General features: G+C 36.3%; 9 protein-coding genes and 4 pseudogenes across 14 annotated transcripts; 6 read left to right on the top strand and 7 right to left on the bottom strand.

The window, feature by feature from the left end:
• Window positions 1-10,260: 10,260 nt before the first annotated feature.
• On the bottom strand, window positions 10,261-11,900 carry LOC126612279 (signal recognition particle 54 kDa protein 2-like; annotated as a pseudogene).
• A 1,899-nt stretch (window positions 11,901-13,799) lies between these two features.
• On the bottom strand, window positions 13,800-19,639 carry LOC126612277 (NEDD8-activating enzyme E1 regulatory subunit AXR1-like). Of its 3 annotated transcripts, none has more exons than XR_007618996.1 (15): window positions 19,475-19,639; window positions 19,132-19,304; window positions 18,857-19,020; window positions 18,314-18,424; window positions 17,859-17,938; window positions 17,465-17,615; window positions 17,270-17,363; window positions 16,631-16,719; window positions 15,995-16,068; window positions 15,731-15,893; window positions 15,158-15,243; window positions 14,624-14,707; window positions 14,360-14,540; window positions 14,125-14,269; window positions 13,800-14,042 (listed from the first exon to the last, which is right to left on the bottom strand). XR_007618996.1 is itself a non-coding variant. In XM_050280661.1 (15 exons), the coding sequence occupies exons 1-14, from the start codon at window positions 19,510-19,512 to the stop codon at window positions 14,186-14,188; spliced, it is 1,572 nt and encodes a 523-aa protein (XP_050136618.1). In that variant the 5' UTR covers window positions 19,513-19,639; the 3' UTR covers window positions 13,800-14,062; window positions 14,153-14,185. The 3 variants fall into 3 exon arrangements, 2 of the variants coding, with proteins under 2 accessions (XP_050136618.1, XP_050136617.1); XM_050280661.1 differs by having other exon boundaries at window positions 13,800-14,062; window positions 14,153-14,269; XM_050280660.1 differs by having other exon boundaries at window positions 14,153-14,269.
• Window positions 19,640-21,282: 1,643 nt separating this feature from the next.
• On the bottom strand, window positions 21,283-22,197 carry LOC126612285 (uncharacterized). The gene has a single exon (XM_050280669.1). It carries the CDS (start codon window positions 21,808-21,810, stop codon window positions 21,427-21,429), a length of 384 nt encoding a protein of 127 aa, XP_050136626.1. The 5' UTR covers window positions 21,811-22,197; the 3' UTR covers window positions 21,283-21,426.
• A 3,820-nt stretch (window positions 22,198-26,017) lies between these two features.
• Window positions 26,018-27,548, bottom strand: LOC126611747 (uncharacterized; annotated as a pseudogene).
• Window positions 27,549-41,963: 14,415 nt separating this feature from the next.
• Window positions 41,964-48,740, top strand: LOC126612274 (aconitate hydratase, cytoplasmic-like). The gene is made up of 20 exons (XM_050280656.1): window positions 41,964-42,476; window positions 42,894-42,998; window positions 43,092-43,252; window positions 43,345-43,437; window positions 43,652-43,837; window positions 43,967-44,128; window positions 44,292-44,436; window positions 44,531-44,673; window positions 44,757-44,813; window positions 44,920-44,999; window positions 45,085-45,160; window positions 45,261-45,446; window positions 45,581-45,648; window positions 45,729-45,847; window positions 46,024-46,145; window positions 46,911-47,009; window positions 47,084-47,563; window positions 47,662-47,760; window positions 47,853-48,095; window positions 48,272-48,740. Exons 1-20 carry the CDS (start codon window positions 42,191-42,193, stop codon window positions 48,338-48,340), a joined length of 2,979 nt encoding a protein of 992 aa, XP_050136613.1. The 5' UTR covers window positions 41,964-42,190; the 3' UTR covers window positions 48,341-48,740.
• A 1,935-nt stretch (window positions 48,741-50,675) lies between these two features.
• On the bottom strand, window positions 50,676-51,411 carry LOC126612284 (uncharacterized). The gene has a single exon (XM_050280668.1). It carries the CDS (start codon window positions 51,271-51,273, stop codon window positions 50,860-50,862), a length of 414 nt encoding a protein of 137 aa, XP_050136625.1. The 5' UTR covers window positions 51,274-51,411; the 3' UTR covers window positions 50,676-50,859.
• An 8,281-nt stretch (window positions 51,412-59,692) lies between these two features.
• On the bottom strand, window positions 59,693-63,484 carry LOC126611746 (uncharacterized; annotated as a pseudogene).
• A 13,251-nt stretch (window positions 63,485-76,735) lies between these two features.
• On the top strand, window positions 76,736-77,455 carry LOC126611745 (uncharacterized). Its single transcript, XM_050280120.1, has 2 exons — window positions 76,736-76,990; window positions 77,162-77,455. Exons 1-2 carry the CDS (start codon window positions 76,736-76,738, stop codon window positions 77,453-77,455), a joined length of 549 nt encoding a protein of 182 aa, XP_050136077.1.
• A 2,308-nt stretch (window positions 77,456-79,763) lies between these two features.
• LOC126611744 (uncharacterized GPI-anchored protein At1g61900-like) lies at window positions 79,764-82,507 on the top strand (annotated as a pseudogene).
• A 3,339-nt stretch (window positions 82,508-85,846) lies between these two features.
• Window positions 85,847-91,669, top strand: LOC126612278 (protein DETOXIFICATION 40-like). Its single transcript, XM_050280662.1, has 7 exons — window positions 85,847-86,253; window positions 86,738-87,369; window positions 90,143-90,199; window positions 90,532-90,770; window positions 90,856-90,974; window positions 91,169-91,255; window positions 91,487-91,669. Exons 1-7 carry the CDS (start codon window positions 85,912-85,914, stop codon window positions 91,529-91,531), a joined length of 1,521 nt encoding a protein of 506 aa, XP_050136619.1. The 5' UTR covers window positions 85,847-85,911; the 3' UTR covers window positions 91,532-91,669.
• Window positions 91,670-97,948: 6,279 nt separating this feature from the next.
• On the bottom strand, window positions 97,949-100,800 carry LOC126612283 (50S ribosomal protein L6, chloroplastic-like). Its single transcript, XM_050280667.1, has 3 exons — window positions 100,677-100,800; window positions 99,434-99,736; window positions 97,949-98,405 (listed from the first exon to the last, which is right to left on the bottom strand). Exons 1-3 carry the CDS (start codon window positions 100,712-100,714, stop codon window positions 98,069-98,071), a joined length of 678 nt encoding a protein of 225 aa, XP_050136624.1. The 5' UTR covers window positions 100,715-100,800; the 3' UTR covers window positions 97,949-98,068.
• Window positions 100,801-101,523: 723 nt separating this feature from the next.
• On the top strand, window positions 101,524-106,448 carry LOC126612275 (glutamate receptor 3.7-like). Its single transcript, XM_050280657.1, has 6 exons — window positions 101,524-102,156; window positions 102,961-104,306; window positions 104,530-104,807; window positions 104,999-105,030; window positions 105,295-105,701; window positions 105,859-106,448. Exons 1-6 carry the CDS (start codon window positions 101,901-101,903, stop codon window positions 106,276-106,278), a joined length of 2,739 nt encoding a protein of 912 aa, XP_050136614.1. The 5' UTR covers window positions 101,524-101,900; the 3' UTR covers window positions 106,279-106,448.
• A 6,658-nt stretch (window positions 106,449-113,106) lies between these two features.
• Window positions 113,107-118,291, top strand: LOC126612273 (glutamate receptor 3.4-like). Of its 4 annotated transcripts, none has more exons than XM_050280653.1 (7): window positions 113,107-113,375; window positions 114,020-114,349; window positions 115,014-116,350; window positions 116,464-116,741; window positions 116,817-116,848; window positions 116,941-117,350; window positions 117,554-118,291. In XM_050280653.1, exons 2-7 carry the CDS (start codon window positions 114,034-114,036, stop codon window positions 118,019-118,021), a joined length of 2,841 nt encoding a protein of 946 aa, XP_050136610.1. In that variant the 5' UTR covers window positions 113,107-113,375; window positions 114,020-114,033; the 3' UTR covers window positions 118,022-118,291. The 4 variants fall into 4 exon arrangements, with proteins under 4 accessions (XP_050136610.1, XP_050136608.1, XP_050136611.1 ...); XM_050280651.1 differs by having other exon boundaries at window positions 113,108-113,375; window positions 113,948-114,349; XM_050280654.1 differs by lacking the exon at window positions 113,107-113,375 and adding an exon at window positions 113,382-113,868.
• Window positions 118,292-118,531: the final 240 nt, after the last annotated feature.

The following is a 118,531-nucleotide window of genomic DNA, read 5'->3' as shown; positions in this document are numbered from 1 at the left end:
TTTTAAGGAAAGGGCATGATTAAATGTATTATACTAAATATGTTTTGAAATTGGCTTTAAGGAAAGACCATAATTTAGGTTTAGTAAATAATTACTCTTAATTAATCCACCCAATTGTAAATAATGGTGGCCTATAACATATATATATATATATATATATATATATATATTATATAATTCTAAACTCATAATTTTTTGAAATTGGATATTGTTGGATCGAGTTTCGCACGAAATTATTTCATCGGGGAAAGATTAGCCGACGTAACAACAGTTTGGCCGAGAGAAAAAAAAAAACTAATGAAAAGGGCTTGAAAACTTTGAGTTTTAATGATAAGGACAAAATAAAGGGTAAAGTGAATAGTAACATGATTGACTTTTTAATGTAAAAATGTGGTTTTTCGTTAAAGTGAACAGTATCGAGTGCTTTTCGTTAAAGTTCCCAAAAAAAAATTAGTCTCCATAGTCATTTTTTCTTGTAGTTTCAACTTATTACACGCCTAATTAAGCTAACGACTAATTCATGCTAGACTAACAAAAATAAACAAAATTTAGTATAATAAGAATAAGCTGATATTTCTAGTATTATTGAACTATATGATTAGGATTGAACCTAATAAAACTAAAAAGTTATCATACCATTCCGATTAAGCACATTGTAAATCACAAGCATTTCTTAATTCTCATATTTAATTAACAGAAAAATATTTAAAATTTATTGGTAAAGAGAGGACAAAGAAAAGAGGAAAGACTTTCAAATCGAAGAATTTGAATTTGGAGGGACATTTGAAAAAGAACAACAAAAATTTAGCTATAATTGTGGTTCATGAATCATGAATTGAGATTTGTGAGGGCTTTTATTTTAGAGAACTTTAACGAAAAGCTGTCGGTACTGTTCACTTTAACAAAAAACCATATTTTTACACTAAAAAGTCAATCATGTTACTATTCATTTTACCTTTTATTTTGTCTTTATCGTTAAAATTCAAAATTTTCAAACCATTTTCATTACTTTTCCTTTTATTTTATAATCATCATATGAAAACAATAAAATAATAGGGGGAAAGAAGCACTTAAAAATTATGAGAATCTCTTAAGCTGATGATAAGAACCTAGTTTGTACACAAAAAGAGAAGCCAAAGGCAACAAGTTAGGACTCGTTTAACAGTGTTTTTAAAATAGCTCAAAGTGTTTTTGGGTATCAAAATTACTTGAAGTGTTTCTTGCCTGAAAAACTAGTTATGTTTTTGTATGTTTCATTTACATTTTTATTGAAAATTTGATCCAAAAACACTCTTATCAAAAACAATTTTAGTAAATTTGAAAGCGCTTTCAAATGAAGATTAGGCTGAAAAAGTAGCAAGTATACGCTATCAGATCTAAACATCTGTTACGTGGCGCGATATGATTAATAGGATCTTAACGTTGTCCATTAATTATGTGACATGTGGTGCTCCAACTCACGGGGAAACTGCAAAAGTCTGCATGGGACTAGGGCCACGTGTTATTATTGAGTATTTCCACGTTACAGAGGGCTGGACATCCTATCTGCTTCTTTCAGGAGAGCAAATTAATTAGCTGGGTTTCAATTTGGTTAATGTGTTGGTATAATGGTTCTTGGATTTACCCTCAAATTATATCTGAACAAAACCCAATTGATTTTTTTTATTACTGGAAACTCAGAGTTAAGATTCAGTTTAGTTGGCAGTTTCGCTATTGATCGGTTTGGACCAAATAATAAGCTCATTAGAACTCAAAACTTAATAAGTTTAGTTTTTTTCTTTTTTATAATGAAAGAGAAGAGTTTGAAAGTGTTACGATAATTCGAAATAGAGAAATTTCGAACCCAAAACTTATGATTAAAACTTAATAAATTTAGCTTAGTTAAACTTGAAGTTTGAAAAATACTCAAGTACTACTTCCATAAACAGTGAATCAATCATGCTAATAAGCCATCCCTACTCTTACAGTGAAGTTTTATTTTTCTCTTTAAGAAAGGACAAAAGAACCAATTTTTTATTTTTGTTTATAACAATTATGACATCTTGAATTGAAGTTAAAGTTAAACATTCTTTTCATTGGGTGAACAATTAATTAGGAGCAAAATCCAAACATAACAAGAATGCACTAATTTGAACTTGCAGAACTTTTTTATTTTCTAAAGTAGTCCGCCATCAACAGATTCGCAATTGTGATCGTCTAATTCATGATTATAACCAAACTTAATCAAATAATCAGCTGTAAAATTAGTTTCTTAATAAGTATGTTTTATGAGTGTAACATTTCCTTCAACGAAACGTAATTTTATTGCTTGAATTATTTTTCAACTATTTTAAAAGTGTGATGAATGCGTTCCAATAGAAAATGGTGAGTTGTTGATCACTTTTTGGGGGATCCAGTTTTTTTTTCTTTATCATTTTCTGTTTGGAAGTATTTAAGAGAGAAAAAATGGTGATGCTAGTGTAACAGTAAGTGCATATGTGTAAGATTCATCTTGAGTTGTCAATTATTATGATAATCGAATTAATTGAAAGTCGGGTAACTTGATCTTTAATTCATTTGACTTTGATAGTGATTTATATTGATTGACAAGAATCATATAACGGAGATACATTAGTTGACTATTTGGTTTCCTAATTAAGTAAGACATATTGTCATGGTGGAACAATATTTATGTTAAATGGTGATTTTGTGTATCTCTCGGTTAACTATAATATGCGGTTTTAGAGGAACCCTACTTACCGTATTAAGGATGTCCCTGCTCTAAAAAAAAGTTTCATTCTAAGCAAACCCTACTCCTTGCTAGAACACTTTTGTTTGAAGAGAGTAGAAGACAACCTTGTGAACTCAAGCCGTCATGCCTCCCATCGGCGCAGCCATGTTGTTAAGATATTAAGTTATTTACAATATGGACCAATTATTCATGCACAAACATTATCAAGGGACAATAAAAAGTGTTTCGAAACACGAAACATGCAAAGCCAATCACTCTTTTAAGATCTTTCCATTGGCAATTGCAACCAAAGTTATATATCATATTAGAGAAAAGGTGCAAGCAACATGCATATTGTATTGTCTAGAAAACATGTACTATTGTTTGAATTTTTTACTTAAACAATGATATTATCTATATTAAAGAGGTGGGGGAGTGGGCTAAGCTTCACAATAGACTAACAATAATGTGGTTCAAATTCGCCTTTGACGAGAATCGAACCTAAGATTGTTATGGAATTTTTTTTTACACTAATTTGATTTGTTTCTACTCTTTAGGTAAAGTTTTAATAATTTTCATATTATTCATACAATTGTAAGTGTGGTATAAAATCATACATTAGAGTGATCATTTTTAATGAATAATTTTATATTCAATTCATCCCCACAGTTATAGCTTTTGTCTAACAAATAAATGAACTAATCATGTATAAAAAATTGCAAAATTAAGAAAGAAAAGAGAAAGAAAATAAGGTGCGATGTTGAGATCGGTTGGGGGATATGTTTGCTTGGAAAAGGATGCCCTGTCGCTTTACTGCACCACCACTTCATGCAGTTCATATTCTCTCCTACTCTAAGCAACCGCCATTGCACGAGACTGGTTGGTGCAGTTGCAGGTGCATCCCATTTATCCAAGCCAACAGAACTACACAAGTCTTTCTCATGAAGCCAAGGGGTATTTCTGTACCATGAAAATTATACTTTCTGCCATTTTTGCCAATTTACAAAGGAAGCTATAGCATTATTTTTAAGGAAAACTAATGAAAATGGCTTGAAAACTTTGAGTTTTAATGATAAGGACAAAATAAAGGGTAAAGTGAATAGTACCAGGATTGACTTTTTAGTGTAAAAATGTGGTTTTTCGTTAAAGTGAACAGTACCGGGTGCTTTTCGTTAAAGTTCCCTTTTTTTTAGGGGCATTTATATCCAGGTCCAAAAAAATCAGCTACTTTTGATTGAGTCCAGTTAAATGTTCTTACCAGTTTAGGTCTAATTGATCTCATCTTATTCCCGTTTTTCCCTTTATAGTAAAAATAAATATATATTTAAATTTCCTAATTTATGCATTATTTACTCAAATTTGAATCTTCGAATTCCTCAATCTAGCCACTATTTAAGGAAAAAATTTAAAAGTAAGTTCATGTGTATGACTATAAACCCACGACTTAAGTTGAAATGAATAAAAAAGGTCGTACCCAGTGCACAAGGCTCCCGCTTTACGCAGGGTCTGGGAGAGGTGAATGTCGGCTAGCCTTACCCTCATTTTATGGAGAGGCTGCTCCCAAGTCTCGAACCCGAGACCTACCGCTCATGTGATATAGGTAGACTATGAACAAAAACCTGTGATATAAGCAATGAACAAAAACCTATGGTATAGGTAGATAAATACTTTTAATTTGAATTAGAATATCAAGAAATAATGTGTGTGTGCGCACTATTAATCCATGGTATAAGGTAGACAGAACAAGATAACCTATGATACATGTAGACAAACACAATTAACTTGAGATAGATTATCAATAATGTGTGATAGGTAGATAATACAATTTATCCATGATACAGGTAGTTTAAAACACACAGAGGTAGATTAGAAATTTTTTTTGATATATATACCAAGAAGATCCATAGAAAATGATGAATAAAAAGATGACGTTGAGGGAGTAAAACACAAAGAGGAAAGAAAGAGTTTTAGAATAGACAAAAAAAATAAAAATAAAAACATAGAAATATGAAAAAATAAAAAATCAAAGCATACAAGATTGGCTAAATTCTACAAATCAAACCAACTATAGAAATTTGAGGTTGGACATCTTTGATCATCTATGCTTGGGAGCAGGGAGGAGGGAAAAAAAAGAAGATATCGTGAGGGATGAGAAGGAGACATCGTGAGGGAGAAAGAGAAGGAAGAATAGGAAACGTTTTGGAGGATGAAAGAATATTAAAGAGATTTAAATTCCTATACTTAATCCGATCATTAAGCATAAGATAATCCTATGAATAAGGATTAAAAATCATCATAAATAAAAAAAAATTAATAGTATATTAATTACTTAATTAGTCAATTTAAGGATAAATTTGGCAGGAGAATAAAAATAAGCTGATGTGTACAATGAGCCATTGGACCTAAGTCAATAATCAAGCAAAATTGGACTATACCTCATAAAGGCTCACAAAATTGAACTCATATCAAATTTCCCTTACGTTCTCTAGCTATATCATTATGGGATGACCTTTTTTTAGAACAAGTGAACGTACTTTGCTGCTTATGATAAGAGTATGATTGCCACTGTCTACGGCTTTAAGCAAAATCTTAACTTTTACAAGAAATTAGAGAAATCAGATTTTGTTTACCACCTTAAAAGATATGAAAATACTAAATATATAAGGGGAAAAGGTTCGTCATTCCAAGATGCTAATTGTTAGTTTGATTTAATTTGTCGGCTTCATACACATCATATACAGGTCACCTATTTGTATGTAATATGTGGTATGCGTGCGATGGAGGGTGCAAGTTTGATATACATTGTTGACATTTTTTTAGCAACTTCAGCTAGCTTTCAGAGTCATTATTATTTGTCTAACATGATATTTCGATGTGGTTGAGTTTGTGTGAGGAATGATACAAATTAATATATTTTCTATTATCATAAGTTTTTAGAGTCATTGTTTAACGTGGTATTTCTCCCTGATCTGATTGGAAATGCGCACAAAGATTCAAACCAGAATTCTTTTATTCCGTCATCTCTTACCCTAATTGTTGATTTTTTTTTTCACATTTTCTAGCATACCATAAAATTTAAAAATAAATCATTTGCTAGTGTCATACAAATTTTAGAATTGTAAAGGAACTTCCGTTTTCATAATAGAAATGCTTATATTAGTCACTCACTCACGTATGAGTGATTTCTAACTAAATGCATGTGAGTTCAACCATAGAGTTCATATACATTAACGATTAGAAATTATTCATACCCCTACACTCACTAAGGTCTTTAGTTCGAGAAGTTTCCACACTCCTGCAAAATAATTAAATAATAATAGAATATTACCCAAAAAGAAAACCGAAGATTGTGCAATCTTAGTAGTTGTGCTTTCATTATTAAACACATCAATGTTAGCTGAAATGGAGTTGTTGAACCATACTCTACCATACTACAAATCATACTCCGAGTTGCCACACACACACACACACACTCTCTCTCTCTCTCTCTCTCTCTCTCTCTCTCTCTCTCATGAAGGCGGCAGGCCCATGAGGGCAGGTATGTCCCACAGATATAAAACTGGGCCTCCTTAATGGCAGCATTAATGCCCCATCTAGAGTGGGCCACCATCTTCCATCCTCTGCTTTATGTCTGCAGGCCCATACACATGTGCCATCTGCAATTCCCTTTATTCCCTCCCATCCATTGTTTACTTTAAGCTTCTTTTTTTTTTTTTGTTGTTGTTGAACTCTAGCTTCTGGTTTTGTATCTTTAAGAATTTGAATTTCAAAATAATGTAAAAAAAGTGAAAAAAAGAAACATAATGTCAAGCAATATTTGGAAGGCAAGAGTGCACAAGGCGAATAAATTTTGTCTATTTTTCGTTTTTTTATTTTGAATAAATAATATTATCTACACTAAATAATGGAGCAGTGTACTAAACTTTACAATGAGCTAGTAATAATGTGGTTCAAATTTGCTTTTGATGAAAATCAAACATAAGACCTCTCACTTATAAGTTAAAAAAATGTCACATGATCGTAGTACTATATGGCATACTTCTCTGTGTTATAAATTATAACATGGGTCGACGACTCAGTTGATATCTCACTCAGAAATTTTTATTTTGTAAGGAGCAGAGAAGGACAAAGAATAGGGCCAAGCTTGCCATTCATTTCGATGTCATTGTCAAGAGATGGATCCATATCCTCTTCGGATCAAAGGATTCTGAGCCTAGGAATCAATTGATTCGGCCTGTTGAAATTTGATCCAACGACTATAAACAGGGGGTCCCATTAAAAGTTATAATAATTGTAATTGTTGGATCAAATGTCAACGGACCGGATCAATTGATCCCTAGGCTCAAGATCCTTAAATCCGGAGAGGATCTGGATCCGTCTAGAGATGGCATCAACTCATGGAGTCTTAAGTCTTCACCCACTTATTCCCACACGAAACCAAAACAATATCATCATGTTGTTTAATTCCCAATCCATTTTTTCTTTTATTGTTATTTCATGGAATGGAAGCAAATTATTTATAAGCTGTTGGGCCCGGCCAATGAAAGCGCCGCTGAGTTTAAAAAAAAATAAATGAAAGCGCTGCTGCAGCAGATTGTTGCTTCTTTTCGACTATTAAAATATGATGATGTTATTCGTACACTTATTTTTATCTCTCACATATTTCTTTCAATTTTCGACCGTCGAATTAATTGAAAAAGACAAAAAAAAAAACAAAATAATAAGAGTGTAAGAGGTAAAACAAGTGTGTGAATAACACTACCCTTAAAATAGAGAAATTTGAGTTCATGAATGGTATTTTGCTTTGTTTTCCTTAATTGTGTATTTTATACAATTGACATCTATATGTGTATATAAACAATTTAAGATATAAATTAAAAGGAAAAAAGCAAATTGCCGCGGTCGTGAGGTGTGCATGCTCTAAGTTAACCTTACAAGGTTGCTTGAGAAAGTTGTTTATATATGAGTCTTAACACTGTAAGATCTGCAACATATGAGAGTCTCTTCTGGAGAAAATTTTTAGTGTGTTGAGAATACAGTTCATATATACGAGTATCATAATACAAGTGGTTGAAAATCATTTTTTCATGTAAGCAAACACTTGTATTATGACACGGTATAGTGACCGTATTTTCTACAAACTGAAAAATCTTTCCTAGTCCTATACCCACACTATAAATAGCACAACTCTAAACGATCCTCTTCAAACTCATTTAACACTTGTAAGAAACCATACATCATTGCCTTGAAAATCAGTGACATTGTAGACTTGTAATGTCCTATCTGCACTGAAAAAATAATTGTAGACGTGTAGGTCTCACTTTGACGACTCGAAGGGATTTTCAAAATTTTATTTTAGAAAGTGATTCTCTTTAGATTGTGACAGCGCTAAACGAATCTTCTATCAATCTGTCTACCATACCATTGGGCATATAATGGAGGATTCAAAGGCTCTAATTGCCTCTATCACTGGAGCTATTTTTACCCATGTTCGTCGTCAAGCAAATAGGACTGCCCATCAACTAGCGCGTTATGCTCTTCTTTCGAATTTGTTTATTTGTCCTTGGGATCGAGTACCCCGGGCCTGATCTTTGATATTTTATTGGAAGAAGCTTTGATGTAATGTGTACTGTAATTCCCTTTTGAAAAGAAATGAAATGCTGTCGCTATTTTATCAAAATTTTCTAAGCCTAATAAACCGTACGGCCCAATGTACCATTGTCGGATGCAATGAAGCCCGAGGCACACAAGCGACTCGTCGTATTACTCAAAAGTGCCGCCAAATTATTGTATTGATTTTAAGTTGGTTTTTACATCAAACGTTTTACTACTGTTGGTGTGTGATTTTAAATTTTTAACATCAGTGGTTTGTAGTATTGTTGGTTTGTTAGTTTAGGAGCTTGTGTGTGTGTGCATTTAATCTATTCGCTATGCAGATAGCAATGAAAAATTATGGAGGGAGGCAAATATCGGAGGAAGATTTAGAAAGGGCTTTGCTGGTTGGCATGAGTCCCAACGAGAGAAGACGCTTTGAGAAGAAAAAAGGACTTTCTTTAATGCATTCTAAGGGGAGTATTCAACCAGATGCGGAGCAGGAGAAAAATACAGTTACCAGGTCCACATCTGCCATTGTGAACGCATCGGAAGCTGATACTCTACGTCAGTGGCGGAGCTAGGCTCAGGAGGGGCCAAAAGTCTCACCTAAAACGCTCTTCTAATTTAAGAAAAATAAGGATATGCCATGTTCTAACTACAAACCACCATCATTTGGGTTTAGTACGATGTCGTTCTTGTCATCATCTTCCTCAACTCAACCCTGTATTATCATGACTCAAATTCAAAATAAAAGTCCCTTAGTGGAAGAAGAAAGGAATGAGGAGGGGAACAGATAAAAAAAGGAAGAAAAAAAAAAGCAAAAGTAACAGTATTAAAAGACTTCAAGGAATTAAAAAAAAAATAAAAATAAAAACCAGCTCTCTTGCCTACTTCCTCTCTCTCCCTCTTTTGATCACCTGAGTCCCTCAAAATTGACTGTGACGTTGGTTAATTGCATTAAGAGCCACCAACCTCAAATCGAACCCATTAAAGGAATAAGGCAAAGATTTTTGTTAGGGCTCTAATACCTTGAAAAATCTTTGAAAATTAAGGGGATAACTCTCATTGTTTATGTGTGAAAAAGATGTCAAGGTAGGCCTGGGACCATTCTAGTCCCTTTATGGCTCCACCCCTGCTCTACGTGATTCATGCACCACTGAAGCAGAAGCATTTACCGGAACAGAAAATGGAGATACTTTCATGGTGAAGCATGGTGATTTGGGGACTGAAGAAGAAGCTTTTGCTGTTGTTGAGAAGAACATGAACTCAGACATGAGTGGAGTTGCTGATTGTCATTTTGTATCTGTTGTAAATGCTGATGGTGATGGTGAGAGTAGAGATACACCGAATGGATCAGTTACATTTGGTCATGCCGCAGATGGGGCAACTTCTGAACGTAAACATAGATCAGAAATGTCACTTCTGGCAAGCAAGTTGTGGATCATCTGCTAAAGGAATATGGCGAAGATGGTATTTCTCAATTTTGCCAAAGGTGGAGACAAGTGTTCATTGAATCTGTTCATCCTCGTTTTTTTTTTACCTGCCGGCTGGGATATAACGCCCAGCGGCCCAGGCACATTTCTTGTAGTGCTAATTATATCACATATGGAAGTTAATGCTGCTTTGGATACATGTCGTGGCACCATCACATCGTCATCGTCATCGTCATATCTCCCTCCGCTTTTTGTCTATGCTTGACGCAATTTATTTTATAATTACGTTTAGCTGCTGAAATTTTGTTCCTTTGTGCAAGGGGTTGATAACGGGCACTGTTTTTTCCAGTGCTAGGAGGGACTTCGGCAAATTTAGCGTCTACAATCCAGTCAAGAAGGCTTCATCTACTGAATGTTTATGATCGATACCAACAGACCGTAGGACTAATAAGTGGCTTGTAACTTATTAATCAGCGGGAATATCCAAACTTAAATGAAACAACACCCAAATAAACATGGAGAAAGGCACAAAAGATATCAGTTATTAGTCTAATTAATCAAAAGCCACAACACCACAAAAATCCACTTCATTTTTTTACCAAAACACTACTAGTTACAGCCTCCCCAGATTCATCAAGCTCCTCAAACCACCCATGCCCCCAATCTGGTTGAGCAGCTGCGGATTACTACTCATATTCCGGGTTAACTCACGCATGTCGCCGCTGTTCAAACTCCGAAGCAGCGCTTTCCTCTTGCTAAAATTCTTGCTAGCAGCTTTGCACGCTTTAATCAGCTCTTCTACTTGTCTAACTTGATGACCAGAACCTTGTGCTATCCGTTTTATCCGCAACTCGCTTATCTTGAGGTTCGGGCTATCCAACTCTTGAGCTGTCATCGAATCCATCATGACCAAGAACTGCTTCATCTGTTTCTGACTTTCCCGATCATCACTAATTCCTGCAGGAAATAACCGGCTCGTACATTCTGCAGGCAGCATCGAAGCGAGCTGGCTAGGTGTGCCGACGTTTAGCATGGTCTGAAACCACACTTGCATAGTCCTTATTGTAAATCCGCCCTGTAAGATCTTTTCTGTAATCTCTGCGCATTGATCCATTGGAACAGCTTCGCTAATCTTGTTCACAAGTCCAGACAAGTCCCCCATGCCTAACAGACGCCGGACAAAAGGGTTTCACATCGAAGGCTTCCAACTGATCCATGTGTTCTCCCGTTCCAATAAATATGACAGGACTCTTTGTTGCTGCAACAGCGCTAAGAGCGCCGCCACCCTTTGCGTGACCATCCAATTTTTGAACAATGACAGCTCCAACAGTAACGCTTTGCTTAAACGCTTGCGCTTGATGAAAAGCAGACTGACCAATACTCGCATCCATAACAAACACAACAAGGTCCGGACTAATTGCTTCGGAAAGTTGACGCATCTCTTCAAAAAGAGCAGCTTCTTGCTTGTGCCTCCCACTAGTATCCACAACTACGAGATCAAAATTATTGTTCTGATCGTTTTTTAACCTCTCCACACCTTCAACAGCAATCTTTACAGGGTCCATCTCTGTGTAACTTCCATAAAACGGAACCTTAGCCTTGGCAGCGTTTTGCTTCAGCTGATCGAAAGCGCCAGCTCTGAATGTGTCCGCACACACTAAGGCGGGTTTCCAACCTTTGTTCTTATGACAATACGCGTATTTTGTACACGTTGTGGTTTTTCCAGACCCTTGTAAACCAACAAACATGACAACTTGACTCGGTTTCTTCCCTTTTTTGGGTACAAGCTGATCGAGTTTCCCTGCTGGATCTTGCAGCATTTGGCAGAGTTGATCGAACACGGCTTGCTGAATGATCTTGCGCTTGTTGTGACCGGCAGCGAGATCGGACAGATTGACAATCTTTTTAATGTTGATCTGCATGTCGCGAACAAGGTTGAATTGGACGTCGGATTGGAGCAGAGCGCGGCTGATTTCGTTGAGGCAGTCGTTCAGAACCTTCTCGTCGACCACCGTCGCCTTGATCATCTGCTGGAGGGCACGGGTTATGCTCCCACCTAATTCCGCCAACACCATTGTTGGTTGTGTGATTGATCGGTTTGGCTTGGTTGTGAGTTTTGGTTGGGTTTGGCAGAAAGTTGAAGGTCAAGATAGCTTAGAGTTCAAGTTTTCGATGAGTTTGTGTCGTCTTTTGAGAGTTCTATTTTTAGTTGTGAATTTCTTGGTCTTCAAGTAATCTCCCTTCCTATCCTCGTTGGGAGAGATATTGTCATGTCACTAATTCACCAAGCTGGATAGGATGCCAGGAGTTTAAACTTTAATTTGTTTCCTTCTCCTAACTGTAAATTATTTCGATAAATTTTAAACCTAATCCATGTGCAAGCACACAGAATATTTTTCAAATTGTATTTGTTCTTAGGTCGGGTGCAAGCGCATATATAATGCCTGATTATACATAATTCGTAATTATAAATTGAAAACGCGGGTAGATGTTAGAATCCAAACCCAAAAGATAAACAACCTCAATTAAAATATCAGATGAGGTACTACGAAGAATAAAAAAGAAATATGCTGATAAAAAGAACAAATGACACACTATTTCTTTTACGTGGTAAAATCCTACACATAATAGATAAAATTCATTGGCACACAGTTGGTTAAAGAATCCACTAAGGAATAAGGTGTAGACATCAAAATTTTGGTGAAGTAAATGTTCACCAACACGTTAAAGTTTCGACATATTAGGACTTATGTGGTAGCACCATGTATCTCACAATCGTACGCTGGACACATGACTCAACAAAATCAGACAAGCCATCAAGAAGGACATATGGCGACATTTCACAAAAAAAAAAAAAAAGGAATATTTCTTCAATTAGTTTTAATTTAAATCAGACAAATTAATTTATTTGAATTAATTAGAAGAGTCAAATTACGAACCAAGACACACATCAAGTCTTGGTTCTTTTGTAGGCAAAGCCTAAAGACTCTATAAATATGAGGCTCCAAGACCAAGATAAGGAAAATAGTCCATAAAATCATTCATACCCAGACCCCGAAGCTCTAAAGCTCTCAAACCCCAAATTCCCAAACAATTAGAAGATTTAGAAAACTCTACATTCTTCATCATTCTTGAGAAGAATCAACAAACATTGCTACACGTGCCGATTTTTCCATTGCCAAGAGCCAAAACCTCGCGCCATCCGTTGATCAAGTCATCACGACCTTTGGATCAACAACACATACACACTTTACATTTACGGAGATCAAATCAGAGGATCAACTTTGTAAAGAGAGTATAACCCTAAACACATTAATGCAAATATTATTTGGTATCCGTGTTCTTGTTTCATTTGCTATAGGAAATTCTTGCTTACATAAAGACTTTTACAAGACTCAGAAGGACAAATACTTATTACACTCGAAGTTCTCTCTTGTACTTTTGTTCTTGTAGCACACTTATCTTTCCTTTGCTTTGATTCGATGAACACAACGCACTTCGCTGGTCCTCCTCACGAGCAAAGAGATCGCACACAACTTCGTCACACAGATGAATGATACGATATGATGAAATGATATGCACCTAGAAACTAGGACACACCTAAAATCTATATCATGTACAATCTAAAAAATTAGCCAACTAAGTGCTTGTTTGAATGTGCTTTTAAAATGACTGAAAACGTTTTTGATGAAAATATTTTTGAAACCAATTCTTAGTAACAATGCAAGTAAATTATGAAAAAAAAGCACTTAAAGTGCTTTTGAAACCAAAAAACATTTTTTCTAAAAACACTTTCAATCGTTTTAAAAGCATATCCAAACAAACCTTAAAAAACTTGTGCTTTCACAAATACAATGTGTTAATAAACAGATTTAAAAAATAATAATTATATTTTATTTCCTTGATAAGTATATGGAAATAATTATCCATGCATATTGATAAGCCACATAAAACTTAAACGACTTTCGATTTCAATGAATTTTTGCAACATTAATCTTTCAATAACAACCTAAAAAATGAAAATGAGCCCAAACAAGTGGTTAACGCTGTATGAGGGCATGTATGCTTAATAAGAAATCCATTTCATAACAAATTGGAAGTCAAATGTTATATATATTGTATCACTCTCCATCTCTCTCTCTCATATATCGTTTCTCTTCGCCTGACTTACATATCCAGGATGATGGAATGAGAAACAAAACTACAAAAATCATGTTTCACTGCAAACTGCCCAATCTCAACTGCAGAAACAAAGCCTCCGATCAATAGCACGTAACATCGCTGTGACATCAAACTTTCTCCCACTGCAATCGTAAAAGGTTATATGCAAATGAAAACCAAAACTTAGTATAGCTCGATGTAACAGAAGTTGCAAGTGCTACATACCGGATGTTTACTAGACGTGAAAACATACCGTCATTTGATATCATTTCAGGCTTTAGAGCCGCTACAGAGACAACAATTGAGACTTCTGATCAATGCCGTTGAAGACAAAAGTTCCGGAAAGGGGCACAAACTGTCTTGTTATAAGCTGTAACAGTGTCGGAACAGTCAATGTCACTTTAAGTAGCTATATGATATCACTAATCTCTACATACAAAGCAGAGCTAGAAACACAAACCTTAATCACTTCCTGAGATGCAATTCCTCCAATGAAAGCAGCAACTGCGTGGAGCTCGGCAGCACCAAATCGACACATCTCATTGATTAGGTCCTCGTTTAATGTAACGCCATTGCAGCCCACATCACTAAGCAGGCCAACAGCTGTAGTCTTCAATCGAGATATGTCCTCATCCATTAAACTATGGGAAAAATGAACACGCATAATCAGTACAATATTATAAATTTGTACCATAATATAGTCATAAACAGTATTAGGTGTTACCCATCAAATTGCCCAGGAAAACTGTTGTAATTGGCAGCAAATCGGTCAACAGCTCTAAGCAAAACATAAAATCCAGCAGCTACACTGTCATGAAAATCAAAAGAAATAGTGAACTTTAAGCAAGACAGATCCATAGTTATATGTAACGTATATTCCTTTCTTATATTGGGTTGGGGGATAAATACTTTAGTTCATTTGCTCTATTTTTCCAGGAAGGGGTTGAATTCCGCCAAAACTTCCATTAGTTTGCCTCAAGTAAAATTTAAGAAAATATATTTGGTGGGAGAAAAACAACGTTATCTAATCCTTTATATAAATAAAATAAAACAAATCTATCAAGAAAACACATGACAATTCCTCTTCTACTCTGACAAGTAGAAATGTGTTAAATAGATAAGAGTGGTACTATACAATATGTAAAAGGATTCTGGAATCTCTATTGTTCAGATCTTCAAGAATATATCATCCCACAAAAGAAATAATAATTCTACAAACAAGATCGCAAAAATCCACGGTAACAAAATCATAATGTACCTGTGATCCTCATCTGTTAGAAGCTTCTGCAACTCTGGTGCGGTTGGAGAATTGAACTCATCTTCGACTAGGCGATACCTGCAAACCTACAAAGCAAAGATTAGTGTTCAACTGAAGTCCGCTAGGCAAACATCAAGAAGCTTAAGTAAAATGTTTCTGAAAGACTACGACACTAATCCCTAATATGCACACTGAATTCCTTGCTAAAATTCAGCAGGAAAGATGCCTCAGATCTAAGCTACAACTGTTTTGCAAGCCTTACGGTCCAAACTGTATACACAAATGAGGAAAGGTCATCACAAGACTATTTCATCACTGGATAACTACTAAATATCCTAAAAATAGTAGCAATCAAATAAATTATAAAGAGTAAGTCTATGGAGTACAGAATCAATTGGATTCCTTACCACAAAAAGAAGTTATAAAATGGTGAAAACTTATTAAAAAAAAGGTAGGTGAAATTAGAATCTTATGAACATGTTTGGATCCACATTTGCAATTAAAAGAATACTTGCAGGACTGGTGAAGCAATATATGTCAGTCACACAATAAAGTGGAACTCGACACACTTACTTTGAGTTTTCTTGCATTCTTGCAGAAACTTTTTATTGTTGTCTTTGAGATGCTGTTTGGATCCCTACCAATTTTTTTCAGAATAGTCCTAACCCTTTGCTCAATAACAAGATAATCAGCTTCAGCCTTGGCTTGGTAGAGTTTCTGCAAAGATATATAGTGCCTACAAGAGAGTAGAAAGAACTCTTACATCAACAATTATTTTTTTTAAACACAAAAAAAGAAAGAAAGAAGAAAGGCTAGATTATAAGATCGGTCACTAACTCTGTCGAAGATGTCATATCTGGTATTGATCCTTCAAGAGGTGCCTCGCCACCACCTTCATTTTCTATGAACTCCTGCAAAGTGAAGATTTCTGATTACACTAGTCAAGAAATTGACAATGGTATGGATCTATTGGACAAGCTAATTATAGGCATGTGATTTTCTCAATTAAAAATATTGGTAAGCTACTTACTTATCCATTGTAAGTGGCTGAAATCTCTAAATTCAAGGAAGACAAACTCGGCATGAGAACTCTGAACACATATTCTCCTTGATCATGTTAGGTATTTCACATAAAATCCCCAAAATCTAGCATAAGCACGTAGGCATGGGGCTCAAAGCTATGTGTTCAAAATATGCATGAATGGTGGTCAACTGCCTAAAGATTACGCTAATTACCTCTAAACAATTTTGAAAATCAGAGTTTCAGCCTTGAAACTTATAGGCCGATCTGTTGTTTTCCAGAGAAAAAACAGAGGGCCTGGAATCTAAATCAGGAAAAGAGGAATCTATTTGAAACCATAGATGATATGCAATATGGTGATAATCACTTTATTCTGAGCACCTCAGTTTAACACAAAAAAAATTAAGCATGCTATATCCAGTTCTCATTGGAAAAAAAAAAAAAAAACAAACCTTCAACGCTGCCACCATCACCCAAAAATCAGATGAACTGGAATCAACTTCCACACAGCTATCTCCAATTACCTGTTGCAAGTCTGAACCTAAGAGATAAAATGAGAAGAAAAAACAGAATTAACCACTTGTAAAGTCAGACTGATATTCAACCACCAATAATCAAGGCTGAAATGCAGTATGATCATAACCTCCAAAGAAGTATATGGCAACACCCAAAGTTTACAAAGATGTACGAGTCTTCCATCAGCTATGGATGATGCCATTTATCTTTTCTTTCCAGATTAATTATATTATGTGAATGACAGGGGAAAGATGGATAAACTCTGTTCGTCCGAAACAATGCAAGCAACAATGCCAATTCAACCCCAACTCCATTGGAGTGAGAGTAGGATATAATAGTCAACAAGCGTGCCTGCCACACTGGCATTATGCAAGTACTCTAAGTCTCTAACCAAGCTCAATTTGCAGCTCAGAATTACCAAAAATATTAAAATATTCATTAACTTGAAGAATCAGTCAGACTGCAAAACATAAGTGATGATTATTTTGCCGTTCTTGGAAATTTAACAAGACAACATCATCTTTTGAAATAATATACTGGGCAACCACAACCAAACTTAAAAATGATACACTTACTAATTCCTCGTGGAGCAAAGACTTTGAAGGAGGCCTCAATGGCTTCTTTATAGTTATCTTCATCTAGTGCAGTCATCCTAGCTTTAATAAGCTCCTAAGTAATCCAAGATAAATGGGAAACAAATAAACATATTTAGAAGAAAGCAATTGAAAGAAGAAAAACAAACATAAAATGTATAAATCAAGCAGGTAAACCTTGAACTCTTTTCTCTCTTCCCTAGTTGATGGAAGTTTACCATCATGATTTTTGGTCCACTCCTCTGCCATCTTGACAAGAATGAGGACATATGGCGTGTGTTTGTGAGCAACAGGATCCGACACATCTAAATCAATGGTTTCTGCATACCTACAATAGATAATATAATCCATTCAGAATCTTGAAAATCAAACACACGGTGTATATTATTGAACCATTGATTCATAAGGCAACACACACACATATAGGTTAAGAAATCAGAATACCAGTCATTAGTGGCGAAGGTCAATTAGCATAAAATAAAATCCACATGCAAATACTTAGTTATCAGAAATCCAAATAAGTAACTCTGAAAATGTCTCAGATGAAAACACAAAAAACAGAATTTCATACCTTTTAAGCTCAGGCCATGGATTATTTAAACGAAGGTCATCCAGAAAATGTTCAGGCTTTGACTCGATCACAGTATGTTCCTGCCCAAAAAAAAACATAGAGAAAATGGAGAAACTATTCAGATTCAAAGAAAAATATTATAACGAAAGCTCTGTGAGATCCATTTTTGAACCTTTCCATCTAGATAATTGTAAGTTTGGATAACAAACCATATCCATATAAGCAATTTGAAAGCATGTTCTGTTTTCTTATGATGTAGCCAATCAGAGAAAGATGAAGACCTATCATCGGTACACTATCAATCTTCAAACTAGGCCACGGCTGTAGAGTAACATCATATCCCATCCCTCAAAATTTCCATTACTCTCACCGATAAAAATTCAAATGCTTAAATTCTGGAATATTAATACCAAAACAGAGACAACAATTTCATCAAAAACTCAAAACTGCATTACCTTCAAACTGATACGGACAAGCCCAGTGAGGCCATAAGAGCGAGCAAAGATCAGTATCACATTTGCCTCCCTGCAGATTCTATCAAGCTTTACCATTGAACGTTCCCCTAGCTGATAGTTGAAATTAGAAAATCAGGGATATTACAATTAACAAGAGTGACAATAGAAATTGAAAAATACAAGTAATCGCAACAGAATCTAATGACCTAGATTCTCAACACAGTCCGCCAAAGCTATTGCATACCGAGGACAAATACTTGTAACTTCACAAAGTCAGGTAAACTTAACATCCACCATCCAAATAGCCACTAAAATTAAGCATAAAACTAAACTAGGCAAGTTTTATAACAAACAAGGAAACAAACAAATGCTGAGTATAAGGCATGTATATAATCAAATTCTATTTACGAATGTACCGATATCACATGCTCATTATCAAAAAAACATTGTAACGAGAATGCAGGAATGTAAGGAGAAAACTTGGTAACGAAGTTGTCATGTAAAAATATGAAAGCATACTTTGGTTATCAGTAGAGTCGATACCTGAGTAGCTACAACCAAGGTAAACTGAGAAAAGAATGATGGGTTGGTCTCAATCAAAACCTCCGGATACTCTTCGATAAACTTCGCCTTAACGGAATCATTCAGCTCCTGAAGAAACTGGCAAACGCATTTCGCTTTCGATTTCCCAACGCTCGATTCATCAACTACCAAAAACCCAACCACCAAAATGCATAAAACACTCAAAAAATAGTAAGCACACGTGAAAACAACAATTCAAAACATACCCATTTGACCGACACAAAAGTTAAACATACCCATGAAGTTATTTCCGAGGTCACCCAATTCGACTTTAGATCCATCGATGACGGTGATGCTTCCAACCCCGCCAAGAACAAGGTTCTTCAAGGTTTCGGAGCCAGTGGGGCCGCAGTTCAGTAGGCATATGCTGGCCTTCTCTAGGGCTGCCTGCCCTTGCTCGCCCCAGATTCTGCAATTTCAAATGGGTGTAAACAAACAGAGGATTAGATTTTAAGCGGAAAGGATTGAACGAGCTAAACCATTTCGAAAAGGATTGAACGAGTTGAGAGTGGCGTCTGGAGAATTTGGGGGATGGTGGAGGACAAACGGGGAACAGGGGAGACGAGAGAGAGAGAGTACCTGAGCTGGCGATCGTATTTGGCCTTGGGTTCGGCCATTGATGCTTTTTTTCTTTGTTTTTTTTTTTTTTTTTTTGCTTTGCGAGTCTGCGATTACAGAAAAAACCCCAATAAATCGCGTAGTAGTTACGCAGAGCATCACACAGTGGTGCCGGAAGGGATATTAACATAGTACGATGTCTTTTCGCTTTTCAATTATCTTCTTATTTTTTCCTTTTTTACAAAAATGAAATTTGTAATAGAAGTCTCACGAACTCCATTAAAATCTATGTGAAGTCCCACAAATTCTCTCATAATTCATAAAAATGTTCTTTGAAATCTTATTTGAATACATCCTTTAGTGTTGAGAGTGGAACGAAACTATCGAGTTGTAAAATTTACGCAAGGAGGAAGCGTTTCGTTAATGGAAGTGGTTTCTACACACTTCTTTCATTTGCATTCTAGCCTTTGAATTGATAAATAAAAACAAAATTAAACATGAGTGCGTAGACTGTGAAATGAGTGTGGAAACCGTTTTACTTTATGCCTTGGTTCAAGTTACTTCCACCAATGCGTTTAATGGTGCTAAACCTAGTATCGTCTGTACAATGGTTGTTTACCTGTTTGGCCCAGCTCATGAAGCATGCTCCTTCAATGATTCAATATTGGGGAATAGTTCACTCATGCGGGGCGCATTGGGAAATAATTCACTCGTGCAGGGGCACAATTGCCCCCGCACAAGTGAGCGTTATGCATCCATTGATGGGGGAGCCCTTGCTCCGGCAGTTTAACCGGCCTATTTTCTCAGCCTATGTATGATCTGGTCTGCAAGAGTAAAAATAGCTCAGTTATCCCGGACAACTCCTTGAAAGGATGCAAACTTACGTGCGCATGTTCCAAACCAGTGATGCTGAGAAAGAACATGAAATCAAAACTGATCACTGTCACAAGGACAAGCAAGAATAGCAGCAGTTACTTGCAGTTGCATGAACAAGAACATTCTAGTAAAACGGAGCTACTACCGAAGACTCATACATCCGATACCAAGCAAGAAATTCTATCATGTCAGAAGTTTAAAAACGGAACTAAATTAAATGAGCAGTTAAAAAGTCACCGATGTATAAGAGCTAAAGACAAAGCCCTCTTTCTTTCTCAGCAGATTCAGCACTACCTATTCACTACAAGACTTGTATCAATTGCACAGACAAAAAAACACGAGCCACTGCCAAAGACGCAAACCACAACGCCAAGTAGAAACATGGATTCTTGTAAGTAACCGGCAATCATAGCAAAGAAGCCGTCTTTCTTTATCAGCATTACCGGGTCAGATTTGTCTTGAGACCAAACCGCATCCAAGGAAAACAAGCCCATAATTCACACGCAATAACTCCATTTACGGCGCAAATAAGATGTCCAATTACACGGCCAAATACCACAACTGAGGTAATTTCAGCACAACATTACATTATGAACCCATCACAATTTAATGGAAACCCTGAATGAGTGCAAAACATCAAACAGTTCAAGCGCATCCCATGGACTACAACCATACCAAAGAAGCCGTCTTTCCTTATCACTACTACCGATTTAGATTTGTCCCAAAACGAAAACCCATCTACGGAAAACAGGACACATAATTCACACACAATAACGCAATTTGCGGCGCAAACAAGATGAGCAATTAAGCACCCAAACACCGCAATTCGGGTAACTTCAGCAACATTATGAACCCATCACAATTGAATGACAACCCCCAATGAATGCAAAACATCAAACAGTTAACGCGCATCCCAATTCAATACCCAAATCATAAATCAACCCAAAAATTGCTTCTGTTATGAAACTTTTCAGTAAATTTTATTAATAATCTCAGCTGTATCTAAAGCAATTCCCCACCAAGGTACAACCAAAAACTACAAATTATAAAACCTAATCTACAACAAGGGTTCAACAGAACATTCTACAATTTCCAATTCAGTGTGCAGCAAGAATGTCCGTACTAAACAGATCGATTATCGGATCGGGCGAGTCGTGAACCGGGCTCGAGGGGCTGAGGAACATAACGGACTTTGTGGCCGCGAGCTTCTTCCTCTGGGGGCATCTGGGGCCGAAGATCCGACCCGAGAAGCAAGGAAATCCCTCCATCGCGTTGACCATGGGAGGACCCGGGTCGGACACTGGAGACAACGGCGGCGATACACGGACCTGAGAGAGCCAATTGAGCTGGTGCGATCTGGCCCTGCTGATTCGGGAGTCTCGGATTTGAGCGAGCGCGCCGGGTTTTAGGTATTTGAGAAATGGCTCGGGCGACCGGTTGGGGGAGGACCGGCGGTGAAGGGATCTAGATCGGCGGTTCATGGCTGGGGGAGAGAGAGAGAGAGAGAGAGAGAGAGAGAGAGAGGAAGGGAGGGAGAAATGGGGGGGGGGGGAATTGGTGGTGGTTTGTAGAGAGAGAGAGAGAGAGAGAGAGATGGAGAGAGTTAGGTTTTGTGGGGGTTTTAAGGTTTGGGGGAGGGAGGAGAGAGAGGCGGGAAGAAGTGGAGGGAGAGGTGGCTACCAGGGTTTCAAAACCCAAGAGTTGAGGCGCGGAAACTTCAATACTCAATAGTAGGGTTTTTTGTTTTTTGTTTTTTGTTTTTTTTGGAGCGTCGTGGTGGTGGTGTGGTCCGGTTTTGGGCAATATGGCTGAGCCTGCGTTGGCTGGTGGGTGCTCGTTGTCTACATGTTGTGAAAGACTCTGCGGAAGAAATCAAATGGTTGGGATTGGTTTCCTTTTAAATTTTGATAAATGAAAACACACCACGCAATACAAGTAATAAAATTGACTATTACGTTGTTGAATATGTCAAGAAAAGAGTCTGGAACGAATAATCTATCTAAAGAAATGGTAAATTAGTGCAAAGACGTTCATGTTTTAAGCTTGATATGTTGCTTTGGTCAATTTGGAAATGATCTTACCCTTCGTCTCATTTAGTTTGCAAAAGAACGGGTTCATTGATTTCACACAAATGATTTAGAAGAAAAGGATGAGAAAGTTGGAAAGAATGAGAGAGAAGGTTAGGGTATGTAGAAAATGGATGAGAACAATGACACAAAATAACCTAATGCAAACGAAGATAAAAATCCAAATCACAAGATGGCAAACACGCAACCTAAAAGGTCAAAAATGTCTTTTTCTATAGCACAAATGGAAAAAAGGGGCAACAACAAGGGAATGGGACAGCATTTTAGGGAGTTCATTGTTGGTGAACAATAAACTTTTGCTTGGGTTTTAGTACAGGTAATATGTGTGTTGTTCGCAAATAAGAAGTCTAATTTAAACTTTTATTATGTTGTAAACTTGCAATACGCGATAGTATTGATTTTATTTATGAAACGAGTAGAATGTACCTTTTATATCATTAACAAATGTGACAAACATCAATATTTGTTAAAGATGTGCTATAGTTTAAATCGTTACCGTTATGCCATTGGTCAATTGTTTATGTACCTCAATTTTATGCACGACTGTTCCTTTGTGGATTCGACAACATACTAAAATGGAAAAGGTCATGGTATTCCCTTTTTTTTTTCTTTTGGACAATTTGAGGGGGCAATACGTGAAGAGTCATGTTGATGCACAAAACCGGATGATCTTGGAACAACGTAAATCCGACCGTGAATCTGCATGAAATGTAAATGACACAAGATGTATCGTGGTTCACCCCAAGCTTTGGGCTACGTCCACACTGAATATGTATTTATCTGAGAGGTAAGGGAGAGAATGTGAGAGCCTCTGAGAGTGAGGCTTTGAGAGGGGGTGAAAGGGCCTAAGAATTGGCCTCATAAATGACCTCTTCTAATTGTAAAGGTGAAGGGTCCTTTTATAAAATAAGGACTCCTCACTTATTACATATATGTCCCTTCCTTTATCACATAATTATATTTAAGTCCCCCGAGTATTTGTACGAGATCTAAATACGGAGGCCCTAAATATGGTATAAACAGTAGTTCCCTAAGTCTTCAGTCAAGAAAGTCTTTTGGCTAGAGACTTGAAATTCAATCTATGTGTGGGCCGAAGTAACTAGATGTTGTCTTGAACTGATGTTCGATATGAAGCGGTGCTCAATCTGAAATAATGCTCAACTATCACATGTTGCGAGGCTGCTCATCTTCTGGCTTATGTTGCCTTGGTTGGCTCGGCTTGTGGCGTTGAAGGTGAAGGAGTCTTTTTTATAGAATAAGGGATCGTTCCTCAATACATAAATGATGGGCTAGAGTTGATGATCGCGGCGAGGCGGTTGCTCAGTAGGCGGCAATGCTCTTTAATGATGATGAGGGAGTCCCTTTTATAGAAGAAGGGCTCGCTCATCAATACATAAGTGATGGGTTAGGAGTGATGCTCGCGGCGAGGCGGTTGCACAGCTGGCGGTGTTGCTCTCTAATGAAGGTGAGGGAGTCCCTTTTATAAAATAAGGGTTTGCTCATCAGTACATGACTAATGGGTGCTCTCTAATAAAAGTGAGGGAGTCCCTTTTATAAAATAAGGGCTCGCTCCTTAATACATAAATAATGGGCTAAGTCCCCCAAGTATTTTTCATGAGGCCAGGTTGAGGCCCAATATATGGTACATAATGTAGTCCCACAAGTCTTCGGTCAATAGAGTCTGTTGGCTGGAGACTTCAAATTGAATCTATGTATGGGCTGAAGTGACAGTTGTTCGGAGGCGGTATTTGTATACCCTACACTGAAGCTTTGTAGGTGAAGCTTTGCAGGTGAAGCTTTGCAAGTGAAGCTTTGAAGCTAGAGCTCTGTAAATGACGCTTTTGAAGCTAGAGCTCTGTAAATGAATCTTTTGAAGCTGATTGACATGAGTGATGCTCATGAATGTTGACATGAGTGATGCTCATGGATGTTGACATGAGTGATGCTCATGAATGTTTATGTATGATTGGATGAGTGATGTTCATGAATGTTTATGTATGATTGGATGAGTGATGCTCATGAATGTTTATGTATAATTGACATGAGTAATGCTCATGTATGTTTATGTATGATTGACATGAGTAATGCTCATTTATGGTTTGAAGTACTAGGCGTACTTTTGATCACCTGGTTGGTGGCATGAATGAGAGTCCGGGTCATACATTTCATCACCTGGTTGGTGGCATGAATGGCTAGTTGCCAAATGATATTTAGAGTACGGGTTGTACATTTCATCACCTGGTTGGTGGCATGAATGGCTAGTTGCCAAATGATATTAGAGTACGGGTTGTACGTTTCATCACCTGGTTGGTGGTCATAGCAGCAGGTTGCCGAATAATTTTGGAGTACTGGGCGTACTTTTGATCACCTGGTTGGTGGTAATAGTGGCAGGTTGCCGAATGATTTTGGAGTACTGGGAGTACTTTTGATCACCTGGTTAGTGGTAATAGCGGCGGGTTGCCGAATCATTGTGGAGTACTGGGCGTACTTTTGATGACCTGGTTGGTGCTATTTCGGGCTTATGGGTCTTCGCCCTCTATTTGTTTTGGGCTTTGCCGTTTTTTTTTTTTACCATCTAATGGGGTTTATACAGATGTTTCCGAAAGATAAGGAAAATAAATTACATCATTAAAAAACAAGAAAAGTAAATCACATCATTCTGGTGGGATGTTTATTCTTTGCTTTTGCTTTCTCTTTTCTTTTCTGCTTTTGTTTTTGCTTTCGTTTTATCCTTTCTTTTCTGCTTTTGTTTCTGCTTTTGTTGTTGTTTCTTGACCCTGATGAGTATGGCAGACAAGAAATGATAATAGATTTCAATACTAAGCAAAAAATCTTATCTCCGCTTTTGCTTTCTCTTTTTTCTGCTGCATGGTCCATGAGTCCACTGCCAAGGCTCCATAATATTCTCCCACCCTTAATTGAGGTGAAAAATGAAGGGGCACGTGTCATGAAAGAACTCCCAGAACCCGTAGTGGAATGAGCACTTCTTCGTCCAGTGCGACGGGAAAAGGAAAAAGTTGCTTGGTAGGGAGGATGGTTTCTTGTTCCAGTTTTAGAAACTCAGTCCGTACGTACTCCTTTACACTTATTGTTGTGCTCAAAGGTTGAGTTCCTTAAAGCTCATCAAGCTCATCTTCTGACCTTCATTCTCACAGAGAGAGAGAGATTGATACAACATGTAGAGCAAGTACAACGACCGTGCCACTTTCTCTAAACCCCACGCCACACCTCGCAGGCTTTTGTTGCCACCATAAAGTTCCCGCGAATGCTCCACGCCCTTCTCTCCTCTTTCATCTCATTATACTCCGTCCAACCCGACCATTTCGACGAAGATCATGTGATCGGTGACTGCGTTATTTTCGAGGAAGGTGTGTTCGATGACTGCGTTGTTTCCAAGATATCAGGTCATATCGTCGGAAAACCAGTCGTGAATGGCAGAAAAATGGTGGAGGAAGAGAATTTCTCGGCGTCATTCCATAGACAATGGAGGTTCATGAGGAAGACCCGTGAGGCTCGGTAAGGAAGATCCGAACTTGAGTTCGGGTTTTTGGATCTTCGAGACGCTCCAGCTAGTGGCTTGGATCCAAGATATCAGATCATATCACCAGAAAACCAGTCGTGAATGGCCAAAAAATGGTGGAGGAAAGGAACTTCTTGGCGTCATTCCACAAACAATGGAGGTCCATGAGGAATATCCGTGAGGCTCCGTGAGAAAGATCTGAGCTTGAGTTCGGGTTTTGGATATTCGAGACGCTCCAGCTGGTTGCTTGGATCCAAGATATCAGATCATATCGCCGGAAAACCAACCGTGAATGGCCGACGACACGTTCACGATTCACCTTTAAACGCTGCTGGCCGCAGCCATTTCAATCATTGTGTTGAGCAACAGCTTCGTCAACAGAAAATGACTGAGATAATTAGTAGCAAAGGTCATTTCGATTCCGTCGCGAACTTTCCGGCATTATTTATAAGAAGATTGAGAGGCAGCTGGAACGACTCGAACTTTGAGGCGAAGCTCCTGACGGAAGCGATGGAGCTGAGATCGAGAGCCATGATGATGATCTTGGAGTCGGGAAACTTGGAGGGAATTCGAGCCTTGGCGTCCTTGGCAGCTTTGAGGCTTCGAGCCGGAAAGCCTAGCCTGGCTATGCGCTTGTCTAAAACTCGAGCCGTCTCGGCTTCGATCCATGACGTAGCACCTATGATGATGGTGGTGATGTGACGGAGATCGGGGGAGGCGTCGGTGACTTGCTCAGCTGTACTCTTTGAGCTGTAGCCGATTTGCATTAAATACATACACATACTTTATGATGCAGAGAGAGAGAGAGTTGGGAAAGAGAGAGATATGCGAAGGGTTTTTTTTTTCTTTTGGAACAGCCCAATGAGGGAGGCTCGAGGTTTTTGGGTTGTGCCGATTCACGATTGTGAGATGAAAAATTAAAAGAGAACCGACATAGCATTTTGTGTTGATTCCCACAGACGGCGCCAAATGTTGATGCACAAAATCGGATGGTCTTGGAACAACGTAAATCCGACCGTGAATCTGCATGAAATGTAAATAACACAAGATGTATCATCGAAAAACCAGCCGTAAATGGCCGACGACACGTTCACGATTCGCCCTTGAACGCCGTTGGCCACAGTCGTTTCAATCATTATGTTGAGCAACAGCTTCATCAACAAAAAATGATTAAGATAATTAGTAGCAAAGGTCATTTCGATTCCATCGTGAACTTTCCGGCATTATTTATGAGAAGATTGAGAGGCAGTTGGAGGGACTCGAACTTGGAGGCGAAGCTCCTGACGGAAGCGAGGGAGCTGAGATCGAGAGCCATGACGATGATCTTGGAGTCGGGAAACTCGGAGGGAATTCGAGCCTTGGCGTCCTTGGCAGCTTTGAGGCTTCGAGCCGGGAGAACTAGCTTGGCCCCGCGCTTGGCTAAAACTCGAGCCGTCTCGACTCCGATCCCTGACGTAGCACCTATGATGATGGCGGTGATGTGGCGGAGATCGGGGGAGGCGTCGGTGACTTGCTCGGCTGATATAAGAGCTCTTGTACAAAAGCTTGCATTTGCCAATATGGGGCAATATACTTCATTACATATGTGCCCTTCATGATTTAATTACTTCATTTGAGTACCTACGATGACTTTAACACCATTTTTTTTTTATTCAATACTACAAGCATTATATCAAGAGTCGTCACAGCATTTTAAGAAACATTGTATACTTTGCACTTATTCTTCATTAAGATATTTAGGAGTCAAGAGGATGGTTGCAACGTTGTTATCGAACGACAATAGTACATGTAAGTTAAATCAACTAGATAGAATGGTATTATTTTCTTTTGATTTTTTTTAGTATTAGTTCTTATGGTAACAAAGAGCCTGATTGCCTGTGGTGATGCACAAAACATGAGGGGTATTGGAACAACGTAAATCTGACCGTGAATCTGCAAGAAAGTAAAGAATACAAGATGTATCGTGGTTCACCTCAATGTTTGGGCTATGTCCACACTGATGTTGATATTGTTTCACTCTGAATGGTAAATATACAAGAAGGTTAGAGACAGTGTGCTATCTAGCCTATTTTATGTGTGCTCTCTTCCCATGGCCTAAACTTGACCTCTCCCAAATGAGGAAAGTGAGGAGTCCTTTTATAGAATAAGGGCTTATCACTTATTACATATTTGCCCCTTCATTTATTACATACTTACATTTGAGTCCCCGAGTATTTATACGAGATCTAAATACAAAGGCCCTAAGTATGGTACAAACAGTAGTTCCCCAAGTCTTCAATCAATAAAGTCTTTTGGCTGGAGACTTGAAATTCAATCCATGTGTGGGCCGAAGTAACTAGATGTCGTCCAGTATTGAATACTCGATATGAGGCGGTGCTCAATGTGAAATGATGCTCAACTAGAAGTAGCACATGTTGCAAGGCTGCTCGGCTTGTGGCTTATGTTGCCTTGGTTGGCTCGGCTTGTGGCGTTGAAGATGAGGGAGTCCCTTTTATAGAATAAGGGTTTGCTCCTCAATACATAAATGATGGCCTAGAGTTGATGCTCGCGATGAGGCGATTGCTCAGCAGGCGACGATGCTTTCTAATGATGGTGAGGAAGTCTATTTTATAGAATAAGGGCTCGATCTTCAATACATAAGTGATGCTCGCGGCGAGGCAGTTGCTCAGCAGGCGGCGATGCTCTCTAATGAAGGTGAATTAGTCCCTTTTATAAGGGTTCGCTCCTCAATACATGAATAATAGGTGCTCTCTAATGAAAGTGAGGGAGTTCCTTTTATAGAATAAGGGTTCGCTCCTCAGTACATAAATAATGGGCTAAGTTCTCCAAGTATTTTTCTTGAGGCCCGGTTGCGGAAGCCCAATATATGGTACATAATGTAGTCCTCCAAATCTTCAGTCAATAAAGTCTGTTGGCTGGAGACTTCAAATTCAATCCATGTATGGGCCGAAGTGGCGGTTGTTCGGAGGTGGTCTTTGTATACCATGCACTGAAGCTTTGTAGGTGTAGCTTTGAAAGTGAAGCTTTGAAGATGGAGCTTTTGTAAATGAAGCTTTGAAGGTGGAGCTTTTGTAAATGAAGATTTAAAGTCGAAGCTTCGTAAATGAAGCTTTCGAAGTTGGAAGTTTCGAAGTTGGAGCTCTGTAAATGAAGCTTTCGAAGTTGATTGACATGAGTGATACTCATGAATGTTTATATGAGTGATGCTCATGAATGTTGACATGAGTGATGCTCATGAATGTTTATGTATGATTGACATGAGTGATGCTTATGTATAATTTTGAAGTACTAGACGTACTTTTGATCACCAAGTTGGTGATAATAGCGGCAAGCTGCCGAATAATTTTGGAGTACTTGACGTACTTTTGATCACCTGATTGGTGATAATAGCAGCAGCTGCCAAATAATTTTGGAGTACTGGACGTACTTTTGATCACCTGGTTGGTGATAATAGAGGGTGAACCTTAAGTGGAGGGATGAAGGTTGGAGTTTGAAGCCATAGGGCTTGGCTCTTTTGGGCATATGGGCATTCGCCCTCCACATAACATTCCAGCCTACTATTTTGGGCTTGCCGACACTTTGCCCTTTTTTTTTAGCATGTTACATTCTTTCTTTATGATTACCCTCTGGTGGGGTTATACAAATGTCTCCAAAAGATAAGAAAAGTAAATCACATCATTTTGCCTGATAATAAAGTTCTTTATCTTCTTCCAGTGGTCGACACCCTTTTTTGTTTTTCTCCACCTCCAGACATCTTTTTCCTTTCTATATTCCTTTTCTTCCCATTACAGGTTTACAGCATGGGGTTTGGTTAGCAGGCATGATATGTTCTCTTTATTCCTTGCCTTTGCAGATTTGCGTGCCTGCTTTACAGCAAACACCTCCATAGTTTTTCTATGTGGGTGGTCGACAAAAGCAAAAGTAGCTTCAAGTATGGTGCACACTATCTTTTGCTGTTACTACTTTGTCAGACGATCCAATTTGCACCTTTTGAGGGCCCAGGATTGTACCAACACCCTATCAAGTATATCCGCAAGTAAACTGCAGAATCCAAACCTGCATGATTAATAAGCTTTGGTTCCAGCATCCTTAGCGCAGCTGGCATCCAATTCAAGAACCTTGAGTATGACCTGAAGTCCAGATTGACAAACTTGCGCACAAACGCGCCATAATGAGTGGGACTCTCCCTTAATCCCTTAAAATACCATTTGGGAAAGTAGACCCTGTCGTTGAGGGGTTAAAGCCTAAGAAAGGCAAGAATTGAATTTGATCTTCCGACCCTCTGAGATTTGGCTAAAGCGTAATTGCCACAGCCCCGCGACGAGCTTCCAAGCCGAGGCCTGAACGACACCGCCGGTTTGTTTTTTCGTTGTCAAACTTCTAGTGAAGAAATATACTCTACGGAGGTTCGTAATTCCGGCACCGGTAATTCAAAGTTTTCCAACCACGACAATGGGCACCGCCTGACTGGTTCATTCATTCTCAAACTTCATTTGTGCGGCAGGAATGGCAAGTGCTCTAGAAATCCATCATCCAGAAGTGTTGTCAGAGCCAACTCTTCCAAAACTGGAAACAAACAAATGCGCCTTTCGGAGTAGGAATGGGATGAGGTTTTGGGAGTAGAAAGGAATGGCCTCGCAGCTCTGGAATCATATATGTACATCTAAGAAGCAGGGACACGGAGACGGAGTTGACAATTGAGAGCGAGGAGAGCTGAGGAGGAATAATCTCGGAGACGAAGAGAGACTTGATCTGATCGGCTTGCTTGAGCGTGGCCGTCTTGATCTCGTCAGCCTTCTTGGACGCCTCGACGGTGAACTCGCAGGATCGCTGGACAGTTTCGAAAGCCTTCTTGGACGCATCGGCTGTGTCGTCTAGGTAGCGAGTAGCGAAAACAATGGCATAGAGTTTTTGAGTTTTCCAAGAAATACCGACGCACAATTTGATAGTGTGGATCTTGAGGAGCAAGATGAGGACACTGGCCAGGTGGGTCATGTGAGAGAAACTGAGAGAGAGAGAGTGAGAGATAAGCTGATGAGGTTTGTTGTTTTTGGCAATTAGGATTGGGCTTGTGAGCCTGGGCACGATGACGAACCCGTTCGTCTGTGGATCATTTTGCTGCAGGGCCATGTACACAGAGTAGTTGATGAGAGGTTCTAGGTTCTTGCAAATTCACTGCGGAAGTGAAAAATTGAGAGAAAACCAATATAGCTTTTCGTGTCGATTCCCACAGACGGCGCCTAAAGTTGATGCACAAAACCGGAGGGGTTTTGGAACAACGTAAATCCGATCGTGAATCTGCAAAAAAGTAAACAACACAAGATGTATCGTGGTTCACCCCAATGTTTGGGTTACGTCCACACTGATGTTGATATTGTTTCACTCTTAATGGTGAATATACAAGAAGGCTAGAGGTAATGTGCTCTCTAGCCTATTTTCTGTGTGCTCTCTTCCCATGGCCTAAACTTGACCTCTCCCAAATGAGGAGAGTGAGGAGTCCTTTTATAGAATAAGGGCTCCTCACTTATTACATATTTGGCCCTTCATTTATTACATACTTACATTTGAGTCCCCCGAGTATTTATACGAGATCTAAATACGGAGGCCCTAAGTATGGTACAAACAGCCTGATTTTGGGTGCATGTTGCAATTGTTGCGTGCAGGATCATCTAGGTAGCACTTCTCTTTGATGCCGGCGAATGACAATTGGTAGGAGAGCAGGTGGCTTGCTCATAATAGCGCATTATATGTGTTTATTTGCTTAAGTTCCTTGTTAAACTAACAAAGCACGCATATTCCAAGCAACGTGTTCAAAGAGTTAGCTTACTTGAACGATTTGTTGTTTGGGGAGCTGAAAACTCATGTGTTTGGAATGAGAAAGATGCCAAATTCATATTAATTGGTCTTTTTGAGATAGTTGTATTGTATGTGTTTATTTGCTTAAATTTCAAAGGGTGGCAAACGCACGCGCACTCGTTTGGTTCGCAAGATTCATTTGAGTATGGGATATTGAATTCCATTTCTTATTTTGGTTATCATGTTTCATCCCACAGCCTCTCATAACTATTCACATTGTTAGGATGATCGTTTACACATATTTTGTACCCTTTTTTGTCTATTATGTAGTCATGATCATGTATTAAATTGTTGAGTTTATTGCACTTTGTGTATGTTTTGTAGGAACTACGGTTTTGAGAATAATAGATGGAATTAAATGCTTAAATACAAGAAAACCCGACGATTGCCAAGTTAGACCGTGGTATTATTTTGGGATGGAAAAATAAGAGACAAACTAGGAAGTTGGACCAGTCAAAGCTTTAATTAGTTGGCCCAATGGAATGGACTTATACAAGATAGTCCAAGGAAGCTGCGGCAGAAATAAAAGAAGAGGTGGGGGATTTTAGAGAAAGGGAGACTAGTGGAAAATATAAAAGGAGGAGAACCCAGCGCCGTAAAGAAGGGAGAAGATCGAGAGCCCAATCAGGGTGTGCCGCATTGAGAGAAGGTTAGAGATTCCTAGGGCACACTTGCATATGAAAACAGAATTGGAGTTTTGGGTTTCTTTTATGCCATCGAATTTATCCATGTTTGTTATTAGTTTAATTATGAACTAAGTCCTTTTGCTAGGACTGAGATGTACTCTTATCATGAACATCTAATTCTTGTTATTTTATATTAATCTCAGTTAATTTCCATGTTGAGTAATTGTTATTGTGCTTTATTGTTATCAAATAATTGGCCGTTATTTGCGTGGAGAACTAAATTGTGACTGACATGTTGAGTTTAGCAGATTGCTTCTCATAACAATTACCATGAATTACATAATTGAGTAGATATACTGGTTATGATTTGTGTAGCTTCGTGTAATTATCCATTTAGCTTAAAGGGTTTCAATTATCTATATTTGTGGCCAGACATAGCATGGGTAGATAGTTAGAAACATGATTAGTATATTTTGATAGGAAATATTGACGAATCAAGGGATAATTGCTAGCAACATGGGAATAATTTGATGTTAATATGACTAACGGGATTAGATGGGATTGAGAATGAGGAACCTGATGTCTTAGTGCTTCCATACATTAATCTTTTATAATTCTTTCACTTTTACTTCGTGTTTGATCAATTGTTATTTTTACTTTCGTTTCGTTTCTTTGCATATTTGAATTTGTCAACGTAATCCTTCTTTTATTTAAGTTTAGTTTGAAGTCAATCTCAATAGTAAATTTAGGTTAATCAGATCCTTATTTGAACGACACTCTACTTATCACTACATTACTTGGACGATATTGTGAACTTGCAATTATCAACAACATACATCACTATTCAATCAATACATTTACCAATCACCTTTTGTGTCCAAGTTCGAACCTCCATTTTCAAATTAAAAATAACTTTGTGAGAAAAAACACACGCAATAGAAAATGGGCTTTGGAACCATTCTAGTGTCAAGTCCATGGGACTCGACCTGCTCATTTATCAAGTGTGCTTTACAAGTGGTTTCACAAATTTTTCACAATTATTCCAAGTGAGAAGATATGTCATGATTTCTATTATAATTCTCTTTCTTTTAATGAGAAAATGCACACTTACTTACTATGAGAATGAATAGAGATACATAAGAATTGGAAAATAGACAGTTGGGTATTGACTGTATAGGATGAACAAACTTTCATGGTTATCTCATACCTCGATTTTTCATGTATGAAAAGGTATGACATACTCAAAATCAATATGGTACTAGTTGATAACTTATGTTGGGCTTTCTTTAGTGGTCTCACGAGACCGATGCCCCATTGCATGAAATGGTAAATTGCGGTTCGATCCCTTGAATTATCATCTCAGTTGAAATTGACCCTCTAAATTATATTTTTGGTAAATTAACCTCATTAACTATTTAAAATCAGTCAATCAACCTCATGCCATTAGATTGCGTAATTCATTTCGTCAAATTCAAGGGCAAATTAGTCATTTCATCATCAATTGTTATTTGTCAGCTATAACCACCAATAAAATTTTGACACATGGACACATAATAATTCAAAAACATATAGCATAATGAGAAAACATAAAAAAAAACCAAACGTTTACGTAACAGACCATCTCACATTGTCATTACCAAGGTTCTAAAAAACGCTAGGCGCTAGTATATATATGATTTCCTCATAAAAAAACAAATAGAATGACATATCTATTATGAGCTATTGGCATAATAAAAATGTGGGAACAAACATATAATGTGTGTTCATTTAAGTATTCAACAAATATCTTACAATTTATTAAAAAATAAAATGCAAAATGAAAGTTATCTATTTTTTGTCTAAATGAGTTGCAACCCAGAGGGGTCTGGGCGGGCTAGGCAGTATAGATGGGCGCCTCAGTAGGTCTAGGCGCCATTTCTTAATAAACGCCTAGACATTAATCAAGGCGGTGGCCAGCCGACTAGCGCCTAGGCGGCGTTAGGCGGGGATTTTTAGAACAATGGTCATTACACATTATTTGTTTTCAAATGTCATAAGTTCATTGATAGTTATAGTTAACAAGTAAGAATTGATGAAGAAATGACTAATTTTCCTTTGAATTTGACGAAGTTGTGGATGGAATCTACCGCCGAGGGTTCAATTGGCTGATTTCAAATAGTTCAGAAGGTTAATTTACCAAAAAAATAGTTTAGGAAATCAATTTTAACTGAAGTAATAATTCAAGAAGTCAAATAGCAACTTACCCTTGCATGAAAAGTCCTAAATTCTTCCGCATCTTAATAGTTCTTAAGGGAAATTGATCATCTCCGGATCCCTTCTACCTAATTCTCCTCATCAAACAATTCAGGCCCTTGAAATTTGATCAAATGGCTAAAAACATGGGCTCACTAAAAAGGTTATAATAACTTTAACCATTTGATTAAATTTTAAGAATCTAAATTGTTTGATGAAGATAATTAGAGGGAAGGGATCAGGAAATAATATAAAGAAAACTAATGAAAAGGGCTTGAAAACTTTGAGTTTTAATGATAAGGACAAAATAAAGAGTAAAGTGAATAGTACCAGGATTGACTTTTTAGTGTAAAAATATGGTTTTTCGTTAAAGTGAACAATACCAGAAATTTTTCGTTAAAGTTCCCAATAATCTATTTCCATTCTTAAGAGCGCACGTTTGACATTTGTCACAAATTCAAGCGCAATTTATGGCACATTGTCAGAACTTTCACTTACCCCATTATGACTCATTTTGATCACTATTTGAGAATAATACCTAGGGGTGGGTTCGGTACGGTTACCGTACCAAACCCCTTGTACCAATTACCATACCAAACTTTCAGTTTGGTAAAATCTATTACCATTACCGTACCAAACTTTCGGTATACCGAAGTTCGGTATTGCCAAAAGTTCGGTTGGCATGGTATGGCAATGGTAGTTGCCATTTTGTTTTGGGACAAAAACTGTTTTTGTTTTTTTAACCCAATTCAAGGGAAAACTTTTTTTTGTACATTTATCTCATACATTATAGATTAAATTAATCTATTATTCATTATTCACAATTCACACACATAATAATTCAAAAGATGCATCAAGATTCATCATGAAAATTAATCTTACAATCCAAATAGAAGTTACGAATCAAAACAAATAGAAGTTAACAATCCAAATAGAAATTAAAGTTTCAAACCAAATGAAAGTTGGAAGTAAACTTCAAAAAGGAGAATTCATTGATCAGTTATTCAAGCTTAAGATGTCGAAGCTTTTGGAGGAGACATTGAACTTGTAGAAGATTGAGTTTGTGTCAAGCCTACATTACAAACAAAGAAAACATATTAATTAGTAGCAAAAAGAATTAAAGTTGAAAACCATTTAATAACAAATTTACTAAAAAAATTAAAGCATATCTTTCTTGTTTTCTCTTCTTTCATTTTCTTGTAAAATTGAAGCATATCTTCCGTTGGTTCATTGTAGAAGTTTACTTCATCTGCCCTAAGCCAACCACTAGTACGCACTAGTGCCTCAATTATTTTAGGATAAAATGATACCCTAAAGAGTCCACAACTCTCCTCCCTAGGCTAAATTCATTTTCATTAGCAAAGGTAGAAGTGGCGGTTACAAAGATATTTTGGCTATTTGTGAAAGAATTAGGAACTCTTTTGTGTTTGATTTCCACAATTTCAAGAGATCAAAGTCACCAACAACAATGCTAATATAAGTAGGGTTTTATTTTCAAATTATTTGAATATTATAAATATGTGTTATATAATTATCTATTATATAATTTATAAATGATATATTATATTGTATTTTCGGTATGGTATGGTAATACCGTGGTAATAGTATCCATTACCAATACCGTACCATGAAATTTCGGTACGGTACAATACCGTACCATTACCGATTGGTACGAAAAATTTGGCACAAAATCGGTATGGCACGGTTGGCAATTCGGTTGGCACGACAATTTGGCAAAAAAATCCACCCCTAATAATACCCATCTGTCTACTTACTGTATAAAACTGCTACATCCTCCCAAAAGAGAAAAAGAGTCGACATAAATTCCACAGTACAAGCATCTGGCATAAAATGACATGGTGATTTCTTTTACCATCTTTGGTAATTTCCCACATGGCATGCCTAATTGAACTAATTCCTCGATGTAACTGTAAACTTTGGTTTTAAAAAAAAGAAAGCGATACAATAGTGAATTCTAAAAGTCAAAAAATGTACAACGTTATGCAATACAACCCAAAAAACAATCTGTCACTTATCACAATTGAAAGAGATATCGATATAAAGAGCAATTATAACATTGACTATGATGAGAGTTAAAACATTTCCAAGCAATCAATCTCCAAATTACATTCATAATGAATTCGAATGCAAGGTTGTAACTTGTAAGTGTTAATTTAGTGCGTCTGAATATCAATATCGATAACGATGCCAAAAACATAGTGCTGTTAATCTTTAAAAAGGCAAGGCTACCAAGCTTTTTTCCCTTTGCTTTGCTGGTAGCTAGTAGTCATATCTTTTTATTTATTTTTAGATTGGAGAGCAGACATACTTTTGAACTCACGCCATAGTGCAAAAACAACACTCTTCTTTGCTACTGTACTAGAGGCCACTTGCATAGCTGGTAGCCATATCAATCGCATCAGATTGAACGCAGACGACAAAAAAGGACCAGTGTCGCAAGGTGTGGTAGCTATTTGGAGCAAGGGCAGCATATACTTTCCTACAACTGTGTGTGCCTAACCACGATTGATAGTAGAAAGAGGCAAAGGGTTTGGCACGAATTATACTCGAAGCATTTGTCATATCCATCAATGCTATTTTTATGAGTTTTGACATGCAAGTGTTGCATGTACCAAACTACGTCAGGGCAATGACACAACCTTTGCACTTCAATTTTTGCTATATCTAAGAGTTGTTCAAGTTAAGTACGCACACTATATACTTAATAACTGGTTGAATTTTTCAGGTCGACGGGCCGATGATCTCACTCTAACAGTACCAATATCATTCCTAACTTGGTAACTATCACCTGCTCAATCCGTCAGGTGTGATGTTTTATCACAAAAGGCCTTGGTGTTAGTTAGAGTGTAGTAATTCTATTTTAAACTCTTCTTCTTTTGGCCCTCTAGCCGATGTGAGATTCAACACACCCCTGCACGTGGGATCCGATAAGTGGGTCACACGTGGAAGATCCACACATCGGCAACCACGTGCAGCCAAGTCGGGGCTCACCCAACACGTGGGGCCAATGGGGACCCACCCAATCACGTTGCAACATTGGCCTACGTGGAACCAAGTTAGGACTCACCCATTGTACGGGGCCAGATGGGACTCACCTAATCACGTGGCAGTATGAACGCGTCCCTTGACTTCGATACCATGTTGAATTTTTCTGGTTGACGGGCTGAAGGCCCCACTCTACCACCGATATTGTTCCTAACTTGGTAATTACCACGTGCCACATCTGTCAGGTGTGGGGTTTAATCACAAAATGTCTTGATGTTAGTAGAGTGGAATAATTCTATTTTAAACTCTTCTTTTTTGGGCCTTTGGCCGATGTAGGATTCAACATAACTGACTTTAAATTCATGCATTTATTTATGTTACGGTTGATCATTTACAAGGTGACTTTGACCGTTGATGCATTGTGAGTTATAAATGCATAAACGGTTGATATCAACCCGCGAAGTAGTGTTAAATTGATAACACTTTTCAAATATGATAAAAGAACGAAGAAACTTCCCAAGAGAATTTCAATCATCCAACTTTACTAATTCATTATTAGTCTAAGACCCTGTTTAGTATCATTTTTTTCCAAAAACTGTTTCACTCTAAGGTTAAACAATAAAAAATGTTCGGTAAAAATAAAATATCCTGCTTATTTTAAAAACAATAGCCTCTAGACAGTAACTTTTAAACGCATCTTGTAGGTAATAAAAAACGGAGTTGAACCTTTAATGAATATTTTCAAATCCTGTAATACCCTCTTTAATTTTAAAAAATAATTTTGTTTAACCTGCTATACTCATTTTATCTTTTGGAGAACAAAGTAACGGTCACCGTCTACCATTACAAACACTAACCTTATACCACCACCATTGTTGTTACCACCACCATCGCAATCGCCATCATCACAACTGCCACCACCGATAGTGCTGCCATCAATGCTGGCATTGTGCCGCCACTGCCACGATCACCTTCATAACCACAACTGCTGATGACGCCACCCCTACCACTATTGTTACCTCTATACCCAATGACCATACCCACTATTGGTACCCTCACCATAACTCTACTTTTTCCGCTGCCATCACCACTGCACCCACCATCACCACCAACACACCATTGCCTCCACTGTCACCACCAACACACCACAACTGCTCTCGCCACCATCCCCACTACCATGTCCATTTTGGTTAATATACAATTATATCACTTTAAATTTACCAAACACTTTTACATTGCTTTTCATACTCACAATACTTTTAAAAATACAGTATCAAATGCTCAATTACTTTATTTTACAGCTGATTATTCTTAAAGTACAACAGAAACAATTTTTTTACAAAGTGCAGCAATCTCAAACTAGCCATAAGTCAACTTCTCATGAAAGAAACTTTTTATTAACAGTAAATTGTAGCAATGTTCTCTCAACTTTAGTCAAATTGGAGCAATGGTCCCTTAACAAAAAATTCATTACCATTGGTCCTTCAACTCATCAAACGTGTAGCTATGGTCATTTTCGTTAACTTTGTCAGAGTTCTATCAAAATGAGTTATGTTGGAAGGACCATTAGTACAATTGGGTTAAAGTTGAGGGACCATTATTCTAATTAGGTTTAAGTTGAGGGACTATTCTTTCAGTTGAATTAAAGTTGAGAGACCATTGATACAATTTTTCTTACTTGATTCTATCAAAATGTGCATGGTACGTGACTCATTTTGATGGAAGTTTTAACTAAATTGACGAAAAGAGTCATAGTTGCACGTTTTGATGAGTTGAGGGACCAATGATAATGCATTTTTAGTTGAGGGACCATTGCCTCATTTGAGTTAAAGTTGAGAGATAATTGCTACAATTTACTCTTGATAAATTTTTTGGACCTAGCTATCCTATCTCTACACCCAACTAAAAAATTTTCTCTACTAAACTTTCAAGTTTGCCCTTAAATAAATAAAAACAAGAAAATAAAAGAAAATAAACATTGGTGTTTTTATCTCTACACCAATAACTCAAAAAAATGGCACATATCTGCACTCCTCCATTATTTCCCACAAAACACACCCAAATGACAACAAAATATGCTCTTGAGTTCATCAACAAGTAAGCTTGCTAGAAACTTGTGTTGCATGAAACCCTTAGCAACCCTCATTTATAATTTCAGCGAAGAAAACTTCTTACCAATTCGTTGGACATGAAACAAAATCCTGCAATATGAGAAAAAAGCTTCCATGTCAGTGTCTATTTAGAAGAGATAGCAACAAGGTTTCTAGCAAGCTGACTTGTTAGTTTTAATAATTTATGCAAGCAGCAAACTCCCAGATAATGGTTCAAACAAGCAAACATATTAGACGAAAACCTATGCTGAAATTATAAATGAGGGCTGATAAGGGTTTCTAGCAAGCTGACTCATTGATGAATTCGAGAGAATATTTTTTTGTTATTTGGGTGGGTTTTGTCGGGAATAATAGAGGAGTGCACTGGTGTGAGAGTTTTGGAGTTATGGGGTGTAGAGATAAAAATACCAATGTTTATTTTATTTTATTTTCTTATTCTTATTTATTTAACGGTAAACTTGGAAGTTTGGTAGATAAAACTTGTTAGTTGGATGTAGAGATAAGATAACTGGATCCAAATAAAATTTCCCTTTACTATTTTATTAAGGAAGACATAATAAGTAAGCTAAAATAAAATATATAAGGCTTAACATAAACGCTAAATACTTGTATCCTAGCCCGTTTAACCGCATTTCCACCCTTTTAATGGATTTGGGTTTGAGAGTGAAGTTGGGACAGTTACTACTCACGTGAATCATGAGCTGCATTGCACCTTGTCGAAACAAGGATTATAAGAGCTAAGTTTGAACTTTTATTAAATTAACTAACAGTGTAATGCATCAAGTCTCCTCACATATAAAAAGTTATTTTTAAAGAAAAACTAATGAAAATAGGTTGAAAACTTTGAGTTTTAACGATAATGACAAAATAAAAGGGAAAATAAATAGTACCATGTTTGACTTTTTAGTGTAAAAATATGATTTTTTGTTAAAGTAAATAATACCGTGAATTTTTCATTAAAACATCTTATTTTTAATGTTCATCGCGATTTTTTAGTGTAAATAATACCGTGATTTTTTGTTAAAGCAAACCAATGGCAGTTTATAATAATTTTAGTTGTATATAAAAAGGAACAAATTTTTAATGTTCATCGCGTGGAAACTTTCAAACTGCTCTTGTTTTCGACTTAATGTTTTGGTGTGCAAATAGTACACTCGTTACAAAAGTGCCCCACTTGGCCAAAATTTCAAACGGCGACCCGTAACCGTTCCTTTTGAATATTTGAAATTGGCCCAAAAAGCTGGTTTTTTTTGTTACTGCCACAAACTGCATAAATATTCGTATACATCACCGTCCGCACTTGTGATGATCATGCACCGCCCATCTTACCGAATCTGTGCACTTTTTTTTTCTTGAAAAATAAAAAAAACCATTTGAATACTTTTGCGATAATGATCTATTTTTTAAAGAGTGAAAGGATTTATTGAGGCATTTCAATCTTATTCTGAATATTATTGTGTAACTCTAGCTTCAAAAATTGAACTCAAAATGTATCATATAAAATACGAGCATATAATTCATTTCGTATCACTAAATCATCTCATGATAATTGAATCCTGTGCACATGTTCAAGAACATAATTAAATATAGCGATGAGTAGCGTAATTGATTGACATAATGCGTACATTTAACTAAAAATGATGGAAAGTGGGTGTGATTGACTAATTTAATGCACAATGTCATATTGTATTATTTTATCTTAGTGACATTAAATTTTATGTAAGCAGAAAAAAATTATGAATTGCCTGTGCATTGTACTCATGCAAGGCTAGATGGTATCTAAATGCAATGAAATCCGTACGCTTTTTTAAATCATTACGGAGTGGTTCAGTTGTTAATGATAAATTTCAGACTCATATTTCACACGGCACATCTTGTATTTGATTTTTAACGCTGATAAATTATACGATTGTGGTCAGGAGAAACTGAAATACCTCTGTAAGTTTTTCTAGCCTCTAGAATAGTAGACTGTAGTAACAAAACCACAAACTTATCTCTTTAAAAAAAAAATCCATATTTTTTTATAGTGCTTAACTAGTAATAACCATTCCGTTTCTGGAAAATGAACATTATTTTTCGGGTCAAACAAATAGAAAATAGACAAAGAAATGATGTGGAAATACTTGATTGGACAGTGTCAATCAGAAATGCTCCTCCACCTCCCCACACCGGATAGAACCCCCTCTCCCTCTCTTCTCTCAGAGGCTCAGCCCAAGCCAGTCTACTTCTAGAAGCGCGGCACGCAGCCCTAGGCCTCGGTCGCTCTCCACACGCCCCTTCCTCCTCACCCTCCCAGAAGCAGTCATACGACTGTTCCTCCATTCCCCTCCATAACTCCTGTCTTCATCTCTCTCTCTCTCTCTCTCTGACGGAATCCTTATCTCTGCGCTCAGCGTTTTGTCTATGAATGCGTGATCGTCGTCATGTATATAAACACAGCCTCCTCCGCTGCCTCCTCCCTCCTCAGAGCTTCTAGGGCTCGATTTTCCTCCTCCTCCGCTGTTTCCAGAACCTTCGTCTCTTCGCCCCTCAGGCCTTCGCACCACCACTTCGCCTCCCACCGCCTCCTCAGCTCCTCCTCCGCCGCTCGCTCCTTCCCTCGCTGGAGCCACGGCGGTGTCCATTGGCGCTCCTCCTACACCCTCCGCTCCCAGATCAGAGCCGTCGCTCCCGTCATCGAACAGTTTCAGCGCAAGATCGCTTCCATGGGTACGCTCTCCTCTCATTCCGTAGTTCTCGGAGTTTCTGATTGGTCGTCGCTTTGCTATTTTTGATCTGAATCGTTTTTGTTTCATGCTTGTTTTTGAAAATCTGGATTCTTTTTTTGGTGTTTTTGAAGCTTCTTCAGCAGTTCAGCTGAGCTGCTATTGCTTGGTAGTTGTGAAATGAATACTGTTTGGCTGCTGATAAAATTGAAAAATGACTCGGAAACTCTATTGAATCCGGTCTAATTTCGTATTTCGATTCATCAAACACTTTTCTTATTGAATGCATGTGAAACTGGTCGTATGATCTGAATTTTGACATAGAAAAATGGAAATTATGGGCATTTATCTTAATTTTATAAATTTATTTTCAGAAACTGGTCTTAATTTGGGTTCTGATTGTTCATCTGTGTGGTTCCAGCTTCCGAAAATCCTTTCAAGCCAAATTTGACAAGTCTTCCCAAGCCCGGAGGTGGCGAGTTTGGAAAATTCTACAGCCTTCCTTCTCTGAACGACCCGAGGATTGGTACTTTTCTAGCACTCAGTTATCCGAATACTATTTTGCTGGTTTCGTGTAATTGGACGATTATTAATATCCTCTCGTGCATATATGTAACAGATAGGTTACCGTATTCTATCAGAATCCTTCTGGAATCTGCTATTCGTAATTGCGATAACTTCCAAGTCAAGAAGGAGGATGTTGAGAAAATTCTTGATTGGGAAAAGACTGCCCCAAAGCAAGTCGAAATTCCTTTCAAGCCTGCTCGTGTGCTCTTGCAGGTAATTCAGGACTATCATTTACCCTTGGTAGGAATTTAGAAGACAGAGTATATTGTGTTCGTTTTCCAATGCTTATATGACTTTGTTGCCAGGACTTCACGGGAGTTCCAGCTGTGGTCGACCTTGCTTGTATGCGTGATGCTATGAACAAACTTGGGAGTGATTCTAAGAAGATCAATCCTTTGGTATGTGGAGTTCTTACTATGTGCATTCAGTCTTGTTATTACAGTCACTGTGCCAGGGGTTTGGTATCAGTACTTTAGATTATAACTCAATTGTTAACTTGTAATTGCAAATTTAATGTTATTTTTTGTGCCCTTTTCAGACGTTGTACTCATTATATTTGGTCCTACGCTTGTTTTAGTATGTATAATTAAACGAAATTCTGCATTCATGCAGGTTCCTGTAGACCTTGTTATTGATCATTCAGTTCAAGTTGACGTTGCAAGATCAGCAAATGCAGTGCAGGCCAATATGGATCTTGAATTCCAGAGAAACAAGGAGAGATTCGCTTTTCTTAAATGGGGTTCTACTGCGTTCCATAATATGCTTGTTGTTCCACCTGGATCTGGCATTGTTCATCAGGTAAAGACTAAAGTAGTATGATTTTTGTCATTTAATAACAAGATTTACTTATGTAACCTCTGTGTCTTTGTAGAACTTTTCAATTATCATGGATTTGGTTTAAAATTAGTGGATATGTTGTAATTTCAGGTTAATCTTGAATATCTTGGACGGGTTGTTTTCAACAATGATGGCTTACTCTACCCTGATAGTGTGGTTGGAACTGATTCCCATACAACCATGATTGACGGGTTAGGAGTTGCTGGATGGGGGGTTGGAGGTATTGAAGCCGAAGCTACTATGCTTGGCCAGGTAATGTGAAGTCTGGAAAATTACCTAAGGAGCTGAGAAGGCATTTTTAATGTGGTTGTTTAATACACCTTGATGCACACTTTCATCGTTGCATGCTAATACTCTACATGGTTTAAACTCACTTCAAATTTTCTTCTAATGCAATATGCTTTGAAATTGACAGCCAATGAGCATGGTGTTGCCTGGTGTTGTCGGGTTCAAGTTATCTGGAAGGTTAAACAATGGTGTTACTGCTACTGACTTGGTTTTGACTGTCACACAAATACTGAGGAAGCATGGAGTTGTTGGAAAATTTGTTGAGTTCTATGGTAAGTTGATTTTGATTATCTGTAATTTTAAGTAATAATTGCATTTGCTATGTCCTGGCTATATATAGTGGTTTGTGTTTGTATGTGTCTGCAGGCGATGGTATGGGTGAACTATCATTAGCTGACAGGGCAACTATTGCCAATATGTCCCCTGAGTATGGTGCAACCATGGGCTTCTTCCCTGTTGATCATGTTACTTTACAGTATCTCAAATTGACTGGTAGAAGTGATGAGACTGTGAGTACTTTACCGAGTGCTGATAATTAGTTTCATAAGTTTTATTCTTTTAAGAGATATGTGACCTCTTCATTAAATTACAGGTGTCAATGATTGAAAGTTATCTGCGGGCAAATAAATTGTTTGTTGACTATAATGAGGTAAGAGCTCTTTGGTATTTTTGTTCTTCTCAATTTTTAATTATCTGAATCAACCTTTCTAACTTCGTTTGAGATGCATCTGTTGACTAAAATTTGTTTATTTCAGCCTCAAACAGAACGAGCATACTCATCTTACCTGGAATTGAACCTTTCAGAAGTCGAGCCCTGTATCTCAGGACCTAAGAGGTTATTTTTATTCAATGTGTAATTACCATTCGTTGCTTATTATTATTTTTTGTATATTCATATATAACTGGTATTCTTGGCACAGACCTCATGACCGTGTGACTTTGAAAGACATGAAATCTGATTGGCATGCTTGTCTTGATAACAAGGTTGGGTTCAAGGTAAGTCTGTAAGATACTGTGTATTTAATTTTATGAGATAATGCTGCAGTTGCAATTCTCTTTGTCGTACCATCCTTCCTAAAACTCTATCTGAATGTAGGGATTTGCTATACCAAAAGAGGTGCAAAACAAAGTGGCAAAGTTTCAATTCGATGGACAGCCAGCAGAGCTTAAGCATGGTAGTGTTGTGATTGCTGCAATCACAAGTTGCACCAATACATCAAACCCAAGTGTCATGCTTGGGGCTGCTCTCGTTGCAAAGAAGGCTAGTGAACTTGGTCTACAGGTGAGGCAATCTTATTGTTCTCAACAACAATCGACCATTTTTTCCCCTTTCTTTCTTTTGTCTGCAATATGGATTGTGCAAGAAAACTTGTTTTTGTTTTTGTATAATTGAATGTTGATTTGCTGGCAACTCAGGTCAAGCCATGGGTTAAAACAAGTCTTGCCCCGGGTTCTGGAGTTGTTACAAAATATTTGCTACAGAGGTAGGTTTCTGTTTTTGGAGAATTAGACTTTTTAAAACTAGATACAAATTGTTTATTGAAAGTTAATATGTTTGATGCAGCGGATTGCAAAAGTATTTTGATCAACAAGGTTTCAATATTGTTGGATATGGGTGCACAACATGCATTGGGAATTCAGGGGATCTGCATGAAAGTGTTGCTTCTGCTATATCGGAAAATGGTAATGTTGAAGTAGTATCGTTTATTTTTGCATAAAAGGTTATATAATTTGTAAAACTCAATCATATTTACATGTTACATGATTTCTCATTTCCTTCACAAGAACTCAAGTCCTATATTATTAGTTTCTACTCTAGCTCTAGCATGTGGATCTGAAATTCGATCGTTCTGTTGCAGACATTGTAGCAGCTGCTGTGCTCTCTGGAAACAGGAATTTTGAGGGCCGTGTTCATCCATTGACAAGAGCTAATTACCTTGCCTCTCCTCCTTTAGTGGTTGCTTATGCCCTTGCTGGAACGGTATGTCATACTTGCATAGGGTGCGAAGTATTTGTTTTTTCATTTTTGCGGCTTTATTTTTTTGGTTATGTGATTCAGCTTCATCTATGGACAATAGTTAACTACCCAATTTTTTTTTTCTTCATCTCCTTTATTTGTTGTACCTGTATATTCATTGTATTTACTTGGTTTTAAAGATGAGTTATTCTCACTGGTTGTGCATTTCATGTTCCTGTTATGTGTGTATCGTGCTCTAATGATTATGGGATTTTGCCATCAGGAGGAATAATACACCTTTTTGTTAATTTATAAATTTCATTTTCCCATGTAAAACTTCTTTTCGTACTTATTGATTCTGAAATAGGCCAGAATGATTTTATTTACATTTCTAGTGATATGTGAACATCCATTCATCCTGGTCTTGACGCAAATAGTCTCTAAAATCCTGTCATTTGGAGCTCAATATCAGATTATAGTGTCTAAAAATATTAACAATATTTAATTAATTTACCCTCGTTCCGTACTCCTTGAATCACTTGGTTGCTGGCATGTTTACTGTTTTCTTAACAAGAAAATTGATTAATAAGATGTTGGATGTTGAAGCATTATGAAGTGGTATTTGCTGCATGTACTCTTTATCCCACTGTCATTTACTACTATTATGAATGCCTTTAAGCCGTGGGAGTTTTAATAATTCATTTTGTTAGTCTGCGAGCAGTGATCTCTTTTTGTCCATCATATGAAACAATCATTGACACAAGTTAACCTTAAAATTTAATTTTCCAGGTTGACATTGACTTTGATACGGAGCCAATTGGAACAGGGAAGGATGGTAAGAGCGTCTATTTCAGGGATATCTGGCCGTCCACAGAGGAGATTGCTGAGGTAAATTAGAATTTTGGATTTGTTGTGAAACTTTAGCGGTATACAAAATTAACTCATGACTGTATGTTTTGTAGGTAGTGCAATCCAGCGTGTTGCCAGATATGTTCAAGAGCACTTACGAGTCAATTACTAAGGGCAACCCCATTTGGAATCAGCTATCAGTTCCCGAATCCAAACTGTACTCATGGGACCCTAATTCAACCTACATTCATGAGCCCCCATACTTCAAGGATATGACCATGTATCCTCCTGGTTCTCATGGAGTGAAGGATGCGTACTGCTTGTTGAATTTTGGTGACAGTATTACAACTGATCACATCTCCCCAGCGGGAAGCATCAACAAGGACAGTCCTGCAGCCAAGTACCTTCTTGAGCGTGGGGTGGACCGCAAAGACTTCAATTCTTATGGAAGTCGTCGTGGCAATGATGAAGTTATGGCCAGGGGAACTTTTGCCAATATCCGCCTCGTTAACAAGCTTTTGAATGGGGAAGTAGGGCCTAAAACAGTTCACATTCCTACCGGGGAGAAACTCTTTGTCTTTGATGCAGCAACTGTGAGTCACCAATGAATATTTCACAAATTTCTGTCTTTTGTTAACTACAGAAAACCATTCACTAAATCTTTGCAATCAATCTTCTGTTTCTATTTCAGAGATACAAGGCTGATGGGCACGACACTATTGTAATAGCCGGAGCCGAGTATGGAAGTGGAAGCTCCAGGGATTGGGCCGCCAAGGGCCCAATGCTATTGGTGAGTTATTTTACACCGCCATTTGAATGAGTTTGTAAGTTTTCATTACGGTATCTTTCTCATTTGGTTGACTAACTTTTGCCATGCAACAGGGCGTTAAAGCAGTGATTGCTAAAAGTTTCGAGAGAATCCATCGCAGTAATTTGGTGGGGATGGGTATCATTCCTCTTTGTTTCAAGGCCGGTGAGGATGCAGACACACTAGGATTGACTGGTCACGAACGGTATACCATTGACCTCCCAAGCAACATTAGTGAGATTAAACCTGGCCAAGATGTGACCGTCACAACGGACAACGGAAAAGCTTTCACCTGCACTGTTCGCTTTGACACTGAGGTACTTGCTACTTTCATCATCCGTGTATTATATTTGCTTTTGTATTTCTAAAACTAAGTGAAGTAACGTTCTGTGATAATGCTGTTTGGTTGATGCATTTACTGTGTTTTCGTGAGCTCCCGTTATTAAAGATCTGTTTATAGGTTGCTCATGTTGTGATTTGGTTGCACTTGCAGGTGGAACTGGAGTACTTCAACCACGGAGGCATTCTTCAATACGTTATCAGGAACCTAAGCAAGCAGTAACTGGATCACGCTGTTCCGAGGACTTGCTATCCGCATCACTACAAGCGTTTTCAATTGTAAAATGTGAGGAAGAAAATAAGGGCCCCAAAATAACGCGCAAGGTCCCTTTTTTGCGGGACGGAGGCAAATTTTTTTGTTATTCATTTTAACACTGCCCAGGTTGTGCAGGCTTGTTGATTTGTCGGTCTTTCGACGGGTTAAAAATATAGTTTCCGAGCAGTAGAATCTCTTTCTGTTTCGATTGTTTGCTTCTTAAGGCATTTACATACGTACCTTGGGTTTTCAAGGGCACCAAGATCATGGGCAGTGTTATGCCCTTGAACGGTGATACGATCAATGGGATATTTTGTTTCATGGCATATGATGAATCTAACTCCCCACCCCCGATTTGATATTACAATTGAATTATTGTCGTGCGACGATTCATTTAGGTTTTTTTATTCCTCTAACTTTAAAAGTGCATAAATTCATGGTCCCTCGCTTTTAGAATTTTCTATGCGCTTCTCATAGAAGCACTTCTATTGAAAGTGCTTATGAGAAGTGGTGATTTTTAAAGAAGCAGTTCCAAACGAGCTCTTAATTTCAATTCTTGATACCAAATTTCAAGGATCAGTGATTAAACACATGTTATAGCACGAGAAGATGGTTATACAACACGGTGATGTTGCAATATCAAACAAGAGTTTCTCAGTTTGATATTTTGTAATGCTTTTGATCCACTAGCTCAACTTTTTAGGTATTTTAAGGCACCAAATATCGTTGTATAATTGGATCAAATTTAAACAGTCTAAAATTGATGACTGTTGATCATTGAATTTGATTTAACAGCTTAAAAAGATGTCGGCACGAATTTCCTGTAGGTATCCATGACAAATCGGGATTCACTGGACATGCTAGAAGGTTCATTCAATTATATAGGGTTAGTATGACTTAAGAGTGTGAACGATGAACGACTCTTGTAGTCTTCAAGGATTCCAAAAGCAAGACAAGAGCAAAATCTTGCCCAAATCCATACAAGAAAACACATCATATATGCTGTGCCTGACAAATTTGTCAATTAGCCAAAGCACCCCCATCTGTGTGTCGATTTGTCAACTAGCGATACCCAATAGAAATTCAAATACTTGAATATTAGCTTAAAAGATTTGATTGGTATTGCTAAACTTCCTAACTTAATCATCCATTGTTAGGTGTTTGAGTTTTATTACAAAAGACATCGGTGATATTAGGGGTAAAACTTCCATATATTAGTTGTATATTATTTTGTCATACGACCGATGTGGGATCCAATCTCCAACATGCCTCCTTAGGAGTGGTCTCACATGGGGTCATAAGATCAAAACAAATTTCCACATCGAGAATTGGTCAAACTATTATATTGGAGCTTACACAACTTTTTAAGAGCCCGACCATCATTCAGGGACTAGAACCAACGCAACTTTTCTAGGACCCAGTCATTCAACATCCTTAAGCTAGAGCTAGGCACATTCGAGTCTAGTAAATTGGACCCGGAACGTGTTGAAAGAATAGTATGCTTTGATACTATGGTAACTTTATAGGCAACCAATGTCATTGATATTGTCCCAACTTAACCACCGATTGCTAGGTGTTGGACTTTATTACAAAAAGTCTCGATGATATTAGGGGTGGAAACTACCATATATTAGTTATATATTATTTTGTCATATGACCGATGCAGGATTCTATTCTCCAACAGTTATTTCTGTCTTACTTCTATTTCTCTTTTGATACAAGGATTTTAGGGGAGGGAAATTTGGATCAAACAACGTAAAGAGTTGGTTATAATTAGGTATCAAACTCATTATGAATCGAACTCGAAACCTCGACAATCCATTTATTACTGTTTATGGTTGCTCCTCACGAACTCTGTAGGTAGGATCAATCACAACCTTGTTATCGCAGGCAATGCATGCGTTCTTCTAATTCTAAGCTTAAACACTAGACTCTAATTTTTTCTATTAAGAGCGACACTCTAATTTATTTTAACCTTGAGGGTGGGGGCATTGAACTTGGAGTAGAGCCAGCTTCACTAAATTCAAGTCTATAATTACAGTATCATTGACTATAATTATCTAACAGTTTAAGTACAATTGATATTGTTGAGGTGCAATCAAAATATGATTTTTGGGGATGAAATTTGTGGCGTCAGCTTTTGTCATTTTTATTATTTCTTCCCTAGCAGAATGTGAGAGACTACTTTCAAAAGTTTCAAAAATTAAATGCCTAACTGTCTTCAACAATAATTTGGTCGCAGTTGCAACTTAGTAAAGCAGAAATGTGTTGGTATTATATTCGACGGTTGAAAACGATCACATACTTTTCTAATTGTCTCTTCAATTTATGCAACACAAAAGTGAAAGTACACTGATGATATGGTGATTAAATGATAAATACTAATTAGGCCACACATCAAACATAATCAAACCAGTTTTCTAATTCTACAATTAGTGTGTATGTACATACATACATACATCAATATTGATACTCTGGAATGCTCTCTAAAGTTGCCTCCAGCAACTACTACTGCTTATGCTTTCATCATCACCACTTGTTCCATTAATTTCAGAAACCCTAGTTCCTCTGGACTTCAGAGAACTCAGCAATTCCTCCAAAGAAGAGTGGTTTGAATCTTTCTTATAATTCAGCAGCTGTTTCAACTCCTCCCGAGTCATCACCAGTCTAATCCTCACAGCTCCACCACTTTTAGAATCATCAGGAATATTTCCTCTACATCTGCCGATTTCTTGATCATCTTGTAAATTAAACCTCACAGACTTCTTCTCCTGCTTCAACTTGGATGGCAATGGCATTGCTGTTTTTGTTGCTTCTAGGGTTTCGACTTCCTTTGCCGTCTCATGCTTCTCATAATCTTGTGACGAAATCTTGTTATTACTTCTCAAACAATTTCCCATAGCTGAGTTTTCAAGAAAAAAATGGAGTACTTGGCAGAGAGAATATCAAAGAGAGAGAGAGAGAGAGAGAGAGAGAGAGAGAGAGAGGTGGGAGGGGTTATATAAAAGTGTTGTATAAAGATATAGAGGGAAGGAGGGTGGAGAAAGCACATGAGGTTGGGTTTGTTGCGCCGAATATTTGAAAGAAAAAGTGGGATTAACTTTTAATTACTGCTCGAGACCAACACCACACTTCCTCACATAAAATTATTAAGCAATTCTCAATTTCTCATGCACAATTGTATGTAGTGTTTGTTTTATGTTAAAGTAACCTTTTGTTGAGTTTTTTTACCTTTAGTATTGGTCAACCAACCACAAGCCAAAAGTATCGGCATTGATATCTCTACAAATTAATAAAACACTCATTGTCAACCAAAATTATATGAAATTACCAGTTTAATCCTTTAATTAAAATAGAACATGAATAAGAAATATGAGGCATAAATGTAATTTCACACAATCAAATTTTGCTGTTTTTTTTAAGTCTTACCTACATGTAATCTTAACATATCTCTACTTAAAAAAAAAAAAAACTTCCCACTCCCCCATTCTCTATCACTCTCCTCTCCTCTCCTTCTATTTCAAAAACAAAAATAGAAAATTTTCTCACACACTTTGTGTGTGTCTATATTCTAGTAATGATTAAGATTTCTTCAAATCAGTCCAATACGTATGTATATATGTTGAGCTTAAACTTAGATTAATACTAATTCTAATTTAATCAAGTCCGTCCCCCTACTAGTACTGCTAAACATATATAAGGTATAGCCACCGTAGATGACACTAGATGATGCTTAATTTAAATTTGTTGCTGATGGTATGTTTTGTTTCCACATATTTGCTGGATTCTATGCAATGTACATATTTCCAAAAGAGGGTATCAATCAGAATTAAGTATGCAAGAAAGTTGGTATAATCCAGCTCGGATCATTGCTGTTCTATAGTCCTAATCCAATTATCTAGCTAGCTACTTAATTTGATGACGATGGGATGATCTCATAAATAATCAATCGTACAAATCAATGGCACTCTGTTCGTGCACTTAAGATATACATATTTCATCATGATCCAATTCAGCAAGTACTACTATCAAAAACACTTTGTGCAAAGTACAATTTCGTCGCACATGGTTCGTCTCGCAGAGCTCGTGACGATAGGATTTGAGTGACAAAAATTAATCGTAGACGAAATATTTTAAATTTAAAAATTTTGTTTTTAAAATTTTTTAATTAAAATAAATTCATTTATTATTTTGCGCGATGAAATATTTTTTCGCGCAAGGTTTTTGACTTTTTGTTTTATTATTTCTCTTATATTAATTGTTTACGCAACGAAATATTTGGTAGCGCAAGATTTTTCGAATTTTTACCTTTTTAATTTAATTTAATTGTATGATTTTATTTTTTTAATTACTTTAGTTTAAATTGACATATTCAAAATAAAATTACATATGAAAAATAGTGATCAAATTATCCAATACATATAATATATTCAAAATGTACATATAAATTAACAAAGTACAATAATAAAATCCTAATACAAGTCTATTGTGGTGGTAGTGGCGGGGGGATATGTTTCGATAGCATCCTAATTCTCAACTTTAGCTATCAAAGTCCCGACGATTCCCTACAAAAAAAAGGTCAAATAACAAAAAAATGGCATAATCTCCCCAAAAATTGGTATACCCAAACTCCACTCCTCATCCTATACTTGATCCCAAACCTGGCACCAAACTCAAAACTAACTCTAAAAACACATATTAATGGAAAAAAAAATAAAATTTGGGGAGAATATACCTTTTGGCAAGATTGAGAGTGAGTGAGAATGAGAGGGAGGAGTGAGTGTGAGAGAATTAGATGAGATAATGTGAGAGATGAGAGAGTGAGTGAGAGTGAGAGATAGGGAAGAGAGAAAGAGAGATTAAGTGAGAGGAGTGAGTGTGAGAGAGAGGGTCGGATTTGGGGAGAGGGAAAGAGAGAGGCGGTAAGAGTAGAAAGAAATTGAGAAAATGGTGGAGAGTTATTTTGGTTTTAAAAGCCGTATCACTTTGCACAACGAAGGATACAAGTTTGTGCGACGAAATATTGGTTGCGGAAAGTCTTAAAAAAATTCCCGCATCCCATTTTTGGTGCCTGCCCAAATTTTTAGAGTTTTGCTCGACGAAGTGTTGGTTGCACAAAGTCTTAAAATCTTTTTTTTTTAAATTTCCCGCGACCCATTTTTTGTGCCCGCCCAAATTTTTAGAGTTTTGCATGATGAAGTGTTGGTTGCACAAAGTTTTGCGCAATGAAATATTGGTCGCGCAAAGTCTTAAAAAAAAAAATCCCGTGTCCCATTTTTGGCTCCCATCCAAATTTGAGGATTATGCACGACAAAATTTTGGTTAGTCACCCAAAATATATAAAAATAATTTTTATAAATAATAAAAAAGAAAATAATTTATTTTACAATTTAAAATATAAATAAATTAAAATAAATAAGGTTTAGGTGACCAAATGTGTATTCGTCGCGCAAAGAAAAAAAATTTAGTTAACAATATAAAATATAAAAATAAATAAAAAATAAGTAAATAATATTTAGGCGATGAAATATTGATATTCGGATATTCCTCGCACAATTTTTTTAAAAAATAATAAAAACTTATGAAAACAACTATATTTTAAAATTTATAATATAAAATAAAATAAAAAAATAAATAAATTGGTTTGCGCGACGCATGTATATAGCTACACTTACATGAATAAACGAAAAATCACGATTTAATGGTTATTTTAACTTCGATTTTGATGATTTTTTACAGTTACACTCATTGACCCTATATGAATACAATGAATGAATTCGATCTTCAATTTAATATTTTACACTTATGGATACCACAAAATCTTATGTTATACTTAATGAAAGTATAAATAAACTCTAAGTGTTAGTGAATCTATTGTTTTGATGGGATACGCATTTTATGAAACTAGTTTCAACGATCCAACCGTCAAACTTGTTTATATAGTTCGAGATTGCATACACCAAAAATCACAAAAAGCAAACATTCAGAGATCAAGTAACATGACAAAATTTTTTGATAGTTATAAACGAAAAATCACGATTTAACGGTTATTTTAACTCCAATTTTGATGATTTTTTACAGCTACACTCCTTGACCCTATGTGAATACAATGAATGAAGTTGATCTTCAATTTAAAATATTTACACTAATGGATACCATAAAATCTTGTGTTATACTTAATGAAAGTATACATAAACTCTAATTGTTAGTGAATCTATTATTTTGATGGGATACGCATTCTACAAAACTAGTTTCAACGATCCAACCGTCAAACTTGTTTGTATATACTTCGAGATCATATACGCCAAAAATCGTAAGAAACAAACATTCAGAGATCAACGAATGGGACAAAACTTTTCGATGGTTATAAACGAAAAATCACGATTTAACGGTTATTTCAACTCCGATTTTGATGTTTTTTTACAGCTACACTCCTTGACCATATATGAATATAATGAACTAATTCAATCGTCAATTTAAAATACATTTTTCTAACAAAAATCCGATCCGAACTACAATAATATATTTTTCTAACAAAAACTCGATCTGAACTACAATAATAAATTTAAAGCTACTTAGTAAATATATATACCATTCAATTTCTTAAGTGTTATATGTACAAAATAAAAAACGAAAATAAATTGGTTTAGGTGACGAAATATTTGAAATACGTCGCGCAAAGATTTAAAATAATAATTTTTTTATTTTATTTATTTTTGTAAAGACTTTGCGTGACGATGTGTTTTTTGTCACGTAAGACTTTGCGCAACAAAGTTTATAATTTCATTGTGCAAAGTGACTTTGGGCAACGATGTGTTTTCGTCGCACAAGGATGTTTTTTTACTAGTGAAGTGATCTACCCCATTATACGAGAAGGATACATTTAACATGGTAGTGCCACATAGTATACTTCTGCAGTGGCGTCTTATGTCAATAATTTAACGACACGTATAGATATTTTTAATATGACATGTTATTGATATGAGAATCACGATAACAATGTATTTGTGTCATGTAACCTGCTCCTTAATTATATATGCAAGTTTGATACGCATTAATAATAATATGTTACATCTTGATCACCTGCAAATTTTGCTACGCAGATGGGCTTCACCAACTTTTAACTGCCTTTTATATTACAATATTAAGCATATAAAACTGTAGGAATCGTCCATGGATAACAAGTTCATCATCTATCGAATTAAAGTGTCATATGAGCTCATATCATAAGCTAGAACAGTGCTTTTATATTATTGCGTGTTATGATGAACTGGTTTTTGTTTATAGGCTATTGAAACGATGACGTGCAGAAGGCAGACTTGATGGAATTTTTACTTGGACAGATCATACTCTTAAAACAACTAGTAAAACATAAAGTCAAAGCCAACAAATGAATTCACAACATATATTGAGTAAACAATATAAACATTTGTCTGACAATAAAAGTTTGGTAAGAGAATATTATTTAGCTTGTGTTGTGTGGTATTTAAATTAATATATATGTTAGAGTTTTCACGTATTGAATTTATCGATATAATTAATAGTTGGTATGAATTTACAATCTGACAACATAAAATTTAGGTAGTTAGTGTCTAGTAGTGATAAGCATGGTATAAAATATCGATGATATCGGAAATATCGGTAGTCCAAAAATATGGAAATTTTGATGGAAATTTCGATGGAAATATCGGGATATTATCGATATCGATAAAAATTGAATAAAAACCACGGAAATTGTAAGAAAAACTTGGAAATTTTTATTGAAACTTTGGAGAATGTTTATTTAGTCAATTATCTATTAGTTTATAAAAAAAAATTAGTAAGAAATGCATTACATGATGTATTTAACTGATTTAAGTTGATTATACAACGAGCTGACAAACACTGTGAGTGTAGAAAATATGTAGTAAATAATGAAAAAAAGATTAAACACACCATAATCATTTATATATAATGATTTACTACAATATTTTACACTTTATACATTGCATGGTAAGATACTTGAGTGATTTAGTACCACAAAAAGTTCCTATGAGGTTCAAATTTTTCACTATCTTCATCATCTCTATGTGTAGAGTAAGTTTATTGTGAAGAGTATTCATTAAATGATAAATCCCCAAAATAGTTTTGCATGTAATTGTTAACATGCCACTCATATAAATATAAATATTTTAGCATATTATCACAAAAACATAAGTGATATATCGTGGTTAAGGTGTTGGAGGAGTAAAATGGGAGGGGTTCAAATTCCCTTTGTGTTTTTTTTTCCTCTCTTTTTTTTCCTTTTTTTTTCTTCTTTTTCCTTTTTTTTCCTTCCTTTACATCGATATTGTTGATATTTGTACGATATGTACATGGATATGTTCTGAAATATCTGTGATTCGAAAAAACCGAAATATCCTTGATATTTCGTCGATATTATCGATATTTCAGACTATGGTACTTTTTTTCCTTCCTTTACATCAATATTTTAGCGATATTACACCGATATTTTGACAAAATATTGCTGAAGTGTGAGCGAAATTATCGACATCGATATTTTCCGATATTATCGTCGATATTTGTACGATATGTATATGGATATGTTCCGAAATATCTGTGATTTGAAAAAATCGAAATATCCTCGATATTTCGTCGATATTATCGATATATCAGACTATGGTGATAAGAAAACATTTTTCAATCAGCAAGTAAATTACAAGTCAAGGCTAGCAATTAGTAACATATGTGTCGCCGCAAACTAATCTTTCGGACAAGGGACACCTATATTACGTAATTGGTAGGTAAGGGTGGTCGGGTGGGGTTCACTGCATGTGATGGAGATGCTCTGCATGGTGAGGTGGGTTCACTGCATATCATGTGAAACCATTATTTTCAACTTCTGCAACGTAAACCACGATTTCAGGGTCGTTGAAATTATAATTATATATATATATATATATATATATATTTATACATATGAGATATATACACACAGAGACTGCAGGGATATATATATATATATATATATATATAATATGAGAGGGTTTTACGCGTTAAAAGTAGAGTGGCTGTAAGCATCTCTCACATGGGATCGGGTATTTATGTTCATAGTTTTATTGATTTCCTTACCAAATATTGGAGCTTGTTCCGCGTATGCATGTGTGGATGGATTATATAGTGCCAAGCTTATTGTCCTTTTAGTTTTTGTGGGGTGCGTGGTAGTAAAGGTACCTGAACTTTACTCTATGTTTAGTTTTCGTTTTTAAACTTTCATATTAGTTTTTTTTGTCCTCCAACTTAACTTTGTGTTGCACGAGTGGTCCTTCAGTCAAATGTCTTCTTTTCCATCAAATTTAAAGTATAGTGGTCTTTCCAATTCTGAGTTGTAGGATTCTTGTGAATGATATCCCTTTTCAAAATTAATTTTTCCTGCCAAGTTGATTTCACAATTGTTCTTGTGATATTCAATTTTCCCGTTTACAAAAATAGAAAAAGAAAAAGAAAAAACCCGTTGTGATATGCTTTTACCAAAAAAATTCCAATTGTAATATGCAATTTTCTTGTATGATCTAATTGTTTTACATATGCCACTTAGTGCTACCGTCTAATGATATTCCTCTTCACTTGCAAGTGACAGGTCTTAGGTTCGATTTTCACCAAATGTGAAATTGAACCACATTATTATGGTTGGTCTATTATGAGACTTAGCCCACTCCCTCATCCTTAGTGTAAATAATATTGTTTGTTCAAAAATAAAAATTGTTTACCATATGCATTTTTTCAGCACAACCCCAAGATTATTTGAGTTTAATGATGATGATGATGACGATGATGATAATATATAATAATAATAATATAAAAGATTAGTTCTGGAAAAAAAAACTTGTGCCAAAGATCACCGAAAGTACCAATAACATAACAATTTTGAAATGCATACCAATTAGAGGTGAGTTTGAAAAATTGAAAACCGAAAAAAATCAGACTGAAAGTCAAACCGGGGCAAAAAAACATCAAACTAAAAAAATAACCGGACCGAAGCTGTCAAATTGAACAAAAAAAATAACCAACTCGGCAACAGGTTTTGCTGTGCTATGTTTGTACTAGTAAACTATTTATACAGATTCGAATCTATAGTGATTTCTAGAATTAACAAAATCTTAGTCACTCCAGCCGCAGTATTTCAATCCTAGTCTTTATGGGATTTCCTTCTCTCTCCCTAAACCTCCAGACTTCCTCCCTTCCTCAAACTCTCCATTCGTCTCTCCACAACCCCCCAGCCAGCCCTCCCTTTGTCCCACAGCCCACTCTCGCCATTTGGACAGCCTACCCACCGCCCTGTGACATCTAAGTTCTGATTTTTTCTCAGATTGGTCGCTCTGTTTCTCGATCTTTTCACTCCAGGCTAAGCTCCCCAATGTCTCTTGTTTATTTTTTTGATTTATGGGTTTTTATTTAGGGTAAATTTCAAAGGGGAGACTGCAATTTTGGTTTAAAGTTATGTGTTGTTGTTTTTGTTCATAATCCTATCTGGGTCCGATTGGTGGGGAAATAGTAAGCCAATTTGCATATTTTGTTCAATTTTTGTGTTGTGGGTTTGTTGGTTATTTGAATTTCAGCTTAATGGATGTAATTATTGCTGTGATTTGTGCTTTGTGGATTACAATAATGGTTTGATCGAGTCTGTTGTTGGTGTTTTTCTTTCCAGATTTATTTATTTACCAATTTTTAGATTAAAAAAAAAAACAATTTTCATGATAAAAACCGAATCGGACTGAAACCGAATCGAAAATAACCGAAACCGAAAAAAACCAACAAAAAATCGAATTGAATCAAACAGTGAATTAGGTTTGATTTCTGGCTTCGGCCAAAAACCGAACCAAATGGAATTGAACCCACCCATAATACCAATGACCAGTTCAACATCCGCAAAAGCATCTAAACTTCATCTCCTAGCTAGATTTAGTTCATTACATAGATAAAAAGTTTACTACACAAAACATGGTACCAATTCCCCCTTAACAGTCATCCTAGTCCTTCATTGGTATGACTACTTGAACATAAAATATTGCAAAAGAGCACATTGTTTATATACACAAAAAGAATGGGGAATTCATGTTAGGATTAACTTTTACACACACAAAAATGTTAACCAATACTTGTTTGTTTTGGATAACACATGACAACATCCTTTTAACACATGAGCAAAAGTTTTTTGCTAGAAGCAGTTGCTGCAAATAAAACAGTTTTGATCATTAGAAAAAAAAGGAAGCTAAAAATGAAAGAAAATGTTAATACACTAGTAATAAATTTTGAAGATGAACAGATTCATAGCATGGAACAACTAGTAATAAACCAGAGTTACCTAGTTTTTTTGTACGAAGCAAGGTTTGTTTTTGAGCTGGTTGGTGACGATTTTCTTTTCAACAATTTGATCGGAACCTGATCCGGATCTTGTATATTTGTTTCAGTTATTTCTTCTTCTTCATTGTGTAAAAAATATTCAAGACATAAATTTACAATAGATTGAGTTGAATTTGAGATGCAATTAAAAATATTGATATATAGTGCATAACCTTTTTTTTTTCTTCAGATGGTATAAAAAGGGCTCTTCTAACTGATTCTCTCTTTCTTTTATCCGATTCCCCGGTTGTGTCAACAAGTGTAGTGGAAGGCGAAACTGTTGTAGAAGAGACTGTAATTTCTCTACTCAGAGATTGTGGAGTTACTGGCTGAATGGTCAGGTCACCAGATATGTTGTAGATGAGAAAATCATTTGAGTTCAGTGAATTTCTCCTGCTTCCATATCGAAGTTGAATTTTTTTTTTTTGCCTTATAAGCCTAAGAAACTCACTTGGCAACTGTTTTTGATCTGCTGATCTCTGATTGAAAATCAAATCTTTACAGGGCATGCCAAAAACTTTTTCACCCGTTATGCCAATAATTAGAGCAGTGATCTCGTCTGTTTCATCTTTAAGGACCAAGAACACTTTGTACCTTCATTTAAAAGCACAATGCATAGATAAAAAAACCATGAATTGTTCAATGAGTTTAAAGTTGGATTCGTATTAAATTTTTAAATGTTATACTTTAATTCTAGGATTAACCATATGATAAAATTGAAGTATACTATGATTTTGTATTTGAGTGTTTTTATTTTGTCTGATTCTTTTTTACTACATTTTCTTTCACGAATGTATAATCATTACATTATTTTTTAACATAAAATGTACATCCAATAAATGTTTAAAAGAACCGTTATCTATGAAAATCCGTGACAATACAATAATCTCTTAAATAATCATCATCTATCAAAGTAATTAACAACATCGAATTATTTTCTAACTTTATATATCTAAAATTGTTTGGATTTAATGTAATATAAGCGTGAGAGGATTGTTAAGACACATAATAAATGGTTAGACAATCATCATCCATCGAAGTGATAAACAACAACAAATTATTTTCTAACCTTGTATTCCTAAAAAAGTTTGGATTCAATGCAATCTAAGCTTGGAAGGATTCATAAAACACAAAAATTGAAAAACAGTGTTAGAGTTATTATGGAGTGGAAATTTGATTTGGATGCTTCTGACAAATTAGTTGACCACTTGTTGGATCTTTATACATTTGTTTTGTGCACGTAGGGCAAGCTGTGTACCACCATTCATACCTCGTGTTGTATTGCTTGATTGACGCTTTGCACAAAAACGTATCATTCTGCAGAATGGTAAAAAATTTATATTTGTACATGCACGAATTATTAAATAGATAAGTTTTATCAAATGACTTAAAAACAATTGAAAGCGTTTTCATTGAACACAATAATAATAAAAAAAAGTATTGCATATACCTTATAAATCAGGATCCAAATACCCTAACTCCTTAATTGTCACCTTTTTCCTAGTTTGCAAGATCTTTTCCTCATTGGCTTGCTTGGAAGAAGGAGGCAATGTTTTAATAGAATGAGGTTAGCTTGAAAACATATAATAGTTTAAATTGAAGATTGGTAAAATAGGGAGATAAAAATAAATTTTTTTAAAAGAAAATTTTAACCACACGATGATTCTCATTCTATGAGAATGAATGGACTCATACTGATTTGTACGTATTCAATTTTGGAATGTCTGGATCTAAGTGTTGAACCAATGCTATTCAAGATGATGTTGTCTGTGCATTAAACAAAAGTAAAGACAGAAAAAGGTAAAAATTATGTATTAATTGACAGTTCAAATAGTTTTCAATCTAGCTAAACAAAATTTGTAAACTGTAGGTTATAGAATTTAAGATTGTTCTATAGATTTTAGATATTGTGTATCACAATAAATCATATCTAATTCAAAAAGGGCAGGATAAAAATTAAGTTTCTTGTATAAAAAACAACATGTGCAATATGTTTATTATGGTAATAACATCCTTTTTGCGAACATGATGTGGATCTCTAATCAGCTGTGTTACTCTTTTATGTGAGAAGCTATCTTTGATTATGATTAACTGAAATATATTTATTAATATCTAGAAAAACTGCTAATTTATACTTGTAATGATCTTCCAAGAATGAAATTAATAAGAAGACAACAGGTTAGATACACAAATGATAATTTGTGTTAACATAACATCATAAGATAACATTTTTTGGTTGTGCATACATAAGGAAATGAGACATTAATGCAGTCAATGTTTTAACACACTTCTCATAAAATAAAATCACCTAACATGGTTTTGCAAGCGTAGAGAAACAATACAAAAGCCAATTTAATAGCTACACAGATTAGAAAGAAAATAGAAAACAAATAATTTTTTTATTAAAGTAAATACCTGCAAACAGTTTAACCCTCAAGCTTGTAAAAACAACAATGATTGGTTGGGGTAGCTGTACTAATGAGAGAGCAGAAAAGTCATGTGCAACATCTAACCATAGTGTAATCTTACCCTCTTCATTTCTGTAAAACAACAAAAGCCAAAAAGAAATTTTTTTTTTTAAAACTCACGAAAATCTTAACTTTTTATTTAAAATTCTTTAAACTATTTTTAACAGAAGAATATGACCATTAGACAATTGAGAGGTAAAAAACTTTTAAATTTTATCATGGACATGAAATGACTAGATGTTTTGTATGACCAAATCACATTTGTGATCAATTCTCTGATTGATCTGTATTGATTCTAGAAGCTGGACTACAACTAGGTGCCCAATATCATCTTCAAATTTGAAAAAAAACCAAATTGGTAAGTTCATAGGAAAACGTTGAATAAAATAAGCACTAACACATATTAATATGCTTATTTATGCATATCATTACCTGTCAATATATCAAGCTTGTTTAACCGAGGATATAGTCTGTTATAATCTTGCAAGAAAAATTTGTGTCGTGGAATAGGCGGAAAGACATTTGGAACCTTCTTAAAAACTGTCTTGGAAGTGAATATGATGTGGATGTCAGGCGGAACAACTATATACTGAGCTCTTGTCTTGTTAGTACGAAAATTCTTGATTTCATAGCAATCACATGCTTCAATCTTTGGAACTATTATTTCATAGTCAATTTCATTAGAAGACGCTTTGATAGCTTGTTGCTTGACAATTAAAGAGATCAAAAAATAAGAAGAAAAAAAAACATTGAAAACACTGTGGATAAGCAAATTGTTATTTTATAGTTGAAATAACATGGAATTAGGCATACATGACAAATATTAAATAGCAACATGGATAGTAAATAGCAACAGTAAATTAACAATAGTAACTAACAGTACGAAGGAGATGAGTACGTGTAAAAAAAAACTGTGCAGGTAAATGCAAAAATGAATGTATGATTGGACAACATAAAATCGGAGAATAAAGAGTTTAGAAATAAATTGTACACAATATTTAATACAGAGAGTACAAAAACTATATCATGTGCTTTAAAACAAATAATTCATTCTTAACATAGAAGATCAATGTCTATAAACTAATTTCATCAAAAAATTATCACTAACCTTTTCATCAACCAACATACAATGCATGCCTGTATATTTGTCGCCCATGCCTGGATACTTCAGTCTCCATATCCTACAAACACGTACTTTAATTATGTCAACCTTTTTATATGCCACCAATTGATCAAGCGGAGTTGGACCTTTGTCTTCCATTTAATCTATACAAACGAAATACAAATTCTATAAATTTATAAATGGCGTAGGGAAAAAGTTTAAAATACTAGCCACACTATAATATCCATTTTTATCAATATTATAAATAGATAGAGAAACTTTAATTGAAATCTACTGAGAACAGTTATCCAACAATAATAGTCAAATCAAAACACATACAATCACTAAATCAGTTGTCAGTCTCTTTTGATTAATAGAATAGTCAAAATTTATTGTTCGTGGATCCTATCAAATTTCATTAAACGTTGAGATGATTTTCATGCAAGAAATAATCAACATTAAATAGGCATGTCCAGAACACCATAACCTAGTTAACAAAACGAAAAATACGGATACAAACGTTATATTACAAATAAATCCCTATGAGAAACAAAAACTTGAAAATCATGATATCTAAATACTTGCCAAAAACTATCATTGTGTGCAAAAAATAAAGAGAATTTATTAGCGATGGGCTAACAGAGGAAACACTTGTTAGTTTTTCCTATAACCAAATAACAACACCATTTAATTATTAGATGGAATTCATTCATGTCATTAAAACCAAGATAAAGAGTATTTTTAGACTTTATCAACAAATTGGCAAAGGGTACTAAATCTTATCAGCTCTTATTCAAGCAAACTAACGAACAAATTATAATTAAAAATTTATGACTCATAAGCTAAACTAATGCATGACTCCATCTAAAGGAGCAACGATCATCAGTTGTTTCACCACACCAAATTTAACCACCACAATAATACAGTCAGAGAGCCAACTAAAAAACCTTCATGCCATATAACAATAGCAAGCTAAACAGCTTGAAAAAAAACAAAGGTCAACACCACCAGCAAATGTAAATATTCACAGCCTAGTGAAATCTAAACCATAATTGATTTATCGATGACATGACATATTAAAGTATGAGTTAATACAAAGAAGCAAAAGACAATTGGGAACCCTCATTAACCTACATTACACTTAATTAAACCGCAATAACAATATAGCTACACAGTCAGTCATAGATTGGACCAAACATAACTGGATGCGAATAAACCAAAAATAATTAGTTGCCTCTGGTTTTATCTGAAGACTTTAAATTATGCTTTACATGACTTATCCACCACAATAACACAACTGCAAAATAAACATAAAAATGAATCCAGTATACAGTAATAGGAAATTCACGAATTTTCTAAAAAGGAAAGATCAAAGCAAACAACCAAATTTGGAAAGAAAAAAAAAAGACAAACAAAGAACAATCTCCAATTTATCAGGTGTAGAATAAATTAAACGTTCACTCACAAACCACAATTAAAAGCAAGCAAATTGAGATATGTTCACAACACATTCATTCTTGATCATAATGGTTATCATCGATGTAATTAATCTTTTACACGGGAAAAAGAAAAAAGCAAGTGCTTGCCAATCCAAAAAGTGAATGACAATAAAGCAACGCATTAGGAAACGTTAATTACGACTTCTTTTGTGCCCAAAGATACCTTATATTAGGTTTCTCACACTTTAATTTACACTATATAATACACTGTGCTATTTAAATTCACACTATATAAGCGGTGGCAAAGCCACATGAGGGTAAGGAGTGGTGGCCGCCATTCTCCTTGCCGGAAAAACAAGACTGGAGCGCTGGTTCAGCCCCTCCCCTCGCCAAAAAATCCACTAGTTTTGCTTCTACTACTCCCTTTCTCCGGTGTGTCTGCTTTGCACAGAGCTGAGTTTTTTTTTTTTTTTTTAACATCCAGGCCAAAACGACATCATTTGGGTCCTGGTGAAAAAAAAACAAAATGAAATGGCACCGTTTCGTATAAGTTGGAAAAAAAGATAAAATTATATAGGGGGACCGCGTGTCCCTCGTCCCGCTCAATTTATCTCCGTGTCATTTTCCCTTTTTCAATCTCCAATTAGAGCAGCCGCTGCCCCCTAATTCGAAGCAGAAAATGGAACGGAAATTCCCACCCGTCAGCACCCACCGTTTGGCCTTTTGCTGCCACGCTAGCCACCAGCCACTACAATAGCTACTTTTTAGCCGCTATCTTTCTGCTTTCAAAGCCACTGTTTAGGTAAATTTTTTAATTCCTGAAATTTATAATCCCTAACCCTAATTAATTATTTAAAACGAATTTTTTTTAATTGGTATAGAATCATATGGTAATGATATGGTTATTGATTATTGATTATTGATATGATTCTATGATTATTGATATGAAATTATGAAAATATTTTTAGGGTAAAAATTAAAATTTGAATTCTCGATTATTGATTAATTAATTGAATTATCACATAATGTATTATGTATACAATTATAGGAAAACTAATGAAAATGGCTTGAAAACTTTGAGTTTTAATGATAAGGACAAAATAAAGGGTAAAGTGAATAGTAACAGGATTGACTTTTTAGTGTAAAAATGTGGTTTTTCATTAAAGTGAACAGTACCGGGTGCTTTTCGTTAAAGTTCCCTACAATTATTCATATGATTAGTTGAATTGAATTTTTGTTTATTGAATAATTTGTATGCTTATTGGTATTGATTAATTGAATTGTCGGTTGGATTAGTTATTATGCATACTAGTATAGTCTACTCTAGGACTAAGAGTCTAAGAATTTTTGTTCTTTCCATTTTACAGTTACGTAATGGAACGATACTATAAGAAACAATGCTTAAATCCTCCTTCAAAGATTTCGGGTAGTCATTGTCCTTCAAATATTCCAAATAGTCCTCCTTCTCCTTCAAAATATTCCAAGAAATCCCTTTTCTAATATTCCGAGTAGGTCACAACAAAGTTAGGTCACAACAAAGTGATGCCACTGAGTTGGATGCAATATTGGCTAATCTTCCTGTAGACCCTGGACATAGACGTCGAATGCTTGATTATCCACCTAATTATCGTGAACCAATTCGTAGACACTATCTCCAAAATGATCCTTGTCAACATAGAGACCACATCATGCCAAGAAAAGTTAGCGACAGACGATGTTTTATCATCGGTTGGTTTGATAAGTTTAAGTGGTTGGAGTATAGTATATCAAAAGATGTTGCATTTTGCCATTATTGCTATCTTTTCAAATGTGATTTTGATCAAATGGGTAGCACTGGAAATGATGTCTTCATTGAGAAAGAGTTTACAAATTGGAAGAAAGAACCCGAAAATCTTCGAGTCCATAAGAGAGGTGTTGGAAGTCTTCATAATAAAGTTGTACAACAAGCTAGAGATTTGATGACACAAAAACAACACATTGAAACATTTGTGATTAAGCAAACCGATGAAGTTCGCATTAATTATCATACTTTATTGAGTGCCGCACTTAAGTGCACAAGATGGTTATTGGGACAAGGTTTGCCTTTTCGTGGCCACGATGAATTGTTGAAATCAATCAATAAGGGTAATTATTTGAAGCTTATGCAATTTCTTTCTAAGCATAATGAGAAAGTTAGGAATGTTGTGTTTGAGAATACTCCCAAGAATCTTAAGTATACTTCTTCCGATATTCAAAAAGATCTTGTATGTGCTTGTGCCATTGAAACTATAGATGTAATCACTAAAGATATGGAATGTGCGTTTTTTTCTCTTTTGGTTGATGGATCACGTGACGCTTCAACTAAAGAGCAAATGGCGTTGGTATTGCATTATGCGAACAAAAAAGGAGAAGCAATTGAAAATTTTTTGGGTGTACAACATGTCTCCTCTATAACTAGTAGTTGATAGGAGCATATTTATACAACTTAGTTAGCTTGTTTTCTTGCTTTTAATTAGCTAAACTATGATAATTATAGTGTTTAAAGTTATTTTCGTGCAATTTCAGGTTTTAGTGTCAAAGTATGCAAAAAGAAGCAATTTGGAACATTCTAGAGCATTTTTGGGCCAAGATTGGATTGTGCAAGCATGGAGGCATGAGGATGGACGAATTTGAAGACAAAAGAGGCTATGAACATGCTAAAAATCTGGTGAAACAAATACAAGTTCCAAGAAGGGATAAATTTCTAGAAGGATTGACCAAAACTTCACTCAAAACCAAGAAATTCTTCAATGCCGTGGGCATTGATTCACTTTCACCAGAAATTTGAGTGATGATGCAATGCTTAAATCACCATGACATGTGAGTGGATGATGCAATGCTTAACTCACCATGACATGTGAATGGATGACTCAATACCTAACCCACCAACAATTCCCACTCTTTGCCTTGCTCACCTACTCAATTCCACCAGAATTTTGTGTTAAACAAGTCCATCCTTTTCCTATAAATACCATGGCAGCAACCTCATTAAAAACACACAGAAATTCATACACATTTACATTAGTTCCAAGGCTTGCAAAGAAGGAGGAGTGCTTGGAGTTGTGCTAGCCATTCCATTGGAGTTGTTGGAGCATTCTAGGTGTATTCTACTTTGTTTTTCTATGTTTAATATCAATTGTTTTTGTTTAATTGCAAGTATGAGGAACTAATCCCCTACTTAGCTAGGGGGAAGTTCAAAGCCATGAATATATTTGTAATATGAATTGATTACCTTCAGTTGTGATTTCTGAGTTGTGATTTAATTTGCTTAACTGCTTGATTGATAACTTATTTTTGTATGTCGATTAAGAATGCATACTTAATTTACATGCATGAATTTGATGCTAGAATATAAGTGAATTTCACCTAATCGTTATGAACTTATATTCACAAGTAGTGAAGGTTGTTATCCACAATCGTGTTAAGTGAATTCTAGGCTGGATTAACATGCGTATTCCATAGTTATGAATGCCTAGTCAATGTTATGATTTCCGTTGAACTTAATGATCTTTGTTGAATGTCTCTATCATGCGTATTCCATAGTTAGGGACTTTGATGAGGAATAATTTGGTTGTAATGCGTATTCCATTCAATCCAATGAATCTAGGGAAATCTAAGAGTTAATTTAAGCGGACCTAATTAACTTGGAACATTGTCATTCACAATTTATTGGAAGAACAACTGAAAATCAATTTAGGTTGCATATGTGTCATGTGTGGAGAAGAACCCTCTAGCTAGTCCGTCACCTATCCTTTCACCTTAATTCATGCTTTTGTCAATTCTGTAATTTATTTAAGTTTAATTTACTTCTCGTCAAAACCAAACCCCCCCCCATTATTAAATTATATTATTTAGTTAGTTTTCATTGTTGTTAGTCTTTTAATTCAATTTCCGTCCATTTCAGTTCCTAGTGTCTAAATTGATTGTTTTCATTATGTTGAGTCATTCTAAGTGTGTTTCGAGTTATTAGAGTTTTTAGCCTAGTTTTGTGTCCTTGAGTCTTGTTTAATATGTTTAAATTAATTTAGAATAGATTAGCAATCCCTCCTAATCCCCGGCCTAGAACGATACCCTACTTACATCTATACTACAATTGTCAAAAAGAGGGTTTAATTTGTGTGTCAAGTAATTCTCGCATCAAATTTTGGCGCCGTTGCCGGGGATTAGCAACTTTGCTAATCCCTTTATTTTTGTTTTTGTTTATGTTTATATTGGTGTTTGTGTATTTTACTTTTGATATTTGATTTATTTTTCTTTCTTTGATTTTAGGTACAAATGGAGCGAGACATGGCACTTGCTACCATTCAAGCTCAATTGGCACAGCTCACTGCTCAATTGACTCATAATGCTGAACGGACCACAATGCCAAGTGTCCCTACACCTGATGTGCCCTATGGGCAAGGATATCAAAGTCCTCAATTTTCTGCCAATGAAGATGTTTGGGGATATCAAGGCTATAACCAATCAAGGGGCAACATGTTTTCCAACGCTTGCAATTCAGATTGGAGAGGTAATTCAGATTATATGTGGGATGAACCTCAACAATTTCAACAAGGTGGATATTGGCAGCAAGACGAGTTCTATCCAAGACCTATGCAGCCACCACAACATCCCCCACAACAATTCCAATCAAATCAAAGTATGCCCATGAATTATAATGAAATTCTTGAAGGACTAATTTATGTGGCGCAGGGTTTACAAAAAGAAGAACAATTGCCGCCATCGAAAGAGTTCTATCAGTGGCCATATGAACCGTCACAGCCACTACAACAATCAACCCAATTCAATTTAGGTACGTCCTTGGATAATGATACACTTAATAAGTTACTCACCTCTTTGAATCAGGGAGTAGAAAATCAAAACCAGGAGATGCAAGACCGAGTCAAAAGAGTGGACGAATTGGAGATGCAAGTTGGGCAGATTGTGGAATTCATGGCACAGATTCGAGATCAAAGTGAACTTTCCAACTCAAACATTGCAAATTCAAAGGCAGAAAGTGAAATCGATGAAGCCATCACTTTGGAAGGTGACATGAAGGATGAAGCTGTCCCAGAACCATCCAAACACAGCCCGAACATGGATGAATTGCTGCTGCAAGCAGAAGAAGAGGAGGACGACCTGGGCAGTTTAGAAGAATTCTTGCTGCAAGCTCCTCAAATCCCTATGTCATCCAACTCAGGTGAGGAAGTTCTAAATTCACTTCATTCTAACATTATTCCACCGAATGTCCTTTGTCCTTGCAGGTTTTTGATTCCAAATATCAAAGAGAGTGAAAAAGACATTGTGGAAGCTCTTCCAAAGGTGCAAAGTGATATCCCAATTCTTGGTGCACCAAAACAAGTTCCCGATGGTATTGAAACGTTCAAAGAACCTTGCACACCAAGAAAAGGGATTCAAGAGAATGAAGTGGTTGAAGCATATCAAGAATACATCCAAGAGGCTATGCATGAGACAATCAAGCCCAAAGCAGTTGAGTTTGATGACACGGGACAAGCCACAACCATCATAGTAAACCTGGCCAAGTTCAAAGTCCCGGAAATGTTCAAAGATATGGTGTTTGTCATTGAGTTTGTGTCGGAAAAAGAAAGTAAGCCATCTTCTCCAATTTTAATTTTAATTTATACTAACATGTTTCTGATTTTGATGATTCAGGCACCCACTCTTGAATTTAAACCATTGCCGAATCATTTCAAGTATCACCTCCCATTAAAAGATAAATTCCATGCTTTGGAGCCGAGGGGAGTTTAAAGGAAAGATTCGTCCGACTGCGGACGTTAAAGCAAGCGCTTCTTGGGAGGCAACCCAAGCATTCAACGAAGGGAGACTTTGGAATCGCTAACCAAATCAGATTTGCATTCTTACACCCTTATCTTTACTGCTTTCATTTTGTTTTGTTTAGTTAGTTGTGTTATTTGGTTGATTTCTGTGAGTTTGTGTTATTTAGTTTAAGTGTGGGGGAAGGTTAAACAAAGTCTTTTTACATTAATTTACATACTTAAAAAAAAGCCAAAAATAAAAAAATAAAAAACATAAAAGTAAAAATATTTTACAATGATGTGTAAACTAATAAACATTCATTGGTCAGGTGGTGCTTCAGTAGTCGGCGGAGCTTCAACAGTCGGCGGGGCCACGGAAGGAGGAGGTATCGGAGGTTGATCAGTTGGAGCTTCACTACGCGGTGCCGCCCCAGAAGACGAAGGCAGATGCGGTTGGAACAAACCCATAAACCTCCGGTGATCAAGTAAAATCTGACCATCATTTTCCTGCAGCTGGTCAATTTTCCTCTTCATGTTTGTGGCATAATTGTGTGCAAGCTTGTGCAATTGTTTATTTTCATGCTTGAGTCCTCTAATCTCCTCTTTGAGACTCTGTATTTCAGCCACCAACGATTCAACGTGACGGGTTCGAGCAAATAGGCGTTGGGCCATGTTGGACACGGAACCCGCACACTGCACGCTAAGAGCCAGAGACTCCTTAACCGCCAATTCATCAGACCGTCTAGCGAGCAGTCTGTTATCTCTGGGGGTGACAAGGTTCCGGGCCACCACCGCAGCAGTCATGTCATTTTTCATCACCGAATCCCCAACAGTAAGAGGACCAGTAGGGGATATGAAAGATGGGCGCCATATGTTGTCTGGTGAAGGCGGGGCTGCCTCTTCACCACGGTTCAAGTCAAAACGACGATCGGAAGGGCCAGACATTTTCTGAAGGTGTTGAGAAAGAAGAGATCGGACAGATTAAGATTTTGGAAGTTTACAGGAATGAGTGACAAGAGGGAGCTCAAGTGTGTTGTGGAACAAAATTAGCGCCTCTATAAAAAGAAGAAATCAGAAAGGCGCTCCTCAGAAATCGAAGAAGCGTCCTCTCGCAAATCGAAGAGTCGGGGCTCCTTTCTCAAAAGCCGGATTATTTTCTCAAAAGAGGCATTGCATTTCTCAAAAGCTGGGCTTGCTCAGAAACCACGAACCGAACCCCGGATTTCGCAAGATCAATTTGTCCAGACGTGTTGTCACTCGTCACATGCAACTTGCAGCTTTGTGGAAATTACGGGCAGCTTTGTCAGAAAGCGCGTAATTTGTACTATTCATCCATCCACCGGCTGCCGACAATGAGTGAGGGAATAGTTCCGGTTGTGAAGAAAAGTCCCATAAGTATCTACCTTCGCCTTCCACAGCAAAGGCACACCCTCTCAGCACTTCTTCATCTCCGAGAATGCATTCCCAAAGAAACCTCTCGAGTCACTCTGTATTCCTCATTCCCTGGGATACCCCTGCAAACAACCCATCCAGAGCAAAAGTATTTCATATCATAAAGGTTGAAAGCAAGAGTATCTCATATCATGCTTTCTCCCTGTCCTTCTCCTTGTCTTTGTTTTACGATAAGGAGAAAGCAAGCAATCAGCCAGCACTTGGTATAAATCTTCCGATCTGGAGCCAACTGCCTGGAACCTCTTCCTGATTGCTTACCTAGCCTTGCTCTCGAGTACTCATCTTCATCATTTTGTGCTTTCTCTTCGTCTACCACATCTGCTTGGGGGACAGTAAGGGAAGTGAAAATGATACCTCGAAGCATGTGGAGACAATTCAGCTAGGGACAAGGAGAAAGAAAGCAAGAGGTGGGCACTTGGAAAGATTGAAGAAAGAATCAGACCAACACAACTACCTCGTGCCTGCCCGCCGTGCTGAAGAAACAAGCAGAGAAGAATGCAGACTGTGCAATTCTCGCTCAGAATTCCAAACCAGTTCGAGATCAAAGCTGTAGAAAGTCAACAAGCACGACCAATGATCACTTATTAGTTCTATTCATTGTCTTTTATCGTGATTTTCAATTTTTCGTTTGCAATTTTTTTTATATTTTCTTGTGTTACTTAACTGAATTATTTCTTTTCTTTGCAGGAACTTTTGGTTATTTCCACCCTTGAAGTTGATTGCAGAATTTTAGCTTGGGGGTCATCGCTTGATTTTACTGCAAATTAGGGAAGTTTTCAGTCCAATTGTTTTATTTTGTTTCTTATTATTTATTTATTTTATTTTTATTTGCATTATAGTGTTTTCTGACATTGGGGACAATGTCCAGTTTAAGTTTGGGGGTAAAGAGTATAAAAAATGACCAAATTAAAATTTTTTGTACCTTCGACTACGAACTGGTTTCATTTGTTTTTGTGTTGTTGCTTTTTGTTTTCTTAATTAGTTTTGTTTTCTTTAAAAAAAAAAAAATTTTAAAAATCAGAAAATTTAAAAATCCAAAAATATTGTCTTGTTTCCCTTATTGTTTTGAATTAGATTTTTGTTAGTTTCCTGACCCAATGATATAATTGGATCAAATTTGAACCATGATCATCAAGAACTTAGTTAACATGTGTTTTGTGAAATTCCTAATTCTCTTGTTAGTTTTGTACATGTTTGACCATCTTTGAAAAACCAAATGCACATAGCCTTGTTAATGTGAAACTAAAGTATGACTTAAAGCTTCATATGTGAATTTAGTGACCATATACATCCTATGTGAGTTTTTGAGCCGATTGAAAGTGTGTGCATTTTTCATACACTCCTATTCTTTCATGTGTTATGAACTTATGTGAGATACATCTCTAGAACTTGCGTAATGATATTTCGAAATGTTTGTCATTGATTGCATGAATTTGGAAATGATAGAGGCATTAGGTTTACCACTATGGCCCAAATAACCATGTTTCCCAAAGAAAAATGATATCATTAGATTGCCAATTTGAGCCGTGTATGTTGAGCCTTTTATTTCTTATCACCAGATATGTCTACCCTTATACCTGAAACATTTTTTTCCTTACCCTTTCCAAGTGAGCAATGTGAGATTGTCTTATGAGAAATGTTTGTGAAGTACTTTGAAGGTGTTTGGAAAAAGAATAAGTGTGGAGGTATTTCATGTTTGTATTTAAAAAAAAAAAAAAAAAAGAGAAGATAAAAGAAAAGAAAAAGAAAGATTGTATACAAAGAAAATAAAAAGTTGTTCAAGTTTCAGTTTAAGGGTGTGGTTGGAGGTGCTAAAAGAATCGTTGGAAAGGTTGAGTTCTTATAAATCTAAAGAAAAGAATTGCTTGCAATGTAGCTTGGAACTTGTGTTTACCTATTCTTTCATTTCAATAACCCTCTCCCTAAACCTCATTACATCCAATAAAAGTCCTCTTGATTTAAGTTTTGCAATTATGACTGTGGAGAAGTGATCTTTATGCAAGCTTATGGTAGAACTTTCACATTTGATTCTTTGAGCGAAACACATTTAAACTAAACACATGTGTGATTGAGTGTATATCCCGTGAGAAGGTTGCTAGTTTGCATATGATGATTTTAAAAATATAAAAATTTTGAAATTGCATTAGCATGGCTATCTCACACACTACACTTCAAGGATGATTCAAAGATTACTGCTAATATTTGAATAAGGAAGATAAACTTGGATTAGCTTGTTTGGTGCCAGCTATGGTTCTTGTTGATTTGTGTTCTCGAATGAAATTCTATGAGGGTCACATAGGGGGAAGCTAATGTTTTTCTTGTTACTTCTTGTTCTTGTTTTCTTTGTTTTGCTCGAGGACTAGCAAAAGCTAAGTGTGGGGGAAATTGATAGGAGCATATTTATACGACTTAGTTAGCTTGTTTTCTTGCTTTTAATTAGCTAAACTATGATAATTATAGTGTTTAAAGTTATTTTCGTGCAATTTCAGGTTTTAGTGTCAAAGTATGCAAAAAGAAGCAATTTGGAACATTCTAGAGCATTTTTGGGCCAAGATTGGATTGTGCAAGCATGGAGGCATGAGGATGGACGAATTTGAAGACAAAAGAGGCTATGAACATGCTAAAAATCTGGTGAAACAAATACAAGTTCCAAGAAGGGATAAATTTCTAGAAGGATTGACCAAAACTTCACTCAAAACCAAGAAATTCTTCAATGCCGTGGGCATTGATTCACTTTCACCAGAAATTTGAGTGATGATGCAATGCTTAAATCACCATGACATGTGAGTGGATGATGCAATGCTTAACTCACCATGACATGTGAATGGATGACTCAATACCTAACCCACCAACAATTCCCACTCTTTGCCTTGCTCACCTACTCAATTCCACCAGAATTTTGTGTTAAACAAGTCCATCCTTTTCCTATAAATACCATGGCAGCAACCTCATTAAAAACACACAGAAATTCATACACATTTACATTAGTTCCAAGGCTTGCAAAGAAGGAGGAGTGCTTGGAGTTGTGCTAGCCATTCCATTGGAGTTGTTGGAGCATTCTAGGTGTATTCTACTTTGTTTTTCTATGTTTAATATCAATTGTTTTTGTTTAATTGCAAGTATGAGGAACTAATCCCCTACTTAGCTAGGGGGAAGTTCAAAGCCATGAATATATTTGTAATATGAATTGATTACCTTCAGTTGTGATTTCTGAGTTGTGATTTAATTTGCTTAACTGCTTGATTGATAACTTATTTTTGTATGTCGATTAAGAATGCATACTTAATTTACATGCATGAATTTGATGCTAGAATATAAGTGAATTTCACCTAATCGTTATGAACTTATATTCACAAGTAGTGAAGGTTGTTATCCACAATCGTGTTAAGTGAATTCTAGGCTGGATTAACATGCGTATTCCATAGTTATGAATGCCTAGTCAATGTTATGATTTCCGTTGAACTTAATGATCTTTGTTGAATGTCTCTATCATGCGTATTCCATAGTTAGGGACTTTGATGAGGAATAATTTGGTTGTAATGCGTATTCCATTCAATCCAATGAATCTAGGGAAATCTAAGAGTTAATTTAAGCGGACCTAATTAACTTGGAACATTGTCATTCACAATTTATTGGAAGAACAACTGAAAATCAATTTAGGTTGCATATGTGTCATGTGTGGAGAAGAACCCTCTAGCTAGTCCGTCACCTATCCTTTCACCTTAATTCATGCTTTTGTCAATTCTGTAATTTATTTAAGTTTAATTTACTTCTCGTCAAAACCAAACCCCCCCCATTATTAAATTATATTATTTAGTTAGTTTTCATTGTTGTTAGTCTTTTAATTCAATTTCCGTCCATTTCAGTTCCTAGTGTCTAAATTGATTGTTTTCATTATGTTGAGTCATTCTAAGTGTGTTTCGAGTTATTAGAGTTTTTAGCCTAGTTTTGTGTCCTTGAGTCTTGTTTAATATGTTTAAATTAATTTAGAATAGATTAGCAATCCCTCCTAATCCCCGGCCTAGAACGATACCCTACTTACATCTATACTACAATTGTCAAAAAGAGGGTTTAATTTGTGTGTCAAGTAATTCTCGCATCAGTAGTTCGCTTAAAGAGGCTATTGAGAGATTCTTTGCTACAACAAATTTGAGTATGTCCAAGTTACAGGGACAAGGCTATGATGGAGCTAGTAATATGAAAGGTGGGCTAAATGGCCTTAAAACAAAGATTTTGAACAAGTATCCTCAAACATTTTATGTTCATTGTTTTGCACACCAACTTCAACTAGCTCTTGTAGTCGTTGCAAAGAGAATTGAGGGTGTCGCCATTTTCTTCAACAATGCTAGTATTTTGGTCAATACTATTGGATCATAGTGTAAGTGTCATGATGCATTTAGAGAGAAATAACTAGAACAAATTAAGAAAGCTCTTGATATTGGTGATCTTGAAACGGGTAGAGGGTTAAATCAAGAGAGTAGTCTCATGCGTCCTTGTGATACACGTTGGAACTCACATTATGGTACTATAGTTAGTATTATTGCCATGTTAGAAGCCGTGGTGGAGGTGCTTGAATGGATTAAAGATGATACCAACCAAGACAATTTCAGTAAAGCAAGTAAGTTATTCTATGACATACAAACTTTTGATTTTGTGTTTCATCTTTTTTTATGATACTCATATTGGGAATTACAAATGAGTTATCATAAGCATTACAAAAGAAAGATCAAGATATTGTGAATATGATGGCGTTAGTGGAAGTATGCAAGCAAAGACTACAATCCTTGAAAGATAATGATTTTGGAGACTTGCCTGATGATGTACAAAAGTTTTGTGAAGAGCATGATATTGTCGTTCCTAACATAGAGGATTTGCATTTCGTACCTGGAAAATCAAGGCGTAAATCTCCAAGACTCACAAACTTCCATTACTATCGTGTACACCTCTATTTCCAAGTCCTTGATACGCAATTAAAGGAATTGAATGATTGCTTCGATGAGGTAAACATCTAGTTGCTTCTTTGTATGGCATGTTTGAGTCCAGTGAATAATTTTGCATCTTTTGACAAAGCAAAAATTGTTCGCCTATCCCAACTTTATCCTCAAGATTTTAATTGTATGGACCTCATGAATCTTCCAATTCAACTTGACAATTACATTCACAATATGAAGATGCTTAGTGAGTTTTCATCATTGAGAGGAATTTGTGATTTTGCAAAGGAGTTGGTGAAGACCAGGAGGTGTGCAAGCAATATGTTAGTGTATAAGCTTCTTACATTGGCTTTGGTGTTATCGGTTGCAACCGCTTCGGTGGAGAGAGCTTTTTCTGCTATGAAGATTGTGAAAACACCATTGGGTAACAATATGGGAGATCAATGGTTAAGTGATAGGATGCTTGTTTATATTGAGAGATATGTATTTGCTTTTATTGATAATAAGCCTATATGCGACGTTTTCATGATATGAAACCTCGCCAGCAACAATTGTAATTTGTTTGTATTGATAAATTATAGAAGACATTACTATATAAAAGAATTTTGTTGTTGCTATTCTTTTGAACCTTGCAATCTTTTAACTTCGCCCCTCCCAGTCAATTCCTAGCTTCGCCACTGTATATAAGTCTAATATATACTATATCACACACTTTTAATAATATAGAGTCTATATTAACAGATCATACAATATTATTCTCTGACTATAAAAAAAAATATTTAAATCATAATATAGGATGACCATATTAATTTACGCTCTTAAGCCACCTGTTAAATTTTCTGGCTATATTTTTTACAACAACAATAATATAGTCAGAGACCCATCCAAATAAACAAAGGATAATTAACCATCACTTTTCTCATTTAAACACATTAAGCCACATCACACTAAATCCAACCATCACAATAAGACAGTCAAATATCCAACACCAAAATCTGCATGCTACATAAGAACACCAACTCAACTAATTTCCAAAAATTGAAAAATCAAGAGCAATAACAAACGAAAACATTCACACTTCAATGAAATAAAAATCACTACTTTAACACAAAAACCAAACCGATCTACGCATAAAAAATGCAAAAAAAACAAATTGAAAGAAAAAACACACTATCACCATAGCACAATTTCTAAACAGAAGCAAAACCAACCAGCCAAAAAAAAAACATAAAATTGGATGCTCCAACGAAAGAACATTATAGACGATAGAATAACATCACAGTTCCAGGAAAAAAAACAAAAGCTCAAAAGCAAAACAAAATGAAAGGCAAAAAAGCACAACAAAAATAAGAACCAAACTTACAAACCCAGATTTGCAAGCAACAATACAGAAAGGGGAGAAAATGCAGAAGTCGAAAGCAAAAGAAAGGGAAATAAGAGAGCAAATGTGTGGGAAAGAAAAGAGAAATAAAAGAGAAGCTGAAAAGCCAAATGCAAGGGATAATTCATGTTTGTACCATACTTAGGCCCTTCGTATTTAGATCTCGTATAAATACTGGAGGGACTCAAATGTAATTATGTAATAAATGAAGGGGAAAATATGTAATAAGTGAGGAGCCCTTATTTTATAAAAGGACCCCTCACTCTCCTCATTAAGGGAGGCCAATTCTTAGGCCATGGGAAGAACTCTCTCACCCTCAGAAGCTCTCACCCTCTCATCCTCAATCCTCTTAGAGAAATACAATATCAGTGTGAACGTAGCCCAAACATTGGGGTGAACCACGATACATCTTGTGTTCTTTACATTTCTTGCAGATTCATGGTCGGATTTACGTTGTTCCAAGACCCCTTCAGTTTTGTGCATCAACAATTCACATAGGGCAAAATGTAAACCAAAAGCAACAAAAACATTTTTCCAGCATCACTAATAGGTAGAATGAAAACTAAGAAGAGGGCAAAAGTGGTAAATCACTATACAACCTGGAAAAAAAAACCGAAAACATGAAGGAAACAATGGGTGAAACGGGAAGCCCACTGTTAATGAACATTAATCTTCACCAACTTTTAGAAGAGAGTAATATATCCCAAATTCAAATTAGGAGCACACTTACTGGTTATGTACTTGTTTGGCTTTCCCATACAAAGATGAGATCATATGATACCTAGGCATTATGGTGTATGTGAAGGATGGCTAATATATGTAAGGGACGAGGCAATTTAACATCCCTTGAGAGAATTATGGTGTATGTGAAGGATGGCTAATATATACCTAGGCATTTGGAAACATCCAGTTGGACCTAGGATCTTCAAAATCATTAAGAATAACAAATTAGGAGCCAGTCAGTGCATCCCTAGGATGGTTGAAGAGAAAGAAATTCTTAGTGCAACATATGTATGGGGCTGAGTTTGTTGCAGATCTGAGAGCAAAAACATGTCTGATGCTATTTCCTGCATTTTTCTATGGACGAAAATGTGAATTATACATGTTTGCCTCGTCCCTTACATATAAAATGTGAGAGTTAAACGATTCACATAGGTTGTTCAACAATGTATCACACGAAAGTGTGGCGCAAAATAAAACTCGACTTCCCTCGAATGATACTTCATATTATAAAATGACAACCAATTGCATATTTGGGTCCCACCAGTATGAAATGTTGCTCATGCATCAACCTAGAAATAGATACCAAGCTTGCTATATCATCACTTTAATGGAAGAGTATATGGTCAAATAGATGAGGACAAAATTTGATACAAATTTAGAATTATTTTATGTGCAATAGGAGAAAATTGAAACTCCACCATCCATTTTATCTGAGAAAGATAATACTTCTCTTATTCCATGTTGGGAGGAAATCCATCATTCCCCACTAATGTGACATTCTTCCACTGTATAAACATCATAACTGGAATTATTTATTCTCTAAACGCTTGTTGTCCTCAATTTGACGCCACCTTAGCGACTCTTATAGGATACTCAGGTAAATCATCTGGGATGCTCTCTTTGAATGCAAATCCTAAAAAACACCGCCTCTCAGATGTAGAGAAGATCCTAGAGGGTCAAGGAGCAAAAGAGAATATTCAAAAGATTTGCTCATTTGGACCAGAAAACCTTACTAAAGCCTCTTGCCCCGGTACATAGGTTGATATGTTTTAGAGCATAATGGATTCTTCAAAATTACTTACTGCTGGTAAAAAAGTTGATCTCGTCAATTAGTATTGTGACCAAGTTTTCTAGAATGCATGTTAGATGCTACTAGAACAATTGCCACGATTGATCCATGAATAAGGTTCTTAGAGGACTTTCAAACTGCAAAGTAAATAAAGGTCAGCACAAAAATTGGAAAAAGAAAGACAACTAAGTAACTTGTACTTCGTTAAGTATTCGAAAGAATATGACTTAAGGACCCATTTATTTTACGGAATTATCAACCATATGCTGACTTATAAATCTTCAACGTATGGTTCAATGTGTCCTCTGGTTTTCCCCAACATGACAAATGTTGTGAAAGAATGTGCAAATGTGATAAGCAATGAGACAGCGTGCTGCAGTGCGATGGATAGTTATGTTTCCCAATTGCAACAATAGGGCTTAATTACAAACTTGCAGGCCTTGAATTGTGTAGCATCACTTGGAGAAAAGTTGCAGAAAGCTAATGGGTCAACTGTTTACAATCTTTGTCATATAAACCTCAATGAATTCTCTCTTCAAGGTCCGCGTTGTTATATCTGGTTGAATGAACGAATTGTTCGGGCAGGAAATTAATTGGAGTGGGTCCCTGGCTCGAGTACACAGCTCCCCGAGAAGTTGGCACTTTGGTTGGTTGTCAAGCTCTTGCTTGTTGAAAGGCTGCAAGAGGAGGACATAGTTAGTTCTGAAATGTTCCTTTATGGGGCCTTAAGTGTAGACCTTGAGGCTCGCAATCAAAACTAACTAAGTGCTTAGGCGTGCCACTACCATCTCAATATGGCAAATATAGAACAAGTGTGTTTAAGTCGATTACTTGTGCCTCGAGTTATTCTGCTTGTTATCAAAGGATTGTCGTAGATGAGTTAAGTCTACATTAAGTTCTTTTCTGTGCCTTGAGATCAAGGACTTTTAATTCGTTATCTTATATGCTTTTACAGGGTGGAAGTCCAAATCTAACTAAGCCATCGGTTTAGTTCCCATTTAGTCTTTTATAATAGCAAAACCATTAAGTAAACCAGGTATGAGAACTAATGGAACTTTTGATCATCAAATGATTGGAAATGACTTGAATACATACTGGAGAATACATCATAATACCCGATCTATTAGTTGAAAGACAAGACAAAGAGAGTCGGGAAAGATTTCACCTTGTCGGGCAAGGTCAAACGTCTTGCAGCCTTTTTTCTTTGTGGTTACAGAGGGTTGTGTGCTAAAAGGGAACGGATGGTAAATAAGTTTACACGAGGAGATCGATACTACGGCATCTAGAGAAGGTAGCAGAGCTTTTACAACTGACAAAATATGTCTTTCTAAGGGAACTATTGCTAAAAAGGGGTTGGAAGGCACGAACTGGCTTGATAGCAGAGTTTGCATGCTTGTTGGTTTGATTGGTTGAGTTTCTTTGTCTCTAGGCCCTGTTTTCCCTTTTATAGGCATTTGGCCTTAGCTGTTGCAGACCTTGCCCGAAAGCACTTTAGTGAGTCATCATCAATTTTAAATGTTCTGCCATTAGAAAGTGTTTTTGGGCTGAGAGTAGTTGATTTCCATCGGTTGTCACTTCTCTTGTAAGCACATAGCCTTTGCATTAATGAGGAGCCATCATATTGTCTTGAGATGGATGGCTGGGCTTGGTGTTGGGCCTCGGGCAAGTCTCCTCATGTTAGTTCATTTGGGCTTTCTTTCCTTTAAGTCCAAAGTTCAAATATTAACCCAAACACGAATGCCAGGTGTGTATAATCTTACTGTTATGTATTTTCGCTTCGACTCAACTCTCTTGATTGGCAACTTGCAACTTTACTATGAGGATGAGCTCAAGATAATTTTAATGTGTCATAGAAAACAAGTAAAAGTATGTAAGGCTAACTATTTAGTTTGTAGTATCATCTAGGCCTTTTCTTTTCATGGGATAAATATGAACAAGTACTTAAGCATATAATTCTCAATGAATCCGCTAACCAATTCTATACTAACAAATTTATCTCTTAAGAAATCCTTCTTTTTAGTTCTTGCTTTGCTATCCGATGACTTTTATGCTCGAAAATTTTGTGGATTCCATTTATACTGTCAATAGAGTATGGCTGCCTTCTGCTAGCTTGCCTTTGGATGCGACTTATGATAAAACTTCATAAATCAGCTTCATTTGTGATCTTAACAACAATATTGCGGCTCCATGGCCGTCTTTGTCTTTTGAATCTCCACCATCTTGCAAGAAGAGTATGCAAGAAATGTGTTTATTTTTTACTCTCTTTTTTCTATGCTCCTTATGTTTTTTTTTTTATTTTACAGCCACACATTTTACACTGCTTTTCATTTGACTTGTTCCGAAACTTGGTGGGGTTGCGGCTACAAGAGTTCCAGCAGTACACAAAGCAACATATGCACATAGTGGTAAGTGACTGATCCAAAATTCCAAATTTATCTTTTTGTTATGAACTTAAATTCTGTTTGATGATCATTCAATTTTAGTTTTTATTTTTTGTGCTAGAGATTGAGGGAAAGTAAATGGAAGAAGATATAGAAAAAGAAGAGTGGAGGGAGGGAGGGTCGTGGAAGGGAGTATGGGAAATGAAAAAGAATGCATGGAACAAAAACTCGAAACTTGAACAACTTAAAATTGTTTACAGTTTCTGATTTTAGCTTTAACTTTTATAACATTCCATATACATTTTGTGGATGCAAATTTTCTCCTCTTCGATTTTGGACGATTTTGCACCTACAAAACAACTAGCACCTTAGGTTAAGGCCAAAAGCCTCACGCGCCCACGATGAATGGGGGGGCTTTGGCCGAAAAACCTCTGATGCCAAAGTTAGAATTTTAGAGAGAAAAAGTGTTTAGAGTGTTTAGTATTTTTTGCAAGAGGATTGGACCGATCTTTTGGTGAAAATGGGAATCCATTTATAGGGATAGGGGTGGCCGGCCTAGCTAGGGTTTTTGTGTTTGATTTATGTTTAATTAGCCAATTTATTTGGCTATTTAAACATAAAATGAATGTTTTGGTGGTTTTTGGAATTAATTGGCTAGTTAATTAGGGTAATTAAAAAGGGAAAATAGTGGAAAAGGTGGAGAATAAGATGGTTTACTTTTCTTGATGGGATTGGCCGGCCACTTTAGTAGTTTTAGGTTTGGATGGGTGTTTCAATTGATAATTAAGGGATTGATTAGGTAATTAATCCCTTAATTAGTCAATTATTATGATTTTAGGAAATATGAAGGGAATAAGTATATTATTTAGCTAATTGATTAGCTAAATAATGAAATGGGAAATATATGAATAAATCAGGTTTTAAGTTGATACCTATTTTGGGCACTTTTGACTTGGTTGATGGATAATTGTCTGCTGCTTGCGCGTAGGAATCCTAATATGCCTCAAGGGTATTCTTGTCATTTTTTATCCAAAGATCCACGTGTCGCCTTGTGATTATTTTTGGCTCCACACATTTCTTCCATGCATGTCTCACCATCCCTTCTATCTATAGCAAAAAAACTAAAAACGAACTAGGAGCTTAAGTGTGGAGCAAAATATAATCCGAAAAATAATGGAGCTGACATGTGGATTATTTCCTAAGAAGGACAAGACTGCCCCTATTAAATGAGTGACTGTTCAAGGTACCCCTGTTTGTAAGAAAAGTCAAAGGTATTTATGATAGAATAATTCCTTATTCTTATCATAAATACATTCCTAATCAGAAAAGACTTTCTTCAAGTAAGTAATCCTAATTCCATTTATTTAGAATATCTACCTAATTACTCCAAGATATTTATTTACACATATATCTTGGAATATTCCCACTACAATACCACCCTAGGGCTAGCCACCCCTAAACCCTAGAGGGCCGGCCCACTTCCTCCTTCTCTCCCATAAATACCCACTTTATCTCCAAAATTCGGGAGGATTTTTGCTATCCACAAACTTCTAAACACATTCTTTTTAGAATTTTAACTTCGGCATCGGAGATTTTTCGGCAAAACCCCTCATTCATTGTGGACACGTGAGGCTTTTGGCCTTAATCTTAGGTGTTATTATTTTGCAAGTGCATTTTCGTCAAAGGAAGAAACAACATAAATTTGCATCAACAATAAGTACTCTTAAAATGATCAAAAGAGCTTTTGGTGAAAGTGTTTTTTGGAAGTAGCACTAGTTATGTGCTTCTTGCAAGAAGGAAGAACTTCAAGTGTTTTTTTCAAGATTCACTTGCATTTTTACTAACGATTTGGTTTAAAAAACAATTTTACTACTTCCAAACGAGCTCATAGAATAGGCCCTAGTGTTACTCACAAGACTTCCTCTTGTCACAATACACGTTTCTGCTTGATGTTGAACAAGATGTTGACGTGGCTTAATCGTAACCGTTTAAATAGAAGAGAAGGGAAGGGGAAAGAAATTAGGAGGGGAGAGAATTCTACCCCTTCCTTACTTTCCTCATTGGTGGTTCTAGAGATTATTACTTGAAGTTCGACTACAAATACCAGAGATTTTCTGCTTCTTTTACAATTATATAATAATAGCTTTTACCCACCTCCATTGCGCATGTGATCTGATGTGAACTTGACATCCATGAGTTAAAGATATGGTCAATTCCTGATATAAGAAAGAAACTTACAATGAAACGGAATCACTACCACTCTACAATATTTCCTTTTATAAGTCATTTCCAATGATCTAGGCACGTTTTGTTTTGGTCAGCAAGTATTTTCCACATCCCCAAATTATTGGTGAGAAGTAGGAAGAAACTTGCCAAAAAAGGAAGAAGAAAGGAACACTTCATCTTTGGTTTTTTGCGTGTAGTTATTCATTATGGAAGACCCCTAGGTAGCTGGAAATGCAAAAGAGCAACTTTGTTCTTTGCCTTCACACTTTAGAAAGTCCAAATTGTGAGACATTAAAATACAAATACAGAAAACAATGTATGAAGTATGAACACTACTATACCATGTTGAACTTGGTTTCCAACACATGGGCATATGAATTGAATGTTGTTAACAAGATACAATTTTGTCTTAAAGGTCGAACTTTCACCCCCATACTCATTAAGGAGGGAATTCGATTCTGACTCATTGATCTAATTCATATTTGCTTAAAAGCTGAATATTAAAAATACAATTTTGTACTAAGCTTTTAAATAATATAGGTCGAATATTTATCCCATAGTGATTAAAGATAAAAGGGTCCAAATCTGATCAACTAGTTGAACTCATATTTGTTTGAACGCTGGATAGTAAGCTTTCAAACTTAAGAAATAGAAGAAAAGTTTATCAAGTATATAAATAATCCAATTTGTGCACGTTAGGAATATAACTTTCACACATTTTTTCTTTTTCATGTCACTCATGTTTAATTTTTGTAATTGAATCGAATGATAAGAAGAGCTAAGGAACAAAACTAGAAAGTGATTTTGATAAGTCTGAATAGAATCAAGGAACAATAAATAGTGATGTGTAGAGAAAGAAAAGGAAAACAAATACATATCACTTTCTATAAATAAACCGAGAGTGTGCCATGGTAGAACAAGAGTGCAGAAAAATCATTTATATTTTGTTTTATTACATTATTACCACGTTAAATTATTTTGTTCGATCCCAAGCCATGTGTTCCACGCCTCTCTACATATGATTTGAATGTTTTTGGCTCACAAATCAAAACTAGCAACTTCCACCACGTTGGCTCCCTTGTCCAGATCTCACCCATCTCATTTGTCACGTACCCCATAACCCTCATTTATATCTCTTCCTTATTCCTACTTTATATTTGCCTCCCCACTCTTCCCACACACCTAGAAGACTCCACAAAAAACCCCACAAATGGCAAATAATGAGCTCCAGCATCCTCTGCTGGAATCCTACCATCCCCTTCCGCCAACCTCTACCCAATCCTCAAAACATTCTCACGATGAGGACGCGAGCCGCGAGCTGGAACAAGTACTATCCGACACCGACAAGCCGTTTTCTCAGCGGCTCAAACCCGCCCTATGGATCGAGTCCAAGCTCCTCGTCATCCTCGCCGCCCCCGCCATCATCGTGTACGTGATCAACTATGTCATGTCCATGTCCACCCAAATTTTTTCCGGCCACCTTGGTAATCTCGAGCTCGCCGCCTCCTCCCTCGGGAACAATGGCATCCAAATGTTCGCCTATGGTCTTTTGGTATGTAACGAAATTATTAACAGAATGTCACATCATTTGGCAATCAAAATTTGATAAATAAGTTTAGTGATCATAGCGTATTTGCATCTCTTTTTTCAGAAAACAAAATTAGTGAATAAATTTTGATAAATTTTGCTGAATACTCTTAGTCCTCGTTTGGTATCTTAGATTGAATAAATCACTACGTTAAATATACGTAGCAGGAAGAAACAAATGTTAACATGTCTCTTTTGGTATCTTGGGTCAAATAACTCCCTAGATCCGAAGAAACAAATGTCAACTTTCAAGTTTTATCTAAAGTTGAACTGGAAAATGCTCAGGAAGGAAACTGAAGAGATAAGTTTCCTTTCGACTAATCCATCTTCTACGTTTAATTTGAAAATTTTTAAAGTTCGCATCAATTTCTTTATCAACATACAAGTAAATCTAATGAGGTGGCCTTAATTCCGACATCTATCTTACTTTTTGTTCTTTTACCGAACAGTTAGGTATGGGAAGCGCAGTGGAAACCCTATGTGGACAAGCATATGGTGCCCAAAAGTACGAAATGTTGGGCATATACCTGCAAAGGTCAACAGTCCTCCTATTTTTCCCTGGTGTACTTCTCACCATTATTTACATCTTCTCCGAACCCATCTTACTTTTACTCGGTGAATCTCCAAGCATTGCTTCTTCAGCTGCAGTTTACGTGTACGGACTGATCCCTCAGATCTTTGCCTACGTTGTCAACTTCCCGATCCAAAAGTTCATGCAAGCGCAAAGCATAGTAGCCCCAAGTGCTTACATATCGACTGGAACCCTAGTTATTCACATTGTGCTCAGCTGGGTTGCTGTGTACACACTAGGGCTGGGTTTGCTGGGTGCGTCGCTGGTGCTGAGTTTATCGTGGTGGATCACTGTGGTGGCACAGTTCGTGTACATTGTGAAGAGTGACAGGTGTAAGCAAACGTGGACACGGTTTTCGTGGCAAGCCTTTAGCGGATTGTATAGTTTTTTCAAGTTGTCTGTGGCATCTGCTGTCATGCTTTGCCTTGAGACGTGGTACTTTCAGATTCTTGTTTTGCTTGCTGGGTTGCTGGAAAACCCTGAGTTGGCCCTTGACTCTCTCTCTGTCTGGTAAGCCATAGTTTAAAGTGCTTCTACTTTTTGTCGAAAAAGTGATTTTATTATGGACTGAGAGGACCTAAATTGTCTGCCCTCCTACTCTCATACCCTTCTCATTCTCTTCTATTTCTGTGGTCACGGTTAAGTCACGTCAATATTTTATATTCTCATTGTTTTTTGTCTTATTATTTAAAAAAAATAAATCAATATAAAAAATTGACGTGGCTTAATCGTGATCACAGAAATAAGAGAGAATGAAAAGGGTATGAGATAGAGGAGGGCAGACAATCCAGGTCCGGACTAAGATTAACTTCAAATCTTTATGATCTTTATGTCCTTAAACCCGTGAGTCGCAAGATTTGGATCACGTCATTTACCCATCTCAATAGCCACTTTACAAAAAAGGAGTTTTAATAAAACACTCCCGGTACTGTTCATTTTTAACGAAAAATCATATTTTTACCTTTAATTGGCACTATTCACTTTACCTTTAAAAACGCTTTTCGTTAAAAGAGAAGTTTTTTTGAACTTTTCGTTAGTTTTTCTTTATAAGTCACTACTGACGACTGGTCGGACCGTGAGGAAAATGATCATCTCCGGATCTTCTTTGTGAGGATCCGAAATATTAATCAATTATGTTCGTTAATCGTATATCGTACGATCAGAAATTATTTTAAATTTAAATTTTAAAATTGAATATAAATAATACCTAACAAAATCTGATATGATGAACGAACATGATTGATTGATGATCCAAATCCTTACAAAAAGGATCCGGAAAGAATCCTTTTCCGAACCTTGATACAGCTAATTATTTACACTGACCACAAGAAAAACTTTAAAGGGACAAAGTATATTATTTTGTTTTTTGTTGATAATTAAACACGGCAAACAGGCGGCCCAACAAAATGTCTGGATGCCGATTAATATAGGGATATGATATTCACACATCTTATTTTACTTTTCACACATTTTTTTAATTTTCTATCGTCGGATCGAATGAATTAAAGAAGATCAACGAACATAAATTATCAAAAGGTGTGTGAGAAGTAAAATGAGGTGTGTAGATAACACACCTCTTAATATATATGCATTGATATTTTCAAATAGATAATAGAAAAACAGAAGATGAGGTATGCACACTGCACACTACACATTTATTTTATTTTCTACATTTTTATTTAGTTGGGTCTATAAATTATTTTTTATATTTAATTTAAAACTAAAAAATAAACGAGGGAGTGTAAAAAGTAAAAAAGTGTGCAAAATTTATTTATTTTATTTATTTTTAACTAACAATCTACAATCATGATCAGTGTGATTCATGAGGTCAAGACTTTGGGTCACATGTTCTCGATGATTATTTTGATCTAGTGTCGTTTAATTTTTACTTTGTTAGGTATCTCGAATTAAAATTAGTGGATGACAATTATTGATATAAAATAAAGAAAAATTAGTAAGATCTAATATTCATATTTATTTCATTCATGTGCATTAAAGCGCAACCAACATGAATTAATTATTTTCTTTTTGTGTGATCACGTGATTGATTGATAATTGTAAATCCATTACAAGACTTATTGAGATTGATACGTCTATTATTGGGTACACGTCTATATACGAGCGGCCCTAGTAGTATCGTTTTGTCTATCTATATTGGAATTAGGATTGGATGGGGTGCTTATGCTTAAGTGTTGACATCTAGCCTTAAATTTTGGTTTGAATTTGTACATATGTGGGTAGAAAGACCTAGCTTACATTTTGGATTGAATTTGCAAATGTGTGGGCAGCCACCTTTTGGACAATAGTAATCGCTGGCTAGATAGAAGATGTGAACGAATTGGGTAGAAACTTTATTTTGGGGCCTCAGTCTAATTTCATACCCAGGTGGCACTTGTTATTATATGATAAATATTCTTGTCCTTTATGCATATTACCCAAATTGTGTTTTGTCTCTTTCCTAATAAGTTCTTTCATGGTGCACAAAAATGGAAAGTTGTCAGCCAAGCATATGTATGTGGGTCTAAATCATACATACTATACGTAATGGATATAGTACATGAAATGTGTCTAACCATCAATCTCGCCATCACATAAAGGCGGTGTATACAACCCAATTTTATGTCTTTATTCTTTGTTTTCTCATGTCTTTTACTTTTAGCCAATTTGTTGGACCACTAGCCCTAAAATGTGTTTAACCATCAATCTAGACATCACATGAAGGATACAGTCCGATTTCATGAGCTAGTTATAAGATGATTGAGACTAGGTTGAATTCGTTTCATTTGTATACATGGTTTTGCTTGATGGGCGAACTATGACATGTTTATTTACCTGTAAATATAGTTGGGTAAGAAATTAGAAGACTTAGGAATGTGGCCTGCTTGGCCATGACGTATGAGACTAGGTTGAATCCAATCACCTAGAGTCATTTGTATACCTGGTCTGATTTGGTGGTGGGCCATGACACGACTGAGAGTAGGTTAAGTCCAGTTCCATAGAGGCTAGAGTCATATACCTTGGAGAGGGGATTTATTTTCTCTGTAGGACATTTTATTTAATGTTCCACTCCCTCTTCTATTTAAGAGCATCAAGCGTGGGACAACAAAACAATAATTCCTTACAATTGCAATCGTCATGTCACGCTCTCTCCGAGCTACCGCATCGAAGGTGGTTAATAATTGATGTGCTAGTTTATCAGAACCAACCACCAACTCTGCGTAGATACCTAATTTTGTGTGCCTTTAATTAAGTTTGACATCAGGGGTTTTTTTATCAATTGCAGCATGACAATCAATGGATGGGTCTTCATGATCTCAGTTGGGTTAAATGCAGCGGCAAGGTCAGGATCATTCCCATGCATATTACATACATATCCCTTCTGAAAGCAATCCCGTTTCACAGTAGCTGGAGCAGAATTCGTATTGATAACCAAATTGAAATTATATCAACAACTGTACAATCAATTATCGGAAGTATCAGTACTATGAACGTTATTGATAACCAATACAGTTAGGATATGATTGTCGATATAAATTCTGCTCCAACTGGTGGATTTGAACTCCCCTTACGAAGGTTCCTGTACATATATGGATAGGTCACATAACTTTTTTATGTAGAGAACATAGTATTATTAAAACTTACCTTTTGCTTTTCATGATTTACTGCAAGCAGTGTGAGAGTGAGTAATGAGCTTGGAGCTGGACATCCAAAGTCTACAGCATTTTCAGTTGTGGTGGTGACTACAGTCTCTTTCATTATCTCAATCTTCGCAGCCATAGTTGTTCTTTTACTGCGTCATAAGTTGAGCTACGCCTTCACTGAAGGTGAAGCCGTGGCTGCTGCTGTATCTGATCTCTGCCCGCTTCTCGCCCTCACCCTCCTCCTTAACGGAGTCCAGCCAGTCTTGTCCGGTAAATATAAATTGGAGCATCAATCTATGAACGCTACGCTTACTAAATGAAATATATGCTAATGAATGTCACTGCTTGAATTCAGGTGTTGCTGTTGGGTGTGGATGGCAGGCTTTTGTTGCGTATGTGAATGTAGGATGTTATTACGTGGTTGGAGTACCTTTTGGTGCGCTTCTAGGGTTTTACTTCAAGCTCGGCGCTAAGGTAAAAAAAAACTAACATCAACTGAAAAATCTCGGACGGGATTGTATATTTTCGTGTTCTCGTCACTAAGCTAATCTAATCGCATGATACGGGTGTTTATTTACATTAATTATCGTACTATGTTATACACTAATGTGATCGTGAATGTATGATACAAATGATGATGACGGTAACAATTACGTGTGAATTTTTAGGGAATATGGTTAGGAATGGTGGGGGGCACATTGATGCAAACACTCATCCTACTGTGGGTCACCATTCGGACTGATTGGAACAAAGAGGTATCAAATTTGAATACCAGTCTTCTTTTTTTTTTTTTTTTTTTTCTTTTTATTATTATTATTATTTTTTTATATAATTTTTGGAGGTTTATCTTGCATGAGTTATTAATATTACAAGTGATCTTTTTAAAAATTTGATATAATCGTCTTACTGATTCAACGGTGTCGAGTAGAAGGGGAGTCGCTTAATAGATAAAAGTTATAAATTTAATTTTTTTAATTGAATTGCAGGTGGAAGAGGCAAAGAAAAGGTTGAATAAGTGGGATGTGAACTAGTCTCTGAAGTAGTGAGAAAACATTTATGAAAGAAGGAACATTCATCTTGGGGACGATTATGATATGATTAATGATACATAAAAACATGTATCGCATAAAAATTTAATCATTATTATTATCTTCCATGATTGTACCATTCACGGCTACTTAATTTAAGAAAATGCTAGGAAGACCAAATTTTTAAACCAAAAGTTACAAATTAAATGATGTGTCACCAATAAGAAACAAACACCCTTCAAATGAAGCAAGAAGAATAAAGAAGAAATAGCTAGAGAGAGAAAGAGAATAATCACAACTGTAACATTCTAACCCTTGCAGAATGATGCATTTCATTCATATACATGCTTCTCTTACATCAGCCATTATAACCATTCAAATACATAAGCCCCTGTGATTATGACACATGGCAGTTACAAGGCATGTGAGCCATTGAAATGAATAACTGATCTAAGACCCTACACTTGGCATATGAGCTCAAGCTATCACAACAGAAAACAGTTATACATCTAATAAGTGAATCATTTACTAACAAGAAATTAGTAAGCAATTTACTTTTCAACACTCCCTTCGAAATTGCTATGAAATTGCTAACTGATTTCACACCAAGTAGACTTCTCAGGTAGTTGAACCTATCCTTGGGAATAGCCTTTGTGAAAATATCAGCAATATGTTCTTCATTCTTGCAGTAAACCAAATTGATCACACCTTCTTGAATTGCATCCTTAATGAAGTGAAACTTTCTGCCAATGTGTTTGGTTCCTTGGTGAAACACAAGGTTCTTAGACATAGCTATAGCATATGTGTTATCACATAATAGAGGAGTTGCAGTAGCTTGCTCTTCTCCAAAGTCTTCAAGCACAAATCTAAGCTAATGGCATATGTACGTTTGCTTCAGCTGCACTGACATACTCAACTTTTGCAGTTGAAAGTATCACACTGTGCTGTTTAACCGAGGCCCATGAGAATGCCCCACTTCCAAATAAAATGCATACCCTGAGGTACTTTTCATATCATCCTTAGATTCACTCCAGTCATTATCACAGTAACCAATCATTAGAGCAGACTTTCGAATCACATACTCAATTCCAAAGTCAATTGCCCCTTAGATATACCTTAAGACTCCTTTAACAACTCCATAATGCTTCTTGGAAGGCTTATGCATGAACCGTGCAAGCAAACTAGCAGAGAACATAATATATGGCCTGGTTGCTGTCAAATATAGCAAACTCCCAACAATTTTTTTTGTATAAATTCTCATCTGCAGATTCACTGTCATCATCTCTTCTCATTTTGTCAATTGCAACCAATGGAGTGCTCACTGGCTTGCAGTCTTTGAGCCTAAATTTGTCTAAGAGAGTCAAAGCATTTATTTTTTTTGGTGTATAAATATGCTCCCTTCAGTTTGAGTTATCCACATTCCAAGAAAATGGTGAAGTAATCCCAAATCTGACATCTCATATTTGCTCATCATCTCAAATTTGAATTCATTCATCATTGGGTAAATTACATAGTAGCCCCTCAGGTTTGAGGTCTATTGCAATCTTATACAACATCTTTAAAACATTTCACTTTCATACCTCAAATACTATTTTATTTCAATTTCATACAACCATTACATTTTCCATCCATAGATCTGTTAAATGCTGACGTGGCTACCACATATATGTCACGTGGCTGCCAAATGTCTGCCACGTGGCATATAAAAATAAATTTTTAATTTTTTTTTAAAAATACCTATCTGCCACATATCCTTTTTTTCCCTCTCTTTTTCTTCTTCTTCTTCTGGGTTCGGTCCTTTTTTTCTTTTTTTTTCTTCTTCTTATTCTTTTTCCTCCTCCTCTTCCTTCTATTCTTCTTCTTCCTCATTTTTCTTCTGGGTTGCAGGGGGTTCGATCATTTTTTTTTCTTTTTTTCTTCTTCTTCTTCTTCCTCCTCCTCCTCTTTCTTCTTCTCTTCTTCTTCTTCCTCCTTCTTCTTCTGGGTTCGGTCCCCTTTTTTTTTCTTCTTCTTCTTCCAATTTCAGGTTTTTTTTTAAAAAAAAAAAATTATTTTATTTGCCACGTGGCAGACATTTGGTAGCCACATGGCATATATGTGGTAGCCACGTCAGCATTTAACAGATCTATGGATAGAAAATGTAACGGTTGTATGAAATTGAAATAAAATAGTACTTGAGGTATGAAAGTGAAAAGTTTTAAAGATGTTGTATAATATTGCAATAGACCTCAAACCTGAGGGGCTACTATGTAATTTACCCTTCATTCATTTCATCACTGCTCCCTGTGTATACTATGTCATCTACATAAATTGACACAATTAGAGTACCAACACTTCCTTTTGTTCTCTCATATAGAGTTACTTCACTTGAGCTTCTATGAAAGCCACAATGAATTAAATATGTATCAATTTCACCATACCAGGCCCTTGGTGCCTGTTTTAGGCCATAGAGAGCCTTTCTTATCCTATACACTTTGTCTTCAGGCTTCTTAATCACAAAACCATCAGGTTGGTCCGCATATACCTCATCCTCAAGAACACCATTCAGAAAACTGATTTAACATCCAATTGCCACAATCTCCAACCTTTATGTGTAGCAAGTGCAATTAGTGTCCTAATGGTATATAACCTTGCCATGGGCAAATGTTTCATTGAAATCAACCTCTGGTTTCTGTGTGTACATGCTTTTTGTTCCCAATTCATCTTTGTTTTGTAGACCCACTTTACTCTTACAATAGGTTTGTTGCTTGGCCTGTTAACTAACTCCCAAGTAGAGTTTTTTTTTTTTTTTAATTTATTTATTTTTTTCTATCATCAACATTTCTTTAGTTATAGCCTTTTTCCAAGCTTCATCTTTGACTGCTTCACTAAAATCTTCAGGTTCAATGATACTCATCTTGCATTGAGCATACACATTATTCAAGCTCTTCTATTTCAGTGGAGTTTGATTATAAGGTTTTGAAGTTGAAACTGGAGAACCAAGAGAACTAGCTTTCTGAGGTGTATGTAGATCACTAGATGTATGAAATCTCAAAGGAAATTGCATCAACTGAGTTGAATTACTTGACTCAATCAAGCTCAGTTATGCTTATGATTTCTTCAGCATTCCAAGGAATAAAGAACTGCACTACCTCATTAGTTTCTCAGTCCCACATTGCTTTCTCATCGAATATTACACTTCTTGATAGCTCAACCTTCTGAGTTCTCAAGTTGAAAACCCTATATCCCTTTTCACAACTACCATATCTAACAAATACTTCATTCTCACTTGTTTCCTCCAATGCCTTTTCTGTGAAAGAATGTAAATGTAACACAAAGAACCAAATATCCTCAAGTGTTTGACACCTGGCTTTCTTCCACTAAAAGCCTCAATTGGAGTTATGTTGTTCAAAGCACTTGTTGGACATTGATTTTGCAAGTACATAGTTGTGTTCACAGCTTCTGCCCAGAACTTCAAGGGATTTTTTTATCATACATCATAGTCCTAGCCATTTCAATCACAAACCTGTTTTTTCTCTCTGCAACCCCATTTTGTTGTGGATAATATGCAACTGTTAACTGCCTTTCTAGTCTCATAGCTTCACAAAACTTAGAAAACTCTAGGGATGTATATTCCTCACCCCTATCACATATGAGCTTCTTAATTTGGTAGCCACTCTGCAACTCAACCATGGATTTAAACCTTTTGAAAATGCAGAAAACTTGTGACTTGTGTTGCAAGAAAAACACCCAACACATTCTAATGTGATCATCGATAAATGTAAGAAAGAATCTTTTGCCCCTAAGAGTGGTGATCTGTATTGGACCATAAATATCAGAATGGATAAGTTCTAGAGGTTGTGATGCTCTCCAAGTCTTTCCCTTATCAAATGGTTCCATGTGACCCTTCCCTGTAGCATATCCAAAGTAAGCATGCTCAAAGACTTGTAGTCTAGGTAAACCCTACACCATTTCTTTGTCTTGCAGGAGCATTAAACTGATGTAGTTTAGATGTCCAAATCTTCTATGCCACATCCAAGATGACTTTTCAATAGTTGCTTTATTAGCCATGTTGGGATTGACCTATTTAAGACTTAGGGGAAAACATCTGTTTCCTTTCATTGGAACACTTGCAATCAAATCTTCCATCTGTCTATCTCCATAAATATCAACCATGAAATCACCAAACACAAGCCAATATCCATGTTCTACCATATGCCCTACACTCAATAAATTCTCATATAATCCAGGTACAATCATAATCTCTTTGATATACCTAGTCACACCCTTCATTTCTATAACCAGAGTACCATTGCATGTTGATTGTACTAAATCTCTAGTACCCATTTTAAGTTTACATTTCACAGTCTTATCAACATCAATAAACAATGACTCATGAGAGATTATGTGAATAGTACATGCACTGTCTACATACCATATGTTCATATTTCTCCCAATAGTAACAGAATGGCAGGCATAAAACATGGTTGCATATTCTGATACCTGATTTGCAAAGTTTGCAAGCTTTTCGGCCTTGTTTGGTTGATCATAGTCCTTGATAAGATGACCAAATCGATTGCATCCATGGCACTTTGGCTTCCCTTTAAACCAGCACTCACTATAGTGTAGCTTATCACAGTGCTTGCATTTCCTTTAAGACATATTAGATTTTCCTTATTAATCATATTTGACACCTTGATTTGCAGCATATTGGGGTTTTGGATCCCATTTCTTGCCCTTTGATTTCGAATTCTTCTTTGGTTTAAAGTTACCAAAAGAAGAACTAGATTGAGCTCCCTTTGGATTCACACTCATACTAGCGAATGCTCTCTCAATAGAACCCTCAGCATGTTTATCAAGGTGTTGTGTAAATCCTCTCAAAGCAGCAATAACTTCTTGCACTTCATTTCTGAACCAATCGTTTTCTGGGTAAATATTCACCGAAGCCTTTCATCTGATTCACCAACTCGAGAAGACGAGTGAGATACATAGACAAGGTTTCATCATCCTTCATCCTTGTGTACTCAAAATCACTGCGTAGACCCTATAATTTGATGGATCTCACTTGTTTATCACTATGAAATTCTTGGTGCATAATATCCCAAGCACCATTTAAAGTCTTTTCATTTGAGATTCTGGGAAAAATATCCTCTGAAACAGCTCATTGAATGATACCTAATGCTTTTGCATCCTTCATTAGCTTATCACTCAGAGAAGCTTTCTCTGAATCCGATGAGCCTTCATCATCAACCTTCTTACCATTTGATTATGAGATTTCAAGTCCATTTTCAACTAATCCCAGATTCCATGAGATTTTAAAATGGTTCTCATTCGGATCTTCCAAAATTCATAGATGTCACCATTGAATATTGGAGCCCAGAGATCACCACCGCTCTACCCCAGCCATTTGAGAACTGAATCGATGAACTGAGTTGAAATTTTCACGTTGGATTTTCAAGCACATCACTCACAGACTGGACGCCTCAATTCCAAATAGAACCTAGGCTCGCGATACCATGTTGAGATTTGGATAGTTTTCCATTGATGAATACTTGGATTTCGAATGAAGCAAGAAGAATAGAGAAGAAATAGCTAGAGAGAGAAAGAGAATAATCACAACTGCAATTCTAACCCTTGCAGAATAATGCATTTCATTCATATACATGCTTCTCTTACATCAATCATCATAACCATTCAAATACATAAGCCTTTGTGATTATGACACATGGCAGTTGCAAGGCATGTGAGCCATTGAAATGAATAACTGATCTAAGACCCTACACTTGGCATATGAGCTCAAGTTATCACAACAGAAAACAGTTATACAAAAGGACAAAAGAGAAATCTAATAAGTAAATCATTTACTAACAAGAAATTAGTAAGCAATTTACTTTTCAACAAATTAATAATCTAATCATCTACAACCACATCATTTGATTTGTAAAATTGGTTTCTCTAGCACTACCCCTTAATTTATAGTAGCTTTCCGTTAAGACATGACAAAATCATGCACAACCTCATGCAACGACATGAACACACAACATAGATTCAATGTTTGGGTTGAGCATTAACAGGTAGACCAGTTAAAAAGGGCCATGTTTGGGATAAGAAACAATATCATTGTATTTTGTTTTATTTTGTAAGCTATCAACTATATAATTTGGTAAGTTTCTTCTAAAATTTTATCATGTAATATGGTCACGTAATGAACTTATTTCGTACAATGCACTTTATCTAGATTTTTAATTAAATTAAATAAATAACCATTATATTTATAATTCTTAACGGGTGAAAAGGTTTGTGTCGATCTGTTAAGAAATCGGGTTATGTCCAACATGACCTGTTTGCGAGGTCTAACTTTCCAGCATCTACCTTAATTTGAAATTACAGAAACTACTATACTGGAAAAGATCAAGCTTACAAGTACTGGGGAAAAAAAAGTGAAACAACATCAACTAGCGATGAATTGCTCACGGTAATGTCGGTTCATTCGATAATTCTGACACATATTTAACAAGCACGAATGTGAAGATAAAAAAAAATGAAACAATCTAAAGGCTATTACTTCTTCTTCCCTGCTTTTCCCTCTTTCCTTCTTATGATTTCATCAGCATATTTCACACCCTTACCTTTGTATGGTTCCGGGGGTCTCCATTTCCTGATCGAAGCAGCAAACTGACCGATAGCACTCTTGTCATATCCGCTAACAACAATTCTGGTGTTTTCTTCGACCTTCACTTGTATGCCATCAGGAATATCCATCCTAACTGGATGGGAGAACCCAAGACTTAGTACCAAGATCTTTCCTTCTAAAGTAGCTCGATAACCGACACCTACCAGTTGCAGCCTCTTCTCAAATCCTTTTGACACTCCTACCACCATGTTGTCCGTAAGTGTCCTAAGGAAATTATTCAAACAAGCACATAAGGGATGGTAGAAAGAGACTAAAAAACTTTTCGTAATTCTCATTTAAGTAAATTATTCGAAGAGGCATTTAAAGGGTCAGTAGGACGAGAGTCCCTAACTTTCGTAAATCTAAAGCCCAACTTGCATGTGCCCTGCTTACTTGGCCAAGCACCAAAATTTAGATTGTACATATAAGCTTTTGAAACATCAAATAACTGGCATTGAATTGAATGCAACAACCTTACTTATAAGAAACTGTTACACGAAGTGAACTAGTGCATGTGGATATGTATCTACGTGATTTATTGACCTAACCACACTCTTAACAATCCATATCAGTACTAATTTGTTCCAAAACTTACATTGTCTGTGTATCTGGTCCTGTCTTTCCTAATAGAAGTTGAAATCTCTAATTCATATATGCATATAAGACACATGTCGATCCAGAGAGAGAATGAGAGAGACAGAGTAACAAACAGGTTTATTGATCAAACTAATGCCTGCTTTAGATGTAAACTCAACCATCAATGTCTCTACGAGAATAAAAAAGCGAAAAATTCATGATCAAACAAGGTATGGAAAAGCAGACATTCAATCACAAATCAGAATATAATAATGATCACAAACACGTTAAATGCCCATGTTGTTATAGAGAGAGAGAGAGAGAGAGAGAGAGAGAGAGAGAGAGAGAGAGTAACAAACAGGTTTATTGATCAAACTAATGCCTGGTTTAGATGTAAACTCAACCATCAATGTCTCTATGAGTATAAAAAAGTGAAAATTTCATGATCAAACAAGCTATGGTATGGAAAAGCAGACATTCAATCACAAATCAGAATATAATAACGATCACAAACACTTTAAAAAACAATGTTGTTATAGCTTTTCCTTCATAAGAAACAACATGATACTTGGACTCCAAGAGATCAGCAGAAAACCATAATTGAAGGAACAAACCATGAAGATGAGAAGACTGATTTTTTACTCAAAATAGATGGCTGAAGGATGAAAGAAATGTACCTGAAAAGCCCGTGCATCTGATTTGCCCTTCTAGTCTCTACTGCCTTTCTGACCCTTAGAGTCCCAGAATCCTCCTTCTGAACCAGCACTTCTCGCGGGTAAGTTAGTGAAAGCTGCCCCAATGGTCCCTTTACTGCCAAAGCCTGACCTTCCAATGTGATTGTCACATTGGATGGCACTTCAATTGGCTGCTTTCCAATTCGTGATTCCTTGCACTCTATCGTCTTCTTCAAAAACCCAACATGAGGTACACTACAAATAGCGAATCCCTTTCTCTCGCCCAAGAAAGCCGACCGCAAATTGCTGAAAAATGGCAGAAAACGCAGTTCACCAAATCAGAAATAAACCACCCTAATTCATGAATTTACCATTAAGAACTCAGGTAAAAAACAGTCCAAACTGCAAAAAGTAATTTCTTATGTTCCATTGGGTTTCTGAAATTCATAAAAGTTTCGACCTTTTCCAAACACTGGGGAACAAAGGAACGGAAGCTTCAAAACATAAGAACACAAACTAATCTTTAGTTTCTTAAGTTCCACTGGGTTTCAGAAAAATTCACGAATACAGTTCAAGTTTGGACATTTTCCAAAATTTGAAACCCGAGAACAATGTAAAGGAAACTTCAAAAACATAACAACGCAGTCTAACATTAATTTCTTATGTTCAATTGGGTGTCTGAAAAACTCATGAATCCGGTTCAAGTTCAGACCTTTCCCCAAATTTGAGACCTGAGATACCACCACTGGCCTCAGCTGAGGCAAATGCACTAAAATAAGGAGCCTTGAGCATTAAAACCACATAAAATTTCTATTCACTCCCCACAATGGTATTCTCTGCTTCTCTTGCTCCATGTTTGCATTGGATTTGTTAATTGCATTTTAATTTTCCTACCTTTCGACGTGTGGGTATGGTGGGGGAGTGGCTGGCCATGAAATCGAAACGGCAGCAATTGAAATGTGAAATTAAGGTAAAGTTACAGGCTATCGTCTTCTACCTCCAGATTAAATTCTACATGCTTAAGACAGTTTTCTATTTAATAGAATAAATTAACTGGAAATAATCAAATCCTGAAATGCCCACAACCCATAATTTAATCTTCTTGAAAAATGCTTCAAATTGTCAGAAAGATTCAAACTTTACAAATCATTACCAGTAATTTTGACCCCAAAAGGGAAGGAACAGAAAGCAAATGCTTGAATTAGTGAGCAGAACAGTAAAAATTAAAACTAAATTGTGAAGTTACCTGGTTTGGAAAGGTGAGGAAGTGAGTGAGGAAGCCATTGTTTTCAAGAGCTTGAGAGCATCAGCTGCTAACCTTTTTGTCCTCTGCTTCTCTGCACGATGAAGAGAAACGGATGGATGTTTTGTTATCCAGTTCCCACCCGCTTGCTACAATGACAAAACTACCCTTTCAACTTGGGTTCTCCCAAGCCCAACTCGTAAGGTCCATGTAAGAGCCCAAAAGATTAAAACTTTTTCAAATACACGGCCTTCCAAGCGAAGGGATTCCATTTTATTTTAAAAAATGGATTAGTTGTGGGATCACTCTACATCAAATTTAACGATCCGAACCGTTTATTTTGTAAATTTTGATTCATTAGAATCATTCTTGCAAAAATTTAATTCAATTCGAAATCATTTACCTATTTAATTGCACGGTGAAATTTTAATGTTTTCTTATAACAAAATCTTCATCAATTTCTTTGAACACAATTAGATGTCTCTAATATTTTCGATTTGGCAAATATTTTGTAAGGATGATCTATGTGGTCCAATTTGAAAAATAAACAATTTAGGTCGTTAAAGTTCGATGACGTGTGAATCTTCCCACAACTAAATTCTATTTTTTAAAATGAAAAAAAAGGGAAATCCACTTCTCTAAAGGCCTCTTTCAAATACAATTCCCTTTAGAGGTTGTACACCAAAACCTTAACCCTCAATATTTTCTAGACAATTTCATACATTGGCAAAATGACTAAAAAGTCCCAACCTTTCTATACTTTTCTTAGAAAATAAAGGAAAAGACGTTGCAAGTGGACCTTAATATACTTTTTTTTAGATTGTGCGATTGTCGTTTTTCATAAAGGTATAAAATTATGCTCACCGTCTGACGCACATCCAAACTCAATTATTCAGCGACCACAAACTCCTCCTTCCTTCAGCAGTTGACGTGTAAATTTTCACTTCTGTGAAGTTGAACTGAAATTTCTCTGGGAATCAGTAGTTTGTAGGTGAAATTTACCAACTTTCTATGGTTTTTCAGTTCATCAATGAGTTCTCTCAACTGGGTAGTCCACTGATCAAGCGATAAAGCTTTCCTTTTTAAGCTTTATCCAAAGTTTGCTGAATATGCCATGTGTTTTCATGCTTTGAATGCCATTTTTATTGACTATACGGAGCTTTCGGGACATGGGTTTTAGAAAAGTTTGAGATTTTACTGTGAGGAGTTACTGCAGTGGGGGAAAAAATGAGGGGTGCTGTAGTTTTGCCACTGCAATTTCTGATATGGGTTTTCCTCACTGGCTGTTTTTACTGCCAGAGGCCTTCAGTGGTGAATGTTGGAGCAATTTTTACATTCAACTCGGTTATTGGTAGAGTTGCAAAGACAGCCATGGAAGCTGCTCTATCTGATATTAATGCAGATTCAAGAATACTCAGTGGGACGGAGCTGAAGTTGCATATGGAGGATGCAAATTCGAGTGTGTTCTTGGGATCCGTTGAAGGTACTTAATTGATCAGTATTCTTATTTTTGTAGATGACTATCATTACTTGTTACAGTTTAGAGCTGTTGTGGTTGTTCTTTTCTTGGGTCAACTTTGAGTTTTAGCAATTTTTATGGTGCTTTCGGACGAGGGACTTTCAAATTTGTTAGGAATGAACAACAAAAATTAGATAGAGGTATTCGAAAACAACTAGATGCAATACATTTGTCAGAACTTTCAAATGATTCCTTGAAAGGTGTCATTCGAAAATCGTTTGTTTAGTGTCCTTGAAGTGTTTTAGTAGTAGTTTTGTAGTGCTTGAGTAGTTCATTGCTAGTGTTCTTGTAGTACCACTTAATTGAGTCTGGGGTTCCTGTGTCCAAACCGTGTCCGAGGCGTGTCAGCCTGTCAGGGTGTCCGACACACACTTTGGGGTTTCGGAGTGTCCGAGCGACATAGTTAGTGAGTCGTAAGACGATTTATAGGATATTCTCAGGTTGCTAGGACTCCATATTATATGGAAACCTCTCTCCTTTGTTGCAGGTTTGAAGTTCCAAAACACATGTGCAATCAATCGCTAATTTTCACACCTCTGCTCTGACTAGTTGTAGATTTCTTTCACTATTATTAGCCCTTCATTAGCTCATTCCATGTCTTTCATATTCATTTTCAATGGCACTACGTCTCATTGTAAAGTTAATTCCCTTTTAATATCTCCACATGCTGCGCTTCTTATCCTCGCTTGGGATGTTGGATATTGAACTTTACTCAGAGTTGCAAACTATCTAACCCACATTTCTTAATGGCTCACTTTTTGGGAGCAGCTTTTCAGGTGCTTGACAAAAGTATAGTAGCCATAATTGGACCACAGTCCTCTTCAATAGCTCATATGATCTCTGAAATTGCTAATGGTCTCCAAGTACCTCTTATCTCATATGCTGCCACTGATCCTACTCTCTCTGCTCTCCAATTCCCATTCTTTCTCCGAACCACACAAAGCGATGCTCACCAAATGGCTGCTATGGCTGGTTTAATTAATTTTTATGGGTGGAAGGAGGTTATTGCTGTCTTTGTGGATGATGATTATGGGAGGAATGCAATATCTTCTTTACATGATGAACTTGACAAAATAATGTCAAGGATTTCTTATAAGTTGGCGTTGCCTGTTGATTTTAATCTAAGTGACATTGCTGATTTGCTCAATAAATCCAAATTGCTTGGCCCTCGTGTCTATATTGTTCATGTGGATCCTGATCCCAGGTTGAGAATCTTTACTGTCGCCAAAGAACTTCATATGATGACAAGCAATTATGTGTGGTTTGCAACAGATTGGCTTTCTTCTACAGTAGATTCATTCGCTCCAATGAATCGTACTTCACTCGCTGTCCTTCAAGGTGTAGTTACTCTTCGTAAGCATATCCCAGAGTCAAGGCAAAAGCGTGCATTTATGACTAGGTGGAAAAAAATGCAGCAAGACGGTTTAGCAATATCCGAGTTAAATGTCTATGGACTTTATGCTTATGACACAGTTTGGGCTGTTGCACAATCGATTGAAAATTATATAAATGAATACAGAAATATCTCATTCTCTGTCATTGATAAATTACATGTCATGAAACCATCTCAAATTCAGCTAGGCAAGCTTAAAGTCTTTGATGGTGGATCTCTTCTTCGTGAGAAGCTATTGGAGACAAAAATGAGTGGTTTAACTGGTCACATTGAATTTGATCATGAAAGAAGCCGTGCTATTGGGACTTATGATATCATTAATATTGATCAGATGACAATTCATACGGTTGGGTTTTGGACTAATTATTCAGGTTTATCAGTTTCTCCCCCAGAAACTCATAAAAGGAGAAGAAGTAGCTATTCTCCACTGGATCAGAAGCTTGGCAATATCACGTGGCCAGGTGGAAATACAGAAAGACCACGCGGTTGGGAGATTGCAGATAATGAAAAACCGTTGAGAATTGGAGTTCCAAAAAGAGTGAGCTTTGTTGAATTTGTTACAGAACTGAACAACAGCCATAAAATCGAAGGATACTGTATTGATGTGTTCAATGAAGCACGGAAGTTAATCCCATATGATGTTCCTCACAGATTTGAACCTTTTGGTGATGGTCAGTCCAATCCCAGTTATAATGAGCTTGTGAAGATGGTTGCAGAAAAGGTAAGTAAACTTTACACAGTTTTGATTTGGAGTCGAAAAAACACTTAAAATGTGACTGGTTTTTGGGGTGATATTACCTGCCAATGCATGGAAACATGATGTGAATATGAGTCAAAACATGCAGATAGCTCAGAAGAATCTAATGTCAAGTACCGAAAACTTTAAATAGATGATGGCATGACCGCAGTATCTATCTCATCTTCTAATTGAAATTTTGCACCAGGTGTTTGATGCAGCTGTTGGGGACATTGCAATTGTGAAAAACCGTACAGTGATGGTGGATTTTTCTCAGCCCTATGCTACGACCGGGCTAGTGATAGTGGCTCCTATTGACAATTCGAAGTCAAATGCTTGGGTTTTTCTCAAACCATTTTCATTGGAGATGTGGTGTGTCACTGCATCTTTCTTTGTGATAATTGCTGTGGTAATGTGGATTCTTGAGCATCGAGTCAACAAAGATTTTCGGGGTCCCCCTAAGAGGCAGATCGTTACAATGTTTCTGTAAGTTTTCTGTATTTGTAAATGGAGTCCTTTACAATTCTTTTTGAAAATTAATACCTTGAGTACTTTATCATTACTGCAAATGATTATTATTATGTACCTTTAACTTAACCGATCATGTTACACTTAAAGATCCACTTACATTCACAGGAGACTAGGTTCTGACATCAATTAACCCTTTCATATTGCAGGTTCAGCTTCTCAACACTTTTTAAGAAAAACCGTAAGCAAACTTTTCGAATCTGCAATCTAGTATTTCTTAGTAAAATGAATCCCAAAAGTTAGCATGTTCTTCCTAAAGTTCACATCTTTTAGATTACTACGTACTTTTCCAGTTGCATATTGTTTATAAATAGTTTAACAGTATGTAATCATTTCCTCATGAGTTTATGTATTCTTATTGAAAGAACAAAGAAAATTAGCCTGTACTACTCCTGTTCTACCATCCCTTCAAATAGTAAAGTATTTACACTCTTATCAATCACAGAAGAAGATACCGTGAGCCCGCTTGGGCGGATGGTGATGGTGGTATGGCTTTTCCTATTGATGGTGATCACATCAAGCTATACTGCAAGCTTGACTTCAATCCTTACAGTTCAGCAGCTTTCGTCACCCATCACTGGAATTGATAGTTTGATTGCAAGCAATTGGCCTATAGGGTACCAAGTAGGGTCATTTGCTTATGGCTATCTGACTGATGGCCTCTACATTCCTAGGTCAAGACTTGTTCCACTAGGCTCCCCAGAAGAGTATGAAAATGCACTGCGGAAAGGACCGGATGATGGAGGGGTGGCAGCTATTATAGATGAGCTTACTTATGTTGAATTATTTCTTTCAAGTCAAACTGATTTCGGAATTATTGGGCAACCATTTACGAGGAGCGGATGGGGGTTTGTAAGTACCTTTGTCTTTCACATTAGATATTACGTTTCTGATGTTGTTGCACACTTAATCAAACATCTGAATTCTAAAATGATTATTGTCTGTAAGTTTTGGTCACTGAATATTGTGTTATGGCCTTTTTCTTATCTTTATTCACTATATGAATTAGGCTTTTCCAAGAGATTCTCCCCTTGCTATTGACATGTCCACTGCAATCTTGAAACTTTCGGAGAATGGAGCACTTCAGAAGATTCACGAGAAATGGTTCTGCAAGACGGGCTGTCTTAATAAGAATCTGGACTCTGATGAGTCTAACCAACTCTACTTGATCAGCTTCTGGGGTCTATACCTATTATGTGGCAGCGTCACTCTCGCTGCGCTTATAATCTTTCTGCTAAGAGCAGTTCACCAATTTGTGCGCTACAAGAAACAGCACGCAAACCTGCTGTCATCTTCTTTATCCTCAAGCTCATGGAGTTCTCGATGGTCTCAGGTCCTGGTCAACTTTGTTGACTTCATTGACGAGAAGGAAGAAGCTATCAAAAAAATGTTTGCTCAGGGTGACAGTACTCAAGGTCAGGTTAGCTGATAAATGTCTAGATCATGAAAGAACAAGCTTACTTATGTTGGTTTAAGTTGAGAATTCTGATAGTTAACAGAGACTACAGAGTAATTTTATTTGATTTTATCAGTTTTTGAGCATTTACTGTATATATCACTTTCTTCCCCTAATGCTTCATTGAGAAATACTTCTCTTAACATTTGAGTTAATTACAAAATATACCGAGTCTTGACGTCGCTTACAAAATGGGACACAATGCTTTTATTTTTTCACTTTACCCACTGAGGTCGCACTTGGTTCGATGGCAAGTGCCTTCGCCCATGAGCGGTAGGTCTCGGGTTCGAGACTTGGGAGCAGCCTCTCCATAAATGGAGGTAAGGCTAGCCGACATTCACCTCTCCCAGACCCTGCGTAAAGCGGGAGCCTTGTGCACTGGGTACGACCCACTGAAGTAGTAAAGCGTTAATAATTCAAGGCATTTTTGTTCACAACCGCAAAACCTCATGAGCGTATTTTTTAATTAGTTATAAAATTATCTTGGATTATGGATTTTGCTGGCAATTTTGAAATTTTCCATTAGGTTTTGTCAGAAAAATTGTTAAGAGAGATGGGTTTCCATTGTAACAAGATTCATTGGTCAAGGAGGAATAATGGAAACATGCATTATCCTGAATTCTGATCTCCTTTGTTGTTGATGATGCTGTGGTGTGATGCGTTTATTGTATCTGTTATTGGCAGTGATTTCTGCTTTGCACATGGCTAGATATTCCCAGCCAATAAAAAGTGAAAAGTGTTTATATGCACGGCGTACTACACGCGATTTACATATTTTAAATGTATTTATATGCATGAATTGTTTCAATAACTTTTTTTATGACAAAAAAGAAAGTCAAATATTTGGACTAAATGAATAATATTAGATCATGCTAGAAGAAACTCCTCATAAACCAATTAAAGCAATTGAACCCACATTATAAAATTGTTCTTTCAATTTCCATCTACATTAAAAATAGAAAGAAAAAAAAATATTTAATAAACAACTAATTAAATCACATTATTGCTAACTTATTGTGAGGTTAAGCTCACCCCCTCCCACTTAGTGTAGATAATATCGTTTGTTCAAAAAAAAAAAAAACACAATCATTTGACAACTAATTGAATCACATTATTATGCGTGTGCAAAAAACCTTTTTTAGAATTGGCATTATACACTTCTTAAGTGTCTAAAAATAGAGAAAATATATTCAATAAACAAATAATTGAATCACATTATTGTGCGCGTGCGAAATACTTTTTTTATTACCAGCGGTACGCGCCTCTTAAGATGTTTTGAACGTGTTTAAAAATAGAGAAAATAATATTTAATAAACAACTAATTGAATCATATTATTGCTATCTCATTGTGAGGCTAAGCTCACCCCCTCTCATTAGAGTAGATAATATCATTTGTTAAAAAAAACAAAAACAAAAAAAATAATTATTTGACAACTAATTGAATCACATTATTATACACATGCGAAAAACTTTTTTTTATAACCGGTACTACGCACTTCTTAAGATGTTTTGAACGTGTTTAAAAATAGAGAAAATAATATTTAATAAATAACTGATTTAATCACATTATTGCTAGCCTATTGTGAGGTACTAATTATTAAAAAAAATTAAAATAAAAAAAAACACTGTACAAAAAAATAATTATTAAAAAACAATGTTTATATGACGGAAATTGTAACATCCCACATCGCACAGGGGAGTGATCCTTAAATGTATATTCTCATCCCTACCTAGCACGAGACCTTTTGGGAGCTCACTGGCTTCGGGTTCCGGAACTCTGAAGTTAAGCGAGAAGGAGGCCAGAGCACTCCCAGGATGGGTGACCCACTGGGAAGTTGGTCGTGAGTTCCCAAAAACAAAACCGTGAGGGAATGGTAAGCCAAAAGAGGACAATATCGTGCTACGGTGGTGGAGCGGGCTCGGGATGTGACAATTTGGTATCAGAGCCTAATCCTAGTCGTGGTGTGCCAACGAGGACGTCGGGCCCCTAGGGGGGGTGGATTGTAACATCCCACATTGCCCAGGGGAGTGATCCTTAAATTATATTTTCATCCCTACCTAGCACAAGGCCTTTTGGGAGCTCACTGGCTTCGGGTTCCGTAGAAACTCCGATGTTAAGCGAGAAGGAGGTCAGAGCACTCACAAGATGGGTGACCCACTGGGAAGTTGCTCGTGAGTTCCCAAAAACAAAACCGTGAGGGAATGGTAAGCCCAAAGCGGACAATATAGTGCTACGGTGGTGGAGCAGGCCCGGGATGTGGTGGACCCCGGGTCGGGATGTGACAGAAATACCCTTACGTTATTTGATGCATTATTTTGGGCTACTTTTTGAACATTTTTGTTTAGGGGGTTATTTTTGTCTCCTTATTTTTGGTAACCCCATGACCTCAAAAAGGATTGCTGGCTTTATATATAAAGATATTACAAATGATACTATTTATGACAAATGTGAAAAGTTACATCTTAATAATATATTAGTTGAACAGTGTGAATCGTGTTCTTACACATCAGGTCGTGTGTTTGTACGAATTCAAATAGTGTAATATGTCGTGTTTGAAATTGACAATTCAGTATTCTATAAGGCTTATGTTTAGCTATGCCCCTGGAATTCCATTTTGATCCCACTTTGCTCTATGTAACTCAAAAGTCACAACTTTATTCCTTAAAACTCAAAATTCGTTTCTCTTCTACCTGAAACTTATAGGTCGCTTCGGAAACATATGTGGGACCCAACACCCAATAAGACCATGCAACATGTGCAATAAATTTGATTATAAATCTCTATTATACGTTAATATTCAACAATTAATGAATATTAAGTTGAAAAGAAATTGAAAAGATGAAAAAAAAAATTGATTAGCCTAGCTCACCAAATCAAACCAACAAAGAAATTAATAGATCTAAAGCAATGTAGAGCGAATTTTGAGTTTTATAGACATGACTTTCAAGTTCTAAAGGGCAAAATAGAATCAAAATCGAGTTTCAGATGACATAGTGTAGCGAACTTTGAGTTTCAAGGAGTAAAATAACAATTTTTGAGTTACATAGAGTAAAGTGAGATTAAAATAGAGGAGAACATAGCTAAAAATAAGCCGTTCTATAATTAAAGATCAACCTAAGAATAGCTTTGGTTGGTGCAGATATGGCAAATATGCTTTGCATATATACACGCATTGTATCACTTTGCATAGTTAAGAAGTTACCGATCAACTTCCCATTTACTGGAGTTGGATGATTTTGTCTGGTTTCAGGTGTCCTAGTACAAATGTATCGTTCATTTCCTTCTGTTTCCAGCCATAAAAGAACACTAAAGTAGCCTTGAAATGGTAAAAGACTAAAGAGTAAAGAGGCCTACACATGTAGAGAAGTGTTAATATATTTTTTACATGAAAAAAATAAAATAAAAAGGTTAACACAATTTCTCAACCCATTGGCAGATTTTTTATTTATTTATTTTTTAATGATTTTGTCAAGTTACTCAGCAATAATTTAGGTATGCAGAAGTGGGTTCCTGAATAAATAAAAAAAAGGTAATCAATCATTGTTTGGTGTGTCTAGAATGAAGAAACATGATAAGAAGGTCCTTCTCGTCTCCCCATTTGTGACCTAATTCATACTTCAGGAGTCCCATGATAGGGTGCCCCTATTAGTATAGTAAAATGTCCAGGCCGCCTAGCCTATGTAAAGAATCTCCTTTTGGCCTTAGAAAATATTTACAAACGAACAACGACTTACTTATAGAGGCAGATTGTCTGCTCTCTTGTTTGTATGCTATTTTTATCTCTTTTTATTTTGTACAGTCATGATTAAGTCATATTAATATTTTATATTAATTTTTTTATAAAGATAATAAGATCAAAAATAATAAAAATATAAAATATTAACGTGATTTAATCGTGATCACAATAAAAAAAATATGAATGACACCTAAACAGAAGGGCAGACAAGCCTCCCTTACTTACACCTTTAAAAAGTTATTCAACATTCTGATTTGATAAAACACGCGTGAATTATTAAAGCAATAAAAGAGGTGGGTAATTTGAGGTGATGTTATTCTCCCTTGTGGAGAAAGGAACAGGAATTTCTTGGATTAGTGTGAGATATTTTGTACTTTTGTTCCAGTTGAGGTGACAAATGTGCAGCCAACTCCCATTCAAATCCACAGAAAATATGACCAAAGTGTTGTGTGAACAAAAACCCAAAAATTAAGATAAGTATTTTGTAAAAGGAACATGTGCTACACTTTGGCTTCTTTTTGTTGGAAGATTGTCTGGAAACAAGACTGATTATTCACCTTAATTAATCATGCTTTGATTAAGGTTTTGTCATAATTCATTTTTAACCAGGCTCTTAAAATTTGACAACTCTGTGTGTGTATACATAGTTCTCCTCAAGCTCATGGTTCAAAAAAATTGTAATAATTTATCGTTGGATTTTAATCTAGTTACGTATTATGAGATTCTTTTGTTCGGTGTTATATATATTATATATAAACTCATGGTCCAAATATTTTTTTTTAATTTTATTAAGGTGTAACTGAGATATTTTTGGTTTCTATTCAATATTCGATATGCTGTCATCGTATAAACGAATCTAATTTACTAATTAGCAAAGATGGCGGCATGTAGACATATAAAAATAAAAAAAAGGCGTAAAATAAGTGTGATCATTGGGCTTCACACACGGAACAACCTGTTAGGATATCATGAAGAAATTTAAGGTTTCATCATAAAACCAATTGGTAATATAGAGAGTAGCTCAACTTACTTATAAGCCTACACAAAGTTTTTCCTCCCATTAATATGCGATTCATTCTCAAGACAAAACTAGACCAATGACATATAATGCATCCACGCTCTTGCATCAAGTTTTGAATCCTAATCCCATGTAACTACGTCATTTAGATAAAGTAATGTGCTCACTCCCTTACACCAAATTATGAATCCCCTCCATTGTTAATACCTTCATCTAGCAACCCTTTAATATGTTTTATATGAATAATCCTAGGTAGATTAAATTTGTAAACAAAATTTACAAACTAAATAATATATCATTAATTAAAAATAAGCACGTTAATATTCATGCCAAATTAGAGGTCCCTACTTCCCATGCGAATGAAGGACAATAATTAAGTTTACCAAATTCCATGGAAATGACAAGATTCTTATTTTAATGGCAATTGGTATGGACAATGGCTCCCCCAATAATTGAAAGCACAAAATGGCATGCCTTGAATTGCTATTTCTATTTTCCTCTTTCTCAACAACCAACAATTTGAGTAGGGGTGTGATATCAACCCACCTCATTTTACTTCTCACACATATTTTTAATTTTCGATCGTCGGATCGGATGAATTAAAGAAGATCAACGAACATAAATAATCAAGGGGTGTGTGAAAAGTAAAATAAGGTGTGTGAATAGCACACCTCTTTAAGTATTCATCAAGGCAGAGCCAACCACATGTTAAAAATTGAGGATGAGAGGCATTACATTTTGAGACAATACATTTCTTTAATTTGAAGCATTACATTATGGGACATGGCTAAGGTTATGATCAAATAGCCTATACAGAGTACATGGTTTAAATTTTAGACATCCGATATACAAACTTGATCGTTTGATTTGATTTAATGGTCATCAATGACTCAATTTAAGCAGCTAAATCAAATTCAACAGTCACATGTGTTAGAACTGAGCGTCTATATCCAAAACAAAGGACACATAATCCGCCCCAATTTTGAAAGAGGTACTTCACCATCATGAAAAATAAGTATGAACGTGGCTGTGTGAACTGTTGTCACGGAATTTGACAGCTTCATTTTGGACCCCATACCCAATCTCTTTCATTTTCCATCTGTGCTTTTGCTGGGCCGCCATACAACATTAAATTGGCAGTATTAAATTATTAATTGCCCCCCATGACATAGATGTTTATGGTATTAATTATCACTAAGAAAGCTAAAATAAAAAGGTTTATTATATTAACATCTCATAAATTGTTGAATAAACCTTACATATTTAATACATTTCACATTTGTTTTTTCATTTAAAAATTATCTTAATACACTTTACATATTCTTTTCTCGTCAGTAATTAAAGTTCGACTCTAGCTTTTCTTTTCTCGTCTTTTTTTTAGTCAACATCAGGACTTGGAACTGTTCTTGAAATGTCACCATTAGCACCTATTCTTCTTTTCTCATCATCCTATTGAAAATTTGACATTCGATGCAAAATCTCATTGATTAGGAACAGGTTGTGGCAAAATAGTGAAATGCCATACTCCACGGTAGGCTCTAATCTCTTCTCTAAGATTCCATCCCAATGTGAAACTGAAATAAATATATATTATAGTGGGATTTTGCTTCCTTGTTGGAATAATTAGACTTACAGTGGGTTTTGAAAGTGATAAGACATACTTATCTACCACAAATCCATTTTTTTAATTTGGTCAAATATTTATTTATGCTTACAGTCTCAAACTTACACAAGCATACATAATTCACGCATGTATCACATATATATGGCACATTTTATACAATGCAATATGTTTTTATATGTGTTGGATTGTACTGGTGGTTAATACATTTTTCTTCAACTCATTGCGTCGAATATTTAAATTTCTCTCTCTCTCTCTCTGCCCTTTGATGTAAAAAAATGTATTACGAAAACTTGGATTAGAAAACCATGTTTTCTTTATTTCTTTTCTTCCTTTTTTCTAATTTTTATTATAAATACAGAAGCATTATGAGTATTGAAAACACAATTTACATTGTGTATCATCTTAATGAATGATAGAGCTTTTTGGTAGCTTAATTATATTCCACTTTGATCATCAAACAAAACAACAAAACCCACCTGTTACAATTAAAAATAATAATAATATTGATGTAAAAGAAAGCAAATATCCCAAAAATGAAAAGCAGAAGCTGATTCTTTACTTGTGCTTGGAAGACTGTTGTTGGAAGACAGAAGTTTGGGGACTTGAGAGAAACAGCATAGGCAGCTGCATATCTACGCTATATAAACTGTTGAAAGCTAAAAGCTTTTTCCAACTTTGGCTCTTCACTCAGGTAATAACTAAAAATGCTATCTTCTTCCACTCAACTTCTTCTGGAAAATCTTACTGTTTAATGCTCCTTTTGTTTTATTTTAAGTTTATTTGTACTTTTATGTGCTGCATGTGGTTTGCTTCACCAACTTTTTCATATAAAACATTTGGTGGAATTGAGATTCCAGGCTTGATTTGGTCATGATGGTAGTTTAGTACACCGATTAGCCGTACAAAACTGGAGTTTTTGGGTAAAACCCATTTTAAAAATTGTTCTTCTGGTTCTCATTTGGGTATTAATTTTCAAAATCCAGGTGGTCTAAGCCATTATTCAAAAAGATTTTAAGTGGTTTTTTATTACTTTTTTTTTAGTAGAAGTTTTTGAGTAAAACCCATGTTCAGGCTTGTTCATCTGGTACCCATTTGGGTATCAATTTCAAGAATCCAAGGTGTTATAAGACAATATTGAAGTGGAATTTTACTTGGGTTTTTGCTGCAGAATCTTGATGTTCAAGGTAAAATTTTTTAATCTGGATTATCTTCTGAGAATCTTGGAACCCATGATGTTAATCTTCAATCTGCCATTCTTTACAGGTCTTTGTTATGTTTGATTAAATGCCTAGTCCAACCTGAAGACTTGACAAGTTTTCGACCGGCTTGTTGCAGAGATTTCTGTAGGCATGGAGTTCTTGCTGATGAACTGGAGGCCTAGCCATGTATGCAAGACAAGAACACTGCTGGCATTGGTCTTTTGCATGTGGGTATCCATGGAAGTGATGGCTGGGACTGAAAATGCCACCCGTTCGTCTGCAAGGCCGAGTACTCTGAATATTGGGGCGCTGTTTACTTTCAATTCAGTTATTGGGAGGGCGGCCAAGCCAGCGATTTTAGCTGCAATCGAGGATGTCAATTCTGATCAGAGCGTTCTTCACGGGACTAAATTGAGCGTTATTTTCCATGATACGAATTGCAGCGGATTTCTTGGAACTGTTGAAGGTATTCCTGAAACTCAATTCTAGAGCACGTATGGAACTACAACCTGCTTCTTTTATAGTCTACTAAGTTGCTGTTTCCTTTAATATTGGGGAGTAGAAAAACAAGCTGCTACTAAATAACAAACCAGCTTTCAGAGCAAGCTGCTACTGATTTCATTTATCAAATTAGTTGCTATCATAATGTTGAGTATTTCTGTTTTGTTGCCTTTTGAAAGTTCAGAATTCTGGTATTGGTGTCTTTTAAAAAATCGAAAAGCCTACTTCCATAAGTTTCATCAGAGTTGCTGTAGCTTGTAATGTTGATAGGGTATCTCGAGTCTCTTAGTTCTTGTTTGCACATTTTGTTTCTTAGTGGTGTTCTGATTTTTTTTTCCCGCTCAAAGCTCTTGTTCTGTAGTCTGTGCCATTATTGCTTAGAATGCTAGATGATCAGGGTCTTCAAATACTAGTCCTTGTTTTTATGCATTTGCATTATGATCTGTAAATGGTTCGTTTTGTATGATTCTTCCTGGTTGAGCGCTGTAGTTCGAATTTTTTTGGCATTACTATGTCCTTGTGTCAGACTGAAACTAAATATATCGAGTAGGACTTTGATAGTCAGCGGGTTCATGGTGTGGAATTGAGTCTTAAAACTAAAAACTAGAGTGATGTCTTTTTCGTTGCAGCTCTGCAGCTGATTGAAAACGATGTGGTTGCTGCAATTGGTCCACAATCCTCCGGAATAGCTCATGTCATATCCCATGTTGTTAATGAGCTCCATGTACCACTTCTATCATTTGGAGCAACAGACCCCTCGCTTGCTGCTCTCCAGTACCCATATTTTGTCCGAACCACACAGAGTGACTATTTCCAAATGTATGCAGTTGCTGATTTAGTTGAGTATTTTGGATGGAGAGAAGTAATTGCAATCTTTGTAGACGATGATTATGGCAGGAATGGGATTTCTATACTAGGCGATGCCTTGGCGAAGAAGCGTTCCAAGATCTCATACAAGGCTGCCTTCTCTCCTGGAGCCCCCAAAAGTGATATCAATGAATTGTTGGTGGGAGTGAACCTCATGGAATCTCGCGTTTATATTGTTCATGTTAATCCTGACTCTGGTTTAACAATTTTTTCCCTTGCCAAGGCACTTGGAATGATGACCGGTGGCTATGTTTGGATTGCAACCGATTGGCTTCCTTCTCATTTAGATTCTCTAAATCCCCCTGGCCCCGACACAATGAATCTCTTGCAAGGGGTTGTTGCTCTTCGTCATCATACCCCAGATACCGATCTCAAAAAGCGCTTTATGTCTAGATGGAGCAAACTGAAACATGAAGGTAGTCCAAGCTTCAATTCTTATGCGCTCTATGCATATGACTCTGTTTGGTTAGCTGCCCGTGCGCTTGATGATTTTTTCAACGAAGGTGGGAATGTATCTTTCTCTGATGACCCAAGGTTGAAAGACACAAATAGAAGCACACTGCACTTAACATCACTCCGTATTTTTGATGGAGGCCAAAAATATCTACAGACGATTCTTAAGACGAACTTCACAGGTATAAGTGGTCAGATTGAGTTTGATCAGGAAAAATATCTAGTTCGTCCAGCATACGACATTCTGAATATTGGAGGAACTGGTTCCCGTAGAATTGGCTATTGGTCAAATTCTACTGGTCTCTCAGTCATTGCTCCTGAGATCTTATATAAGAAGCCATTCAATAAGAATACCACTGCTCAACTTTATAGCGTTATATGGCCTGGTGAAGTTACTGCTACACCTCGTGGATGGGTATTTCCCAACAATGGCAGGCCACTTCGAATTGCAGTGCCTTATCGGGTAAGTTACCAAGATTTTGTGGCTAAAGACAACAGCCCTCCAGGTGTCAGAGGATACTGTATTGATGTCTTTGAAGCTGCTGTAAACTTGTTGCCATATGCTGTGCCAAGGACGTATGTGTTGTATGGAAATGGTAAGAGGAATCCTGAGTACAGCGATCTTGTATTCCAGGTTGCGCAAAATGTGAGTATCTAGGTTTAAATTTTAGCATTTTGATCAGAGGTGAACAGAATCACCTATATATATGGTTTGTCTAATCAGAACTTTGATTTGCTCCTTTCCTTTTTTTTCTTCAGAACTTTGATGCAGCTGTTGGAGATGTTACAATTACTACTAATAGGACAAGAATTGTTGATTTTACACAGCCTTACATGGAATCGGGACTTGTTGTAGTTGTTCCTGTCAAACAGGCAAAATCAAAACCTTGGGCTTTCCTCAAGCCATTTACATATCAGATGTGGATGGTCACCGGCGCCTTCTTCCTTTTTGTGGGAGCTGTTGTTTGGATTCTTGAGCACCGGATGAATCACGAGTTCCGTGGTCCACCAAGGCAACAGCTCATAACCATTTTTTGGTATGTCTTACATCATTATGGCCGTTGGTGAGTGCCTATACGAGTACTTTTACTGATACCGCTTTTGCTTTGCAGGTTTAGTTTCTCCACAATGTTTTTCTCACATAGTACGTACTTCATGCTTAATCTTCCTTTTATCTCATGAATTCAACATGTAAGAATAACTTCTAACATCCTTTGTGACTTGCACTTGGTGCAGGAGAGAACACTGTGAGCACCCTGGGACGGCTGGTGCTGGTTATATGGTTGTTTGTAGTGTTAATTATCAATTCCAGCTACACGGCTAGTTTGACTTCAATTCTCACGGTGCAGCAGCTGACATCACGGATTGAAGGGATTAATAGCTTGGTATCAAGTAATGATCCAATCGGAGTTCAAGACGGGTCCTTCATTTGGAAGTATTTGGTTGATGAGCTAAACATAGCAGAATCTAGACTCGTTAAGTTGAAAGACATGGAAGCCTATATTAAAGCCCTTACGGATGGACCAAGACGTGGTGGGGTAGCTGCCATCGTTGATGAGCTTCCTTACATTGAGTTGTTTATGTCCAGCACCAAATGCGCATTCAGGACTGTAGGGCAGGAGTTTACCAAAAGCGGATGGGGATTCGTAAGTATTAAATATTAATACATTTAGCTTGAGAAATAAAAATCCTGACCATGAAATGCTGATCTTAAACTACACTGCCTTGATTATCTTTCTTATGGATGCCTTAAACAAGAACAAATAACGTTATCGATACAAATTCAGTTAGGAATTCACAAGACGGCCACTATATTGTTTTATTCTCATATTTAGTTTCCTTGTCTCAGGCCTTCCAAAGGGATTCTCCTCTTGCTGTCGACTTGTCGACCGCAATTCTTCAACTTTCAGAGAATGGTGATCTCCAAAAGATACATAATAAGTGGCTTACGCATAACGAGTGCTCTATTCAACTCAATGACGATGAAGACGACCGGCTATCTCTAACAAGCTTTTGGGGCCTGTTTCTTATCTGCGGCATTGCATGCTTCCTTGCTCTTACGGTTTTCTTCTGCAGAATCCTTCTTCAATACCGCAGATTTACCCCAGAGCCTGTGGAAGCGGACGTTGAGGAGATTGGACCTCCAAACACGAGATCTAGACGCTCACTCCGGTCAACTAGTTTCAAGGATCTTATTGATTTTGTAGATAGGAAAGAAACTGAGATCAAGCACATGCTTAAGCGAAAGACTAGTGATAGTAAGGACGAAGCTAGCCCGAGCACTGACCGGCGGCCCCGTTCGCTTTCGGCTGGTTGATTTTGCAATGCTCCCCCGGCGTCAGATGGTAATCCAAATTTATACTAATTATATTCAATGCTTGTGCCACAAGCTAGGTATATAGAATAACTTTACATGGTATATAGAAAGAGAAGAAAAATTGTGAGAAAATGTTTGCTAGCTTTAGACCATTTTGCATCGTAAAACAAGAATGCTCGTACTCCTTATTTTATCTGAAGGACAGAGTTCCAGAAATTGTAGACTAATATTTTTCCATTTTTCCAAGTGAAATGAATTTTCCCTTGAATATCTGAATAGAATGTTTGGCTTGGGGAAGGGATTCAAACTCGAATGCAGGGGAGGGGATTCAAACTCGAATGCAAGAGAGCAGGATAAGTTGACTAATTGGTGTTAGCCTTATTAGGTTATACAATTAAAACACAATCGAAGGAGTGACTGATCTGATTCCAACGGCGGCCATGGAAGTCGAACATGAAAACAGTAGGGCACGGCAACACCAAGATCTTCTATAAACTTCTAGCCGAATAC

The sequence above is a fragment of the Malus sylvestris genome, chromosome 17 (genome assembly GCF_916048215.2).
Source record: "Malus sylvestris chromosome 17, drMalSylv7.2, whole genome shotgun sequence".
In the NCBI taxonomy this organism is placed as follows: Eukaryota; Viridiplantae; Streptophyta; class Magnoliopsida; order Rosales; family Rosaceae; genus Malus; species Malus sylvestris.
Note: the sequence above shows the minus strand (reverse complement) of the source record. Positions and strands in the feature narration are given on the sequence as shown.

What these genes read in the sequence shown, in the direction of transcription:
- LOC126612277 (XM_050280661.1), bottom strand. Translation starts at nt 19,512, where the DNA reads ATGGCCGAACCCAAGGCCAAATACGATCGCCAGCTCAG. An exon ending in AAATACGATCGCCAGCTCAG is followed by an intron (nt 19,305 to 19,474) that starts GTACTCTCTCTC and finishes TTGAAATTGCAG; the next exon opens with AATCTGGGGCGAGCAAGGGC. An exon ending in CTAACAGATGAGGATCACAG is followed by an intron (nt 14,708 to 15,157) that starts GTACATTATGAT and finishes TTTTCATGACAG; the next exon opens with TGTAGCTGCTGGATTTTATG.
- LOC126612285 (XM_050280669.1), bottom strand. Translation starts at nt 21,810, where the DNA reads ATGAACCGCCGATCTAGATCCCTTCACCGCCGGTCCTCCCCCAACCGG.
- LOC126612274 (XM_050280656.1), top strand. Translation starts at nt 42,191, where the DNA reads ATGTATATAAACACAGCCTCCTCCGCTGCCTCCTCCCTCCTCAGAGCT. An exon ending in GCGCAAGATCGCTTCCATGG is followed by an intron (nt 42,477 to 42,893) that starts GTACGCTCTCCT and finishes GTGTGGTTCCAG; the next exon opens with CTTCCGAAAATCCTTTCAAG. An exon ending in AAGCTACTATGCTTGGCCAG is followed by an intron (nt 44,129 to 44,291) that starts GTAATGTGAAGT and finishes TGAAATTGACAG; the next exon opens with CCAATGAGCATGGTGTTGCC.
- LOC126612284 (XM_050280668.1), bottom strand. Translation starts at nt 51,273, where the DNA reads ATGGGAAATTGTTTGAGAAGTAATAACAAGATTTCGTCACAAGATTAT.
- LOC126611745 (XM_050280120.1), top strand. Translation starts at nt 76,736, where the DNA reads ATGGCGTTAGTGGAAGTATGCAAGCAAAGACTACAATCCTTGAAAGAT. An exon ending in TGAATGATTGCTTCGATGAG is followed by an intron (nt 76,991 to 77,161) that starts GTAAACATCTAG and finishes CACAATATGAAG; the next exon opens with ATGCTTAGTGAGTTTTCATC.
- LOC126612278 (XM_050280662.1), top strand. Translation starts at nt 85,912, where the DNA reads ATGGCAAATAATGAGCTCCAGCATCCTCTGCTGGAATCCTACCATCCC. An exon ending in GGGTTAAATGCAGCGGCAAG is followed by an intron (nt 90,200 to 90,531) that starts GTCAGGATCATT and finishes TACTGCAAGCAG; the next exon opens with TGTGAGAGTGAGTAATGAGC. An exon ending in AGTCCAGCCAGTCTTGTCCG is followed by an intron (nt 90,771 to 90,855) that starts GTAAATATAAAT and finishes GCTTGAATTCAG; the next exon opens with GTGTTGCTGTTGGGTGTGGA.
- LOC126612283 (XM_050280667.1), bottom strand. Translation starts at nt 100,714, where the DNA reads ATGGCTTCCTCACTCACTTCCTCACCTTTCCAAACCAG. An exon ending in TCCTCACCTTTCCAAACCAG is followed by an intron (nt 99,737 to 100,676) that starts GTAACTTCACAA and finishes GCCATTTTTCAG; the next exon opens with CAATTTGCGGTCGGCTTTCT. An exon ending in CAGATGCACGGGCTTTTCAG is followed by an intron (nt 98,406 to 99,433) that starts GTACATTTCTTT and finishes TAATTTCCTTAG; the next exon opens with GACACTTACGGACAACATGG.
- LOC126612275 (XM_050280657.1), top strand. Translation starts at nt 101,901, where the DNA reads ATGAGGGGTGCTGTAGTTTTGCCACTGCAATTTCTGATATGGGTTTTC. An exon ending in GTTCTTGGGATCCGTTGAAG is followed by an intron (nt 102,157 to 102,960) that starts GTACTTAATTGA and finishes TTTTGGGAGCAG; the next exon opens with CTTTTCAGGTGCTTGACAAA. An exon ending in AACACTTTTTAAGAAAAACC is followed by an intron (nt 105,031 to 105,294) that starts GTAAGCAAACTT and finishes TATCAATCACAG; the next exon opens with AAGAAGATACCGTGAGCCCG.
- LOC126612273 (XM_050280653.1), top strand. Translation starts at nt 114,034, where the DNA reads ATGGAGTTCTTGCTGATGAACTGGAGGCCTAGCCATGTATGCAAGACA. An exon ending in CAGCTCATAACCATTTTTTG is followed by an intron (nt 116,742 to 116,816) that starts GTATGTCTTACA and finishes TTTGCTTTGCAG; the next exon opens with GTTTAGTTTCTCCACAATGT. An exon ending in CCAAAAGCGGATGGGGATTC is followed by an intron (nt 117,351 to 117,553) that starts GTAAGTATTAAA and finishes TCCTTGTCTCAG; the next exon opens with GCCTTCCAAAGGGATTCTCC.